At 42.4% G+C, this 144,179-nt stretch overlaps 1 protein-coding gene and 1 long non-coding RNA gene across 3 annotated transcripts; both read right to left on the bottom strand.

Annotated features, from left to right (window-relative positions):
- Positions 1 to 42,807: 42,807 nt before the first annotated feature.
- HCRTR2 (hypocretin receptor 2) lies at positions 42,808 to 114,431 on the bottom strand. The gene is made up of 8 exons (XM_077811587.1): positions 114,206 to 114,431; positions 67,969 to 68,147; positions 66,003 to 66,246; positions 57,416 to 57,531; positions 51,441 to 51,661; positions 49,595 to 49,716; positions 45,334 to 45,534; positions 42,808 to 43,001 (listed from the first exon to the last, which is right to left on the bottom strand). Exons 1-8 carry the CDS (start codon positions 114,429 to 114,431, stop codon positions 42,808 to 42,810), a joined length of 1,503 nt encoding a protein of 500 aa, XP_077667713.1.
- Positions 114,432 to 119,387: 4,956 nt separating this feature from the next.
- On the bottom strand, positions 119,388 to 128,079 carry LOC144262002 (uncharacterized). Of its 2 annotated transcripts, none has more exons than XR_013345482.1 (3): positions 127,919 to 128,079; positions 120,218 to 120,413; positions 119,388 to 119,688 (listed from the first exon to the last, which is right to left on the bottom strand). It is a non-coding gene; the product is annotated as an uncharacterized LOC144262002 (long non-coding RNA). The 2 variants fall into 2 exon arrangements; XR_013345481.1 differs by having other exon boundaries at positions 120,218 to 120,327.
- Positions 128,080 to 144,179: the final 16,100 nt, after the last annotated feature.

The raw sequence follows: 144,179 nt of genomic DNA, 5'->3' as shown, positions 1-144,179 counted from the left end.
CTCTTCCTGGGTCCTTTCCTGATCTCCCTCTCAGAAACTAGACAAGCCATTTACAACACACACTTTGCTTCTCTACAAAAGAAAAAGGACACTAGACTATCTAAACTACTACATGCCACAAGGGGCCTCAACAGTGGTTCCCTTAACCCACTCAGCAATATTGTTAATCTATCCAACTATACTCTTAGCCCAGCAGAAGAATCTGTCCTATCTTGGGGCCTCTCCTTCTGCTCTTCCACCCCCACGAACATGATACTGTTCTGTGGTGACCTAGAATCCTATTTTCGATGTCTCTGACTCAAGGAATAGTTCCAACACACCTCTGAACAACATACTAACTCACAGAGACCTTCCTACCAAGACTACAAAAAGAAGGATTCTGGGTGGACTCCTCCTGAAGGTCGAAACAACAGACTGGACTTCTACATAGAGTGCTTCCGCCGATGTACATGGGCTGAAATTGTGGAAAAGCAGCATCACTTGCCCCATAACCTCTGCCGTGGAGAACACAATGCCATCCACAGCCTCAGAAACAACTCTGACATCATAATCAAAAAGGCTGACAAAGGAGATGCTGTCATCATGAATAGGTCGGAATATGAACAAGAGGCTGTTAGGCAGCTCTCCAACACCACTTTCTACAAGCCATTACCCTCTGATCCCACTGAGAGTTACCAAAAGAAACTACACCATCTGCTCAAGAAACTCCCTGAAAAAGCACAAGAACAAATCCGCACAGACACACCCCTAGAACCGCGACCAGGGGTATTCTATCTGCTACCCAAGATCCATAAACCTGGAAATCCTGGACATCCCATCATCTCAGGCATTGGCACCCTGATAGCAGGATTGTCTGGCTATGTAGACTCCCTCCTCAGGCCCTACGCTACCAGCACTTCCAGCTGTCTTCGAGACACCACTGACTTCCTGAGGAAACTACAATCCATCGGTGATCTTCTTGAAAACATCCTGGCCACTATGGATGTAGGAGCCCTCTACACCAACATTCCACACAAAGATGGACTACAAGCCGTCAAGAACACTATCCCTGATAATGTCACGGCTAACCTGGTGGCTGAACTTTGTGACTTTGTCCTCACCCATAACTATTTCACATTTGGGGACAAGGTATACCTTCAAATCAGCGGCACTACTATGGGTACCCACATGGTCCCACAGTATGCCAACATTTTTATGGCTGACTTAGAACAACACTTCCTCAGCTCTCGTCCCCTAATACTCTACTTGCGCTACATTGATGACATCTTCATCATCTGGACCCCTGGAAAAGAAGCCCTTGAGGAATTCCACCATGATTTCAACAATTCCCATCCCACCATCAACCTCAGCCTGGACCAGTCCACACAACAGATCCACTTCCTGGACACTACGGTGCTAATAAGCGATGGTCACATAAACACCACCCTATACCGGAAACCTACTGACCGCTGTGCCTACCTACATGCCTCCAGCTTTCATCCAGACCATACCACATGATCTATTGTCTACAGCCAAGCTCTACGATACAACCGCATTTGCTCCAACCCCTCAGACAAACATCTACAAGATCTCTATCAAGCGTTCTTACAACTACAATACCCACCTGCTGAAGTGAAGAAACAGATTGACGAGCCAGAAGAATACCCAGAAGTTACCTACTACAGGACAGGCCCAACAAGGAAAATAACAGAACGCCACTAGCCATCACCTTCAGCCCCCAACTAAAACCTCTCCAATGCATCATCAAGGATCTACAACCTATCCTGAAGGATGACCCATCACTCTCACAGATCTTGGGAGATAGGCCAGTCCTTACTTACAGACAGCCCCCCAACCTGAAGCAAATATTCACCAGCAACCACACACCACACAACAAAACCACTAACCCAGGAACCTATCCTTGCAACAAAGCCCTTTGCCAACTGTGTCCACATATCTATTCAGGAGACACCATCATAGGGCCTAATCACATCAGCCACACTATCAAAGGCTCATTCACCTGCGCATCTACCAATGTGATATATGCCATCATGTGCCAGCAATGCCCCTCTGCCATGTACATTGGCCAAATTGGACAGTCTCTGCGTAAAAGAATAAATGGACACAAATCAGATGTCAAGAATTATAACATTCCAAAACCAGTCGGAGAACACTTCTCTCTCTTTGGTCACTCGATTACAGACCTATAAGTGGTAATTCTTCAACAAAAAAACTTAAAAAAACAGACTCCAACGAGAGACTGTTGAATTGGAATTAATTTGCAAACTGGATACAATTAACTTAGGCTTGAATAAAGACTGGGAGTGGATGCGTCATTACACAAAGTAAAAATATTTCCCCTTGTTTATTTCCCCTCCTACTGTTGTTGTCAACTGCTGGAAATGGCCCGCCTTGATTATCACTACAAAAGGTGTCCCCCGACCCCCGCTCTCCTGCTGGTAATAGCTCACCTTTCCTGATCATGCTTGTTACAGTCTGTATGGTAACACCCATTGTTTCATGTTCTCTGTGTATATAAAATCTCCCCACTATATTTTCCACTGTATGCATCCAATGAAGTGAGCTGTAGCTCATGAAAGCTTATGCTCTAATAAATTTGTTAGTCTCTAAGGTGTCACAAGTCTTCCTTTTCTTTTCTTTGTACATAGGGTATTTGCTGCTCAGTTAGCATTAGAACCAACATCTTTGCTGGAGGGTGAAAACTGAAGCAGTGTCAAGCAGTCTGCAGGAGTTCCAGTCATCCCAGTGGATGGATGGGGAAAGGCAAAAGCTACCAAACTGTGGGATTCTATGGGCAGGTGTGGTCCCAGCCTTATTTATAAAGTCCTATAACAAAGCTGTTTATCTGATTGCCACCAGTTTATTGACTAGATAGGTTATTGGGAAGCAGCAGAGGTATGTTCTCACTTAATTTCTCACTTATTTATGGGGATTAGGTTAAAAGAAAAGTGTTCCTTGAATTAAACAGGATAAATCGTGGCAATATGGAAGTATTTTAACAAAAGTTTCAAAAAGCACCCTGTGATTTTAAAGTCCATCTCTTACTTTATAGGGAAAACATTCACTGAGTCCCTCTCTCTAGACTGAATCATCTATCCATATTACAGTTTGTCGTGAAACAGAGATGAATGAGCTAAGTGTTACTATTCAGGGCCTCCTACAAAGCCCCTTGAAGTCAATTGCAAGACTTCCATTGACTTCAGTAGACTTTTAATCAGGCCTTTGGTTGGTTACTGATTGCATGCTCTCTGCTCCAGAGAGCTTGGGGAAGAGGGTGGATATATCCCCTCCAGCCCCCTGTGGCACCTTATCGACTAACAGACGTATTGGAACATAAGCTTTTGTGGGTGAATACCCACTTCATCGGATGCATGCAGTGGGTATTCACCCACGAAAGCTTATGCTCCAATATGTCTGTTAGTCTAAAAGTGGCAAAGAGTCCTGTGGCACCTTATACAGATCCAGACTAACACGGCTACCCCTCTGATACTTTTCATCCATGAATCTTTAAAGACTTAACAAAGTAGTTGAGTACTAGTTCTCTTCACTATTGCGGTAAGTTTACCTAAATTATGTTACTCCAGCTACATGAATAACGTAGCCAGAGTCGACATAGCTTAGGTCAACTTTCCCACAGTGTCTTCACTGTGCTGCATCAATGGGAGATGCTCTCCGGTCAACTTACCTTACTCTTCTCGAAGACCTGGAATACCGGAGTTGACTTGAGAGCGCTTGCCATCAATTTAGCTGGTCTTCACTAGACCCTGTAAATCAACACCCACTGCATCAATTGCAGCAGCATTGATCTCCCCAGTAGTGAAGACAAGCCCCGAGGTCCGTTTTATAGAGGGGCAAACTGAGGCATAGAAAGGTGTAGTGACTCAACCAAGGATACTCAGCAGGCCAGTGCCAGAACCAGAAATAAAGCTCAGGTGTCCTGATACCATTCCAGGGCACCATCCATTGGGCCATACTGCACGGTGTTTCATGAACGAAATTTCAAAGACTATTTCTGTGAAAATCATGAAGTTATTTCCCAAACTCACCATTAAATAGAGAACGGAACCTTGTTATGGGAAGCTTTTCTCCTGGCATATCAGTATGTATCAGCTGAAGGCCTGTCTTTCCTCTTGAAATCCGACCTGAAAACAGGAAAAAATATTGAGATACAAATATACTTTTTTGTACAGTAGATCAATTAGCCACTAGTTATAAGAGAAAGCTGTTAAATAATATTGTCCCTGCAGTGAACACGTGAACTAAATAATTTGGTAAATATAAATTGATATTTCTATGTCTCAGTTATAGATTATTATAGGATGATTTACAGAGCTTTATGGAAACAGAAATAGAAAAGTTCTCTGCCTTCAAGGTGCTTACATTCCATTTGGATAGAAACAAGAGGAACAATTTTAGGGTTATGCATGTGAGTGGGAGCATAGAGTCAGAGGAGATCAGGAATGGGAGTGCGTTTTAAGCAGCTTACCAAGACCAAATTCTGCTCTCCAAAGCCATTTCCAGACTCTTGCACCTGCTCAAAACTCACAGTCTCGGAAGGTGCAATCTCACAAATTGATCAGAAAATACATGTATATCAGAGCCAGTGGGCTCAGTGCAAGCACAGAGGTGCAGCAGAGTGCAGCAGTTTACAGAGTCAGAGGCTAAGGTACCAACAGTCTCTAAAGGAGATACTGGAGCAGGCTGAGGAGCCAAACTAATTTTCCTGGGAGTAATGCGAAAAGTCTGAATGGCATGAGGAAGAGAGTCTTTGTCACGGACTAGAAAATCAAATATCACGTAAATAAATCCAGCACTGGCATATTATCTCCATCAGATGCAATTAATAAGAAACATACAAATTTAAAGTTTAGAATATTTATGATATTTTTCTAATTTTGATATTTTGGCATTGAGATATTCATTCTCTCAGATCAGTTTATGATACTGATTCTGTACTGGTACTAACTGATGTGTTTCCTATTACACTGAAGTGGTCATTTGCAGCCCCTGCTCCTTTCCTCCCAATCCGGATCCTGATGCTAACAGAGGCTGTAATCCTGCAGATGGATCCCATGTATGCCCATGCACAGTCTCATAAACCAATAGGACACCATGTGGGCTGCTTGGCCATCTGTGCAAGTCCCTTTTACAGCAATAGGGCCATGCTAGCATCTACCTCAGGGGTGGGCAAACTATGGGCCGCATCCGTCCATCAGGGCTTTGGATCCAGTCCGCGGGATTGCCCCCTGTGATGCTGCAGGCCCCGTGCCGCTCTCAGAAGCAGCTGGCACCAAGTCTCTGTGGCGCTGAGCCGGAGCCCGAACCCCTCCTGCATACTGCCCCCCAACTCCCTGCCCTAAGCCCCCTGCCTGAACCTCCATGCACCCCAACTCCCTGCCCTAAGCCCCCTGCCTGAACCTCCATGCACCCCAACTCCCTGCCTTGAGCCGCCTGCTGCACCCTGCACCCCCGTGCACCCCAATCCCCTACCCTGAGCCCGCTGCCTTACCCCACACCTCTCCTGCACCCAACTCCCTGCCCTAAGCCCCCTGCCTGAACCGCCATGCACCCCAACTCCCTGCCTTGAGCCGCCTGCTGCACCCTGCACCCCAATCCCCTACCCTTAGCCTGCTGCCATACCCCACACCTCTCCTGCACCCAACTCCCTGCCCTAAGCCCTGTCACACCCCGCACCCCTCCGGCACTCCAACCCCCTGCCCTAAGCCCTGTCACACCCCGCACCCCTCCTGCACTCCAACCCCCTGTCCTGAGCTCCCTCCCGCAGTCTGCACCCTTTCTGTACCCTAACCCCCTTCCCTGAGCCTTCTCATACACCCCACACCCCTCCTCTGCCCCAATCTTTTGCCCTGAGCCCGTTCCTGCACACCACACCCCCTCCCACACCCCAACCCCCTGTCCCGGCCCTACATACAATTTCCCCACCCAGATGTGGCCCTCCATCCTGATCAACCTTCTTCTCCATTCTCACTAAATCTAAAGCCAGAGATTTATTTTGTTGGTCCTATGCATTTGTTTATTATAAAAACCTCATTGTAAATAATCAATAATGAAAGTTGTTTAAAACCCACACGCTGACCAGACACCGAACAGATAGCAACATGAGCTTTAACAATCAATATCTCCATAATTCCCCCACCACTGAGGGTTTTAACATGGTTGCCTAACACTTTAAAATATAATCATAAAAATATCCCTCTTTGATTTAATATTACAACTGCTAGAGGTATAGAAAAATGAAAAGGACATATCAATCAGCAAGAATAACAAATCAAATCCCAAAGAAGCCATTTCGGTCTAGCTGACATGAAAATGTTGTTATAATATAGCACCAAGTTGGTGACTGTTCATGTCCTATCACTTTGGTTAATCAAGTTTCCATGGAGGTTTTACCCTGATGCTAAAGGAAATGCTGCCGGGAATGGCAAAAACTGATGGGGTGTTATTTGATTATTATTGTGAGCAAGGGACTGTCTTTTTGGTGTGTGTGCACAAAGTGGCTAGGGCAATTTGGCTATGATCATTGCCTGGAGCCTTTGGGTGCTGCCACAAAACAAATGATCAGTAATTATTATTATTATCCTCAGAACCACTGCTATAATTGTGAATTTGTTAGCTTTATCGGCACTTCTTTTCTAGGGGGTATATAACTCATTGTAAAATCTTGCTACAGTCTGAAACTTAGCGCTGACGGTCTATGCCTTGGGGCAGTGTTTTCACAATTTTATTTTGTTAGGTAGCCTGTAAGTCATATGAGTGCAAATTAAAAACCAAGAGTTTTGTAGTTTTCAGCATTATTATCTCTGCTGATATAACTCAATATCAGCCAACAGTTTAATTGAAATTTTGTATCCAACTAGTCTTTTTTTTAAAAAATTACCTTTTCCATTAGAAAAGAAGCTCCTTCCATTCAACATCCAGAAGAGTCACTACTTCTCATTAAATGTGTTATAAATATTTTATTTTACAAGGTCTGTTAGCACATGGGGCTAGATTGTATGCACCAAAGCTATGCTGATGGATTTTGGTCCAATGTATCTTAATTCTCCAGTTAAAGTATACTGTGGCAATAATTTTTGTATTTAAGAATATATAAATAGCTGGTCACTTGACAGGGTCTTATGGCTCTGAGGGAATTAATACAGCACACTGAGCTAAATCCTGAAATTCTTACTTAGGACCATATTCTGATGCCTTTCCTCATGTTGTGGGGGATCTTACTCTTCTAGAAGCCCCATTTGAAACAATGAATTTTCTTCTTATGGAAAGAATTTACTTCACTGTTCAATGTGAGAAAGGGTATCAGAATCCAGCCCTTCATTTTTACTCAGCCACTACTAGGCTAAATTGCCACTGAGCCAAATTCTGACCTACAGAGGCCCCTTGCTGTCACACAAAGTGACACTCAGGATTGGTCAGGCCAGTGCACTGGGGTACAGAGTGGCTCTGCAGCTAATCGGTGGGGATCGTCTTAGCCCCAGATGGTGATACTCATCAACCCCTCCACAGATTGTGCCCTTCTGTCTTCCCACTTTGAATTTCCTGGAGCCTACTACTGACTTCAGGTGCAGTGACCCTTTCCCAGTACTAGCAGGTACTTAAATATGAGAGGATAATACCTTGGAAATACCAGATTAGATACAGTAGTGATATAAATACAGTCCAATAAGATAAGTACATCCAAATTCAATGGGATTATATGTATGCTACTGACAATGGTCTACAACAATTTGAATATAAGGTTGGCGTTTAACATATTAATCATAATATATCATAGGGCTATACTGAGCCAATTTTTGTGGAAATTTGCTGTATACAATGCAAATTAAAAGTTCATATAACTTTTGTAGTAAAAAAATAGAAGTTAGTGTATATTCTTATATGTGTTACTTTCTTTCTAAAGGAGATGATGGTGCAATGATGATAATCAATGGGACACAGTAATAACAGGTTACAAAACATATAGGAATGACAGAATAGATGCTGGTGGGGCAGTGGTTCTCTACATGATAAGTGCAGGGTCCTGCACTTAGGACGGAAGAACCCAATGCACAGCTACAGACTAGGGACCGAATGGCTAGGCAGCAGTTCTGCGGAAAAGGACCTGGGGTGACAGTGGACGAGAAGCTGGATATGAGTCAGCAGTGTGCCCTTGTTGCCAAGAAGGCCAATGGCATTTTGGGATGTATAAGTAGGGGCATAGCGAGCAGATCGAGGGACGTGATCGTTCCCCTATATTCGACACTGGTGAGGCCTCATCTGGAGTACTGTGTCCAGTTTTGGGCCCCACACTACAAGGAGGATGTGGAAAAATTGGAAAGAGTCCAGCGGAGGGCAACAAAAATGATTAGGGGACTGGAACACAAGACTTATGAGGAGAGGCTGAGGGAACTGGGATTATTTAGTCTGCAGAAGAGAAGAATGAGGGGGGATTTGATAGCTGCTTTCAACTACCTGAGAGGTGGTTCCAGAGAGGATGGTTCTAGACTATTCTCAGTGGTAGAAGAGGACAGGACAAGGAGTAATGGTCTCAAGTTGCAGTGGGGGAGGTTTAGGTTGGATATTAGGAAAAACTCTTTCACTAGGAGGGTGGTGAAACACTGGAATTCGTTGCCTGGGGAGGTGGTAGAATCTCCTTCCTTAGAAGTTTTTAAGATCAGGCTTGACAAAGCCCTGGCTGGGATGATTTAATTGGGGATTGGTCCTGCTTTGAATAGGGGGTTGGACTAGATGACCTCCTGAGGTCCCTTCCAACCCTGATATTCTATGATTCTATGAAAAGAAAGCAGAGAGTCAAATACTGTAAAAATCTTAAATGAATCACACTGTACTACAGAATCTCTATGGATGGAAATTCCATTCTTGAATAATAAGAGTACAACAGTAGGAATAAACTACCAACCACATTACCAGGATGGTGACTGTGCATTTGATATTCTCAGGGAGATTAGAGAGACTACAAAAACAAAAATCCCAGTAATACTGGGGGATTTCAGCTATCCCCAGATTGAATGGCTACATGTCACCTCAGGCAGGTTGCAGAGATAACATTTGTAGACACCATTTGACTGATTCTTGGAGCAGCTTGTCCTGGAACCCACAAGGCGAGAGGCAATTCTTGATTTAGTCCTAAGTAGAGCACAGAATCTGGGTCAAGAGGTGCATATAGATGAACCACTAGGTAAGAGTGACCATAATGTAATTAAATTTAACATCATTGTGTGTGTGTGTGGGGGGGGAAATACCAAAGAGACCCACCACAGTAGCATTTTACTTCCAACAGGGGAACTGCACAAAAATGAGGAAGCTAGTTAAATGGAAATTAAAAGGAACAGTCACGAGAGTGAAATGCCTGCAATCTGCATGGAAACTATTTAAAAACACCGTAATAGAGGCTCAAACTAAATGTAAACTCCAAATTAAAAAAACAAACAAACAAAAAACCCACCACACAGTAAGAGGATAAAAAAATGCCACCATGTCTAAATATCAGAGTAAAAGAGGTGGTTAGAGGCAAAAAGACCGTCTTTAAAAATTGGAAGTCAAGTCCTACTAAGGAAAGTAGAAAGGAGCATAAACTCTGGCAAGTGAAGTGTAAAAGGATATTTAGGCAGGCCAAAAAAGAATTTGAAGAGCAACTAGCAAAAGACACAAATTTAATAGCAAACATTTTTTTAAGTACATTAGAATCAGGAAGTCTGCCATACAACCAGTGGGGCCACAGGATGATCGAGATGTAAAAGGAGCACTCAGAGAAGAGAAGGCTGTTGTGTAGAAGCTAAATGAATTATTTGCATTGGTTTTCACTGCAGAGGATGTAAAGGAGACTCCTACACCAGGGCCATTCTTTTTAGGTGACAAATCTGAGGAACTGTCACAGATCCAAGTGTCAGGTGGTTTTGGAATTTGCAGAACTACTAACTGTGGTATGTAACCCACTGCTTAAATTAGCCTTTGTACCAGATGACTAGAGGATAGCTAATGTAATGTCATTTTAAAAAAAAAGGCTTCAGAAGTGATCCTGGCACTTACAGACCCATAAGCCTAATTTCAGTACCAGAGAACTTGATTGATAATTCTGTTCTTTACTAGAGTTTCAGACACATAGATGAACACAATATGTTCGAGAAGAGTCAGTATGTCTTTTGTAAAGGGAAACCATGCCTCACCAATCTATGAAAATTCTTTGAGGGTGTCAACAAGCATGTGAACAAGAGTTATCCAGCTGACACTGTATACTTGGGCTTCCAGAAAGCCTTTGACAAAGTCCCACACCAAAGGCTCTTAATCAAAGTAAGCAGTCATGGGATAAGAGGAAAGATCCTCCCATGGATCAGAAAGTGGTTAAAAGATAAGCATAAATGCTCAATTTTCACAACGAAGAGAGTGGTAAATAGTGGGGTCTCCCAGGTTCTGTACTGGGACTTTTGGTGTTCAATATATTCATAACTGATCTGGAAAAGGGAGTAAACAGTGAGGTGGAAAAGGGGGTAAACAGTGAGGTGGAAAAGTTTTCAAATGATACAAAATTACTCAAGATAGTTAAGTCCAAAGCAGATTGTGAAGAGTTACAAAGGGATCTCACTAAACTGGGTGATGAAATGGCAAGTGAAATGCTGATAAATGCAAAATAATGCACACTGGAAAATATAATCCTAACTACACATACAAAATGATGGGCTTTAAATTAGCTGTTGCCACCCAAGAAAGAGATCTTGGAGTCGTTGTGGATAGTTCTCTGGACACATCTAATCAATGTGCAGTGGCAGTCAAAAAAGCTAACAGAATGTTGGGAATCATTAGGAAAGGGATAAATACTAAGATGGAAAATATCATATTACCTCTCAATAAATCCATGGTATGCCCACACCTTGAATATGGTGTGCAGATGTATTAGAATTGGAAAAAGTACAGAGAAGGGCAATAAAACTGATTAGGGGTATGGAACAGCTTCCATATGAGGAGAGATTAAAAAGACTAGAACAGATTATTAAGGAGGGATACAACAGAAGTCTATAAAGTCATGAATGTTGTGGAAAAAGCGAATACGGAAGTATTATTTATCCCTTCACGTAACACAAGAACTCAGTATGGCCATTCTTTTGTTCTTAGACTTGTGCTCAGAAATGAAATAAGAAGAAAATCTTTAAAGGTCCTGATTAAAGATAACACATATTGGACTCTTCCTTCATTTCTGTTGAGAAACTATTTGAAGGTAGATGGTCATAGACAGAAGACCGTAGACACTCTGTGGAATTCTATATAGTTTCACAGGCTACTTGAACTACACTTAAAATCCTAATCTAGATTCCCATAAGTAAAAATTTAAAAAAATGCACTTCGAGCCAATCTAAAGCTATCCCTAGCATTTTCACAAAAATCCGTACACTCTGATGAAGCAACAGAAGGAGAAAAGGTAATCTACCATAGCACTGAAAAGCATATACAGAAACATACTCAATGACTGCTAGCAGAAATGCTTTACAACCCTGCTGATATTTAGAAACTATTGCCTTCACGGAGATTCCACTGACTTCATTTAACCATTTCAATTCACAACTTAACTAATGACTCTTAGTAGGAATATAAAATGTTTGCAGACACCAGAGAGCACCACATTGCATATGCAGTTCATCTGGACAAATGAATCCTGGGTATAACTTTACTGAAGTCAACAGCATTACACTAGAAATAAATTTGACACAATGAAATATTTTATTGATCTTGCGATCTAATTCACATAATAGATTTTGTTGTATAAAACAAGTATGTTAATATTTTAGGGTGCATTTTTCTTCACATAACTTACTGAAGCAGGACTTGCTGTGAAGCAGGTGATGGAAGAGCTTGCACAAAGACTGTTCAGCTAGTGGGACAGTATGACAGGTGCATTCCACGCGAAGCATGGTGCCCCAGTTGTCAATGTAAGCTGCTCTGCAGTCAGCACTTCCAGAGCAAATCAGATCATCCTTGATTAAAGTTTCAAGGCAAGCTTTATTGTCATAGCATCTTTTTGTCACATGTCTCCAGCACTTAGACCGAAACACTTCATATTTTTTCCTGGAGGAAACATACAACAAAAGCGTTGCTATGTTATGATTAAGACAACTTGACATGGAGCAACACATGATTAAAATTTTCTTTTACCAACATATTTCTTTTAATCAGACATTCCCCTGTGAATGCTGACTATGGGTCCTGTAGGGCAGTAGCTTTCTATACAAAATCAAGAGGAGAGGAGAATAAAGGAAAGAGTATTTTTATGGTATGAAAGGCTCTCCCAGAGAAGATATCTGTCATTCATTCAGGCACTCTTCAGGATTTGATGTGTCCTGAAGTCCCTTTCCTGTCAGATCCTGTAAAATTTCAAATGGTAGGAGCAGGCTGACAGTGGGTTCAAAAGCCTTCCTGGTCATCTGACTCCATCTTGGGATGCCATGGAACAGTAGGCTTGGTAGGGCACAATATTCCCTCATCTCTATTGAAAGTAAAAAAAAACCCTATCACATCATAAATGTTTAATGACAGAGATCTGCATCAATAGCTCAAAATTCTGCTCTCCTTAAACCTGTCCAATTTCATTGATATCAGTGGTGTCACACAATTGTAACTGAGAGAAGAATCTGGGCTTCAGAAATGAATTTCTTTGAAGAAAATCAATTTTGATCAATTTACAAACAGCAGAGATTTTCCAGGATCCAACAATAAGCGGTGAAAGTAACAATCATCCAGAGAGGACAGCTTGCAGTAAGGTAGAATAATCAGACTGGACATCATAATGAAACCAAAGCAAGTAAATTTCTAATGGATGTGGCAGGTTTGTAAAATCATACATCTGGGCAGAACAAACACTGAATTGGAGTGATATAAGATAAAGACTATCTAATCCACACAGCAAAACGTTTTACAGGCTAAAAAAGAAAACTAAAACCAAGTCAACCATAACTATAAAACTATATTAGAAGACAATTAGCGGTGATCAAATTAAACGAGGAGTAAGTAGACTAAGTTGGTTCCTCTTTCTCTGGTCAATGATCCCATATGACAGTTTATTTACTATGTTGGGTAGAATTAAAATAGCCCTTTATGTGACAATGTTTAACAATTATAGTTTATCTATTTTCTTAACAGGAGTGTTGTAAAACCTTTGATAAATATCTTTCTAATCAATATCTATTATATTAAATATTAGTGGATTGAAGGGGCAATGGGTTATCGGATCAGACTGTAAAGTGTTGGGCATTGACCCATTAAAATATGGCATCTCATACAGCTGAAGACTAAGTACAGATTTCACAGGGCTGTTAAAAAATAGCATGTCTGGAAAATGATACCTTATAAGGTTCAATGTAGGACCCAATTACACAGCACTTATGTTACACAATTCAAGGTTTCAGTCGGAGTAGCTCCCATTTCTGTGCTAATGGCACAATTTTTTTTGTTCAGGCTCATAATTTAAAGGAACAGCTAAATATAATTCACAGTGTAATTTTGATATTTATCTCTACTGATTGTTAATGTTAGCAAACATATAATGTTCAAGGGTAATGGGTAATTCAACAAGTCTCTGCTAAATATGGTTTCCAGTTAGACTCCTACACACACAATTCAACCAGGCATAAAAAAAGTGACAATGCTCCAGTGACGTCAATTTGAATTGAACTTGCTTATGGCAGAGCTGAATGTGATCCTTGATCTCTTTACTGAAGGTTAATTTACAGCATGCTTAATTTATGAGATGAATTTCACGTCTTGTCCAATAGTGCTAGAATGACCACATTGAAATCTAAACCGAGCCAAATAATGGTCACATTTAAGTGGCACTGTATGTACAGGCCAATCCTACAGCTGTTTCTCACTTAAATATTTTGTAAAATAACAGGAAATAAAATGCAAAAGCTGGCTCACTCTACATGATTGATTGTATATGATAAAAGCCTGGTGTGTCCATAAACAGAGGATCATCATCACATAGTCTGTTTGAAGGAGAAAAGGACAAAAAGAAATAAGTGGAAATGTTTTCTTATTTAGACCATTTTCCTTGTGCAACAATTGGGTGCAATGGGTCATATTACTGGGTTAATGGATAATTAATTTCACCAAATGAACTTTGCTCAGTCAGCTGCATGCTTTGTGCAATCTATTTGAAGGCAAAGAGGAATTCCCCAGGACAAAATCTGAAGCGGGTGGGGTTGAAAATCTCTGAGCGCATAATTTGTCTGTCAGAAACTGCTATGGGTGATGATAGACAAGAAGTATAATACCCAGACTGAGTTTTCAGGGCTCACAATTAGAAAGAGTCCTGAATGCAGCTGACATGGAAACCTTTGAGAATCATAAGGAATAGAACCTGCAATGCCATTTTTACAATAATTTTTCAGAACAGATCCATGTTTTCAGGAATTGCTAAAGTCTGTGCCATGTGATAAAGAACATATTAATATTCCTTTTTAGGGAAGAAAGTGAAAACAATCCACTTAAATATTGTAGTTAACTGGTTAATCTATATGTTTTGCACTTTCCTTTCCTGGCCAGGATCAGAACTGCTCAGCTGTCATAGTCGCTATATTACTGAGATTTCCCTTAAGCTCATGTGCTTTTTAGTAGCATGATCTGAGTTCTAAACCTACTGTAATTGTGGAGTTTTGAGTATCCATTGTATATAGTGACACTCAGGAAGTGCCCAGATGGCCAGCGATTTATTTTAATAGGAAAGTTAAAAGATGCCAAACTCTTCCATCGCTGTTGCTTATAAAGTTTAGAGAAATTTATTTGGAAGCATACTTGTTCTCAGATACCGGCAATGCCATCAAGTAACTATAATGAAGAAAATCATTCTGTGGGGTGTGTGTGTGTGTGTTTGTGTGTATATATAAAGAGAGAGATTATATTTATCACCTTTTTTCATTGTTATTGACACGCACATTACCAGGCAAAAGTTAAATAAAGTAATTATTATTTTACTTACCTGCACAATTCATTGTCTTGGCACCTGTGAACTACATTTAGACATGAAGGAGGGGGAACTATGTTGACTGCACATGGCTTGCCATGAAGAAGATCTTTGGCTTGCTGACAAGATTCATCAGGCTGGGTGCAGTCACAAAATGTCAACATCTGGGCAACATTAAAAGGCATATTTTGATAGAAGAACCTTATGGCTGCTTGGCATTGTTCCATGTTGCACTGCTTTCTAGTTACTGAACAAACTTTAAGGTACAGAGATAACTGTTTATTACATACTTCATCTTCAATACATTCCTTGTTTACATCAAAACAGGTTCCATTCTCTATGTATTCTAAAAGGATAATAGATTTAAAAAATACACAAAGATAAGTATAAAGACCAATCTAGTAGTTGTTTTTTTGCGCTTCTGGATTCTGAAAGCAGTTGCAGGATCCAGTCTTAACTATACAAGAAACATTTATAAAAATTAGAGCTGGTCCAAAAAACTGATAGACATTAGTACAATATTTCCCCCCTCCTCCATACCCAATTTTTATTTGTAAATATTTTTTTTGGACTAAAACTTGTCTACCTGCTGTAGAGACAACTGATTAGGACATGAATCCAATTTATCTCACTATTAATAACAACATGCTGGAAATGTGTAATGGGGGTGTGAAGGTTGGGAAGGTGAGATCCAGAAGGCTTTGTAAGGTTTCTCTACAAAGAAAGGTTTCCCTGAGGAACCCCCAACCCCCTATCCCCACCTCGCCTCAGTATATGGCTACTGCCAGTCACCCCCTAGCCCCCGTTCACTGGGGCGGACTGCAGTGTACAAGCCCCTCATCACAGGCAAGGAGGGTCTGAACCTGCTGCTTTCACCTATGCTTGGCTGCCCCCTGCAACCGCAGTACCTATTTGGCCTTAGACTAGGCCTGCAGCCTGGGAGGTTTTCAGGCCAGAGCTCCCCAGCTCGTCTGGCCTTCCCCCAGCCCTGCTCCAGTCTAGGTACCCTACTCAGCTTGCAGCAGCGAGGTCCCACCCTCTCAAAAGGCCAGAGAAAGAGTCTCTGTGCTCCTGGCCCACTGGCCTCTTATAAGGGCCAGCTGGGCCTTGATTGGGGCATGGGCCCCACTGTGTCTTTTCCCCCGTCAGCCTGGGCTGCTTGCCACAGCCACAGCCCTCCCCTGGGCTGTTTTAAGCCCTTCGGGCAGGAGCGGGTGACCACCCTGCTACAGGCTGGATACACTGCAGTTAAGGTTACTTTATAGAGCTGAATAATTAAAAATCCCAACCCATCAAAAAGTCTGAAGGACATATGGCATTTCATTAATCATTGGCGTGTAACTGTTTTTCAGAAATTTAAGTTTGAATGACCTCATCTCTTTATTTCCCTGTTTTTAGAGATCTGAGCTTTGCTGACCTCAACCTTCTGGAAGAGCATGAGACACTGCCGGGCAACCTTAACTCTGCTTTAATGAAATTTTTTGTTATTTGAAACATTGAGGGTGAAATCAAGTTAATGGACACTTTGCTGTTGACTTCAACAGAGCCAGAACTGCAGCCATAGAAAGTAAGCTCTTCATTTCAGAGCCTTTGTTTATGTATTCATCTGTGAACGCCTAGTGCTCTTCTCGTACTATCTTTATAAATCGTAATATCACAGTTAGGGTCCAAACCTGCAAGGTCCTGACTGTCTCCTATTGAGTTTAGTATTATTTCAGAGCCCCCAGCACCTCATAAAGGGTGCCCAAGACCTGACAGGATTTGCTCTTTATTTGCAAGGCAAAGTATAGGGACATGCCATAGTGTTGTGACTATTGATAAATAAATATTATTAAGGTATTTTTATTACAATAGTCCCTAATGCTGTCATGTTAATGGTGACGTCTGTAAGAGTGAGATATCTATCTTAACTATTATTTATGCACCTTGTTATAACCATATTTAATAGACGGGGAAGCTAATTCAGATAAAATTAGAACAATCCCCTGCCACTGGAACTTGCATCTATTCTTAGACTCAGTTTTGAACCTAAACCTTTATGTTCTGAAATGTTCAGATCATTTTTTTTTAATTTAAAAATTTTGAATGGGACAAAATCAGAAGAATTGCCATTGGCTTAAATGGGATCAGGATTTTTTTATTATGAACTTCTGTATCCTTCTCTGACCAGAAATCTATCTGCAAATATTTGGGGTTCACTAAATCTGATATTTTAAGTCTGTTTGTTCAATGTTGTTATTATTATGTAATCTATATGCAGCGACATTGTCCACTATCACAGACTGAAAGAAAAACAATAAATATGGTTTATAAATTAATAAAATAAATTCAAATTTACCATGTTTGGAAAGAGCAGATAAGTTCCATTGTAATTTAGTTTCCATGTTAATATTATCTAGAAGAAAAAGATACATACAGAGACTATATGGAGCATTGATACATTACGTCAGCTTGGTTGTGAGCTTTAATGTAAAACTTTATTGACTCTAATGCTAGCATAACCTTTCACATAAAAGTACAGAGAAAAAAAATTAGGTTAGTCAAATAGACTTGTCAATTTGTTTACAAGCTGCATAAGATTCATTAGGTTTATTTAGAGATATTAAAGCAAATCTGCACAGGACCTTTCTTCATTGCTATTGGCAACATCACTCTCCTCTCTGAATACGTGGCCTAAAAGTTTGGGACCTCAATGAGAACTCTTGGGTGCTTAGCACCTCTGAAAATCAGGCCCCTTATGGCTAAATATAAATATGGTAGCCTAAATTTTTGAATGTATACACAATTTTTAAAAACTATATTAATAAATAATAATTATTATTATTTAGTAGTCATCGTAGTTAGAGACGGTTGTTACAGGTTCATCAGGAAATGCTGATTCTCTGAACTTAAACGGTTCACTGAGTCTGTTGCAGATTTGTTGAAACTTTTACTGAAACACAGTGTTTCAGGGTGCACAGCTCCATGAAAGAGAGCCTGTCAGCTGCCACAGCTCTGAGTGTCTTGGGGCTGATCGACTCTGTGACTTCAGAGCAGATCTCCCAGGTGGACTGCCCAGGGCTGGGGACCCCAGATGCAACTCGGCTAATTATATGTTCTACAATAATAATAATACCAAGGTCTGTGGCTCTGGGCTGCTCCCCCAGATCAGGGCTTCCAGGAACCCTGTTGTATAACTGGGAGCCTTGAAGCCCTGGAACCCCCGACTCCCAGGGCATTCCTCACTCATGGGCTTCCCTGGAGCTACAGACTCTGGAAACTCAGCAGCTGCTGAGTGAAATTGGCTTTCTTGTCAGCTTCCCTGTAGCTATTGCAAGAATGTCAATTTCACTCAGCCAGGATTGATCGGGGAGCAAATTTTGTTTGGAAACATCATACAGAAATGTTTCTGAAATTATTTTTTTAGGTTTCCCATTTCAGTGACAACAATTTTTAAAAAAACAGTTTCAGGTTGACCTGAACTGAATATTTTTTCCTCAGTTTTTGGTCCAGCCTCCCAACCAAAAAAACAATTACTCACTTCGTTCTAGTACTAACAGTGGCTCTGAAAGGCACCGCTCAGCACCAGAATTCCCTTGTGCTAGGTGCTGTACAAACACATATTATGAAATTATTCAATTAATTCAAACTACAATTTCACCTACCACTTGATAAGCTGTTTAAATTATTCACATGCATATAATCAGCTTCCTAAAATTCTCCTGTTCCCAACATTCAACTGCAAATAAGTAATAAAATATACAAACTTTCCCACAGATGTGATAATATTGGATTCAAGTAAGACAGTTTTACACAGCTTTTGAATTGCAATAAAACATAATTTTAACTTTTAAAGGTATCCCTGAATAGCACTAACCTGGATGAATACCCTGATTTCTCTCATCATCATAGTCGTCTTCCCGCATGGCAAAAGCTTGATTCTCCTGAATGTACTGTAAACACGTGTTATTAAAGATACTCTTCCATATTTTAGCACATCTTTTTTGAATTGGTTCTGAACACTTGCAGTTCCCCAGCACTGTTTTCCTCAGCTCCTTCCATGCTGACAAACATTGTTGCCCAACCATTTGGAGACTGCATTTTGCCACCTCTGCCCTGCAAACTCTTTGGAAGTTCTTATACATCATAAAGCAGCTATGGTCTTCTCGGCAGTTTTGCTTTGCAATACTGCAGTCATTTTCTGATTCCCTGGTGCGTTGCATGCCTTTGGGTTCTGAGTGCGACCTGAAGTTTAATTGCATATCTGGGCTTAGGGAAGGCTCCAAATGCCCTGTACAGATAGATTTTGACAAAGACGTATGTTGGAAAGACAATATGTAAGGCTGAATCCTACAAATTCTTTTATAGTCATATCTAAACAAATTTGGTGACAAAGTTAATTCTCCTAAGAATCCGTACAATAAACTGAATTATACAACACTGATTATGGCTTAACTAATTTGGATGATTCCTATGGTAGCTGGTCAATAGCAAGTAACTACATACTCATTTCAGGTTCTTGCAGATTACTAAGTCTTCTTTATGTTTAGTATGTTCCCAAAAATCTGTATAATATAACCTGTGCTCTAGGTTAGCACATAAATGGGCATCAGATAATATACACAGAACTCTGACTGAAATTACTGCATATGGCATGATAGAATTAGGTATACAGGGAAAATTCAGCCCAGACGCAACTCTGCTAATTTCATTTAAATTGCACCAGGGACCAATTTGTCCCTTTGGCCCCAAGTAATTAACGAAGAGGGGTACAATTATCCTCCCATTTGACTGAGGCAAAACAATCATCAGTTTCAAAGTAGTCAGTATCAGGCCTTAGCTTTCCAATCCTGCCATCTTGAGTAAGGAAGGCAAGATCAGGTCCTTAACATTTACTTTATTATCTGATTTGATTTGACATGCCATGTGTCAAATCCTGTAGTCTTTATTTAAGGACACTTCTCTTTGCACCAGAGTCTCCAAATCTTACTCATATTGAATAGTACTTACTCACACAAGTAGTCCAGTTGAAGTTTAAGGTGTTACTCATCACAAACAAGGATTGCTGAATTGAGTCCATGGACTTCAAGGACTGCAGGATCTGATTCTATATGTTATTATATGTTCTACAATGTTTAGGCATATCAGAACAGGTTAAACGAAGAGTTATCAGCCTTAAATTTGAATTTCTTGGTTTTTCCTCTGACTTTCCTTGGTACTGTTGATTTTAAAATAGCTATTTAACATAATTTTCATATATACTTAGAGATGTGAATACACTAGAACCTCAGAGTTACAAACACCTTGGGAAAGGACGGTGTTTGTAACTCTGAAACATTTGTAAGTCTGAACAAAACATTATGGTTGTTCTTTCAAAAGTTTACAACTGAATATTGACTTAATACAGCTTTGAAACTTTACTGTGCAGAAGAAAAATCCTGCTTTCCATTTATTTTTATTAGTAGTTAGTGTTTAACACAGCACTGTACTGTACTTGTTTTGGGTTTTTTCCTGTCTTGCTCCTGCCTGATTGTGTTCCAAATGAGGTGTGTGGTTGACTGGTCAGTTCATAACTCTGGTGTTCATAACTCTGAGGTTCTACTGTATTTTAGAAAAGGCAAAATAACATTAAAAAGTCTATTGAGAGATTTTTTGATTTGAGACTCACATAGAGGAAACTATAAGACTTCCTTATGCTGAGGAATTACATTCTATCTTCAGACAGAGTTAAAATTCCACTTCCATTATTTTGTATTATTAAGGCATCAGATACAACAGTTACCTTTTTTAACGGCACATTGTTTCCCAAGCAACAGTTTGGTGCTACAAAAATCATCTTTGGTGCAGATACAGTCTTTAAATTGTGGATACTGGTTAGCCAGGAACTGGATGGTTGTATTACAGCCAACTGAATCTTTTGCCTTGCAGCTGTTGCCTAGGTTTGTCGTCAAGAATATAATTTCGTTAATATTTATTCAACAAGGCTAAATAAAACAAGGCAATTGCAGTACAATAAGAGAAGATGGTTTTGTTTCTAAATATATCATAATTCACAAATTTAACATCATCTTTGGGATGACATGATGAAAGTGTGGGTACAATTCTGTCTTCATTTATATTGATGGATATTTTTGACCCATTGCCAAAATGTCTATTTTAAGTTCTCATTTTGAGGGCATATAATCTGTTTGTAACAATTACTTTTGACAAAAATTGTGCATACTTTACTATATTTTTGGCTTATTGGGTCAGTTTCACTGGCGGCTTAGCATGCGAATTGTGCTTATTGGGAACAACTGAAAAGTGAGCAACAAAGGTGGGATTTGTAGGAGCAGAAGGCACAGCCTTCTCACTAGCTGACCCTCAACTATAAAACTCCCTACTACAACTACTAAGCATGTTGGTATGTCATTGCCACATTAGGAATAAAGATGAAATCCATATAGCCTTTCCAGAATAACGATGATGAAGATAAAATTGCTCCAAAATCTGTGCTCTTGGAAAACAGGGAGAGAGTTAAATCATTACTGGTGTGGAGAAAGTAAATAAGGAAGTGTTATTTACTCCTTCTCATAACACAAGAAGTGGGGGCCACCAAATGAAATTAATAGGCAGCAGGTTTAAAACAAACAAAAGGAAGTATTTTTTTCCACACTATGTCAGTCAACCTATGGAACTCTTTACCAGAGGATTTTGTGAAGGCCAAGACTATAACAGGGTTCAAAAAAGAACTAGATAAATTCATGGAGGATAGGTCCATCAATGGCTATTAGCCAAGATGGGCAGGGATGGTGTCCCTAGCCTCTGTTGGCCAGAAGCTGGGAATGAGCGACAGGGGATGGATCACTTGATGATTACCTGTTCTGTTCATTCCCTCTGGAGCACCTGGCATTGGCTACTGGGATACTGGGCTAGATGAACCTTTGGTCTGACCCACTATGACTGTTCTTATTTTCTTATGAGAGCACTTGGGACATTTTTGCTCAATGGTAATTTCTGTAAGGCATTCAGCTACCATGAAGTAGATAGAGATATCAGATACCAGGGTGAAATCCTAGCTCCAATGAAGTCAAAAATCATGTGGTACAAAAGGATTAAGCAGGCTTCGTATAACAAGTTAGACCATGTACTAAACAAGTATGTTTCTACTACCAGGACTATTGTGTTTATACACAGTATTGATTCAGCTGTGTGGTGAGTATGTCAAAATATTTTTGTTGCTGTTTTTTTAATTCTTGTTCCTTTTATTACTGATTAGCAGAAGATAACACATTCCAACTATAATATATATATGCATTACAAGGGCACTTACAAAAATGCCCTCTTGATTTAAAATCTAAGCATAATTTCAGCTTTGGGACCTACTAATGATACACACACACACACACAATTTGTATAAATATGACTGCAAGACATCTGACAAATAGCTGTGGCTGACACTTTCTAGGTCATAATCTGTCCCCTCAGCCACAAGCAGAATCCATCATTGTCAATGGGAATTTAATCTTCTTCATTGAAGATGAAGGACAAAATATGGTCTTAAATCTAGTTCACAAAGAATCTCCTGATGTGTGATGTGCTACTCCACTGGTAGGGCTAAGTGTTTGCACTCACTCATGGCTTTACCCTTTATCAGCAATGAAGTTCACTCCAAACTCATGCCAATAAACCCTTTATAGCACACCACCCCATAATTTATTCTCTTTCTCCATATCCACTCTATTTGGGGAGCTAACACTGAATGTCCTCACAGAAGGAAGTGAGTTTTTAGGATCCATTTTAAAAAGAAATGGGTTGTTGACTGACTCAGAAGGAATTTTATGTGGTAGGTTCAAGAAGACAATAAGCAGCAAGAGGGGAGAACTTTTTGATTTGAGCTATTAAAAAGTTTTACATTTGCTTTACAACAGAGATTAGGCTGAGTTGCAGGCCAATTGTATTACTGGTAGTATTCAGACAGTATTACCTGATTCACCCCCAATTAAAAAGTAATCATATTTATTAAGATAAGATGTACCTAGTGCAAAGCTCCATGAGCCTTTGGATGCACTAATCAGATATATATTAGAATTAGTCAAAAATGGTAATTGTTTTGCACCAAAATATTTCTCCCTAATTTTTTTTAAATGAAAATTGTTTGGCTTTTTATTGAAAAACCAAAAATTCTCAATGAAATGAAAATGTTCCACCAAAATTTGGATTTAAAACATCATTCTTTATTGAAAATGTTTTCAAATAATCTTATGACTGGCTCTAATATGAATGTTTTATGTATATACACAATACTGTAGAAAGTATTAAACTGTTTATAAAAAATGATTTTCCTATTCCTTAAGGTAATAAGCAGAGACAGTGAGACTGATTTCCTGTTCTTGTGTAGGTGAAAATCTGTGTTATGCATTAAACAACTGAAGGGAGATCAGTCATATTCAGCACCTGCAATTTATTGTATTATCATTCCCTAGAAATGATTCATTCTGACATGTTGGTGCCAGTTAACTGAACAGCATTAATATGACACCTCTGCATATTTCTTTCATGCATGTCAGAATTTATTTATTTCATATTCTAATATTACTTCAAAATTATTCTAAGTAACGCTGACATTGCCTGAAGCGTTCTACTCTTTTATTGCTGAATTACGGAAGATTGTATTTTATTGGAAAATGATTCTCAAGTTGAAAATGTTGAGGGCTACATTCTGGAATCACTACTTAGTTTTTACTCAGCTCTTATATGGTATCAAAATTCCCTTTGGATTGAACTTGTTGACTGGGATTCACAATCTGATCTCTGAAACCTCATTCACTGCATTGAAAAGGAGTTTGCATGAGTGAAACGGAGGGCAGAATTTGATCCCTACTAAGGACTTCACAATTGTAGGCCTGGTCCTGAAATCCCTAGGCCTGTAATTATCTTTGATTCTGCTGTCACATGCACAGCTTTTACATGTCGCATGCACATGTGGACTCTCCTTGACATCAGTGGAGTCACTCCAGTTCTACACTCGTGTGAAACCAGAATAAGATATAAAATAACCTGATATAATATGGACAAAGAGTTTTGTTTGACTTATCGCAATCAAAAAACCATGGCAGTATAGACTGTAACTGTTACCTGAAATATTACAGGCATCTTCAATTACATTCCAGACACTTTCACATCCATTTGCAGCACGAATGCATTGCTCTCTCAGGTTCAGACAGTCAGTGGTCTGGGAAGCAGATGCGTTTTTGAAGTATACAACTAATACTGTAAAAGTAGATAATAATGATTAGTTAGTACTACAGGTAAACATCTGCCTGCTTGCATTCATGCTATGAATTGTACAGTGCGATTTATTATAGATTGCATGTAATGACAAATGAACAAGTTAGCTTTTTATTACTTAGCAATATACAAAATTTCCTATTATTTTTCCAATCACAAAACAATTGTGATTCGGCAGACTTGGCACTGATACAACTCCAGTGTCTTAAGTTTGATCCAGTGGGAGCTTTCAGGGTAAATCCAGAGTAACATCATTGTATTCAGTTGTGTCATTTCAGATTTGTGTTGGCATAAGTGAGCCCAGAATTTGACCCAGGATCTTCTGTCTGACCTAATGGAAAAAATAATGTTATACAAGCTTTCAAGAACTACTTTCTTCATCAGTTCATGACAATACAGAAATGTAAGGGCATTGCAGTCCTTATACAAAGCGTTAAAGTAAAAGGGAAGTATAAAACTCAGAGAAACACTGGATTTCACTTCCACTTCAGAAACAAAGAGGAGTCCTTGTGGCACCTTAGAGACTAACAAATTTATCTGGGCATAAGCTTTTGTGGGCTAAAACCCACTTCATTAGATGCATGGAGCGAAAAATACAGTAAGCAGTATATATATCACAGCACATGAAAAGATGGGAGTTGTCTTACCAAGTGGGGGTCAGTGCTAATTAGGCCAATTCAATTAAGGTCAATTCAATTCTTGTCAACTGTTGGACATGGATAATGTCCACCTTGATTGCATTGGTCTCATTAGCACTACAAAAGTAATTTTCCCTCCCTTGATATTCACCCCTTCTTGTCAACTGTTGAGAATAGGCCACTTTCACCTTAATTGAATTGGCCTCATTAGCACTGAACCCCCCACTTGGTAAGGCAACTCCCATCTTTTCATCTGCTGTGATATATATATACTGCTTATTGTATTTTTCACTCCATGCATCTGATGAAGTGGGTTCTAGCCCACGAAAGCTTATGCTCAAATACATTTGTTAGTCTCTAAGGTGCCATAAGGACTCCTCGTTGTTTTTGCTGATACAGACTAACACAGCTACCACTCTGAAACTTCCACTGCAGTTTGCTAAAGCCAGATGCTACAGGATACTCATATCAATCAATATTAAAAAAAAATTTAACAGCTGTAGAACTGAACGATGATACAGTGTATTTCTTATTACATAAAATGTTTCCTTCTATTTACATTATTTGGGGGGATGCATCAATTTTGGGTAAAACACAAAATTTTAAATTCTTTTACAGCGGTACCAAATATACTGAACTTAAAGCCTGTTTTTGAACTGCGCACCTAGCATGAAAAACTGAAGACTGAGGTGTCAGTTGCATGGTAGAGACGTATATCTAAATGTCTCCTGTTGCTTATCTTATCAGCAGGAAATTAGATTGGCCTTGCTGGAGGAGAAGAGACGGTCTGAGATAATGCATTCCTATGATAAAACTATCTTTACTATGATAACATGTTATTTTATTTTTTCTGTTAAATTAACTTTCAGACATTAATTTAGGGCCTGATCATGCAAGTAGCTGAGCACTTCATGGGAGTGGTTTCATTGGCAGTCCCTCAGAGGATCAGAGATTACTGTTCATTCCAGGTGACATTCACAGAATCTTATGTGGCCATTCAAAGAATGCTCTGTGCTCCTTAACCCCAGATTGAAAAGGGCAATTAATGCTTTCTAGGGGCTTGCCCAGGCCCTCTGCACTGGGATGACTTTCACACATTTAACATGGTTCTGTTAAGAGAACAATTTTAAACAACTGCTCCTGTTTAGCACTGATGTCATGTATTTTGGAAATGGTGCTGTGTTGTGAGGCAATATTGTTACTATAGGGAATGTTTGGGTTTACAAGTGTATTAACATTTAACTTTCCATCACTGGCAGGTGCACCAATATTTAATATCTCATTAGTGACATCACATACATTTACCTTAAGCTAACAGAGCTGGTACTGAGAAAACGAATTCATGTACATCCTTCCCAGCTGCTGAATCCAATCTGAGTTCATAGCCAGGACAGCTACCTCTGCTCAGTACCGCCCATTCAGTCATCTTTCTGCAGCTTGCATTCAGCCAGAAGGAACCCAAACCTGTCCCTGGGACAATGAGGACAATACCACCTCCCCTAAGGGATGACTCCAACTGCCATATATACCAGCTGTGGGTTAGGGGTCTGTTTATGGTCTTCCCCTTGTAAAGTCATTTAGACCTATTTCTGATTTGAAAGCATTTTGCACACACTTTGATGGGGTAAGCCAGTGGAGAATCAGGGTCACAGAAACTTCTCTGGGAAGTGAGCCTAATTGAATGGACAGTTCAGACATTACCCTGTTCCTCCTGCAGTGGGGGGACTTAAGACTCCAGCTGGGTTCCATACCACCAAAGCTCTGTGAACATGGTCACTGTATCTTTAATCTCCCTCCTGCCAACCTAGCCCTTCAGAACCCTTCCTTGCACATGAACAGCTGGAGCCTGGACAGGGGGAGCAGCCAGTTACCAGCTCAGACTTTCTTCTGATTCCTACTAAACTGAGCTGCCTTTCCAAAATCAAAATCTCTAAAGCCATTAAAGCTATCAAACGGCTTCTCCATGTCTAATGACATGACAGTGGCTCTAGATTATCTCTTGACTCCTCTGTACTATACAACGTTAGGGCCAGTAACTGGAACTTTCTGATGTGCAACAGACCCACCTAATTTTGCTAATTTCCCTAAACATTTTCACAGCCTGTCACCATTGTTACAGTAAGTAGTGAACTCCAGATTTTTTGGACATTCAGGGAGAATGTCCTACCACAACCACCTCTCTTAGTAATCTGAGGGGGATCCATCCGGAGCTAGATTACAATTAATACAATTAATATTATTTGTATTACAGAAGCACATAAAAGCCTCAAACAAAATTCATATTTCATTGTGCCTGATATTGTGCATGCATGAAGTAAGAGACTGTCCATGCCCTGAAGAACTTACAAGTCAAACAGACGAAGGGCAAGAGAAAGGAAATAAGTATCATCTCCATCTTAAAGATGGGAAACTGAGGCACAGAGGTATTAAATTACTTGCCCAAGGTCACATAAGATATCTCTGGCAGAGCTAGGAATTGAACCAGGATCTCCTGAATCCTGATCCAGTGCTTTAGCTATATAAACAGCTAGACAGATAGAAAAAAGTAAGGGTAGGCTACAAAAGGGAGTGATGTACTGTATATTGTGTGAATTTTGAAGCTAGTAGCTCTAAAGCCAGAAGTAACTAAGTGGAATGTTGTTTTAAACAGCAGAATAGAAAGTTAATGGCTTTGAGAGTACCGATATGCAGAACATAGTGGGAAAATGAAGGATAAAAATGAGCAGGAACAAAGAGTTAAATGTATAGGAACAGCATTTTATCTTATTCTCTTCTATCAGCTTCCTATATACCAGCTTTATTGATTTCTCTTTTTCCATTCAAAACCAAAGGGAAATGTCAATAACTCTTCTTATGGTACTACCTGCACTTATGCTTTCCACTCAGCAAACAAGTGACTGTTTGTTTAGACAAGGCATCCCATTTGCAGGTCTTCTTGATGGCTGAGTTTCTTATCAATGCTCATGCTAGATCACAAAAGAACACTCTTGTTCCTGTGTGGTGTTTACAGACTTGAACATATTACCAGGGACTCGTTTGAATAAGTTTGTTAGGTGCCCTGTTCAGCAAAGTACAACCCTAGAGATCACACTTGAGTGTGAAGTGAGCACCTGCTCATCCACACCTTGCAGTTTTCCAGCAGCAGCGAGAATAAATAAATAGGGATCAAATCAGGCATGAGCTCCAGGAAAGGGAAATTCATCTGACACATGAAGCATCAATAATGGTGTGTAGAGAATTAAGCTCACTTCACTGACGGCGAGTAGCATAGTTGACAAATCCCATGTTCAACACAGAGCGAATCTGAATAGACTTCTCAAACTGGAAAGCATCAAATACAAATCTTTGCGAGCCTGGGGGGAAAACTACCTCTCTGGGTTCAGTTCGAGTCCATGCCCCGTTTTGAAGATGCAATTCTTACATTATGTTATTTCATGGAAAGGCAGCCTCTAGGCATGATGCTAGTAAATAATGATTTGAATAGCTACCTGCAATCAGAGTGGGGACTTTGGAACACAAAAGTAAAACTACTTTTTACAAGAGAGCAAATCTTCTCCCTTCTAAAGGCAAGCCACGCACACTGGAGAGGATGCATGCTCAAAAGGGAGATGCAGACAGAACAGATAGGTAGGGATGAGACGGACAGGTGGGCGCTGATGCACCCAAATGAGGTGCGTACACCCCGTGGGTGCCTCACGGGTGAGCGGCAGGCCCACGGGGGAGGTTCATTCGTGCGCTAGCCGGGCACACAAGCGCGCTGTGCATCCCGGCGCGCTGCAGGGAGCTCGGGAGCCGGCAGGTGAGTGCCAGCCAGGTGAGACCGGGGCAGGGGAGGCAGCGGCAGCGGCGGGCGCCTGCAGACGAGCCGGCTGGTAGCAGGTTCTGCCTCCTCCCCAGCACTGACAAACCGGGCGAACTTACCTAGGAACAGGAGAGAGCTCATCGTGCGGCTGTGGCGGCTGCGGGCGCTGGGCGGAGTGGATTGCGGGTGAAGGCCAGGCACCGGCTCGGGTCTCAGGCTGTTTTCAGCACCGCGGGCGGCGGAACAGCGCTCGGCTGCCCTGCCCAAGGGCGGCGATTGGGCAGCGGGGCGCCGCGCTCGGCCCTGCCTCGCCAGGCCCCTGCTCCGCAGAGCGCACCTAGGGAACCCAGCCCCGCTTGGCACTCCGGCCGCCCCGCGCAACCTGCTGCCCCTTCCCCTTGATCTATGCGCCTCCCCCCCCCCCCCCAGGGACGCGCTGGTGGGGGGCTGGGTTTTTAACCGGATCAAATCCCCTGCCAATGAGAGCGCGAATGATCAGGCGGGCGGCGTGATCCAGCCAAGGGAAATGGCCCTTGGCTGCAAAAAAAAAAAAAAAAAAAAAAGGGGGGGGGGCACGCTACTTTCCACAGCTGCAACCCGTGAAAAGCAGAGTCAAGTCCGTTTGCCACTTAGGCGCAGATGCTGCACGTGCGTTAGGCAAGATGATGCCACCGCAGATTCTGCCGGGCTGGGGTTTGAAAGTCCTGGCACTAGCCTCCAGCAGAGAGCGAGCTTTAGGCAAGAAACATGCGGAGTGGCGCTGAAAGAAATTACTGCAGGCGCTAAAGGGAAAGACTCGCAGCAGGTCGAGGCAGATTAGGGACCCCTCCCCGCCCCCAGCTGCACAATATTGAAGGGTGCAGGTTGTAATGTAGCGGTGGTATTCCGCCCACGGGACTTCGACACAGTGGAGGGATAAACTTTTCCAGTGCGGCTAGCCTGGCGCAGACCTTAGGGCTTGGCTATAAAGCTTTCATCTTTTACTTTACGTCTGCTTTTCTTTAACATTTGTACAAAGAACATCCGACCGGGAAGGAAGGGACCTGGAAAAGAGGAAGAGGGAAAAGAATGATAGTTTAGCTTGGTTAGTTTCCCCTTAAGTTAGTGTGCTGTACTGGTAAGACTTGAAATGCACTGGATACACTTTCAGGCAACACATCCGATGTCAAGGAGACAACGTCTCCCCTTATTACAAATTAACAGTGAAAAGCCAGTTATTGCACCAAATAAGACCAGTCTTAATCTAATGCAGCGCAACACGTGCCCGCTAACCCCAGTGCTATGGCAGCTCTTGTAGCTGAGCTCTCTTGAGTTGTCCCTGGGCACATACCACCAGCCCCATACTTAAGAGAGCCTCTTTAATGCATGGGAGGTTCCCGATCTTCCCATGGAACAATGGGACAGGAGAAATTGGATTAGAACGGGAAGAAAACGTCTCATGGAACCATTTTCCATCAAAGAATGCAGTTCTGTCTTAATCCAATGCTTCACACACACACTGATTTTTCTTTCATGGAAATTTTGTTGTGAATCAGAACAAAACCCAAATTTTGAAATCCTCTGCACAACAGAAGTTTCCTTCTCTGACAGCTGTAGGCTGGGTACTTGCTCCCAGATCTTCCCAATAGCTGCAGCATAAGAGAGGGAGGCAATTCACAGCCTAGCCTAGTTTCCTGCTCTTTCCCCTGGTCGAGTAGCTCTGGGGCTCTGCAGATCCTTAGACCAGTCTACAGCGATACACAAGAGCTTTGCTAAAGTCTTATGTCTTGCCTTAAGATTTTTGTCTTCTCATTTCCCCCTTTGTTAACCTGATCCATTCTTTATTCATTTTCCCATATTTTTTTTTGTTACTACTTTCGTGCTCCTTTCTTCCACAGCCCTTTAATTTGATTTTTATCCTGGAGGGGTGACGAATTGGGGGGAGCGGTTCTTACCTGTGTTTAGTCACATTTGGAAAATCTCTGATTAGTTTTCCATAGCCCTTTCATATGATATTATTAGAACAGGGTCTTCTTTCACATCATGTAATTTGTAGAAGCCCCTCCAACCCTCCACTCCTGTCTGAATATTGTCTTTGTTAATCTTCTGTCAGCAATTTGCATATGTTAGGAACTGAAATCTGTTCTCAGCATCTTGGATCTGGAATAGCCCTCTTGGCCTATCAACCACGAGTGAATAACAGGAGTTAAAGGGCAGCATTATGAGCAGATATAAACAAATTAAACCAATTTGACATTAGTGTGAGGTTTGATGGAGTTACACCAGGAATGAATTTGGCCTAACTAAGGTTTTCCTAGAGTACAAAGACAAACACGTTACTGACAACACATTAGTCCAGGCAGTTTTCCTGTAGATGAATACAGGTGTAAAGAAAGAGGTCGACAAAAGATGTTTTCCTCTTCCAATGTTGACTAGGTACAAAACAAAAGAGGTTTTCCTCTTCCTGTGTTTAATGTATTCCCTGAAAAGACTGGGTCAAAGTAACATTACAACATAACACACACACAGCTGCATGTTGAGTTCATTCTTGTTGCTGAACAATCCTCCGACAACATAGCCATTTGGCAATGCATCCAAAGGACATCAAAGTAAAATGCTAAATTTGTAAATTTATGACATAGTTCCAATCACAGTATTGACGCATGGGGTCAGTCTAGTTTTCCTACACTGCTTGTTCTATGACGTTTTGATTGAATTTGGTGCTCAGATGCTATGATAAAGGATGCTTTAAAACACCTAGAGCAGATGTAGATGTACAGTTCCCATCGAAATCAATGGGCATTTTCCCATTGACTTCAATGGGACCAAGAGTTCATCCATTTTGTATGCACTTGAGAACTCCAGATTATATTTAATCTCTTCACTCTACTCATTCTGATTTATCTTTATAGAGATTTTATTACCGATTGTATTTTAAACTCCAAGTTCAGCATATGTTTGTAGGGAAATATTCCCAGCTTTCTATCTTTTTTTGGATTTATTATGTTGCCACTCATGTTTTCTATATCTAAGCAACTCTTAGAAGAGTATCCTGCATATTACAGTTTCGTGTTACCACTGCACGCACTGATGATTACAAGCCTATATACACAGTGGCATATCTGCATGGAGCAAAATGTGATCCAATAAAGCAATATCAAAATATTAACAATTTGTTAATTATTGGGCTCCTGGTCCTGCCAGGTGCTGAGCAGCACAACGAGCTCAGCACACTTCGCATCTATTGGGAGTATTCACTACTGGGAGTATTCCCACGATCAGGCTGTAATCTATGTGGGGGACTGGAAGGGAGAGAAAAGAGAGAGAGAGAGAGAGTGTATTGGCTTTAAGTTATGGTGGAGGTGCAGGTGTAAATCAGGAGTTGCAGTGTAAACCAGGAGTAACTGCACTGAAGACAACTGATTTACACAATTGTAGCACTGATGTAAATAAGAGGAGGGTCAAGCCCAAAGTGACAGGCGCTTTATAAATACACACACACGGGTTGGAAGGGACCTCAGGAGGTCACCTAGTCCAACCTCCTGCTCAAAACAGGACCAATCACCAACTAAATCATCCCAGCCAGGGCTTTGTCAAGCCTGACCTTAAAAACCTCTAAGGAAGGAGATTCCACCACCTCCCTAGGTTTTTGACAAAATGAATGTTTCTGTGAAAAGTTTCTGCTTTCTCTGTTCAATTTTGATTTTTCACTGAAAACCTGAATGCCCCCAAATAAAACAAAACAACAAAATCAGTTTTCATCTGACAACTGAAATATTTTGATTCTGAAATGCTGCCATGGTGTTTTACGGACATTGTAGTTTGGGTGTCTGGTACAGACGCTCCCCAGGTTATGCAACACCTGACAAACACAAATTCCCACTTATGGAAAAAGTTTCATAAGCCAGAAATAGGATTTTCGAGTTGTGGAAATTTTTGTGTAATGTATGGGCATACGTTTCCGACTTATGCAAAATTCGAGTTACGCAAGGCTTTCCGGAATGGAATGATTGCGTAAGTCGGGGGAGCGGGGTGTCTGTACTCCCATTCTCCTCTATGGGCCAGGCTCCCCAGCTAGACAAAATCTTCCTTGATGCACTATGTTCTCAGACCAAGCAGGGAGACATCAGACCAGTGAGCCCATCCCAGAGGTGAAAATGGGAGCTCAAGGCACCTGAGCTACAATGCACATCAAATACCTCATCAGCATTTCAAAACTGACATATTTAGGTTTTGGTTTTTGATTTTTGCTGAAACCAAAATTTTCCATGATTTTTTTTTCCTGTCCGGCTCTATGACTACTAAGACCTAAGTCCTAAACAGTAGTAAAAGACAGCAAATTGTAAAAAAACAAACAAACAAGCCAACCAACATTTTAAACTTAATTGTAAGACCACAGAAGACCCGATGAAGGCCAGTATTTTCAAACATTGTTGACTAAAGTTAGCCACTGAAATTAAAGCAGCCTGATTTTCAGAGCACTGAGCCCTCGCAGCTTCCCTCGACTTGCATGGGAGTTGTCAGTACTTCTGAAAATCAGGTCACTTTTATGGGGGTCACCAATGTTACGCACTCAAGTTTGAAAAATCTGGCCCCAAATTCTCAATTTAGAATTACATTGCAAAAGCAAGCATCACATACTGCACTTTGGGTTCATGATTGAGGAACTTAGCCATGCTTGGAAACATAACTGAACATATCACAATCTGAACAGAAATTGCAAAAATGCGAAACAGAATTGATCCTTGTTGTAACAGCAGAAAACGACATCCGAGTTTAAAGCCAGAAGGGACCACCAGATCATCTAGTCTGACCTCCTCTGTATCACAGGCTCCCAACACCACTCAATACCAACACTAAAGCCAACAACCAAAACCAGACCAAAGTTTTACAGGCCACAGGCAGACAATAAGTGGGACAGAGGTGTATTGATGCCTGAAGCTCCTGCAATGGCAGGGAACTGATTAAGTGAGATATACCTCAAATAATCCCAGAGAGTGACCCACACTCACTGCTCCAGAGGAAGACCAAACCCCCAAAGTCACTGCTAATTTGACCTGGGGGGAAATTCCTTCCTGACCCTGCTTATAGTGATCACAGACTTCATAGACTTTAAGGCTAGAAGGGACCATCATGATCATCTGGTCTGACCTCCTGCAAACCTCTTACCACTCAACCTCATTAACCCAGTCCTATAATAGGTCCATAACCTCTGGCTCAGTTACTGAAGTCCTCAAATCTTGATTTAAAGACTTCAAGTTACAGAGAATCCACCATTTACTCTAGTTCTAACCAGCAAGTGACCTATGCCCCATGCTGCAGAAGAAGGCTACCCAACCTCCCCCACCAGGGTCTCTGCCAACCTGAGCTGGGGGAGGGAATTCTTTCCTGACCCCAAATATGGTGATCAGTTAGACACTGAGCATATAGGTGAGACCCACTAGCCAGACACCTGGGAAAGAATTCTCTTGGAGTCCTCCCCAGCTTGTGTCCCATCTTAGGCTGATATGGAGATATTTGTTAATTGCAGTCATGGATGGGCCATATGCCATTGTAGACAACCTAATCATGATATCCCCTCCATAAACTTATCAAACTCAGTCTTGAAACAAGTTAGGGTTTTTGTCCCCACTACTTGTCTTCAGAAGGGTGGTCCAGAACTTCACTCCTCTGACGTTAAGATGCCTTAATCTAATTTCAAGCCTAAACTTATTGATGTACAGTTTATACACATTTGTTCTTGTGTCAGCATTGGCCCTTATCTTAAATAGCTCCTCTCCCATCCTAGTGTTTATCCCTCTGATGTATTTATAGAGAGCAACCATATCTTCCCTCCATTTTGTTAAGCTAAAGAAGCCAAGCTCCTTAAGTCCCCTGTCGTAAGGTATGTTCTCCATTCTTCTGATCATCAGAAACCCCTCTCTGCAGCTTTTCCAGTTTGATTTCATATTTCTTAAACATGGGAAACAAGAATTTCACACAGTATTCCAGATGAGGTCTCACCAGTGCCTTGTATACAGTAATATCACTTCCTTATCTCTACTGAAAACACCGCTCGTGATGCATTTTAAGATTGCATTAGCCTTTTTCATGACTGTGTCTCATTGGTGGCTCATAGTCATGCTGTGGTCGACCAGTACACCAATTGCTTTCTCCTCCTCTGTCACTTCCAACTGCTAAGTCCCTTCCTTATAGCAAATATTCTTGTGAGCCCCTAAAAATACTATTAAAATTCATCCCATTTCTATTACTCCAGTTTTCAAGGATGTCCAGATCTTCCAGTATGATATTGCAGGCCTCCTGCATACTGGAAATAACTCCCAACATTCTGAAATCTGCAAATTTTATTAGTACACTCCCATTTTTTGTGCCAAGGTCATTAATGAAAATGTTAAATAAAATTGGTCCAAAAGCCAATTCCAGAGGAACTCCACCACTAACCTCTCTCCAGCCTGACAGTTCACCTTTCAGCATGACCTACTGTAGTCTCCTCTTTAAACAGTTCCTTATCTGCCTTTTAATTCTCGTATTAATCCACATCTTCTCCAATTTAACTAATAATTTCCAATGTGAAACTGTATCAGATACTTTACTTAAATCCAGCTAGATTAGATTTACTGCAGGTCCTCTGTCTAGAAAATTAGCTGGAACCCTAAGCAAGAACCAGCCAGCTAAACACATGAGAGAGAAAATACTTGGTACCATCTCAGAGCACTGGCCTACCCATCCAGTTTGCTAGCTGTGACCATCCCTGATACTTCAAAGGAAGGAGACCAAAAAGATGGCAGAATACATTGGGGGTAAAATAATCTCTTCCTGAACCCTGCAAGTGCCTGGCTGAGGTCCTGAAGCATGAGCTTTAGGAACACAAGACATAAACCAGAAGGGATGATCCAGTGCTGCCGAACCCTACTCCCTACCATCACAAGCAACTCAGTCATAAAATCCCATTCAAATTTATTGAGTTGTCTCTTAAAACTAATTAAGTTGTTTGCCCCCACAACTCCTATTGGGAGGCTGTTCCAGAACCTCACTCCTCTGGTGGTCAGAAATCTTCTTCTAATTTCCAGCCTGAATTGTTCATGGCCAGTACATACCAATTGGTTCTTGTGCCAACATTGTCCTTTATCTTAAATAGTTCTTCTCCCTCCCTGATGTTTTCCCCTTGATGTATTTATAAAGAACAATCATATCCCCTCTTATCTTTCTTTTATGCAAGATCAAGGAAGCCAATCTCTTCCACTGTCCTTTCATAAGACAGGCCCTCCATTCCCCTAATCATCCCGGTAGCTCTTCTCTAGACCCATTCCAGTTTGAATTCATCTTTCTTGCACATGGGTGACCAGAATTGTAAACAGTATTCCAAATGCCTTGTACAATGGCATTAATACTTCCCTCTCTCTGCTGGAAATACCTCACCTGCTACATCCTAGGATTGCATTTACCTTTTTTGCAGCCATCATCACATCAGTGGTTTATCATCATCCTGTGATCAACCCCAGGTCCATCTCCTCCTCTGTTGCTTCCAATTGATGAACCTCCACTTTGTAGCAGAAATTCTTATAGATTAGAGCATGACCTTACACTTTGCACTATTGACTTTCATCCTCTTTCTATTATTCGAGACTTCAAGGTGATCTAGTTCTTCCTGTACAATAGTCTGTTCCTTCTTTGGATTGATGATGCTTGCCATCTTTGCATAAATAGCAAATTTCATTAGCAGACTTCAACTTTTTGTCCCAATGTCATTAAAAAAATACTGAATAAGATTGGTCCCAAGACCGAGTCCTGAAGAACTCCACTAGTAACTTCCCTCCAGTCAAATAGTTCACTTTTCAACAGAACTTTTCAGCCTTCATCCCTTTAGCCAGTTTTTTATCCACTTTATAATTCTTGTTCTAATCCCCATTTTCTCTATGGTCATGTCTACACTACAAAAGAACTCCAATTTTACAGAAGTTGATTTTTGGGAACAGATTGTATAAAGTCGAGTGCATGTGTCCACACTCAGCACATTAATTCGGTGGTGTGCATCCACAGTACCGTGGCAAGCATTGACATTTGGAGCGGTGCACTGTGGGTAGCTATCCCACAGTTCCTACAGTCCCCGCTGCCCATCAGAATTCTGGGCTGAGCTCTCAATGCCTGATGGGGCCAAAAAATTGTCGCAGGTGGTTATGGGTAAATGTCGTCAGTCAACCCTCCCTCCCTCTGTGAAAGCAACCGCAAACAATCATTTCATGCCCTTTCCCCTGGATTGTCCGAGCAGATGCCATAGCACCACAAGCATGGAGCCCGTTCAGTTCACCGCAGCAGTTATGACCACTGTAAACACCTCGCACATTAGCGTGCAGTTTATGCAGAACCAGCACCTGAAAAACCAGCCAAGGAGGCGATGGCAGCGCGGTGATGAGGACTCGAACACAGATTTCTCTAAAACCGCGGTCCCCAGCAATTTGGAGATCATAGTGTTACTGTGGCAGGCTCATGCTATGGAACGCTGATTCTGGGCCCAGGAAACAAGCACAGAGTGGTGGGACCGCATAGTGTTGCAGGTTTGGGATGATTCCCAGTGGCTCCGAAACTTTCGCATGAATAAGGGCACTTTCATGGAACTTTGTGACTTGCTTTCCCTTGCCCTGAAGCACAAGAATACCAAGATGAGAGCAGCCCTCACAGTTCACAAGCGAGTGGCAATAACCCTGTGGAAGTTTGCAATGCCAGACAGCTACCGGTCAGTCAGGAATCAATTTGGAGTGGGCAAATTTACTGTGGGGGGTTGCTGTGATGCAAGTAGTCAACGCAATCAAAGATCTGCTGATATCAAGGGTAGTGACCCTGGGGAATGTGCAGGTCATAGTGAATGGCTTTGCTGCAATGGGATTCCCTAACTGTGGTGGGGCTATAGACGGAACCCATATCCCTATCTTGGGACCGGACCACCAGGGCAGCCAGTACATAAACCGCAAGGGTTACTTTTCAATGGTGCTGCAAGCACTGGTGGATCACAAGGGACGTTTCACCAACATTAATGTGGGATGGCCGGAAAAGGTTCATGACGCTTGCATCTTCAGGAACTCTGGTCTGTTTAAATGGCTGCAGGAAGGGATTTACTTCCCAGACTAGAAAATAACTGTTGGGGATGTTGAAAAGCCTATAGTTATCCTTGGGGGTCCCAGCCTACCCCTTAATGCCCTGGCTTATGAAGCTGTACACAGGAACCCTGGACAGTAATAAGGAGCTGTTCAACTATAAGCTGAGCAAATGCAGAATCGTGGTAGAGTGTGCATTTGGATGTTTAAAGGGTTGTTGGCGCAGTTTACTGACTTGCTCAGACGCCAGTGAAACCAATATTCCCATTGTTATTGCTGCTTGCTGTGTGCTTCACAATATCTGTGAGAGTAAGGGGGAGACATTTATGGCGGGGTGGGAGGTTGAAGCAAATCGCCTCGCCACTGAATACGTGCAGCCAGACACCAGGGCGGTTAGAAGAACACAGTAGGAAGCGCTGCGCATCAGAGAAGCTTTGAAAACCAGTTTCATAACTGGCCAGGGTACTGTGTGACACTTCTGTTTGTTTCTCCTTGATGAAAACCTGCCCCCTTGGTTGACTCTAAATTCCCTGTAAGCCACCCTCCCTCCCCCCTTCAATCACAGCTTGCTTGCAAAGGAAATAAAGTCTCTATTGTTTAAAAAACATGTATTCTTTATTAATTGATTATAAAAATAGAGAGAACTCACAAGATAGTCCATGTGGGATGTGGGAGGAGGGTAGGAGGGAAGGAGGGAAGGAAAAGGCCACTTTAAAACTTGTTGAACAACAGCCTTCTGTTGCTTGGGCTGTCCACTGGGATGGAGTGGTTGGGTGCCTCCCCTTCTCCCGCCCCCCATGTTCTTGGGCGTCTGGGTGAGGAGGGTATGGAACTTGGGGAGGAGGGAGGGCAGTTAAACAGGGGCTGCAGCAGCAGTCTGCGATCCTGCTGCCATTCATGAACCTCCACCAGACACCGGAGCACGTCTGTTTGATCCCACAGTAGCCCCAGCATTGCCTCATGCCTCCTCTGATCTTCCTGCCGCCACCTCTCCTCACGTTCATCGGCCACTTTCCTGTACTCTGCTATTGTGTCCCTCCAGACATTCTGCTGAGCTCTGTCAGTGCCAGAAAACTGCATGAGCTCAGAGAACATGTCATCGTGCGTGCATTTTTTCCGCCGCCTTATCTGAGATAGCCTTTGGAACAGAGGAGGGAGGCTTGAAACATTTGCAGCTACTGGAGGAAAAAAAGGGAGTGAAGTATTTAAAAAGATACATTTTACAGAACAATGGCTATACTCTTTCACGGTGAACAACACTAGTCACATTACATAGCACATGTGATTTTGGTACAAGGTCGCATTTTGCATCTTATATTGAGTGTCTGCGGCTTTGGTGTTAGAGCTCACACACGTAGTGCCGGGCAACAGAATTCGGCTTGCAGGCGGCCAGGGTAAGCCATAGTATTTCGGCTTCTGCAACCTTCATATCAGCAGCGCCCTCCTCTCCTATACCAAGCAAAGCACGTTGAGTTGGCCATTTAGTGCTGCGGTTTTCCTGTTAACGTGCAGCAGCAGAAACCAAACTAACCTCTCCCCCCATCCAATTCTCTGGGGTGATTGTTTTACTCCTCACCCCACCACGTGGCTGGCATCAGGCAAGATCCCTGCTAGCCAAACGCAAACAGCTCAGCGCCAATGCCCCCCCCCCCCCCAGAGTGACTAACTGTGGGGAGGATTTCTTTTCAGCCACAGGCAAACAGCCGAGTAGGAACGGCCACCTCTGAATATCCCTTTAATTAAATTCCCCTATTTCAACCAGGCTACCACGAATTATATCACTCTCCTGAGGATAACACAGAGAGATAAAGAACGGATGTTGCTTGAATGCCAGCAAACACCGGGACCATATGCTGCCAGGCTTTGTCATGCAATGATACCAGATTACTTGCTACTAGCATGGCGTGGTATAGTGTCCTACCATGGAGGATGGAATAAGGCTGCTCTCCCCAGAAACCTTCTGCAAAGGCTTTTAGAATACCTCCAGGAGAGCTTCATGGAGATGTCCCTGGAGGATTTCCGCTCCATCCCCAGACACATTAACAGACTTTTCCAGTAGCTGTACTGGCCACGAACACATCCCAAGTCCTCAGGGCTACTTAATCATTAAAAAATGCTTGCTTTTATAATATGTATTATATTTAAAAAGGTACACTCACCAGAGGTCCCTTCTCTGGCTTGGGAGGGTATTTCAGTCAGGGTGATAAAAAGATCCTGGCTGTCGGGGAGAACAGTGTGCTGTGTGCTCTCCTCAAGCTCATCCTCCTCCTCCTCATCTTCTCCGTCTGCAAAATCCTCAGGCATCGCGGAGAGTACCCCATCATCGGAGTCCATGGACAGGGGTGGGGTAGTGGTGGCGGCCCCCCCCCCAGAATTGCATGCAGCTCAGTGTAGAAGTGGCATGTCTGGGGCTCTGTCCCAGAGTGTCTGTTTGATTCTTTGGTTTTCTGGGATGCTTGTCTGAGCTCCTTAAGTTTCATGCAGCACTGTGTTGCGTCCCTGCTGTAGCCTCTGTCCCTCATGGCCTCGGAGATTTTTTGAAATGTTTTGGCATTTCATCTTTTGGAACGAAGTTCTGATAGCATGGATTCCTCTCCCCATACAGCGATCAGATCCAGTACCTCCCGTTCAGTCCATGCTGGAGCTCTTTTTTGATTCTGGGACTGCATGGTCACCTGTGCTGATGAGCTCGCCTGGCGAAACAGGAAATGAGATTCAAAAGTTCCCAGGGCTTTTCCTGTATGCCTGGCCAGTGCATCTGAGTTCAGAGTGCTGTCCAGAGCGGTCAAAATGGTGCACTGTGGGATAGCTCCTGGAGGCCAATACCTTTGAATTGCGTCCACACTAACCCTAATTCAAAATGGCGATGTCAATTTCAGCACTAATTCCCTCATTGGGGAGGAGTACAGAAATCGGTTTTAAGAGCCCTTTATGTTGAAAAAAATGGCTTCGTTGTGTGGACGGGTGCAGGGTTAATTCGATTTAATGCTGCTAAATCCGACAAACTCGTAGTGTAGACCAGGCCTAATTTAACTAATTATTTCTCATGTGGTATCATGTCAAATGCTTTTCTGAAGTCTAAATATATTAGCATGGTTGCATTTCCCTTATCTAAAAAAATCAGTTATTTTCTCAAAGAAAGAAATCAGGTTAATCTGGCATGATCTACATTTGGTAAACCCATGTTGCCTTACATATCCTTTACCATTTACCCACAATGAATTTTAATTTTCCTTCTGAAGTCTTGCACACTACTGAGGTTAGGTCTGTAATTGACCAAATGACTTTTCCTCACCCCTTTCCTAAATATAGGTATAAAGTTAACTATTCTCCAGTCATTACCCCAAAATAGATGGATTAATTAAAAATCCTTGCTATTAGACTAGCAATCTCATGTGCCAGATCTTTCAGTATTCTGGGATGAAAATTATCTGTTCCTCCCCATTTGAATGCATTAAACTCTTGAGTTTTTCATCCGTCTGAAATGTGGTAATTTCCATTTCTATGCTCATTTCCACCAGCCATCCTGCCTTCATGCTCATGTTCCATATTATCATGCTTATTGAAAACCAAGGCAAAGTATTCATTTAGTTTTTGGGCCATACCTAAATTAGTTTGAATCTCCTCCCCTCATAGCCTCACTCATTGCATCCAACCTCATCCTTCCTTATTTCTTATTTATGTAACTAAAAAACTCATATGATCTATTTTTAATTTCCTTGGAAAGAGCTAATTCAGTTTGACATTTAGCAATTTCTGCATTGTCTAACCTCCAAGATGTACCTTTCTTTGCTCATCTATCCCTTTTACCATTCCTTATAGGCTCTCTGCTTACTCCTAATAACCTTTTTGAGGTGGTTAGTCATTCAGCTGGGGCTGGAGTTTTTCCCTATGAATTTTTTGTCCTTCAGTGGGATGCAAGTTACAGATAGTTTTTGTATGGCTGATTTAAAGAAATTCCAAGCCAGTTGACTTCTTTAACTAATTCCCTTGATTTCCCAAAGGTTACCCTTTTGAAATAAAAAGACATAGCTGACAACTTGTTTTTGTTTACCTTTGTATTTAATTAAACTCATGATCACTCAGTCCAAGGTAATTTCCTACGACCATCTTATCTATGATTTCCTCACTGCTTACAAAAACCAAGTTTAAAACTGCATCACCCCTTGCTGGTTCAGCAACAATTTGATGAGGAAAACTGTCATCTATCATATCCAGGAACAACTAGGCCCTACCAGTATTAAGAAGCATTTATTCTCTAATCTATATCTGGGAAGATAAAATCTCCTATTATGACACAATTCCCAGTAGTGTTTTCCTCTCTAATATTTATTGTCATCCTCAAAAATGGTAATATTATTAGAAAGATAAATACTACTATCCATATCGGAGTCCGACCCTGGGGATCTATAGCAGACCCTTATAGCTGTCCCAATAGAACCTCTTTTGCAATCCTTCCCCAAGGTGATTTTGACCCAAATAGCTTCTGTTTTGTCTATACTGCTACTTCTTTTTTCTTTACAGTTTTCATAGATGCACATCTTTATTTCTAGCTCTCCTAAACAGACATACCTTTCAATACCAGTCATGAGTGCTGTTTCACCATGTTTCTGTAATCCCTGTGTCTGGTTTGCCCTCCTGCACTAGTATTCCAGATCTTCCATTTTATTGCCCAGACTCCATGCATTTGTGTATCACGTGTAAAAGTAATTCCAAAATTCCACTAATGCATAGGAGGATAAACTGTCATTAATGGTATCAGTACATAATATAAATGTTAATGACTCCTTGCTTTGAAATACTGAGTTCTTTACATGATGCATTTGAGAATGTTACATGGCATCTGGAACACATTAAAAATAAATATATCCAGTATGTACAAAGCATGATGCAATATATTCTTTAAAACGTCTTGCAATGATGTGAATTCTGTATGTTTAGCTCATGAGGAGGTAAGTAAGTTTCCATGAGACTGGGAATTGAAGAAGCAGTCATTTTGGGGGAATCCCTTTGTCCAACTGTTGTGTTGTTACTGGAATGCCATTCACAGGTTGTTTTAAATGTACAGGGCAAACCTCATCCCTGGTGTAACTCCAGTAAGGTCAGTTTGGTTACACCAGGGATGAATTTGGCCCACTCTGTATTCTCTGTTGTGCCACTGTCTTCCACAGAAACTCTTTCTGCTTCATCTAAACTTGAAGTCATGTTCATCCCTGACGTACGCAGGTGCAATTCCACTGACTTCAATGGGCTGAGTTTGGCCGTGACACCTGTAACATATAATATGGATTTTACTGCTTACAAATGGGGCCAGACTGGAGTCTTCTGTCGATAGTATCAAAGGTCTATTGACATCACCTAGGAGAAAAGTTTCTAAACACTGCCATCATTTTTTCAGCAGAATCCTCCACTGAAGGTTATGGGGAATTCTGCTTAAGAAAAAAAACAACTCATGTCACAATATTTCTCTCTGAATTTTCATATTTTCAAACATTTAAAACATTTGAATGATATTTACAAGCAATGGCTGTTGATTTAGAACCCTGATTTAGTCTTACAGGGTTATATTTTACCTGAAAATATCCAATACTCAGAGCCCCTGAAGATGGGTGTAATGTAAGAACTTTAAAAAGGTAGGATGGAATATTACCTTTGCTCAAACCAGCCACTCTCCCAACTGTTACATTTTAGTTGCTACTTATTTAACATTCAGCCAATGAGTAGATTCATCAGTAGATACACTGGCCTGGTCCTTATCAGGATTCCATCGTGTACCCAAAGCACTTCTGACTTTTATTAATTGTATGGCGCTCAGACACAGGCACAGAGTTGAGAATTATGAGAAATAATGAACTCGAGCAGGAGCAGCATCTGCAGCGACACAGTTAGAGAGGCTTCCCCAACCAGAATCCCTTCTCACTGGTGTAAATGTGTAGTATCGATGAACCCCACCTGTGCCACATACACAGAAACAGCCACAGGACGGAAGATGGGCAAATTAAAGTTTAATCAAATAATAAACTCTGGTAGGAGCAACAAATAAACTAGCCTTTTCCATGTCTGCTTTCCCTTGAGAATACAGCAATCTTTTTCCAGAGGACCAGTGTTTGAGTCACCACCACCCTACATGTTGGTTGGTACTAGGTAGGTCTGGGAAATTCATGATATACATGTGCGCAATAGGTTTGTAATGCTTGCAGGTGGTATGGATATACATAACTCATCCTATGCCTATGTATGGGATCACGGGACTATATCCCTCTTCTTGATGCTACTGCCTCATCGTGTTTGGAGCTTTGCTCTGAAATAAGAAATCAACTCTGCTCTTCCATTTTTGAGGATGTCTGATATCAAAACCAACATGACACGGGAACAAACGACACATGGCACATTGCTTAATGCATTACTGGAAGGTGCTCAGATACCACGAAGAGGAGCACAGTATTAAAACCTATATAGCACAGATTAAGATAATATCAAACAACAAAATATATCCCAGGCAGTAACAGCTAAAGGCTTCATCCTATACCTGATGTCTTCAACGGATGCAGTATCAGGCACTAAAATAATTTCAGACAGTAGGTCTGATAGTTTGAGGAGTTTTTGTAGGAGCCGACATGAATCTGAGTGTGACTCCAGAGAAGAATTCTGATTTTTTTGCAATGTAATATCCCTTTGCTGAACAAAACCTAATCATGTGAGGCTTAGATAGTTCCATTAAAGTAAAATCTATAATGCAGTGTCCAAGTACAAACAACAGTGATGCCTACCAGTAGGACTTTTAGACGACAGGACAAAAGGCCTTCCTTAAACCTTATCCCACAGAGCTAGACATCTGATTTCCCTTGCAAAGTTACATTGGGATATAAGACAAATAACAAAATATATAGCAGAGCCCACTGTGTGAGAGAATTAGGGTACATCTAAAAGCACCCTCTTTCTGAGAAACTGAATGATAATGGCTTTGCCACTCCTCCTCAGCACCTAGGTTAGTCTCAGACAATGTGAGAAAGAGAAGAAAATACCATATGACTTCTCCACATGACTAAGACAGCTCAGATTCAAAGCTGTTTATGAAAAGATACTTTGAAATTTTCATTGACATTCAGGGAATGCAAAAGGTTTGCATCCAAGTTTGGAGAGAATGTCTGTTCTAAAAAATTTCTGCTATATCGTGGCACAGTCGGAGAATCAACACGAAGCTGAATACTGGCTGATTTCACACACACATTCTGACTTAAAGTCAAATATTGTATACATCTCCAGATACTTGCTCTTTACTGCAAGATCAAAACAAGTAGAAATCCAATGAAAATATTTAAACAACATACTACCCTCCCCTGAAATTCCAATGTATACAGCTTCAAAGCAAATTATATGAAATTATAACTCTCTAAGTTTATAAGCAAAGTTGTGGGTGAATTTATAAAACACATTTTGTAAAATGATATTACTTGCTGTCAGTTCACAGTTCTACACTCCTTGCCCTGCAATCTTGTGGTCACTGGTTAAAAGACTGTTGGATGTAAGATCAAATTTTAATTTACAAAGGCATCAAAAGACAGGGACAAGTATACTACCAGTTGTGAATAGGTCCAGTACCATTTGCTGGGAGTGTGCTCATGTTGGTCAGCACAACATGTTCTGAAAGTTTTGAAACATTATCAAAATTGCTGATCTGGGTGGTCAAGGATTTCCGACTTTCAGTGCTTGCATGACCTCTGGTGAGTCGTTCATCCTGGTGATGGTGAATGCGAAGCCAGCAACAAGAAAAAGCTGCTTTAAATTCTTCTCTAAATTTTCCTGTCAATCAAAAAAGAATGCACAAAAACATTATTATACAAATGGTGTTTTAATAAAGCTAGCATATGGAAGAGACATGGTTAGCTAGTGCCAAAGTGAATCCAAAATAATCAAGTACTCTTCTAACACGACAAAAGCAGGCAAGAACAGTTTTAGTGATTCAGGAAAAGGCAACAAAATTCCACCTTTTAATAAGGATTTATAGTAGGTGTAGTAGGAATACTAAATTAATTTTTACATGGCAGACTAGACTGGCTCTTAAGGCAATGTTCCAGTTTGTTTGTTGAGTAAATAAAACACATTTTATGAAAACAAATAATTGAACTTGAGTAGGTTGAAATGATTGGGCTATTACTTGACGTGAAATGCGAGGACAAAACTAATTTCTGTTTTACCTTGCACATTTTACAAAGGAAACTGGATTAAAAAGATAAAGAAATATCTGATTTTCTGTATATTACAGTGGTCATATAAAGAAGCTCCTATTCTGTCCATTTTCAGGACCTTTGAAATAATTGGGGACACACTGAAATTGTTACTACAATGAATTTCATTACAGGAAAGATGGTGTGTATTTAAAGAACAGGGCTGGAAGTCAGGAGTCCTAGGTTCTATTCCCCATTCTGCCACAGGTTTCCTTGGACAAATTATTCACATCTCCCACCAGTTTCACAGTCGCTTCAATGGTGACTTGATTTACACCCATGTAAAATGAGATCAGAATCACACCCTTAATCTCTCTATGTCTCAGTTTTCTCATCTGTAAAGAGGGGATATTAAAACTTACTTTCCTAACAGGCTAAATGAATGAATGTTTGTGTTCAGGTACCAAAGAGATGGTACAATATAAGTAAACACCTGGAGAAACAGAACAGACGCTTGGTATGAAGCCTTTTGGATAGCATAAGAGCCCCCAGATTTCCATGTAAAAACTTTAAATTAAACACCAAACACATTCAGAAAAGTTTGGCTAACTCTTGTACACCTTTTTCTTTGATGTTGCCTCTGTGTTAATAAATTTAAGCTGGGAGAAGAAACAGATGTATTGCAATAAGAGTGTCCCACATCCAAATACCCTGAATTTTAGTGTTCTAAGGCTCTAGATCCAAATTTTGAGTCTTGAACCAATAACTGATGTTGTGTTAATTTAGATTGAATAAATGACCCTGAGAGATAAGGTGTTACCATGACCCTGAAACTGTCCAACATTAAAAGGTTTAAAACAAGGTTTGGCATTTGGTATATAGAGACCTCAGCCTCCTTAGTGCCAGGGCAAAGACACTTTTAAAATGTTTTTAATCTTTTATTTAAAAGATGCAGGGGGAAACAAATTAAATAATTTGAAATGTGAAGTCTTAAGTAAGGCTTTCATTTTTACAGCATCCCTTATTTCCTTTCCTTTTGGCTGTAATGAGTTTTAGAAGGAAAACGCCTGTTTGACTGTTTTTGAGATGGTAATAATTGTCCTTTCTGGAAAAAAAGAAGAGGTTATTAGAGATGGGATAGAGCTATTGCTGCTGTTGTTAAAGTCTGATTCTGTTTCCTAAAAGGACAAAACCACACACGCATCCCCCTCACTGCTGGAAAACTGCTTGCAACCTCACTGCAGGCACAGCATGTCTTATTGGCCACTCCAAGGCCTGGCAAATTTTTACCAGCATTGAGCTGTTTAGGGCATTGCTTTTAGCCACCTTTCTGGTCACAGTTACAGCATTGTTGCAGAAAAGACAGTTTTGGCTGGCTAAGCCAGACCCTTATTAGACGAAAGAATAAGGAAATGGATAGGAAAGAAAAATAAGGTAGGGAAGGAAAAGGACAAGTTGGGGTGCGGGGAGGGGAGGAAGTCTCACATCCCGGGTGGTGTTTGGGATTTAGCCAAAGCTGGTGGAGGTGTCCTTTGGGACCCTCTCTCTGGCCTGGTCCACCTCAGGATTAGGTCCCAAGAGACGGTGGGGGTGGCAGCATGGTGGTGAAGCTCACTCCTTCCCCTTCTCTTGTTTTTCTGTCAGCAAGCATTCACATTCCCTGCTTTTGGTCAGCCAGCATTGACTTTCTCTCAAAGTCTCTTCTTTTATGGACCCCAAGTGAGTGATGGATGGAATTGCTCATCCCTTCATTATTCTGTCCACCAATTGGGCCTAAACTCTAACAATTTTGGCTCACTGATTTCTAGTCCCTCACTTCTCTAGTTTACCAGACATGATCTTAACACCATCCTTGAATTATTTCAGTTGGTCTTTTTCTTTTGTACTAATTCACTGTCTCCCATTTGCACCTTTCCACATTAACAGTTGTTGTTCTAGGTTATTGTGACAGTTTATGAACTTCCATTTCCTTTTCACAATTGAGCTCACAATTAGGGTAAATCTGTAGGCCCAACTGCCACAACAGTAGCCAGAAATCTTGGTTAACAGGTCATTGTTTGCTAGATATCGCTGAATTGACTGGAAATAATAAGAACAGCAAATCCTATTCTCATTAGATTTCCTGGATAGTTTTGCAAACCTTGGATACCCAGATGAGCATCCAAATGTTTATCCAAACCTTATCTGAACTACACCTCTAAACTTCATCTATCACTAGTTGTGATCAAGCCTGCAACAAACCAAACTAAATGGTAAGAGGACTGAAGAAATGTTTGGTGATTTTTTTTTTACATACTATATTTCTACTGAAAACAGTCTCATACAAATAATAGAGAAGGATCAAAGGTAATAGAAGAGAGAATGGTAAATAAATGTCAGTTAGGAATATTTTAAGACTATTTCTACATTATATTATTTTTACAAAGGCACAGTATTGTTACACTAACAAGCAGGTAGATACTAAAATATAAAATTGTATTTTGTAATATTTTTCTACTGCTTCATTTATCTTTAGAAAATATCTCTTTCACCACAGCTTCAAAAATCCCCAGCAGTAAAACTATAAGAACACATAGGTCCTTTTTCTTTCATCTAGGTAGAGAATCTTCTGAGATTCAGCAACCTCCCCTCCTTTCTCCCCTCACCCAAGGGGGATTCCTGCCATTTAAGTCCTGGAAAGGATTAACTGAAAGTAACATAAAATTTCCCCCTTAATTATGAGGTCCTCACAATACTTGTAGCCCTTACTCAGGGCCAGATTCTGCCACCCTTAGGCACCCTCCTCTGTCCTGAACCCAGCCCCAAGCTCTCCCCGCCACTCTCCTGCTGCTTCCAAACCCACACATTACCCACTGCTCTGTACCCTGACCAGCGCTCTCCCCCCTGCCCTCCTGATGCCCCTAGTCCTATGGTATTCCCCCACACCCACCTTCTAGCTCTCCCCTCTGCATGGCGTCACAGCTCTGCTCAAATTTGGCCCCAGTGACCTGCCATCCTGACAGGGAGGTGGCCAGGCCAAATTTGAGTGAGTGGCATTGCAATGCAGTGCATGGGGCTGCAACACCATTCAAATTTGGCATGTCTGCCTCCCGTCATATGGGGGAAGCTGGGCCAAATTTCCAGCTCCAACAGGCACCAAAGGTGGGAGGGCTAGGGCCCTGCCTCCAACCCTTATCATTGCACCCCAAAATCTACACTTCAAGCTAGTGGGGTAATTCCAGCTTGAGGAGACATAGTCGCCTTAGCTCTGATCAAGCTAGCGTGCTAAAAATAGCATGAGCAGCAGGAGGGGACAGCCACCCTGTCTGTGTGCCTAGAGTCTTGGATGGGTACATACTTGAAGCGGCTAGTCCTTCCCATTGCTCCCACTGCTGTGGCTATGCTCCATTTTTAGCTTGCTAGTTCTATTAGAGCTAGTGCTGGGGTGACACCTTCAGCTTGAAATTTAGACCCACCCTGATTCAAATGAGCACTCCCTATAAAATTAATGGGGATACTTGAGAAGGCAAGGTGCTACTCAACAAGTGTAGCAGACCGTGAGGATAGAGGGACTTATCAGGACCTGCACCTAGATCCCAGTGGTTCAGTTGTGCTGCTGCTCAATTTTCAGGTCAGTCTTTAACCTAACTGATTACTATGCATTACACTTTAACTACATTTTCAATATGTAACACAGTGATCATCTGGAAACTCACCACTGAGAAAGTTATAAATGATAGGGTTCACTGCACTGTTGGCATACACTAACCAGTGCGAGAATGTAAACCAGGCATACACAGTCTCTCTGTCATCAGCATAGTTAAACATCCCCAAAACCCTGCAAAATAAAGAGGAAAAAGCCAGTCTGAAAGACAGCGTATAAGACTAAATATAAATGCTGTACTTTTATTCTATCTGCGGTATCACATAAAGCCCAACATATCCAGCTTTCCCAAGAAAATACAAAACCTCTTCCCACCCAACAACCAGCTTCCATGATGGTTTTGCACAGCGCAGAAGCCACAAGCAGTTTTGTCTTCAATGCACACATGGCATCCAGCTAGATAACAAAAGGGCAATTTATACCATCCAAGGCAAGGGGGGGAAATGTGTCTTTAAGCCAATACGACAATCTCCCAATTCTGGATCCAGCCTCTCAATTCTGGGCCCAGCTCCTAGCGCAACGAGGCTGCTGTAGAGTTAGGGTGGCACTGACTGGCTGCCTGTGGATTCTCTGCTGGCCCAAAATAGCTGGACTGCAATGGCTCCAGCAGCATCCCCTCATGTCCTTGTGCAGGAGGCTGCTGCATTTAATCACTATGGATTATAGCAGAAATGTTCATGTTAACTCTCTGATTACAAGCTTCCCTCCAGTTTGACAATATGAATACACAGAAAATAGAGAAGTGGCACCCATCCATCTGACATTTGCCAGAGGACTTTCAGGTAGGCAGTGTTGTTGTAGCTGTCTTGATCTCAGGATATTAGAGAGACAAGATGGGTGAGGTAATATCTGTTATTGGATCAACTTCTTTTGGTGAGAGAGACAAGCTTTTGAGCTTCCACAGAGCTGAAGAAGAGTTCTGTGTAAGATCGAAAATTTGTCTCTCTCACCAACAGAGGTTGGTCCCATAAAAGATATCCACCTTGTATGTCTATCTTTCATCAGGGCAATACAATTAAGTTCTTTTTGTTACATTTTACTTAATGTAATCGTGCCAAGACAGTGACACTATGCTCATCACCTTCGCAGCTATAAATGTCATTGGAGGTCAGACAGTATAATTTCTCCCCAGTTTGTCAGTGTGTGTGTGTGTGAGAGTGTGAGAGAGAGAGAGAATGAACTGATAGAACAGAGTGTTTACTGAATATACTGTTTGGCAAAAATAGCCACACATAAAATTCATTGATTTGCCTATTATTTACTGATTCATTGATTACTCTGATATCAATATAATAAGTCTTCATAAAAATTCTCCTTTGACTTTTATTATATTCTGGGAGCATCTTCCGAGCTTGGAAGAATTGGAACACTTTATATTTTTGCTTTCGTTAAACAATAAAAGCTTGCTTGCTTCCCTGATTTTGGTAAATTTCTGCATAGTTATATACAGATCAGTTATTAATTTTAATATGTGAAACGCCAGAACAAAATCTTTTGGGCTTAATTCTGCTACACATGCTCACATGGAGTCAAGCCATACACCAGGGCAGTCCTACTGAATACTACCCTACCCAGTGTTCTCCATCAGATACTACACTCCCGGAGTCCATTCACGCAACAATAAGTTTGAATGTGTAGGTCAATGAGATTTCTTGCATGAGTAAGTGACCGCCAACGTGAACACGGGTTTTACAATCTGACCCCAAATTTCTGCCCTTATAATTGTTTAGCTAACAATTTGCTTACAGCGGCTCGCTGAGCTTCAGTTTCTTTATTGTAAAATATGTGGGTATCTATTTCAAAACTAAAAAAAAGAATATAGAAAACCACATCATAGAGAAATGCTTTTAGACAGAAAACTTCCCCCAAACTCTTTACTGCTTGTGAACAAACTTTACCTTTTTAAGACATTGAGGATACTAATTGGTAGATAGCAAAGTGCAAAAACCAAGAGAACCACCATTAGCATACGTGCTGTTTTCCTCCTGGCTCGAATCTGTTTTATTTCAGCTGCTACCCCACTAATCCTTGACTTGGTTGATTGTCCCAGTTTCCGGGGCTGTGCTAAAGAGGGCAGAGGCTTCCATTTTCTTTGAACTACTGATGAAGTTCCTGGGATCTAAAAGATTAAACAGTAAATGGAATCTTCGTTAATGCTGTTCCTCTAAGGGAAATTCATCACCACGTAAAAAGAAGCATCGTAGGGAGTTAATACAAAAAAGATAGGCTGAAATAAAGCTCCATGATAACACAGTACAGTTTAGTAGCTTGTCAAACAAACACTTTAATCCAACACTGCTGTTCATTTAAGAGAAACAGGGTTTCAAAGGTATTATACAGACAATCCCAGCCATGACTTAGTAAGAACAGAACTATGCACATAACTGTGTGCATCCACGGCTTTATATGCTCATTGCATTTTCAAATATGTGTCCTAAGGGTCCATAAGGCAGCTGTGCTTTCCCTATTTATTGGGGGGAGTGAACTTATTTTTTCTGCATTGTGGTCGTTGCCCAGGGTATTCCTAACAGAGATTTGCAAATGGTGTGTGTGTGTTGGGCGGAGAGAGGGAATCATAACAGGATGTATGACTAGTTAGCCTATCCAACGACATGTCTAAATGAGTAGGTGCTGGCTCACTTTGCTCTCTGGAGATTGGTAAGCACCAAGAGCCTGCTGTTGGAGAAGCTGCTCATGGAGGAAGGAGGGCCAGTGGTAGAAAACCCAGACAGTATGGAGAAAAAAGGACATTTTAGCTAAGACAGGGTTACAGAATAAAGGAAAGGGGCACCAGGTTAAAGTCTTCTCAATTAGTATAAAGGTGACCTGTGGGGTAAGAGATGCTCATTTTTGCCTCCTCAGCTTTCTGACTGATGCCTCAGTGGGACTAACTGAAAGTGCATGTGTTGGGCACCTCATCATGCACAGACACCCCATGGAGACTGAATGGGAGAGCTCTGCTCTCTCACTTCCTGTGGTTGGAAAAGATTGCATGTCCTTAGTCAGAGCAGCTAGCCAGGGGTCTGTGGTCCCAACACCAGTGCAGACATGGACTCACTGAATCCCTCAGGAGCGGGTGCTGTGCCAGGTTGAGCTTGGACATCTACGTTCTGGGTAAGCAGCTGACTAACTGCAAAGGAAGCCTGTGCTCTTGCAGAGACATGGCTACACTGGTCAGGGCCTCTGTCACAGTACATGGGGTCAATTCCCCACTGCTGCCTAGCACTCACGTTCGCTATTTCCCCAGTCCTCCTTCAGCCCAGGCAGCTCACATGTCTCATTGCTTTAATTTCCTGCAGCAGGGCACCAGAAACTCCTCAGCATTTGTTAATGTCTCCTGTGGAGGAGGTGCTAGTCCCTACCTAGAAGAAGAATTCACCAAAAGCATTACATGTCCATGAGGTGGACTCTAAAAATCATAAAACTGGGCTGAGCATGAGATTAAAAAATCCTTGTTTGTGTCGGCCTTCCCCTTTCTGAGACTTAAGGCAAAGCTAGTCCCCACTCCCTATTTGTGTGTCATCCTTCTGGGTTGAAAATTCAACCTGAAAAACACACACAAAGCATGGCTACTCTCCAGCTTCCAGCTGCTCAGGCCCTCTCCCATTCTTCCTCTCTGCTTCCCCATAGTGTCCTTTCCAACACCTGCTTCCATACTTCTCGCTCTTTATAGCCTCCTGCCCCTCACATTCTCCCTCTCTGATCCCCCCATGACTAAAAACTTTGACTCCCCTGTTTGCAGGAGACAGGCTTTGGTTTTCTTTTCAGTAAGTATACATGGTGTGGGACAGCACACAAAGGGACTGTCTGAGGCCAGGCTGAAAAGCAGGTGTTTTTACATTTATCTCTAAAGCAGGGACTATTTTCTCTCCATCTCCTTCACTGCCCCTCCCAAGAGGTTTTATGCTGGCCCTCGGAACTACAGGTGAACTTCACTCACAGAGAATCTCATGAGCACAAATATAATGAAAACGTCAAACTGTGCAGGAACAATTGTTTCCATCTTCAGTATTTTCCCACTGTTTATATCTCCATTTTAAATCTGTTTAAAGCACTGGTCACTTGAAAAGTTTCAACTAATTCTGTAAAGTTCAGCAAGGGAGTTTCTGGGTTTATTTCCCCCAACTAGTTAATTTGTCATGTACCAAAAGACTTTTTTTCCCCCACCCTCCCATAATTCAAACACATAAAAGGATTTTGCTTCAACTTCCCCAAAATACTTCAGGGGTGAGAACAAGTATGAAAGGCTACATGTGAAAAGATCTACTTTTTCTGAGAACTGTGAGCGTTTATAATATGAGGGCAATATTAGGCCCTGGTTCTGCAAACTGTTATGCATGTGCATGGCTTTACTTGTGAGCAGTGCCATTGGCTTCAACAGGACTAGTGACATGAATAAAGTTATGTACATGTATAAGAGCTTGCAAGATCCAGTCCTTCGTTATACACATTTTTTCTACACAGGGAAAGTGCCCAGCATCATTATTCTGCAATAATTATTTAAGAATAGTTCCCTGTATGGACATACTTATTCTGGAATCAGAGAGCCTTTTTTCCAGTTCAGTTTAATCCACTTCTAATAAATCCATGGGGGGAGTTTTGAGGAATAGCTGTCATGCTTGAAATTGGCACCCGACCTTACTCTGGAAAAATTTGCCTGTGTAGACAAGCTCTTAATTTAGGATTTTTTTAAAAAAAACTTGATTCAAGTTCACTGTAACCTTCCAGTGAAGATCCATAATGACAAACAGGAAATCAGTGAAGTTGGGTTGTAGGGAACCGCAGGACACAGGATAACATTTAGTATATTGCAGGTGTTTTTATAAACACAAGAAATAAAATCTGAACTCTGACATCACACCACTGAGGATTCACAGCCTTTTGGCCAAGATCCATAGTCTTGTCAATTTAGTATCTGAAATCAGTATGTCCTATTCTCGGGGATTTATCCTACTCTAATGGCAGAATTGACTCTGATTTATGGTATTGGGTCTTTTCCATCTCACTGCTGAGAAACTACACAGAGAGGTGCTACACAAAAACCTGAATTTGGGCTCTGGGAGGTATTTTGATGTTCTGTTCTTCTAATTCCAAAACTGAAGCTTTTCCTTCTATTTCGATCTGATCTTGTTTTCTGAGTTACCATATTAGTAGCAAGAACTGATCAGAAAACAACCCCCTCCCAAATATGTTGGCAATTTCCTCTCCTCTTGATTTTGTTAGAATTTCATTTCAACAAAATTTTTCTGACAAGCTTTATTGATATTTGCATCCAATTTGGGTACAAAGAAATGGAATCTTGCCTCAAGACTTTGTATGGCTTATTTCTAATGAAACACGAGACATGATTGATGAGTCTGTGGTTAGAGATGACCAATCTGCTTTTCAAATGCTTCTAATAGCAAGAGCGGATCACAGATACAGATTGTGGTACAATGTTGATCTCCTTGTACATCCTATAAAGCTGCCCAGTGTTGTAGGAGTTACTGCTGAGAACTTATCTAAAGAAACCTGTTTCTGTTCTATCTCCATTTTGGAGGCATTATAAGAATTGCAAGAATTTGCCTCCTTAAGCCAATAAGCAAATAATTCATAAGATGTTGCAGGCAAAAAATTTTTTAATACATACTCACAGTCAGGCTGCTAAAGTACTATGGCCTGAAGAGAATAAAGCTTGGCTTACATATGTACTACTGATGCATATTTTAATCACATACATACCAGCACAACACACACTTTTACCAATTATTACTATCAACTGAATTATACGGACACATTTAGCTGAGACGATTTGTAGAACACAAATAAGCTCTCTAAAATCCTCAGATGCTTTACATCAGCATTTAGAATGGTTAGAACTGGCGCTAGAAGTTGTAAAACTGCTGTTTTCACCCCCACGTGTATCAAGCTGGAAAGCCAAGCATCATAATCTTGCTTTTAAAACTCGGAAAAATTTTGAAAACAAAACCACAATGGGCCCAATACATTTAAGCACATGTATGTGACTCTCTTAATTATTGAATGTGTGTCAGCATGTCCAGCATAAAGCCATTCAGTCCTAAGGAGATTGTTCAGCTCTTGCTTTATCTCTTCTCCATGATTCATAAAGGAACAAAATCCTTGTGAACAGGAGGGATCCCTGCCTATTAGTAAACAACATAGGTTACTCTAAAAGCCAGGCGTCTGATGCTGTTGCCCTTTGCTTCCATAAAGCTCCTAATTCTGAGATGATAAAACCATGTTTGCAGAGACTTTGCAAAGCAAAGACATGATCAATAAGTTTGGAGAGCAGACAGAGAGTAAAACACAATAGGGATGTCTTGTGAGTGAGTCATGGAGGCTAACTTTTAACCACCTGAAGATTCACTTTAGAAACAGCCCTCATTTTAAAACAAACTGCTTCAAGAAGTTTTCTGTCAAGGCCTGGGAATGCCTTGGCTGTTAGTACTTTGGATTTCATCATCATGTATGTCTAGCAAGATCATTGGTACATTGCAGCAGTCAGAATATTTAGATGGCATTCTGATAAACAGCAGGATTCCTTACTTGGGGTTATTACCAAAGATTCAGAATAGGACTGTTGATTAATTGCAGTTAGCTCACGTGATTAACTCAAAAAAATTAATTGTAATTAATTGCAGCTTTAATTGCACTGTTTAGAATACCAATTGAAATTTATTAAATATTTGTGGATGTTTTTCTACATTTTCAAAAATATTGATTTTAATTACAACACAGCCAATCGCTCTGACAAAGTTTGTTTACATTTACAGGATATATTGCTGCCCACTTCTTATTTACAATTTCACCTGACAGTGAGAAAAGGTGTTCGCATGGCACTTTTGTAACCAGCATTGCAAGGTATTTACATTACATTGCATTCATTAAATTTGTGACTGAACTCCTCGGGGGGAGAATTCTATATCCCGAGCTCTGTTTTACCCACATTCTGCCATATACTTAATGTTACAGCAGTCTCTGATGATGACCCAGCACTGAATAATGGTGTGAACATTTTCAGAAACATTTAGGGATCTGGGCCAAAAAATTTTTAGTGGGGAGGGATAGCTCAGTAGTTTGAGCATTGGCCTGCTAAACCCAGGGTTGTGAGTTCAATCTTTGAGGGGGCGATTTAGGGATCTGGGACAAATATTAGGGATTGGTCCTGCTTTGAGCAGGGGGATTGGACTAGATGACCTCCTGAGGTCCCTTCCAACTCTGATAGTCTATGACCCATCTCAGGTGATTTTGTTGCTGTTATTTTGTTTTCCTATCACTGCAGTGCAAAATTTGAGAAAATGGCCACATTTCCAAACAGAACTTTAGATTTGTAAGGCAACCTTTTCTCAGACTGGGCCCATTATTGCTGGAAAATGGTGGCACATATTTCAGCAACAAATACACGAGCTGTTACAAACTCAAAACTGAGCTGAAATTTTTGTAACAAAATGAAAAAAAAATGTCAACTTTCATACACCTCTGCAGCTTCAGGGCGATATAAAATATCTGTGTAACATCAACCTCGGAGCTCAGTTATTCTCTCTCAATAGGAACCTTCAACCAGGACAACTGGGGATCCATCTTCTTCCCTTAATTGATCTTTTTGCTTCCTCTGTCCCCGAAATCCTCCATCTCCTAGATGGCTGCCCTAGACTGGAGCACAAATTGTTTTTCATTCTGCTTGGCTGCCATCGTTTCTGAAATAGGAGACTAGGATGCAGACTATAATTTCACACCCAAAACTGCTACTGAAGTTGTTGGGTACAAAAGGTTGTATTGATCAGGTCCTGCGTGGCATTATGGAGTTTCTGGAGAAAAACGTTGTCCATTCAAATAGAAAAACATAGTAAGCCAATATAAATCAATGACTTACCTGGCGGCACCATAGTTTTCGAAATATTTGTAAATAGGCCAACACCATAAGACACAATGGTGCCATGTACGTCACCAGAAAAAAACACATGTGGTACATTTTGGGGTAGACCTCACCTGGAAAGAGAATCAAAATAGAAAAAGAATGTACATACAAATATAGTTTAAAAATTACTTTAAGTCACATTATACCTGCAGATACTCAAATGTAGGGCTCATTGATTATAATGGGAGATATATACATGCATCTGATGGCAGAAATTAGTCCATTGCTTTTAGATTCATTCTGTTCATACATTTTAAACAGGCTTTTGCTTCATAGTAGTATGCCACATTGGTGTGTGAAGTGCTATGTCACACTCCTTTGTTGCATGTGTGTTAATTTTTAATCAGTACACAATGCTATTATCTAAAAGCTGTTATCCAGGTATTCAAACGCTCTGTCTGCACTGAATATTGTAATTTAATACATCACTGAGAGGAAGCATGGTCTAATACTCGGGTGCCAGCCTAGGCCATGGGAGACCCATGCTCAAGTCTCTGTGCTGCCACAGACATCATGTGCGACCACTTAGGGCTTATCTACACACCCTATGGTCGTGTGGTTTCTAAAATGCACTAACACGTTGTGTATTAACTGGTCTGTGTAGCTCCTGATGGTACACACCAAAGGCTCCCTTGTGCTCTTTAACATAGCATTTTTTCAAACAGCACCAGCAGGGTTTCCACAGACCACTTAATGCACCCACATGTTAGCATGCTTTAGAAATCGCACCCCCCTTGAGTGCAATACTATACCACATAGTCTCTCTGTCACAGTTCTCCAACTGGAAAATGGGGATAACAGAATTTCCCTACCACACAGGCATGTTGTGAGGATAAATACATTCAAGACTGTAAGGTGTTCCGGTACTGAGATAGCAATGAGGGCCATATAAGTACCTAAGGCAGACAGATAAAGATGTCTTTCTGCTCCTGAGATAAATGTATAAGATGTACTCTGAATAGTGGCGGTTGGGAGTGAAGTATATAATGGAGCCACTATAAAACACAAGCTGGAATGGTTTTTGTTCCTTTAATTCAGTTAGAATTAACAAAATCAGAGACTCAGAAGTCAGGAAATTCCCCCAAGTAATTTTGGCCTCTTACCTTAACTCTGTCCCTTAATATATACATTACAATATTTCCTCTTTAGATTATATATTGCTTGTCAGATTATTCGATATATAATATACTACCAAAATTGAATTTATTCCAGAAATTGTGCCCATGTGCCCTTCCACTTTACCATGCAACTGATTGTGTGTCTCAGCTGATAAGTAAGTTAGTTTAGGTTTTAGTCAGAGGAAGAATAAGACAGTATTAGAAGGTTTCAGAGAAGTAAATACATTTGTGCTCCACATTGGGCACGCCTGGCAAGCAGTTGTAGGGTTCAAGAGTTCTCATCTCTGTCCAGAGCTTTCAAATGGTTTAGAAACAAAGGACTAGCTGTTTTTTCGCCCCACAAGAGGACCTAGTGCACTTTTAAAAAAACCCACAATATATTATTTACAAAGTATCAGTGTCTATAATGTGTGAAAAGGGTGAAGTTTTGGTGGTTGAAAAACTATGAAAAATGGTGTTTCTTTTAGAATGTATTTTTGGGACAAGTAATGCATGTTTACATAGATATACTGTACTCTTTTCAGATATTAGTAAAGGAAGTTACACTGTAGGGCGGGCGGGAAAACAAGGCTTCTGTTTTGCAAAAGATTTCGGGATTTCCAAATTTGTTTTCATTCTAACGTGGAATGAAAATGAGACCTGTTGCATTGTTTCATGAATAACTATATAAAGAAAGAGAAATCGTCCCTCTGCTGGAACTATTGGGAGAGAACACGAGTGACATTGGTTGTATAAGTTGGTGATTGCACACTTATCTGGGTGGTGGAAGACCCAGGTTCAAGATACTGCTCTGAATGAGGCAGAGTTAAGGATGAGTGGTCATCTTAATTTCTGGAGTTTCCTGACCTTTGAGTGCTTAATTTATCCACTTTAATGCTGCACACCCCTTCTTGAGTATCCGTTATTACCAGCTGCCAAGTCCCATAAGTATACCCTGCATGTTTTGGTTTGTGGAGCTCACATCAATTATACCATCAACACCTTTTCTCTTATAGTTGGAACATTTATTTTATTGTCAATGATGTTGCACTTGTTTAGCTGCCATGATCTCAAAAATGTTTTACACACGATGAATTTAAATGAATTAAGCCTCACAATACTCCTGTGAGACAGGGAAATACCGTCATTCACCTTTCACAGCTGGCGAAATTAAGTTTATGTGATTTATTGAGACCAGAGGAGGTCAATGAGAAAGCTGAGACCAGATTCTTCCTGCTCCCAAGGCATTGTCACCTGCCCCAGCAGAGCTCTGCAGGCAGCAAGGCATCATCAGGAGTTTATGGCTTCCAATTTAGCAGTCTGAGTAAAATGGAAACATTAAAGCAGGCCAGCTAAGTACAAAGTGCTGATGGGCCAGGTTGGAGGAAGAAGCCAGCGTTCTCCTTTGAAGTTCAGCCACCTGCAAAGTGCTAGCAGCTGAACATCAAAGGAAACCTGTGTCCCTCCTCCACCCAGGGCAATGAGCTTTGCAGAACTTTTACTTAAGAAGCTTGAATCTGTTTAGCTTCTCAAGCTAAAAGAAAGCTTTCAAGCTGCTTAGTAATTACTGCAGCAGGCAGGAGGAGGGACTGGTCTGGGATGCTGGTCATTTATCAGATGGTTTCGTCCCTGCCATCATACTCAGACTGGTGCTGAGTGGGAACATCCATCAGTGTTCTGCATAAAGATCAGCGATGACATTTCAGCTGCCTAACTGAAAACCCCGATCCTTCGGCCCGTCCCACACAAGCCAGGGGTGGGGAACGGCGAGGGGGAGAGAAAAGTCCTTATCTTAGATGGACCACTACCTGGGCTTTCAGATAGGAAGGGGGGACACACAGGTGTGGTGGTCCCTGCTTCAAGAAGAAAGGGAAGATCTCCATGTCTAATCCCCTTTGCTGAAAAGAGGGGAGAAAACTCAAAAGGATTCATGGGGGTAGAATGAGGAGATGGTACTTGCCAATGTGCTTGAGATCCTTGATGACAGATGCAGAGTCTCACCCCACTCCACCTACCACTCAACTGGTGTTGCAGGGGAGGGAGAAATGGAATAAAAGGTGTTTGGATTTGAGCAATGAGGGATGGAGAGTCTGTTGGATGGGAATGGAGGAAGGGTCTGAAAGGACAGGTTAGAACAAAAGTAGTGGCATAGAAATGGCGATGATCAAGGGGTGATATGACAGAGGATGCGGCTCAGCTCTCTAATTTATCAGCTTTTCATGGACTTTTGGTAAGTTTGCCCCACACATTATCATTTCTGGAATTATTAAACATATAGTCTTTAGCCAACAACTTTAACTCTGACCCACATAATTCTAGAGGTTCACATGCACCTTGTACTCCACTGCAGAATTTACAGCATGCAAATATAGAGGGGACATATTCAAATCTAAAGTAATGTGCCCTTGCTGTGTACTCATAATTGCAGCAGATCAGTGACAGAGGTGTGCCCTCAGCTGACATGCAGGACCGGCTCTAGGCACCAGCAAAGCAAGCACGTGCTTGGGGCGGCACAATGCCAGGGGCGGCGTTCTGGCCACCCCCCCCTTTTTTTTTTTGCTTGGGCAGTTGCGCTTTCGGAGCTTGGGGCAGCAAAAAACCTAGAGCCGGCCGTGCATGCATGTGCGTGTGTGTACATAGACACACACTTATACATACATATATATATATAAACCTCTCTCTTCAATCCATATCAACATGTAACATTATTGTTCCTCCTCATTTTTGCATTTCAGGGTCCCTTGAAAACAAGCGGTGAATGTTGCTGGAACTTTTCCACTCCTCGGATTCATTTTTGCCAATTTCACTTTGGACATCAGAATTCTAGCAAACTTCTTGATGCTACCCCATGTAAAGCAATGTTTTGCTTGCGCTATAGGCAGCTGCTGAGAAAGTTAATATGAGCGGGCTTAGCCAGGGAACAAGCTTTACTGGACAATTCTCAGAATCAAAAAACAAAACCCCAAACCCTGCACCACAGTGGACAATAAGCATTTATTTTAAGTGTTAACTGCTAAACATTCAGATAAAGCAGAATTTATAACCTTATCTTTAATGGCGCCATCTAGTGACTTCCAATTTTGTTACAGTGTTCAGATTTGGAGGGCAGAATGCTGCCCTTTACTGTGAGTAACCTAGGAGGAAAAGGAACACAAAGTCTTCCCTTCACCCATGCAGTGGAAGTGAGGATTCTCTCCATATTCTCTTGAGTGCTTGGAGTGGGTTTGGTTAGTATACATTGGCTGCTAACCTTTTTCATCAACCGTACCAAAAGAGTGTGGTTAGCTGATTTGGACACATGATGCAGCCATTTTAATTTACATTTCTTTAATTGTGGGTCTTTATCATCACATTCATCATATGATAACTATGGACTATGATAAAACCCATGGTAAAAACAGGTTCCTTAAGTGACTCCACACAGTTCATAGGTGGGACTCTCTTGCATTCCCAAATAAATTATTATTATTAATCTGGGCTAGGACTGAAAAATCCTCAGCCTAGAATTGGCCATGAATGTTCCTCCTGTTCTGGAGTGAAAGCCTGAAGCAGTTAGAAAGAACTTGGATGTTGACAGAGGCTGAGCAACTGCACCCCTTGCAGTTACTAGCAATAACTCCAATAGGCACACACAGATATTTATTAATAGAGGTTGCCACTCTTTGTTCATTGTGAAGGAGTCCAAGCCATCGTGGGAAGGTGCTGACCAAAATAGAGCAATTTGAAATAGAGGATTATTATTTTAGGTGCATCTACCATTTGCCAGTAGACTAATTAGCACTGAGGTGACATCATCAAATTTCATTTGTGTATGAATTCTGTTTGATGGAAGTGAATGTCCTATGGTTAGATGCATAATTTAATGGAAAAGCCAGCAGTACAGACTAGGACTGTGTGATCTTTAAGTGGAGTGAAAAAAGCTTCTGGTTTCAAAAAAAACTTCCAGGCATGTTTTATATTTTATACCCAGAATAAAATATCTATCTTGGAGATGAGGCTCCTTTGACGTCATTAACAGTACAATCACATAAGAAATAAAGATAGCGGCTTCCCCTCACCCCAAACCTGAAAACAACTATCAGAAATTATTCAGACACAAACCAAACCTTGTTCTATGCACAAATACCAGCCTTTGTCAAGTCCCTTCCTACCTTCCACAAAGCCTGTGAAATGTGGCAGCCTTTGTAACATACCATGAAGGTCAGCAGATTCTGGCTATCTTGGACCAAAGGAGGGAGTTCATTACATACTATGGGCCCTTTCTGGAGAATGCTCTCCAGGCAGCTCCCTATCGTTTATACTGAGGGGGCTCCAGCTCCTGAGCCTCTGTGGATTACATCTGCAGCGCAGCAGCCAGGCATGGGGTGAGAAGCAGTCTCTAGAATAGGCTGCTCCTGAGCCATTTAGGGCCCTACAGATTAATATCAACACTTTACATTTCTCTTGTAAACCAACAAGCTGCCAGCGTAGGTCCTGGAACACTGGCATCGCAAGCTGTTGGCAAGATACCCTATGTAATTATTGAGCTGCTGATCTTTTCTTTAATCATTTTCTATTTCTGGGTCGATTTAACACGTAAATCTAAACTTGAAGAGAGAAATTCATGATTATGATGGTCAGGTCTGCAATTATAAACAGAAATTAGAATCTCCAGGTGAGATGAACATTTCCAGCAATGTCCTCAGATGGAGAAAGCTAGTAACAAATGATAGACCTGCTCCCTCAGTTAAAAGTGCCGGTATCATTCATGCCACATCTGCAGGACATCTCCCTCCTCCTATGAAACTCACTGCAGTTTTATCTGTATTGAGCCAACCAGCTCCCATCTCTGCCCCTCTGGATAAGGCGTTAAAGAGGAGTGGCTGGGTTGGAGGAGATAGAGAACAAGAGTTCATATCATCTACATACTGAAAACACCATGGGCCTGCATACACAAGAAGCAGGGACCATTGTATTAATTTTGATGGAATGAATGGGCCCAAAGAGTCAAAGGTGTTAACTTGACCCTGCCACTGTCCAGCATTAAAAGGTTTCAAACAAGGTGCAGGGTTTGGTATACAGAGACCTCACCCTGCTTAGTACCATGGCAAACATGCCATTAAATATCTTTAAGCCTTTAATTAAAGATCCAGAAAGGATAGAAAAACAGTTGTAAATGTGAAGTGTTGAATAAGGCTTTTATTTTAGCAGTGCCCCTTGTTCCCTCTTCCCTTAGCTGTAGAGAATGTTCATAAGGCACATGAAACACCTCCACCCCTATTTGAGAGTCTTTCAGACAGTGTTAAAGACGGTAATAACTGTCCTAATGGAGGAAAGGGAAGAAGTTAGTTGAGATGGGCTGGAGCAGTCATTGCTGTTGTTGACAAAGTCCCATCCTGATTTTCTGAAGACAAAACAAGACAGATGCACACAGAAGGGGAGAGAAAGGAGGACAAGTGCAGCGCCTGTCTTTGGCACTGACTTACTTGCAACCTCATTGCTAGAGGAACACAGGCACAGCACGTGGTCTTAGCAGCACTCCAAGATCTGGCCAACTTGTAGCAGCATTTGGCTATTTAGGGCATTGCTTCTAGGCATCTTTCTGGTCACAGGATTACAGCGATGTGGCACAATGTGCAATCTTGGTCAACTAAGCTACACACTTACCAACCAGAAGGCAGAGAGGGAAAGGAAAGAGAAGAAATAAGGTGGGGAAGGAAATGGACACACAAGGGACAGGGATGACAAAATCCCACATCCCAGTGGTGTTGGGATTTAGCTGGAGCTGGTGGAGGTTGTGATGTCATCTGGGTATTTCTCTTTGGCCACGGCTCGCCGTCCCCAGCCAATGGGAGCTGTAGGAAGTGGCAACAAGCACATCCCTGCAGCCCACCACTTCCCACAGCTCCCATTGGCCGGGAACAGCAAACTGGCCACCGGGAGCTGTGAGGGGCCATGTCTGCAGACAGTCAATGTCAGCAAAATGTCTCACGGCCCAAAATCAGCTTACCCTGATGGGCTGCATGCGGCCTGCTCGTTGCCTGCCACTGGTCTAGACTAATCCAGTCTTTGAGACATCCTTTCGCATATTTTCCATTAACATTTATTGTTATAGGTTTCAGAGTAACAGCCGTGTTAGTCTGTATTTGCAAAAAGAAAATGAGTACTTGTGGCACCTTAGAGACTAACCAATTTATTTGAGTATAAGCTTTCGTGAGCTGTAGCTCACGAAAACTTATGCTCAAATAAATTGGTTAGTCTCTAAGGTGCCACAAGTACTCCTTGTATTTATTGTTATAGGTTACTGTGATATCTTATGAATTGTTACATACTTTTTACAATTGAGTTTACAATTAGGATAAATTTGTAGGCTCAATTATTATACCAGGACCAAGATGGAACCTTCAAAACATCACATCAAAGAGCCCTCATCAGTTAATGCCCAAGGTTGCGTAAAGTAACCAATTACAATAATACATGAAAACACAACCTGATTACAATGTAACAAAACTGATCGCAGCGATTGGACTGCTTTTAAAAAAAATACAACCTTGAGAAAGGATCTGATTGTATTTTAGTCTATTAACTTGAAGCGGTTAACCACGTTCCTTTTAGCTACATGTCTTGGCAATCCTGGCATTACTTTCCCGAGTATGAATGATTACTACATATTATTAAGTATTATTAAGGTGTTGATTGTATACATTGTCAGAATCCCAGTGCGCAACTCACATGCACTATTAGTGCTGGAATTATTCCAGGGCCCACCAGAGTTGAGCCCCAATAGTTCAAGGAAGTGGCTAGGACTAACTGCAACAGGAAGTCAGACTACATGAAAGTAGCCCAAATTCCAAAACTGCACAGTGCAGAAGTAATCTGGAAGGACTGATTTGTACTTTTTGGATGCAATCATTTGTAATAGATCATGTTTTCCAAATAACGTTAGTAATGCTGTCCAGGCCAAATTTCAATCTGCGGAATGAACTGCTTCCGATATTGCTGGCAGGTTTATAAATTCTGTAGTTGTATGCAATTTGAATTGTAAATCTGGGAGATTTCTGAGGAATTTATATAATGCAGACAACTGTCAAAGTCAGGGTCCCAGGAAAATGGACCAATGGTCTATTCTCTGGAGATAAATTCCACAGGCCTGATTTCTGCAGTCCTTGTACACCTCTATCCTCCTTTGATCAATAGGTGTTATATAAGTATAAGCATTACAGGATGGGAACATTTGTTCCAATGGAGAACATTAAGATGACCAAGACAAAGAGAGCCTCTTATTGCACATCCATCTGAACTTGGCTTCCAATTGACTTTGAACATTAGCAAGGCAGAGGAAGATGAAATGTAACAGTTTCTGAAAACTAGTAGTTTCAAGAACCACCATATAATTAACATGCCAAGCTATTTTCATTATATCCTGGCAGTATAAGTTCCATTCTTATGATCAATAACACACTTACCTCCCCAGTGCTCATCACAAACTGTGAATAAGATTGTTTTGTTAGCTAATCCTGGGAACACACTGCTGCATTCCATAACAACAGCCTGAGGAATCATTATAACGCAGGATACAATCCAGATAACGATAATGCTATTCCTTGCCCTCTTGGCTGTGCTTTTAAACATCAAAGGGTGACAAATTGCATACCAGCGATCCAAAGCGATGCAGCTAAGTGTTAGTACAGACACAGAGACTGACACAGTCTAAGGAAACAAGGAAACATTGTGTAAACTTTTCTGATTTTTAACTTTGAATACAATTTATATTTTCAACACGATCAGAAATCTATTTAGAGTTGATATTCCATGATCAAGGGCTGTTAAATAGTGATTCTTCCAAGAAAAACAAATTCCTTTTTATATCACTTGTCACAAAATTCACATAGGTCTCAGTCTGCTAGCCTAACTCATTCTCAGAAAAAAAAGCAATGAGGAGTCCTTGTGGCATCTTAGAGACTAACAAATTTATTAGGGCATAAGCTTTCGTGGGCTGAAACCCACTTCATCAGATGCATGGAAAATACAGTAGAGAGGTATAAATACACATCAGATGAAAAGATGGGAGTTGCCTTACCAAGTGGGGGGTCAATGCTAACGAGCCAATCTATGCGTAATCCCACTTGAATCAACAGGACAACTCACAGACCACTCAGTTTGAATAAGTGTGGCAGAATCAGGCCTCATAAGAATAAACTCATCCATTTTAGACTTTGTAAGCATTATTTATAAAAGTGTATATTTTTACAATATGAAAATAAAGCTTTAAACCCACTAACTACATCTTGCTTTGTAGGAGACATTATCTCGTTTGATGTGCTATGAACCTATATCATCATTGTGTCTTCCCAATTTTCACAAAGGCAAGGGGAAATCACAGTCACATTAAAAAAAAAATCCGCTTGCAGTTGATAAAAATAGGATCATTGGATTTTTCCACTGACTACAAACAATAAACTCATTGCTCATTTTCTTCCATTCAATACACTGGGTGACCGTTTCATGTCCTTTCTACATTCAGTGGGGTCTTCCGAACCAGGTACAGGCCAACAGTTAACGTACCAACAAAAATCTCCTGCAGCAGTGTTGTGGCTCTGAAATAAGTTGGGCCATTCTGATTCAATGCACTGGAGCAGAGGGCAACACATATCCACGGATCAATTCATGGAATTATTATACCCAACCAATACTATGGCCCATGCTGCTCCCTTTGAAATTTGTGTGCACTGGGGGCCTTGATTCTGACCTCAGTTACACCACTGTAAACCCAGATTTCAACTGAGGTACTTTGGATTTACACCAGTGAAAAGGTCCAAAGATTTACCATACTGGAATGCCCCACTGGCCCATCTAGTCTGATAAGGAAAGGAAGGCACAGTTGTTAATCACTTCACTGGAAAAGGCTTCAGAACTGATTTAACTTAATAATTACGAATGGCAATAACTGAGGCTTAACTGGGAGAGTATGAACAATTTCTGCTGCTTGTGGGGATCTTTGGTTATTTCTACATAGCACTTAGTAAGGCATATGGAATTCTGAACTCCACTTTCTAACTACAGAGGGCCCGATGCTCTGTCACCCGGCACCTTGGGTAGTCATTATGTCCAAGCAAAGTGGGCACAAAATATCACTGTTCTGATATTTTAATGCTTTATGTCCACTTTATTGATGTAAATGACTACACAAGGTGAAGAGTATCACAGATTCTGTCCCGTGTGTTTACTGCCTAAAAAAAAAAAAAAAGAGAGAAAATACTGAGAATAATACTTATTCAGCTAAGAATTTTACTTAATGTTATGTAGTTGGGCATTTGGAAGGGGAGAAGCACTTAAATCACAATGTCTACCCCTTCCATTAGGAAGTTCCAATTAAGCAGATTCTACCGTACTGTTCCTTTTTGACAACAGCAGTGGTATGGAGAACAATACCTGTAAATAGGGGATCACCTTGCAGAGGGTCTGCCCAAAGAACCAAGTTTCTGTGATATCCACTACTAACGTGGCTGGAAGACAAGTGATTGTGACAAGAACATCAGCCAGGGAGAGGTTTACTATGAAGTAGTTGGTAACTGTCCGCATGTGATGGTTCTTCCACACTGCAATACAAACTGAATTTACAAAGAAGGGTTAGTACATTTGAAACAACATGTGGAAGGAACACTTCAATGGGACAACACTTTATAGGAGCAACTAGTAATTGGAGGATGCAGAAACATTTTCTGAAGAAGGTTTTAAATATGTAGTATAATGTAAATATGTAGGGACAGTTAATTTTCTTTTACAGTGAACAGCCTGGAAGCATGGAGAAACAGCTAGAAACAAGGAGGAGACAAAGTCATGTGACTAATCAATTCTCCACAGACTACAGTTTAGGTATTGTTGGTTTGATACGTAGATCAGTCTATTTTATTACAGGTACAACAGCATGCAGTAAATTTTATACAGTATAAGGCTCGTATAAATTAGTTTGTTTTTCCTATTGATCCAAGCTGTAAAGCTTTATAAACCAGGCAAATCACTACATCTGAGTGCAGTAAATCAATAAGTCAGTAAGCTAGCAAAGTAAAAACTGAGGTTGCGGAAACCAACTTGAGAAAAAATAGCTTTGTGTAATAACCTAGGACATAAAACCTTAAGAGACTAGGTTTCTGAATATTTTGACTTCTCAAGTGTTAGAAAGATTTCCATTCCCTCTTTTAAAACTGACTCCTACAATGCCCCAATCTACCATCTCAACAATTTTACCGCAACAGCAAATTTATTAATCCTTTGTACACAGAATGTCCTTCTGTCCTGAGCAGAGATGGGTCATGTCTTCAAATCTCAGGCTGGATCCAAACTTTCCTTAATTTCAGGGATTTGGTGTTTGGTCCAATTTAGATATATTAGCTAGATGAGAAGTGCAGATCTGAATCTGAACTCTCCCAATAATCAAAGCTGGGTTTCAGAGTGAGTTTTAGTCTGGAGACTTTAGTCTCTCAGCTCTGGTCCTGAGCTCACTAAAACACAGCGTTCAGACCTCAGGTTTAAGGAGAACACAGTCTTGAGTGACAGTATTTCTTACTTCGGTGAGTTAAGTTACAAAAATAACTGTTTTTAACCCTACTATTTTTACTTGATGCATAATACCAATGTAGTTGTGGGATCCGTAGCTGGTAACCATGAAGATTATGGCAGAGGAGATTCAGTAGGTTACAGAGGAGATGCACACTATGCTCTCTCATGAGCCTTATTCACACTAGAGAAATGATGCAAATTTATAAGATTGTTGCTGACACCACTTCAGATTAACTGGTGTTAACACCGAAGCTCAAGGTACTCTAGGTCAGCAGTTCCCAATCAAGGGTCTGGGGTGCCCCGGGGGGGGGTGCTGCAAGCAGGTTTCAGAGGGTCCTCCAAGTATGGCCAGCATTAGACTCGCTGCAGCCCAGGGCAGAAAGCTGAAGTCCCACCACATGAGGCCCTGAGCTCTGCCACCCGGGGCTGAAGCCAAAGCCTGAGCAACATAGCTTCACAGGGGGCCCTGTGGCATGTGATCCCAGGCAATTGCTCTGCTTGCTACCCACTAATGCTGGCCCTGCCTTTTGTTGTGGCAGAAAATCAGTTGTTGTGGCATAGGTTGGCCATGGAGTTTTTATAGCATGTTCTGGGGGCCCCAGAAAGAAACAGGTTGTGAACTCCTGCTCCAGACTATATGATTTTTACTTTTGTTATTTCCCTTAAACAAAAATAAAAGTAACCCAGCAAAAATGGTATGAATTAGGTAATGCTATCTGTCCTTACTGCAATGTATAGCTAGCTGTACAGCTGAGAGAGTATATCTTTGTTACCCCTCCCAGCTGGGGAGTGGGGTGGGGAAAGCAGTGGCTTCTGTCCCCAAGGATTCTGGCGTTGAAAGAGAATGGATCTTACTCTATAGCAACCTCAAAGTACAAGACAGGCAAAGTGGCCATCTGGCCTCCCTGAAAACCCTGGACAAGGAATCTCTAGGGAGTGGCACATAGCACCAAGCTAAATAGTATGAAGATGAAAGGTATATGGGCCCTGTAGATGAATGAAGATTTGGAAGGGTCATGTTTCAGGAGACGAGGGTACCAGCTATGCAATAAGAATCTGTCCAACTCCACCAAACTTGTTTGGACTTTGGCTGATGATGATCAGGGATCCTAGAAATCCATTTGCCATTGAAAATCGTGGAATTTGCATTTTTACAGAGAATCTTTCATTTTTACATTTATTAACTATTAACTAAATTTTACTGAAATTTACACTTATTCAATGCATGTAACCTCCTCCTCTTGAGGTTGTTTTTGAATGTCCTTTACATTTACAGTGGAGCCCCATTTATCCAGTTGAATTGGGACCAGGGTCAGATCAGACAGTCAAAAATTGGGATAATCCAGAGAACTGGCAAGAAGCTTTTTATTCCTTATGTTAAGATTGCGGGGCAAGGGGGCTCAGGCAGTCAGACCCAGCAGCCTGGGGCTGACTACTTGAGCCCCAGCCACTGTGAGTACCCAGGCAGCAGGTGGTTTGGTCAATATTGAAAGCAGGATTATGGAGGCTCGGCTAAATGGGGTTCTACTGTTTATCAATAAAACATTGTGTTCAATTTATACCTATATATACTGTGTCTAGGGAAACTAAAGTTAAGCATTTCATTTTAATCACAGAAAAAACACAGATTTTTATGGGATTTTTAATCAGAGAATTTTGGTTTTTTTGTCATGCAAAACAAGGATCCCTGATGATGACTGAAACAATAAAAGGATCCCTGAACAAACCATGATTTAATGTTTGATACAAGCCTTTCACACAGCCCTAGACACATGGTAGTGCAAAAGAAAGAGTTGAGAGAGACACAGAAAGCGGAGAAGGAAGAGAGTTTAAGATGGGGAAAAAGACAAGAGGAGAAGAGATTCAAAAAGGAGAGAAAAAAGGTAGGGAAAGGAATAAGTAAGAGAGAGAAGTTCCCTTTGAAACCACAATTCTATCCAAACTGTAAACATCTCACTGCAATAATACTCTACTCGAATCTCCTCTGCAATTCCGCCCCCATTTTCGTTTTGATTTTACAACAAGAAACAAGATAAAAAAGGAACTCAATCCTTCCTCAAAGTGACTGCTATTCTTATCTTTGCCACATAGTGTCAGTAAAAGCTTGGAAACTAAAATGAGTTACCATGCTGTGCCCTGTTTAGAAGATGCGTTGCAGCTCTAACAAATGAATCCATCTGTAAGACTGCTTCTCAGAGAGTTGATTGCATTGAGTTTGAAGTTTGGTGAGAAGATACAATTGTGGTTTCTGGCCATTATTCACACAGAATGCAGAAAACTTCACTCTCTTCAAGGGGAGCACAATGAAGGGAAATAGATTACTGCGGAAGAATGCAACTTTTGCCAGAAAATATTTATGAGTACAGAGAAAATGGCTTACAGGGAAATCTCATGAGGGATTTGACTAGAATTTACAAGTGCACAACAAATCCATACCAAAGATTAAATTTAAGAAAGATAGTCTGAAGTCCATATTGTGTGAGTAAAAAAGGCTTTAGCTACCTCATTACATTCTATTACAAAACCTCAGATGTGACAGTATATTGGGGCTTTTAGATCCTGTGTTCTGCAACAAGAGACGTGCTCCCAGTGGTTTTAAATGTCCTGGGATATTTTCATTATAGTTGTGCAATGCTGCATATTTGATCACTGTAGTACATTGTATATGAAGTTGAATATGAAAACAACATGAAGACTCCAGGTTAATGTAAAATGCAGCTGCCTACCTCCTCCAAGATTTAGGCTGCTATCAGTACTCAGATTATGTGCTATAGTCCTTCCATTGACTTCTACTATGCTTCTGCTGTTAATCTGTGATCTAGGCCATGTCGACACCTGCCATTTAAAGCAGAAAAAGTACCTTTTTTGAGCAAAATCCATGGGAGCATCTACACTTGCCAATGACTTTTTGCGGTGAAGCACAGAAGCGTCACCACAAAAAGAAAACGAGAGGCGTACAGCTCTTACTGGTGATGCTTTTGTGGTGATGTGCAAGTGAAGACACGTTCTTCCTGTTTACACAGTTTTTAGCCTCCGCAGGACATCCCACAGTGCCTAGGTGACCACTCTGGCCAGCAGCTCTGCTGCTCTGTTGCCAGGTAAACAGACATCCACCTCTCCCCCTGTAAAGCCCTGGGAACTTTGAAACTCCCCTTCCTGTTTTCTTGGCAAGTGCTCACTTATCATCTGGCCAGGTGACAATGGCTGCTCCACGGAGCCAACAATCTCCTGCCTGGAGCAATGCTGAGCTACTGGAGGTGATCAGTGTTTGGGGAGAGGAGGCTGTGCACGGACCCAGGATGCCCCGTGATCACCACCCCCCCCCACAAGACTCATAGTCAAACTGGAGAGAGCTGTACTGTGGGATAGCGGCCCTCAGTGTGCTGCTCATGTAAATACTCTGCCGCCTGAGGAAGTAAGTGAGTACACAAACCAGTGCTTTACTTTCACCGGTTCCCTATCACCAGTGAAATTTACAGTGCAAAAACTCTACACATGTAGACATACTCTTAGACACTAATCCTAAACCTGTTCAGTAACACTTCAGAAGGGTCCAACTAACCTCTCATTCAATGTGTTTCCTTCCAATTTGACCTCTAAACCCAAATAAAACCGTAACTCTTTGGCATATTTTTACCATAATTGCCATAGCATATATTTTGAAAGGTGCAATGCTGAGTTATTTTGTTGACAGATACTATGTACAAATCTGGATACATACAAAGAATTATTATTTTCTTCTTTCTTTATCACATGCTTCCTTTACTTCCTCCTCTCCAATTTATTCAATGACATCACAATTCACTGGTTGAAATGTTACAACAAACTCCCATGGAAGTGATTCTTATGTTACAAACACGGGTTGGTGGCATCTCCAAATGTATCAGTTAGGAAGAAAAGAGGAAAAGCTTCAATTTTACACACGCACAATCTGATAATCAGCAACAATGAGATAAATGAATTCTGTTAGAGGAAAAATGCCTTTACTGATATATTACCACCATACCATTTCCTGGTGCTCTACTCTAGGGGCCCGTTGTAAGCTCAACCTTGTTCTGCTTGTGAGATCTAACTAATCACATCAGAAGGTGGCATGGCTGCAGTCTAGGCAATGCTTAATTAAAAAACAACCCACAAACTTTAACAATGGTCATACTTAACTGGTCATCTGCTGTAGTAACTAAATAACACTGTCAGTATTTGCAGGATATAGGGAACACTGCTACTACCGAGGTAATGTTACTTAGGAAAGATTATATTGAAAGATTGTATCATTACCTAAAATGATTTTGTGTCCTTAGTGCATATATCTCATACATACATGATTTTTCGACCTTTTTTGATAACTGTAGTATGATTTTTCAGATTCTTACACAACACTATATAATTGTGTGCACATATTTATATAAAAACAGCTCAGCATAAATCAGCATACATTTTTAAAAAGTCTATAATATTGTGCCCATTATACACTGGGGGCATAATTATAGGTGCAAATGATTGTTTTCAGACAGCACAAGTTAGTTAGCTGTCTAAATTATACTAAGTGTTTCTGAAACTGATTACAAAAACAAAATGAGATTCTGGATTGAGGCCTCTTTCATAGTTTCACTTGTTATCTAAAAGAGTATTCAAACGGCAGTTAATTAGTAGGTTGTTTTTAGGAAAGAACCCTTACCATTTACTGTAATAAGAATCAGTGACTATCTCCTTCCTTGGAAGTTTTTAAGGTCAGGCTTGACAAAGCCCTGGCTGGGATGATTTAACTGGGAATTGGTCCTGCTTCGAGCAGGGGGTTGGACTAGATGACCTTCAGGGGTCCCTTCCAACCCTGATATTCTATGATTCTATGATTCTATGACTATGAAATGCTTCTTTCTGATACAAAATTATAAAGGAAAAAATAGCATTCAGTTGAAAACCATAGCTGAAAACAGACCAAAGCCATGTTTATTCACAAACATTTGGTGAACTGTAAAAACTAAGTTTTTGCATTTCCTGATGTGGGTTGGGATGATAGCAGAATGTCACTCTCACAGTTTATCAAAACAAGTTGAATCAAGCAGCACTAGAAATACTGCAAGAAAGTCTTCTCCAATGAGATTTCCATGTGAATGATTTGGTAGTTTTACCAGCAAAGGTATGCTCATCATCATCTTTAGGTTAACTTTACAAAATGTCATTTTTTCCCCCAATGAAATCATCAGATATACAGAAAGTGCTACAATGTAAAGAACATTCATGTTCCTGTAGTAGAATGTATGAAGACAGAGAGAGAGAGAGAGAGAGCATGAGACACACCCACACATTACCAAGCTTTAAAATGCTTATATTCTCTTCTAAAAATAAATTCTATGGCCTTTTCATCCCATACAATGACACAACAGGAAAAAAAGAATCAAAAGTTACATGTGAGGGAGCAAAAGTTACAGGAGGAGAGAGAAAAATTGTTCTTCTCAACTTCTGAGGACAGGACAAGAAAAGCAATGAGCTTTAATTGCAGCAAGGGAGGTTTAGGATAGGACAAGAAAAGCAATGAGCTTTAATTACGGCAAGGGCGGTTTAGGTTGGACATTAGGAAAAACTTCCTAATTGTCAGGGTGGTTAAGCACTGGAATAAATTGCCTAGGGAGGTTGTGGAATCTCCATCACTAGAGATTTTTAAGAGCTAGTTAGACAAACACCTATCAGGAATGGTCTAGGTAATACTTAGTCCTGCCATGAGTGTAAAGGTCCCTTCCAGTCCTATGAGTCTATGTCTTAAGATGCAAAGCGTTATAAAGTACAACAAAAATTGTGTGATATTACACTGCAGTAGACTGTGACGACATGCAGAAGCAGTTGTATATGCACTACACCACAACAAAAGCAGGCTTGATGCTGGAAATAAGAGAAGTGTGGTCAGGGCCAAATTCCCTGTGATGCATGCTTTCATGCAAGTCAGGAAAGGAAGTAAAAGGATCACAAGTCACAGGGAGCCAATGCAACTCTAACTTGTCCCTTCTTTCCAGTGCATTGTGAGGCTGTCTGCACAGAGATAATACTGCTGTGGTAACATTTGGCTCATGTTTTAAAGGTGAGAAACTTTAAAAAATGAAAGTTTAGATACTAGACAATTCTATGGCAAGGGACAGACTATACAGCAACGTTTGTGCTCCAAGAATCACAATATACAGAGGGCCCTTGGTCACGGTTAAAGATATTTGGCCCAATTCTGGTCCTTAACACTAGAAAATTCTGTTGAAGTGAGTTGTATTCGGTACTTGTGATGGCGTGTCCACCCCACACAAGCCCTGCACTTGGAGGAAAGCCAGGGAGTGCTAAGGCCTAATTGTTGATGAAATCCAGCTGGGAGAGGAGCTGGGTGGGGTTTATAAAGAGTGAAGGTTTGCAGTAGAGGGGGCTGCAGTGAGGTGAGCTTGCAGTCACACACCCTGATACAAGGGGGAGAGGTGGAGCCTAAAAAAGGCAGCGTAGGAAGCAGTCAGGTCTGAGAGGGACAGACCTGAACTGCTGGTTTGGACTGGAACCCCATGTAGAGGGTGGGCTCAGGTTCCCCTAGCAGCTACTGCGGGAGTGGCACAGTGGAGATGGAGACTGCCTGAAACTTTGTGGAAAGAGACTCTGATGAGACCCAGGAAGAGGAAGACGACTGTGACTTGGTTGGAGGTTTAAGCCATGAAGAAGAGGTGCTGCAGCTCTGGACGAGCGAGAGAGCAGCTGCAGAACAAGTTTCTGGGGCAAGAGGGTGAACAACTGCCAGACAGGGTGCAAAGAGGGGCAAGCTAATTCCCCAGGTGAGCCACAAGGAGGCGCAACGGAGTAGTGAGTAGTCGACCCCTTGACAGCACCCCATCTTCACTTGTAAGACAACCCACTGCTCACAAGGAAGGGGAGGGTGGAGTGAGAATATACTAGATAGCTTCACCATAGAACCAAATCTTTCGCACTGAAAATAAGCAGCCCCTGCTTTGCTCAATTTCCCTTGCTCCTCCTACACACACATGTGCATACGCAAAGGGCAGTAGTCGACAGTGTGCACAAGTGTTTGATATAGTACTCACCATACTAGCCAAGTGAATGTACTACAGCAGGAGCCTTACACTCTGGCACCAAGAAATCCAGTTGAGACAAATACCACCTAACATATGTCTACACAGCAATGTAAGTGTAGGCTTGAGCCTGGACCCAAGCCTAACCCCCCTTGAGTCTACACACCAATTGTGTTAACCTAAGGCTTGAACCTAGGGTTCCAGGACCAGCAGGGCTGGAGAGTCCAAGACCATGTTAAGCTGGGACCTAAGGTCTGAGCCCTATTGCTTTCGTGTGTGTACACAACCCCAGCTTGACTCAAGTCCTGGAAGTCTTGTATCCCAGAATTCCTTGGGTCAATTTCCTTAGTCCTCTCTATGCTAACAATCTGTGGTGCAGACTGTTGCACTCTAATTGCAACCAGCAGCAGCTCAGATCAGCGTTAGCCCATTGTCTGCTGAACACGGGTCTGCAAGCACACTCTCAGAGAGCCTGCAGGGTTTTCAACTGAGACTGATCAGAAGAAACTTTTTGCAAAGAGAGCTGCTTCCTGGTCACAAAAGAACAGCCTGATTTTGGTGCATGCGGCTCAGGTGCCCCTGGACATGCAGCCCCGGGCAGGGCTGGAGCAAGGGACAGAGAGCAAAGCCAGAACTAAGCAGCTGCCCTTGCAAGGAGGGGGAGCAGCAGAGCTCCTGGCTTAGCATGGCTGAGCAAGGGTGGCCCCCAGCATGCCAGCTGCTGCCCCTTTCTGCAAGGCAGCCACTTGGTCTCCACTCTGCTCTCTTCCCTTGGGCTACATGTGCAGGGGTTCCAGGGTGGCGTGCAATGTTGGGGCAAGGAGTGGGAACCATCCCCAAAACCTCCCCACAGCCTCCTGTGCTGGTGGCTCCAGCTCCTCGTTACTGCTATACAGAGCTTGCCCAGACCATGGAATAAAGCTGACAGGCAGGAGGTGGCTCCCTACTGCAAGGATGTTGGTGATCATCCCTCCCCCACCCATGCTGAGCCAGGAACTCTGCTGCTTCCCCTTCCTGCTGGGCAGCCACTTGATTCCACACTACATTCTCTGTCCCTTGCTCCTAGGCAGGCTGCAGCTGCGTGTGCAGAGGTGCATGGGCAAAACTTCCCCACAACCTCCTGGGTTGCTATAGTGCAGAGATAAGTGATCTTTGTGGGTGGCTGGTGTACACTGCACCCTAAGCCCTGGGGGTGCACTTCACCGCTCTGCATCCAGTACGGCCAGGCTGGGGAGTGTGTGTGTTTTTCCTCTGAAACCTACATTTTATGTCACACTTCAAAACAGACTGACAAAAACAAATAAAAAAGCAGCCAGATAAAAACTCCTTCACTGAAGGTCCCATTTTAAAAATGAAGAATTGCAAAGGTTCATTTTAATAGTTTGACACCCCTGGACACTAACGTCCTGATTGTCCTCAGAACAGGTGCACAGGGGCATCTTCCTGCCAATGTGACTCATCCTAGAGGTGGAGAGCCCAATTCTCAGATTAGATCAGCCTGCGCCACTTCCGGCAGCTCCCATTGGCCGGGACTGGTGAACGGTGGCCACTGGGAGCTGCGGGTGGCTGTGCCTGCGGATGGTCAATGTAAACACTGTCTTGCGGCCCACCAGTGGATTAACCGGACGGGCCACGTGCTGGGTCACAGGTAGCCCACCACTGGATTAGATGGTAGTTCAGTATAAAGCCTTCTCAAACCACAGTCGTTCTGAGACTGCCATCAATGGAGCCAATTATGCAGTTTATGTTCTCATGTGCTCCTTATGGACGCATGAGTCCCATCAATAGCACTGACTCAGTTAGGAAGCAGGTGGACAGCAGAGCTTTTCCACAGTGCACCATGATCCTAGGGCTAGAGTGTAAATATTGGTGGGAGGCGCTAGGCACTTTGGGATATGTTTACTTTGACTTGGGTCTGTGCACTGCAGCGTGGACGCCAGAGCCCTAGGTTCAAGCACGGGTCAGAAATCCTTTAGGATTAAAATGCAATGTAGATTCTCAAGCCCAGGGTTCCCTGACACAGGTCAGCTGACTCGAGTCCCACTAACCTGAAGCTTACATTGCTGTGTAGACATACGGCTAGTCACGCCACTTCATGACATATCCATGAACTTAAAAGGGATGAAACATGTAGTCCAATTTATGTAAGCAAAGAAGTACAAATAATTAAAAATAAAGGCATGTTTAAATAAAGGTATCCAAAAATACCTTGGGGGCAGTAAGAACAAGATTGTTATATCTGGAGCTGGTGCCAGAGTCAGATATTACAAAAGCTCATTTTACAAAATTTGAGCATCTCATCCAAAGTGATATAAAAAGAAATACTGTGTGCTAATTAAACAGCCAAATGGCACACAGACATTTGCAGATTCACTGATTCCAAGGCCAGAAGGTACCACTGTAATCATCTAGTATGACCTCCTGTATAACACACGCCAGAGAACTTCCCCAAAATAATTCCTAGAGCAGATCTTTTACAAAAATATCCAACCTTGATTTAAAAACAGTCAATGATAGAGAATCCACCACAACCCATGGTAAATTGTTCCAATGGTTAATTACGTTGTCTGTTAAAAATGTATGCCTTATTTTCAGCCTAAATTTGTGCAGCTTCTACTTCCAGTCATTGGATCACGTTATACCTTTCTCTGTCAGCCTGACAAGCCCATTATTAAATATTTGTTCCCTCTGTAGGTACTTATGGACTCATCAAGTCACTTCTTAATCTTCTCTTTGTTACGCAAAATAGATTGAGCTCCTGGAGTCTATCACAGTAAAATATGTTTTTTAATCTTTTAATCATTCCCATGACTCTTCTCTAAACCATCTCCAATTTATCAACACCCGTGTTGAACTGTAGAACACTAGAACTGGACAGAGTATCCCAGTAGCTATCACACCAGTGCCAAATACAGCGGTAAATAGATCTCTCTAGTCCTACTTGAGATTCCCCTGTTTTTGCATTCCAAGATCACATTTGCTCTTTTGGCCACAGCATCACACTGAGAGCTCATGTTCAATTGATTATCCACCACAACCCCTAAATCTTTTTCAGAGTTGCTGCTTCCCAGGTATAGTCCCCCAATCTGTATGTGTGGCCTATATTCTTTGAAGTCCGGTGGCACCTTAAAGATTAACTGATTTATTTGGGCATAAGCTTTCGTGGGTAAACCCCTCCCCCCCACTACTTCAGATGCATGGAGTGAAAATTACAGATACAGGCATAAATATATATTGGCACATGAAGAGAAGGGAGTTACCTTACCAATGGAGAACCAGTGTTGAAGGCCAATTCAGTCAGGGTGGATGTGGTCCACTCCCAATAACTGATGAGGAGGTCAATTCCAAGAGAGGGAAAATTGCTTTTGTAATAAGCTAGCTACTCCCAGTCCCTATTCAAGCTCAAATTGATGGTGTTAAGTTTGAAAATGAATTGTAGCTCTGCAGTTTCTCTTTGAAGTCTGTTTTTGAAGGTTTTTTTGTTGAAGAATAGCTACTTTTAAATCTGTTATTGAATGTCCAGGGAGTGTGCTCCTACTGGCTTTTGTATGTTACTGTTCCTGATGTCTGATTTGGGTCCATTTATCCTTTTACGTAGAGACTGTCCAGTTTGGTCAATGTACAAAAGACCCGGTAATAATTGGGGCCCCATTGTTCTAGATATTATCCAAACATCGAGTAAAAAACCAGATCCTACACTCAAGAGCTTACAATCTAAATAGACAAGACAGATGTCTGGTGGGAGAAACACAAAACTATTAAACTAGTTTACAGATAGTTTCTTTGTGATTCAGTTCCCTAAGTCACTTAAAAAAATTCCACAGGAAGTATGTGACAGAACCAAACACCTGGATTCAGATCTTCTCAGTCCCAGTGTCTCAACCAGCCTCTCTCTATTTGGGCACATCGTATCAGTGTTTATTAACAAAGCTTTAAAGACACAGTGAAATGAACCGTACAAATTTTGCCTCAAAGCTGCATGTCATCTGAGTGGGCATTAGCAAGGAGGTGGACTTGAACATAAGAATGGCCATACTGGGTCAGACCAATGGTCCGTCCAGCCCAGTAACCTGTCTTCTGACAGTGGCCAATGCCAGGTGCTTCAGAGGGAATGAACAGAACAGTTGCCCATTCCCAGCTTCTGGCAAAAGCAGGCTAAGAACACTATCCCTGCCTACCCTGGCTAATAGCCATTAATGGACCGATCCTCCATGAATTTATCTAGTTCTTTTTTGAACCCTGTTATAGACTTGGCTTTCACAACATCCTCTGGCAAAGTGTTCCACAGGTTGACTGTGTGTTGTATGAAGAAATACTTCCTTTTCTTTCTTTTAAGCCTGCTGTCTATTAATTTCATTTGTGGCCCCTAGTTCTTGTGTTATGAGAAGGAGTCAATAACACTTCCTTATTTACTTTCTCCACACCAGTGATGATTTTATAGGCCTCTATCTTACTTCCCCTTAATCATCTCTTTTCTAAGCTGAAAAGTCCCAGTCTTATTAATCTCTCCTCAGATGGAAGCTGTTCAAGACGCCTAATAATTTTTGTTGTCCTTTTTTGTACCTTTTCTAATTCCAATATATTTTTTTTTTGAGATGGGGTGATGAGATCTGCACAAAGTAGTCAAGATGTGGGCGTACCATGGATTTATATAGAGGCAACATGATATTTTCTGTCTTATTATCTATCCCTTTCTTAATTATTCCAAACATTCAGATAACTTTATAGCTCCATTCTGTATATCTTATAAAAGTTAATTAGATATCTTCTATATATCTCATAACCAAGTGAGTTTCTACATTTGATGAGGCCACATACATTTCTAAATACGTCATGATGGTTTTTTGTGACGTACATGTGACGTTGCATTCCATATGCTTTATGAATATATGCTTATGAATGTGAATATGATGTAAATGGAATATCCTTTATGCAAAAGGTCTCTTGTAAGGTATCATTACAAAGCTTATAATCTACTGAGTGTGTTCATCCTATTTGTTTGCATGTATTATTTATTATAAAAAAGGAGAAGAAATACATGAATAGGCAGAGGAAGGAAAGAGGGAACTTGGGGCAAGGGAAGACGATGAAGGGGTAGGTGTAATTGAGGTCCAGCATTTTATGAATCTAAAGATTTTTTTATCCAACAAAAGGCCAAAAACCAAAACCAGGGTCTGCTCTTTCTTGAGCTTGTAATGCTATTAGTATTTCATAACCCATTTCAACTTCTCTCATTTTGTTGAGAAGTTTTTTGTTAGTTTCCTTGACGGTGTGAAGCCACTTCAGTGCAGCATGGTCGGTTTGCAGGTGGAAACGCCGTCCCCAAACATATGGGCGTAGCTTTTTCAGAGCATAGACAATGGCGTAACATTCTTTTTCAGTGACTGACCAGTTGCTTTCCCTCTCAGACAGTTTTTTGCTGAGAAACACTGCAGGGTGGAATTCTTGATCAGGTCCTTTCTGCATTAAAACTGCTCCCACACCACGCTCGGACGCATCTGTGGTTACTAGGAACGGTTTGTCAAAGTCTGGGGCCCTTAGTACAGGGTCAGACATGAGTGTCGCTTTAAGCTTGTTAAAGGCCTTCTGACACTTTTCGGTCCACTGAACAGCATTTGGCTGTTTCTTTTTGGTTAGGTCTGTCAGTGGGGCAGCGATTTGGCTGTAGTGCGGTACAAATCGTCTGTAATAACCGGCCAAGCCTAAGAAGGATTGAACCTGTTTCTTTGACTTTGGGACAGGCCACTTTTGGATAGCATCCACTTTGGCCTGTAGGGGGCTGATAGTTCCTTGACCCACCTGGTGTCCAAGGTAAGTCACTCTGTTTAGGCCTATTTGACACTTCTTAGCCTTAACAGTTAGTCCTGCCTCCCTTATGCGCTCAAGGACTTTTTGTAGATGTTCCAGGTGGTCTGCCCAAGAATCCGAAAATATGGCCACGTCGTCAAGGTAGGCGACTGCATATTCTCCTAATCCCGCTAGGAGACCATCTACAAGTCTTTGGAAAGTGGCGGGTGCATTTCGCAGCCCGAAAGGGAGTACATTAAATTCATACAGCCCGAGATGTGTGATGAAGGCTGACCTTTCCTTGGCAGATTCATCTAGCGGTACCTGCCAGTACCCCTTGGTTAAGTCCAAGGTAGAGGTGAACTGGGCCCGTCCCAGTTTCTCTAATAGTTCATCTGTGCGTGGCATTGGATAGTTGTCTGGGCGAGTTACAGCATTTAGCTTACGGTAGTCCACGCAAAAACGTATTTCCCCATCTGGTTTGGGAACTAGAACCACTGGAGATGCCCATGCACTTTCAGAGGGGCGGATTACACCCCTCTGTAACATATCCTAGATCTCCCGTTCTATAGCAGTTTTAGCTTGAGGAGATACCCAGTAAGGTTGGACCCTAATTGGGTGAGCATTACCTGTGTCAATGGAGTGGTATGCCCGTTCAGTCAGTCCTGGGGTGGCTGAGAACGTTGGCGCGTAGCTAGTGCACAGCTCCTGGATCTGCTGTCGCTGCATACGCCCAAGGGTCATGGAGAGGTTCACCTCTTCCACACCACCAGCACATTTCCCTTCGTAGTAGACACCTTCAGGCCACTCAGCGTCGTCTCCTCCCTGGGCTGTAAACTGACAAACCTTTAATTCTCTGGAATAAAAGGGCTTTAGAGAATTAATATGGTACACCTTAGGCTTTCGGTTGGAGGTGGGGAATGCTATGAGATAATTAACAGCTCCCAGGCGCTCCTGGACCATGAATGGCCCTTCCCACGATGCTTCCATTTTATGGGCCTGGAGCACCTTTAAGACCGTGACCTGGTCTCCTACTTTGAAGGAACGCTCTCTGGCATGTTTATCATACCAGGCTTTTTGCTCTTTTTGAGCATCCTGTAAGTTTTCTCTAGCAAGGGCTAAAGAGGTTCGGAGGGTGTTTTGTAGGTTGGTTACAAAGTCCAGAATGTTAGTTCCTGGGGAAGGTGTAAATCCCTCCCATTGCTGCTTCACCAACTGCAATGGCCCCTTAACCTCACGGCCATATACAAGTTCAAATGGGGAAAACCCTAAACTGGGATGTGGTACAGCTCTGTAGGCAAAGAGCAACTGCTGCAATACTAGGTCCCAATCATTGGAGTGCTCATTTACGAATTTACGTATCATGGCCCCCAAAGTTCCATTAAACTTCTCCACCATGCCATTTGTTTGATGGTGGTAAGGAGTGGCAACCAAGTGATTTACCCCATGAGCTTCCCAAAGGTTTTTCATAGTTCCTGCCAGGAAATTAGTCCCTGCATCTGTGAGGATGTCGGAGGGCCAACCTACCCTGGCAAAAATGTCTGCTAGTGCCTGGCATACACTTTTAGCCCTGGTGTTGCTTAGAGCTACTGCTTCCGGCCATCGGGTGGCAAAATCCATGAAAGTCAGTATGTACTGCTTTCCTCTGGGTGTCTTTTTCGGAAAAGGACCCAGAATATCCACAGCTACTCGCTGAAATGGAACTTCAATGATGGGGAGTGGTTGTAGAGGGGCTTTGACCTGGTCTTGGGGTTTTCCCACTCTTTGGCACACCTCACAAGACTGGACATAGGTAGAAACATCCTTGCCCATTCCCTCCCAGTGGAATGACCCCCCCAAACGGTCTTTGGTCCTGTTCACCCCAGCATGGCCACTAGGGTGATCGTGGGCTAAGCTCAAGAGCTTGGCCCGGTATTTAGTTGGAACTACCAACTGTCTCTGAGGATGCCAGTCTTCCTGGTGTCCACCAGAAAGAGTTTCCTTGTATAAAAGTCCTCTTTCTACAACAAACCTGGATCGATTAGAAGAGCTGAGAGGCGGTGGGTTGCTCCGTGCCGCCGTCCAAGCTCTCTGGAGGCTTTCATCTGCTTCCTGTTCGGTCTGGAACTGTTCCCTTGATGCTGGAGACATCAGTTCCTCATGGGATTGTGGACCTAGGCTTGGTCCCTCGGGAAGCGATATAGGGGATGGAGCTGTTTCTGTTGACTGTGAACCGCTCTCCGCTGGTGCACTATGTTGGGATTCAGGCTCCGGCTGAGCCTCTTGTGTAGGGTTATCGGCTGCTGCCAGTTCAGGTTCGGTGGGGCCCTCTGGTGTTGAGGTTGCAAGTACTGGATTCAGTGCTGACACTGGGTCTGGTGTTGGTTGTTCGGCTGGTTCCGGTTCTGGGACTGGTTCCATCTGGGTCTCTGGGACTGGATCCACTACTGCTGTTGCAGACATTGGCCTGGGGTCCAGGTCCATCACCTCTGACCGGGTCCTGATAGAAGTTTCCGGAACAGAGCTAGGCCTCACGGCTTGTTTAGCCGGGCTGCGGGTGACCGTTCCCACCCTCTTGGCCTGCTTCACATGCTTGGCCAAGTCTTCCCCCAACAGCATGGGGATGGGATAATCATCATAGACTGCAAAAGTCCACATTCCTGACCAGCCCTTGTACTGGACAGGCAACTTGGCTGTAGGCAAATTGAAAGAGTTGGACTTGAAGGGTTGAATCGTCACTTGGATCTCTGGGTTGATTAAATTGGGGTCCACTAAGGAAGCATGGATAGCTGACACTTGTGCTCCGGTGTCCCTCCACGAGGTGACCTTCTTCCCGCCCACACTCACAGTTTCCCTCCGTTCCACGGGTATCTGGGAGGTATCTGGGCCTGTGGACCTCTGGTGTGATTCCGGTGCAATGAACTGTAATCTGTTGGGGTTCTTGGGGCAGTTGGCCTTTACATGCCCCAGCTCGTTACATTTAAAACATCGTCCAGCTGACGGGTCACTGGGGCGAGGAGGGTTGCTGGAGAACGGGGTGGTGGGACGATAAGGGGTCTGGAGGGTTCTTTGGGAGGTAGGTGGGGCTTTGGGCAGCCCCCGGTAATAGGGTGTGGTCTGGGTGGGTCCCTTCTGGTCTCCACTCCAACTGCGACCAGTTTTCTTCTTCTCTGCCACCTCCACCCATCTGGCTCCAATCTCTCCTGCCTCGATTACAGTTTTGGGTTTCCCATCTAGGATGTATCTTTCTATCTCCTCAGGAACACCCTCTAAGAATTGTTCCATTTGCATTAGGAAGGGCAAATTTACTGGAGAGTCAACACTTGCTCCTGATATCCAGGCATCCCAATGTTTCACAATGTGGTAGGCATGTCGGGTAAATGACATGTCTAGTTTCCACCTTAGGGCTCTGAACCTCCGACGAGACTGCTCGGGTGTTATCCCCATTCTGACTCTCGCCTTGGATTTAAACAGTTCATACTTGTTCATGTGTTCTTTAGGCATTTCAGCTGCCACCTCAGCTAAGGGTCCACTGAGCTGCGGCCTCAGCTCTACCATGTATTGGTCAGTAGAGATGTTGTACCCAAGGCAGGCCCTTTCGAAGTTTTCTAAGAAGGCCTCAGTATCATCACCTGCCTTGTAGGTGGGGAACTTTCTGGGATGGGAAGTGGTACCTGGAGAAGGATTGCTAGGGTTTGTTGGTATATTCTGCCGGGCCTTTATCCTCTCCACCTCCTCCACATGCTTCCTCTCTTTTTCCTTCTCCTCCAGTTCTTTGGCCCTTGCTTCCATTTCTTTGTCCCTTGCTTCCATTTTCAGCCGCATGAGTTCTATCTGTCTTTCATGTTCCCTTTGTTTTTCCGCAGCCTGAAATCTGGCTAATTCCAGCTTTTGTCGAGCCGTGGATTTTGTCATTCTAACCTCTCTGTTTTTAACTAACTTTACACCCAAGGTTTAGAAATAAACAAACAAAACTTGGCTGTAAAATTTTGCTGTGCTGGAATAGAATACCTATTCTCTGATAGTGATTGTCAGCCTACAGAAAAAGACAATTCCCTTGTCTCTGCTCTGGGCCCAAATCAAAGCAAAAAACCTCCAACTACTTGGAAACCTGCTTACCAGCAGCCCAAAGGAAAAAAAAATTCCTTTTCAAACCCGTGCTCCTTGTAAAACAAAAAAATCAAAATCCTAAAAAAAAAAACCCTGCCACTTTTGTCTCCAGGCAAATGGGTAGAACACACACCCCCTATTTACTTTTAGGAAGAAAAGAAAAAAAAAAAACCTCTGGGTTGGAAGACTGTGAATTTCCCTGCAGGAGTTAAGTACCCTGCCTCCAGGCAAAGAAAACCTGCAATTCACAAAGATAATCCCCTTTTGTCTCTGCTTGGCCACAAAGCAGAGAAAAAAAAAGCTGCTTTCAGTTTCAGCTGCGTTCTGGACTTCCTTTCCAAAGGAAAAAAAAATTTCCTTTTTAAAATCTGTATTTCTAGTTCAAAAAATCTCAACTGGATCTCAAAATGATTTCAGGTTAATCCCACCACTATGCCACCATGTCAAGGTTCCTCCCCCACTCTGAACTCTAGGGTACAGATGTGGGGACCTGCATGAAAAACCTCCTAAGCTTATCTTTACCAGCTTAGGTCAAAACTTCCCCAAGGTACAAAATATTCCACCCGTTGTCCTTGGACTGGCCGCTACCACCACCAAACTGATACTGGTTACTGGGGAAGAGCTGTTTGGACGCGTCCTTCCCCCCAAAATACTTCCCAAAACCTTGCACCCCACTTCCTGGACAAGGTTTGGTAAAAAGCCTCACCAATTTGCCTAGGTGACTACAGACCCAGACTCTTGGATCTTAAGAACAATGAACAATCCTCCCAACACTTGCACCCCCCCTTTCCTGGGAAATGTTGGATAAAAAGCCTCACCAATTTGCACAGGTGACCACAGACCCAAACCCTTGGATCTGAGAACAATGAAAAAGCATTCAGTTTTTTACAAGAAGACTTTTAATAAAAAATAGAAGTAAATAGAAATAAAGAAATCCCCCCTGTAAAATCAGGATGGTAGATATCTTACAGGGTAATTAGATTCAAAAACATAGAGAACCCCTCTAGGCAAAACCTTAAGTTACAAAAAAGATACACAGACAGAAATAGTTATTCTATTCAGCACAATTCTTTTCTCAGCCATTTAAAGAAATCATAATCTAACACATACCTAGCTAGATTACTTACTAAAAGTTCTAAGACTCCATTCCTGGTCTATCCCCGGCAAAGACCCAGCATACAGACAGACACACACCCTTTGTTTCTCTCCCTCCTCCCAGCTTTTGAAAGTATCTTGTCTCCTCATTGGTCATTTTGGTCAGGTGCCAGCGAGGTTACCTTTAGCTTCTTAACCCTTTACAGGTGAGAGGAGCTTTCCCCTGGCCAGGAGGGATTTCAAAGGGGTTTATCCTTCCCTTTATATTTATGACAAGTCCAGTCTGTGAAAGAAGCTTACTGGAACATCTCTGAGGGTGAGATATTACCTGTAATTACTTTTTTAATGTATTAGGCTTAGACTTGCATATTTTTGCTTTATTTTACTTTGGTGACTTACTTTGTTCTGTCTGTTATTACTTGAAACCACTTAAATTCTACTTTTTATACTTAATAAAGTCACTTTTGTTTGTTAATAAACCCACAATAAGTGATTCATATCTGGGGGAGCAAACAGCTGTGCATCTCTCTCTCTCTCTATGTGTTATAGAGGGTGGACAATTTACAAATTTACCCTGTGTAAGCTTTATACAGAGTAAAACAGATTTATTTGGGGTTTGGATCTCACTTGGAACTGACTGTCTGGGTGCTGGAGACAGGTAACCTGCTGAACTGTTTTCAGTTTAGTTTGCAGCTTTAGGGGCATGGACCAGACCCTAGGTCTGTGTTGCAGCAGGTTAGTGTGTCTTGCTCAACAAGACAGGGTTCTGAAAGTCTCAAGCTGGCAGGGAAAATGGGCTCAGAGGTAATTTCAGCACCTCAGTTGACAGTCCCAAGGGGGGTTTCTGTGACTGAACATGTCACAGTACATTTTTATTGATTTTCAAAAAGAAACAGACAATGAAAAGTACAAAAAAGGTAAATATCTTACAGCCTGTATATGTCTCCAAATATTGCATGTGTCAAGGTTCCTCCCCCACTCTGAACTCTAGGGTACAGATGTGGGGACCTGCATGAAAAACCTCCTAAGCTTATCTTTACCAGCTTAGGTCAAAACTTCCCCAAGGTACAAAGTATTCCACCCGTGGTCCTTGGAATGGCCGCTACCACCACCAAACTAATACTGGTTACTGGGGAAGAGCTGTTTGGACGCGTCTTTCCCCCCAAAATACTTCCCAAAACCCTGCACCCCACTTCCTGGACAAGGTTTGGTAAAAAGCCTCACCAATTTGCCTAGGTGACTACAGACCCAGACCCTTGGATCTTAAGAACAATGAACAATCCTCCCAACACTTGCACCCCCCCCTTTCCTGGGAAATGTTGGATAAAAAGCCTCACCAATTTGCATAGGTGACCACAGACCCAAACCCTTGGATCTGAGAACAATGAAAAAACATTCAGTTTTTTACAAGAAGACTTTTAATAGAAAATAGAAGTAAATAGAAATGAAGAAATCCCCCCTGTAAAATCAGGATGGTAGATATCTTACAGGGTAATTAGATTCAAAAACATAGAGAACCCCTCTAGGCAAAACCTTAAGTTACAAAAAAGATACACAGACAGAAATAGTTATTCTATTCAGCACAATTCTTTTCTCAGCCATTTAAAGAAATCATAATCTAACACATACCTAGCTAGATTACTTAGTAAAAGTTCTAAGACTCCATTCCTGGTCTATCCCTGGCCAAGCACAGCATACAGACTGACCTAGACCCTTTGTTTCTCTCCCTCCTCCCAGCTTTTGAAAGTATCTTGTCTCCTCATTGGTCATTTTGGTCAGGTGCCAGCGAGGTTACCTTTAGCTTCTTAACCCTTTACAGGTGAGAGGAGCTTTCCCCTGGCCAGGAGGAATTTCAAAGGGGTTTACCCTTCCCCTTATATTTATGACACGCCCCCCAAATCTCAGCTAGGGTGAAACACTGGCTGGGATTTCTTCCTGGAGCTCTAGGAAAAACAGAGTTAATAAGACACATGCATCTCTAAATATACTACCAAGTACATAAAGACTAACAATATTTTCCACATCTCAAGGACGATTTTAACCAGTTGACTCTGGGAAACTTTCACGGGAGAGTGCATCAGCCACTTTGTTAGAAGCTCCTGAGATGTGTTGGATGTCGAAATCAAAATCTTGGAGAGCTAAACTCCACCGAAGAAGTTTTTTGTTAGTTTCCTTGACAGTGTGAAGCCACTTCAGTGCAGCATGGTCGGTTTGCAGGTGGAAACGCCGTCCCCAGAAATAAGGGCGTAGCTTTTCCAGAGCGTAGACAATGGCATAACATTCTTTTTCAGTGACTGACCAGTTGCTTTCCCTCTCAGACAGTTTTTTGCTGAGAAACACTGTGTCAATGGAGTGGTATGCCCGTTCAGTCAGTCCTGGGGTGGCTGAGAACGTTGGCGCGTAGCTAGTGCACAGCTCCTGGATCTGCTGTCGCTGCATACGCCCAAGGGTCATGGAGAGGTTCACCTCTTCCACACCACCAGCACATTTCCCTTCGTAGTAGACACCTTCAGGCCACTCAGCATCATCTTCTCCCTGGGCTGTAAACTGACAAACCTTTAATTCTCTGGAATAAAAGGGCTTTAGAGAATTAATATGGTACACCTTAGGCTTTCGGTTGGAGGTGGGGAATGCTATGAGATAATTAACAGCTCCCAGGCGCTCCTGGACCATGAATGGCCCTTCCCACGATGCTTCCATTTTATGGGCCTGGAGCGCCCTTAAAATCATGACCTGGTCTCCTACTTTGAAGGAACGCTCTCTGGCATGTTTATCATACCAGGCTTTTTGCTCTTTTTGAGCATCCTGTAAGTTTTCTCTAGCAAGGGCTAAAGAGGTTCGAAGGGTGTTTTGTAGGTTGGTTACAAAGTCCAGAATGTTAGTTCCTGGAGAAGGTGTAAATCCCTCCCATTGCTGCTTCACCAACTGCAATGGCCCCTTAACCTCACGGCCATATACAAGTTCAAATGGGGAAAACCCTAAACTGGGATGTGGTACAGCTCTGTAGGCAAAGAGCAACTGCTGCAACACTAGGTCCCAATCATTGGAGTGCTCATTTACGAATTTACGTATCATGGCCCCCAAAGTTCCATTAAACTTCTCCACCATGCCATTTGTTTGATGGTGGTAAGGAGTGGCAACCAAGTGATTTACCCCATGAGCTTCCCAAAGGTTTTTCATAGTTCCTGCCAGGAATTTAGTCCCTGCATCTGTGAGGATGTCGGAGGGCCAACCTACCCTGGCAAAAATGTCTGCTAGTGCCTGGCATACACTTTTAGCCCTTGTGTTGCTTAGAGCTACTGCTTCTGGCCATCGGGTGGCAAAATCCATGAAAGTCAGTATGTACTGCTTTCCTCTGGGTGTCTTTTTCGGAAAAGGACCCAGAATATCCACAGCTACTCGCTGAAATGGAACTTCAATGATGGGGAGTGGTTGTAGAGGGGCTTTGACCTGGTCTTGGGGTTTTCCCACTCTTTGGCACACCTCACAAGACTGGACATAGGTAGAAACATCCTTGCCCATTCCCTCCCAGTGGAATGACCCCCCCAAACGGTCTTTGGTCCTGTTCACCCCAGCATGGCCACTAGGGTGATCGTGGGCTAAGCTCAAGAGCTTGGCCCGGTATTTAGTTGGAACTATCAACTGTCTCTGAGGATGCCAGTCTTCCTGGTGTCCACCAGAAAGAGTTTCCTTGTATAAAAGTCCTCTTTCTACAACAAACCTGGATCGATTAGAAGAGCTGAGAGGCGGTGGGTTGCTCCGTGCCGCCGTCCAAGCTCTCTGGAGGCTTTCATCTGCTTCCTGTTCGGTCTGGAACTGTTCCCTTGATGCTGGGGACATCAGTTCCTCATTGGATTGTGGACCTAGGCTTGGTCCCTCTGGAAGCGATATAGGGGATGGAGCTGTTTCTGTTGACTGTGAACCGCTCTCCGCTGGTGCACTATGTTGGGATTCAGGCTCCGGCTGAGCCTCTTGTGTAGGGTTATCGGCTGCTGCCAGTTCAGGTTCAGTGGGGCCCTCTGGTGTTGAGGTTGCAAGTACTGGATTCAGTGCTGACACGGGGTCTGGTGTTGGTTGTTCGGCTGGTTCCGGGACTGGTTCCGTCTGGGTCTCTGGGACTTGATCCACTACTGCTGTTGCAGACATTGGCCTGAGGTCCAGGTCCATCACCTCTGACCGGGTCCTGATAGCAGTTTCCGGAACAGAGCTAGGCCTCACGGCTTGTTTAGCCTGGCTGCGGGTGACCGTTCCCACCCTCTTGGCCTGCTTCACATGCTTCGCCAAGTCTTCCCCCAACAGCATGGGAATGGGATAATCATCATAGACTGCAAAAGTCCATGTTCCTGACCAGCCCTTGTACTGGACAGGCAACTTGGCTGTAGGCAAATTGAAAGAGTTGGACTTGAAGGGTTGAATCGTCACTTGGATCTCTGGGTTGATTAAATTGGGGTCCACTAAGGAAGCATGGATAGCTGACACTTGTGCTCCGGTGTCCCTCCACGCGGTGACCTTCTTCCCGCCCACACTCACAGTTTCCCTCCGCTCCAAGGGTATCTGGGAGGTATCTGGGCCTGTGGACCTCTGGTGTGATTCCGGTGCAATGAACTGTAATCTGTTGGGGTTCTTGGGGCAGTTGGCCTTTACATGCCCCAGCTCGTTACATTTAAAACATCGTCCAGCTGACGGGTCGCTGGGGCGAGGAGGGTTGCTGGAGAACGGGGTGGCGGGACGATAAGGGGTCTGGAGGGTTCTTTGGGAGGTAGGTGGGGCCTTGGGCGGCCCCCGGTAATAGGGTGTGGTCTGGGGTGGTCCCTTCTGGTCTCCGCTCCAACTGCGACCAGTTTTCTTCTTCTCTGCCACCTCCACCCATCTGGCTCCAATCTCTCCTGCCTCGATTACAGTTTTGGGTTTCCCATCTAGGATGTATCTTTCTATTTCCTCAGGAACACCCTCTAAGAATTGTTCCATTTGCATTAGGAAGGGCAAATTTACTGGAGATTCAACACTTGCTCCTGATATCCAGGCATCCCAATGTTTCACAATGTGGTAGGCATGTCGGGTAAATGACATGTCTGGTTTCCACCTTAGGGCTCTGAACCTCCGACGAGACTGCTCGGGTGTTATCCCCATTCTGACTCTCGCCTTGGATTTAAACAGTTCATACTTGTTCATGTGTTCTTTAGGCATTTCAGCTGCCACCTCAGCTAAGGGTCCACTGAGCTGCGGCCTCAGCTCTACCATGTATTGGTCAGTAGAGATGTTGTACCCAAGGCAGGCCCTTTCGAAGTTTTCTAGGAAGGCCTCAGTATCATCGCCTGCCTTGTAGGTGGGGAACTTTCTGGGATGGGAAGTGGTACTTGGAGAAGGATTACTAGGGTTTGTTGGGATATTCTGCTGAGCCTTTATCTTCTCCATCTCCTCCACATACTTCCTCTCTTTTTCCTTCTCCTCCAGTTCTTTGTCCCTCGCTTCCATAGCTCTCCTGTGAGCAGCCGCTTGGTGTTGTTCTGCTTCTCTCGCTGCCTCCCTTTCTTGTTCCTTCTTCAGCCGCATGAGTTCTATCTGTCTTTCATGTTCCCTTTGTCTTTCCTCAGCCTGAAATTTGGCTAATTCCAGCTGTAGTCGAGCTGAGGATTTGGTCATTCTAACCTCTCTCTTTTTAACTAACTTTACACCCGAGGTTTAGAAATAAACAAAAAAAAACTTGGCTGTAAAATTTTGCTGTGCTGGAATAGAATACCTATTCTCTGATAGTGATTGTCAGCCTACAGAAAAAGACAATTCCCTTGTCTCTGCTCTGGGCCCAAATTAAAGCAAAAAAAATTCCAACTACTTGGAAACCTGCTTATCCAGCCCAAAGAAAAAGCAAATGGGTAGAACACACACCCCCTATTTACTTTTAGGAAGAAAAGAAAAAAAAAAAACCTCTGGGTTGGAAGACTGTGAATTTCCCTGCAGGAGTTAAGTACCCTGCCTCCAGGCAAAGAAAACCTGCAATTCACAAGATAATCCCCTTTTGTCTCTGCTTGGCCACAAAGCAGGGAAAACCCAAGCTGCTTTCAGTTTCAAAGCTGCTTCAAAGCCACAGGAAAAAAAAATTCCTTTTTAAAATCTGTATTTCTAGTTCAAAAAATCTCAACTGGATCTCAAAATGATTTCAGGTTAATCCCACCACTATGCCACCATGTCAAGGTTCCTCCCCCACTCTGAACTCTAGGGTACAGATGTGGGGACCTGCATGAAAAACCTCCTAAGCTTATCTTTACCAGCTTAGGTCAAAACTTCCCCAAGGTACAAAGTATTCCACCCGTGGTCCTTGGAATGGCCGCTACCACCACCAAACTAATACTGGTTACTGGGGAAGAGCTGTTTGGACGCGTCTTTCCCCCCAAAATACTTCCCAAAACCCTGCACCCCACTTCCTGGACAAGGTTTGGTAAAAAGCCTCACCAATTTGCCTAGGTGACTACAGACCCAGACCCTTGGATCTTAAGAACAATGAACAATCCTCCCAACACTTGCACCCCCCCCTTTCCTGGGAAATGTTGGATAAAAAGCCTCACCAATTTGCATAGGTGACCACAGACCCAAACCCTTGGATCTGAGAACAATGAAAAAACATTCAGTTTTTTACAAGAAGACTTTTAATAGAAAATAGAAGTAAATAGAAATGAAGAAATCCCCCCTGTAAAATCAGGATGGTAGATATCTTACAGGGTAATTAGATTCAAAAACATAGAGAACCCCTCTAGGCAAAACCTTAAGTTACAAAAAAGATACACAGACAGAAATAGTTATTCTATTCAGCACAATTCTTTTCTCAGCCATTTAAAGAAATCATAATCTAACACATACCTAGCTAGATTACTTAGTAAAAGTTCTAAGACTCCATTCCTGGTCTATCCCTGGCCAAGCACAGCATACAGACTGACCTAGACCCTTTGTTTCTCTCCCTCCTCCCAGCTTTTGAAAGTATCTTGTCTCCTCATTGGTCATTTTGGTCAGGTGCCAGCGAGGTTACCTTTAGCTTCTTAACCCTTTACAGGTGAGAGGAGCTTTCCCCTGGCCAGGAGGAATTTCAAAGGGGTTTACCCTTCCCCTTATATTTATGACAGCATGTTTCACAGGCTCTGACAGAATTATGCAATTACACAATTTCACAACTTGTCAAAGCTGAAAAACCAGCCACTACAAAAACAGACAGTGCTTTATAGAGATAACATTTTAGAGTGGGGGGTAACAGTAATAAAAAAGGAGAAGAAATACATGAATAGGCAGAGGAAGGAAAGAGGGAACTTGGGGCAAGGGAAGACGATGAAGGGGTAGGTGTAATTGAGGTCCAGCATTTTATGAATCTAAAGATTTTTTTATCCAACAAAAGGCCAAAAAACCAAAACCAGGGTCTGCTCTTTCTTGAGCTTGTAATGCTATTAGTATTTCATAACCCATTTCAACTTCTCTCATTTTGTTGATGGGGTATCAGTGAACAATTTTCCTTCCTAAAATAATGGAATAAAAGAAGTTGAAAATGGGTTATGAAGTATCAGTAGCATGATAAGGTCAGTAAAGAGCAGTTTTACTCTATGTTTATTTCAGGAAAGACATCAGTGATTTTTACTAATGATATGAAAAAAAGGAGGAGGAGCATGTTAATTAAATAGGCAGAGGACAGTAAATTGGGAGGTTTTGCAAACAGCACTGGGGACAAAAGAGAACACAAAGAGACCTCTACTAAGGAGAAAAAGGATATGAGCTTCTGGGGCTGTCAATCTGGCAACTTTTATGAGTAATGAGCACTCAACTTTTAAACTAAACTTATCTAAAAATAGGAGAGCAAAATAAAATGAGATACAACTCAGAAAAGTAATAAAAACAGAGATGCAAAAGAAATAAGATAGTTGAAAAACAATAATGCTGAAATCCACAATAGACAGGATATGATAACCTTGTAATATGACATGCTGGCAAAAAAGGTTGATGCAATTTTGGGCTACATATACAAAAGCATCACATCAACCACCATGGAGGTGATCACTCTTTTATATGGGCACATCCTGCTTTGGGGTTTTCAACACTAGAAAAATGTCAACAAATTGGAACAAATTCATAGAAGAGTGACAAAAGGAGTAAGTAGCTAAATTATGCTCCCTTTGCACCATACAGAACATTAAAACATACTTTAATATAGGTATTCCCATGAATTCTCAGTCAAGTCCAGATCTGAAGGAACCACTGCCTACTTCTGGTGCTTGATACCATTCCATTAATCCTATAAGAAACTAAGACTGAATTAAAATGAATGAAGGAAAATTTAGGGATCTACTCTTGATTGCCAAGCTAACTGAAATTTATTAGTGTGGAATAGTCCCCGATGTTACACACTGGAATTCCCACTTGCATTCAAAAATATACATGTGGGAACAATCCTGCATTGGTAGTCATGGGCAAGACAACTACTTCACTGTTTTCCATCAACTAATGTGTATAAATCTCTAACTTTTAAAGAAATCCATGATTTGAGATGTTGCTAGCTGCTCTGATGTTCTCTTATCGATCATATCTAGGTTCTTATATAGTGCCTCAGGAGTATGGTACGTGAGAGCTTAGAGACAAAAAACAAATTCTAGAGGGTGGAAGTCCTCCTCTGTTAATTAGAAATTAGAGTAGTGGGATAATGATCTTTCTGCATAAAACTTGTTTGTTAAATTGGTCAATTGGATAATCTTTGGCCATGAGCAAGCTAGGGGGGCTGAATATATCAGGGGATTGGCTATGCAATATGGAGCCTGCCAAAGATTCATAGGGTGGTCAGGTTTGTAGGAACTGAAAGTTGTTACCATTTCACTGTTGTTCAGAGACTTCCATGAAATGAGTTGGTGCACTCAGATGTTGAATTTCAGCTTTCAAACAAGTTCTCAAATACGGTGAAGGCAGTCTTAAGATAAAGAAATAGTATGGAAACAATCTTGTACTAATACAACAACGATTATCCTTGGATTTAGCAAAGGTAGGAAGGTTAATGGCAGATTAGTAATGGCACGTGAAACCTGCTGTAGAATGAAAACTGGCTAAATTAAATCTACTCAATTCCTTATGGCTAAGACTACGTTTTAGTCATGGGTGTTTTTAGTAAATGTCATGGACAGGACATGGGCAGTAAACAAAAATTCACGGGCCAAGACCTGTCCATGACATTTACTATATATTCCTAACTGAAACTGGGGTGGGGGGGCTGCAGCACATGGCCCGGCACCCTTGCTGGTGCTTGCGGGGTGAGGCTTGGCAGGGCTGACAGGGACTCCCTACTTGACTGTGTGTCCCTGAAGGTCCCGGGTGGTGGAAGGGCCAGGGGGCTGCGCGCGCTACTCCCACCACAAATGCCAGCTGCTCAGCTTCCATTGGCCAGGAACTGCAGCCAATGGGAGTTGTGAGGGCAGGCAGTGTGCAGAGCCCCTGACCCCTCTGCCTAGGAGCTGCAGGGCCATGCCAGTGGGAGCTGGCGAGGCCCCCACCCCAAGGTAAGGGGAGGTCCCCACCACACACTGCTCAATCCCCCGCTCCTAGCCCCCTCTCACACACCCAAACTGCTGCTGCTGGCCCATGGGCTGCCTGGCTCCAGAAGCCCCTAAGCCAGCATTGGCTGCTGCAGAAGTCATGGAGTTCACAGAAAGTCATGGACTCTGACTTCCGTAACCTACGTGACAGACTCGCAGCCTTACTTATGTCCAGAAGAAGATAAACAACAAAAAGAGGAATACAGGAATAAAGAGGAAATGGTTTAAAAAAAAATCAATCAGCCAGAAAGGATAAAAAGAGCATATATCAATAGACAGATATTGGAAGCGGAAATGGCAACTATGATAAGGAGATGTAAGCTCTTTATCAAACTACTAAATGACTTGGAGATTTTTAGCTGCAATGGGGAAAGTCCAATAAAGATAACAAGGGAAAACCCTTAACTTAGCAGAGGAAAAGATGGACAGAACATTTCCATGGTATCCTTAACAGAACCCCCCCTCCTTCAGGAATAATATTTGACTTTGACAAGGGAGAGAAGATGAAAGTGGATTAATTGAAAGTAGCCATTGTAAGATTAAAGAACAATACATAACCAGGTGAAGATCAAATCACAGAAGAACTGCTTAATGTAAGTGGAGAAGACAACATCAAAATCCTGCTATGCCTCTTCGAATTTGGCAGGAGAGAAGGAACACACCCCAGAAGAATGAAGAGAGAGATTATAATCAAACTCCCCAAAGGAAGCGATAAGAGTGATTGTAATAAGTAGCATGGGATTTTGCTGCTTTCAATTCCAGGGAAAGCTTTCTGTGTAATCACCCACCTAAATAGAATTAGAGTGGTCATATAGATAACAGAGGGCAACCAGATGGTTTTTGCCCAAATCAATATTGTGTAAACCAGAACTTCAACCTGTGCAATATTGTAAAGCAAAGTAACATATGGTAACCGTCAGTAGTCCTGAATTCTGTGAATTTCCAAAAGGTGTTTGATAATGCAGCTAGAGAATCACTGTGGCAGATAATACAAGTCTGTGGAGTCCCCAGTAAAATTATTCAAGTTATAAAAAAAAAATGGCATCAGAACACTCAATGTGCAGTTCAGATAAACTAAGAGCTAATCAATTGGCTTAATGTTTACACTTGTGTCAGGGAAGCTAGTATCTTGTCCCCATTTTGTTATGTGACAGACCATAAGCATGGCAACAGGTATTGAACAGATAGATGGTGAACTTGGAGACTGATTTGCAGACAATATCTGTCGTATAAATAAATCAGTTGAAGACAGGCAGAAAAACAGATGTTTTTGCAAATTCTGACAAGCAAACTGGTCTTATCAATAAATCAAAGCTGGAAGTTATGAAAATTAATTTACCTGCCGCTGATTGTATCTACTTGGCAGGTAAAGCTTTGAAAACGATTATTAATTTCACTTATCTCAGGTCATTCATGATACTGATGATTATGTTTGACGTAAAGTCCAGAATAGAAAAAGTAAGTGCTGTATTTAAAAAAAAAAAAACTCAATATTTATGGACATTCAAAGTGATTAGCAAAAACACCAAACTTAAGATCTTTGGAAGCAATGTCCTCAGTATCTTCCTATATAGAGTAGTGTCCTAGGAAAATAGTAAGTCTATGGTATGCAAACTGAATAGCTTTCAATGCAGGTGTCTGCCTAGAATAATCAAAGTAAAATGGACTGATAAAATAAGTAATTAAGAAGTCATAGAAAAGGCACAACTACCTACAACAATACAAGTAGTATGGAAGAAGAGATGGACATATCTGGGACACCTTTTAAGAATACCCAATAATAGGCTACCTAAACAAGCCTTTGGTGATTCCAGGGATGGAATCAGTGATGGAGAGGCTGACCTAGAGGCACACTCCATAGCATAATAATAAATAAATAATAATAATAAATGTAGTGGCATTATTTCATATCAATAAAAAACACCAGGAAAACCGAGCCCAAGGTAGGGATGATTGGTACCATTTGACTTCTGCGCCTGAGGCCTTGGGAAGAATGATGGAGGACAACTCAGTTGTTCAGTTTCTCATTTCCACATCACATACACAAAAACAATTACAACCAGTACTAACTGACAGTTATTGGTCATCTCTGCAGAGCTGACAAGTACCAAGTGGACACAGATATCATTACATTTAATGTATTTATTTAGATTTAAACAATAAAAAGATGCCGGTGCAAGAGCCCAATGCATCCTGATGCACAATTTGATGTTAGACCTGTAGGGATCTTTAAATAGAACGTCACAGTACACATCACAATGTAACACACACATTCAAGCCCTACATGCTTAAAACACTGCGAGGTTTTATCTGCACAACTCATAATAAAGTCAAGGGGAATTCTGGGGCTGAAATGCTGTGCACCTTTCAAACGGTATCCTTCAATACACATCTATGTAGAGGCATAGGAGGCGGATAATGGGGCAATACTCAAATGTGTATTTAAGTGCAGACAGAAGGACCATACAAAGGAAGGTACACTTCTCCATACAAGCTGAGTGCTACTGCAGATATATCCATGCACAAAGCTTTGCATAAAGTATTTCAAGCTATGAATCACAAACCACATCACTGTTCAACATCATGACTACTGCTCTGACAATGAAGATTAAACAAAACCACGCTCCCAGAATTAGATTGAAAACCCTGACCGTGCCCCTCCTTGGGAAGCAGCACCCAGAAGGCTATTCCAGATCTGAGAAGCATAGAAAATGAAGGGGTGTAAACGAACAGCTAACTACTACCCAACAAAAAAGTCTTGTTTCACTTGATTTCAAAAAGTGGTATAGGCGGTAAGAACTGTACAAGGATCTAGAACCAAGGTATATTTTGAAAAGCTGATGAGTCCGGCTAGAGAGGGGAGTTTCTGTTCAGTTCCTGTTGAACAAGGATCCACACCACAAAGCCACCAGCAAATAATTGTTTCAGCAATCTCAGCAGAGGGGCCGAATGACTGAAGAGACATGGAGAATTAGCTACCTTGTTCCCAGAAGAAGTGGTTCCTCCAGAACAAGGTACAAGGTTCAGGTACACCATAAAGCTGGTATCGGGGAGCTTACAGTGCCTGTGTCAATGCTGTATCTGTTCAAGGGGTAAATGGAGGATTTGATTACTAGAATTGTTACTCCAACACTTTTCACTAGTACTAAAGTAATTCAGAAAGGACAGGTTCTGTTTACATAATCCCCCCTAAATTTCAGAAGTATAACTAATTAAATGTGAGCAGCAAAAAACAAATCTAGCTGAAAATTTGGTATTTGCCTTCTGGGTAACCTATCAAGTAGATGAAGCTAAGGACACATGCAGTGCATTTTCCCCATGTCACAGTAAGATCCCTTTTGAAGTTCACTTCCAGCTGAACACCAAACACACACCTATGTTGTACAGGAACTGCTGCATAGGTAGCCAGCAAGTAAGTGCTCACTATTTGTCAGTAAGAAATATTTCATCTTCAGCAGTGTTAAAGGGAGGAGAAAGAGGGTCTGTCAGAGAAGTCCCACATTGCTAAAGAGTGGGTTACATATATGTAACCCAAACTATGAGAAGAGTCAAAATCTAATTGTAGCCCATAGACTTGTAATCTTTAGGAATGTGATCTTTCCCACTTGTTCAGGATTCAATTTTCTTCTTTTGACAGTGACCATATTTCCAGCAGAACTAATGACTTTCAGAATGACATTAGAGGATGACTAGCCAAATTGTTTACCATCCTACTCCTATAAAAAGGAATCCTGTTATGATATAGTCATTTTCTTTTGCAAGAACCGTTCACTGCAGTAGTTGAATGCATGCTTGTCTCTTCTGACATTTCACTTTCAGTTTAATAACACTAGCAACCACTGTCAAAGTCACAAAATCCGCTTGCTTATTTGGGTAGACAGGTGGACCTATACCATCTTCAAATGGTGTTATTTACAAATGTGGGAAGTGACATGTTTATTTACAGTGATTTGCATAAACTGACATTTTTGTGATATGATCTCACACCAAACAATAAAAAGGCAGGACTGTACATTAACCTACCTTCTGGACCACGGCTTAAAGTAGTGTCCCAGAAAAAAAATACAGCTATAGGCAGTGTCTAATTGCTGTGGAAGAACTGGCATTTTCCATACACAAATATTTTATTTTGCAGGTGCACGAGCAGGCAGATTATACCTCACCTATTATTATGCCTTCTGCAGCACTGAAAAATGTGCTGAAATTCACAAATGTTTTAATAGGTTTCAGGTGTAAACATATGAAAATACAGTAGGTGTGTTTACAATTCTGTTTTCCTGCACCCTACTTTCAGATAGGACACATCTGTTGCAGAAGTAATAGACCAAAAAGTTAACTAATGTACAGCTTGTGACACTGGAAAACCAGCTAACCTGTGTATGACCCATGACAACAAGAGGCATTACAATTGTATCAGGACAATTCACTTGTATGTGAATATCAAAGATATACTAGACCAGCAATCACTAACCCATTCATTTTAGTAATAGAAATCAAGGGTAGATGCTAAATGTGTTTGTATTTGTATCCTGTTAGAAATTTACCAGTGTAACCAAATTAGCTTTTAGATGCTAAATCCTTTTCAGGTCTTAATTGCCTTACATTAGGTATGCAACTATGTTCTGTTAACCTTAAGGTCAAAGATGTGAGATACTGCAGGAAACTAATAATATTATCTATGTCTTCAGTTTATCTTTCCCTGTTATCATTAATGACTGGCTGTTGCCTTCTGAGTATGAACTAGATTACCTGTGTATGCATAAAAACAATGAGGACTCCGGTGGCACCTTAAAGACTAACAGATTTATTTGGGCATGAAAAAAACCCCACTTCTTCAGATGCATGGAGTGAAAATTACAGATACAGGTGTAAATATACTGGCAATGCCCCTCTGCCATGTACCCTTCTGCAATGCACAATGCATGTACTCTGAACACCCCTCTGCCATGTACACTGGCCAAACTGGGCAGTCTCTATGTAAAAGGATAAATTGACACAAATCAGACATCAGGAATGGTAACATACAAAAGCCAGTAGGAGAACACTTCAATCTCCCTGGACATTCAATAACAGATTTAAAAGTAGCCATTCTTCAAAGACAAACTGCAGAGCTACAATGCATTTGCAAACTTAACAACATTAATTTGGGCTTGAATAGGGACTGGGAGTCGCTGGCTCACTACAAAAGCAATTTTCCCTTTCTTGGTATTGACACCTCCTCCTCAATTATTGGGAGTGGACCCATCCACCCTGACTGAATTGGCCTTGTCAGCTCTGGTTCTCCACTTGTAAGGTAACTCCCTTCTCTTCATGTGCCAGTATATTTATGTCTGTGTTTGTAATATTCACTCCATGTGTAACTTTAGCACCCTCGTGGCCAAGATGGAGTCTGCTCTGCAGGCAGCTCTGGCCAAGAGACTGCGCGCGCAGGAATGCAGCAGGAAAAATTCCCTCCTCCCCAGGGGCACCTGTTCCAAACCCCCCAGAGTGAACACACACATCCACAGGAAAAGTACAATGGATATAATAAAGGGAGATATTTATTTACAGAGGGATGAGAGGAGAAAACAAGGGGAAGTATAGGGGGAGCAGTAGAACAAGGTTGCATCCAAACCAAGGCCCCGTGGCAGCACAGTCTGAAAGGGCAGACACCGAGCAATGTGTCTGAGCACAGAGTTCCAGTTCAGTGCGGAGTCTTGGGTGCTCCTGGTCGTCTTCAGCGCCAGTGAACTTTGCCCAACAAACCCCTCCGGTGCCCCCTTCTGCCGCTCTCTGCAAAGCCACACAGAGCAACAACCTCCCCATTTAACTAACTAGGAGCCTCCCTCCCTATTCCCAGTGCAGAGTCACAAGCCCCAGTACTCACAGCCCCATGCAACTCTGGGAGGCAGTTATACTGGGTCCAGCTCCAGCCTGTCCTTCTTGGGTGATTCCTCCCTGGCACAGTGCTCCTCCTGGCTCCTGTCCTGCGGTGTCCCTGACTGGCTGCCCTGTCCTTCCCAGACTTCAGGCAGGTTCTCTGGGTTTCACTTTCTGTCCAGGGCTTCCCGGCTGCAGCCCTTCTTTCTCCGGGCTCCCCAGCCACACACCCCAGTTTCCCTCCTTTCTCTCACTGCTCCCCCTCCCCACAAGGAAAAAAGACTTAAAGGGGCCATACTCTCTAAACCCCAAGGGATTACACATGCATCTGAAGAAGTGTGGGGGGTTACCCACGAAAGCTTATGCTGAAATAAACCTGTTAGTCCAGTGGTTCTCAAACTTTTGTACTGATGACCCCTTTCACATAGCAAGCCTCTGAGTGTGACCCCACTTATAAATTAAAAGCACTTTTTAATATATTTAACACCACTATAAACGCTGGAGCCAAAGCCAAGTTTAGGGTGGAGGCTGACAACTTGCAACCCCCCATGTAATAACTTTGCGATCGCCTGAGGGGCCCAACCCCCAGTTTGAGAACCCGTGTTAGTCTTTAAGGTGCCACCAGACTCCTCGCTGTTTTTGCGGATATAGACTAAACACGGCTACCCCTCGGATACTGTATGCATAGGAAATTTAATGTTAACTTCAAAGTGGTGGGTCAGTGGGTGCTCAACGTAGAAGAATCCTCACTCACATGCTATGCTCAAAACAGTTGACCACCTGCTTCAGCTATAAAAGTGAAACCTAAGGTCTGATCTTGCATCTCTAGTCTGCTGAACTCTAAAAAGGGAAAGATTCAAACTGTAGGACTAGAATCTCCATGTAGTTACCCTGGAAAATGCAAGGAAAGACTCTAACAGACTCTACATCTAAACTGCATTTGAATTCTAACCTTTTGGGAGGATTCCAGAGAGACTTTTGTAAGCCAGCAGACACATCCATCACTGCTACAAATCTGCTACAAGGACCTTGCAAGCATTTGTAATGTATATAATATTTTAATCATTCAATAATGCTCTTCTTTTCTTAATAAATCTTTAGTTAATTTACTGTCAGGATTGGCTGACCGCATGATATTTGGGTAAGATCTGAAGTACATATTGACCGGGGGGGGGGGGGGGGTTAAGTGTCTGATCCTTTGGGATCACTAGAACCTCACATACGATGAATTGGGTTTACAGTAACTTCTCACTATATTAGATCAATTTGTCTGGATGAGAACCAAGGGCTGGAATGCCTAAATGGAGCTGTGTTTGGCTTCCTGTTAACCAGTGTGCTGCTATAGAAACTCTCTTGTTACTGGCTTGTTACTGACCCTAATTATAGAATAAACCACTTGTTTGGGGGGGATTGTCTGCCCTGAGGTGGCTCTCTCAGTATGGTCCATTCCAAGCACCTGGTCACATAGCCCTTACTTTTCAAATTGGACTTTTGATGTGTGATGGATACTGCATCTGCCATTGGATAAAAGAACATTTAGTTCCATCTCCCACACATACCAAAAAGCAATTCATCCCAAATGCAAAACCCTGATGGTGACATCACATTCTTTTGCATCAACAGTTTTGACACACCTTAATGTTAATGGATTCATTTGGAAAGTGATTCAGCTTTGACATTGTTGAAGTCACTATTGAGGTTTTGAGTGAAAGTCCTAACTCACTCATTCACTCTCTCTGTCTCACACACACACACACACACACACACACACACATCCCCCATTCCTCCTGGTGTCCTTCCCAAGTATCACTAACACCTGGTAAGCCTAATGAGACTCATCCATTTGCTGCAGGAAGAAGGGTTTAGGGTGAAATGGCATTGGGGAAAGTTGACTGGGGGGCATAAATATAGGGACTCCCCATTCAGGAGACCGAGCCCTTCTCTGCATCCGACAGCCAGGGCCAGCGGTGAACAACAATGACAACTTCTGCTAAAAGTATTCCCAAGTATTGTCAACATTTAATACCTTGACCCAGTTTTGTTCTCTACACTGTAAGATGCAACAATTATTACAAAGTGCCCTGAATCTTCTCCTCTACTGGAAATCTTGTCTGACCATACTACCACTGTATGACTGTGTCCCTTTGTAATGCCTACACCACATATTGAGGGTTTATGAGTCTGCTCCTTTAGCTCAAATACTAGAAAATCATGCTTTTAAATGAAGACCCAAGTTTCATTCTCCTGCAGATAACCACCTAACTCACCAGACTGAATCATCATAGAAATAAGCCTACATTCCCTAGTACAATGCAGAATAGGCATCTGATAGGGTAGAATTGCCCTACTGGTTTTGTTATGCTTTCCTTGGCAACTTATAGAATTCAGGGGTCCTAACGGATTGTATTAAAATTGTTCTCCAGCCTCTAAAAGGCAGCAGGTGATAAACAGTAACTGCCTGGAGGTGAAAATAAGAAGTTAATACGCAACATGTTAGCTTCACATTCTAGGAGTTCTGTGCTTTAGTAGATTCAATCATTTAAATGTCATAACCAGATTTGCATTCCAACATAATGACTTGATGGCAGTTTTGAAGGATTTAGTATTTTCAGTACTGTGGAATGTCTTTATCTTCCTTCCTTATTAGGATTAGCGATGAATGGTAACGCAGACTATGTCCTGTTCTGATGTTAAAGAGGAGAAGTCCAAGAACTGTGGCACAGGTGAGCAAGGAACCCAGTAGAAGTCAATCACAGTTCAAGTCTCTGACTCTACACTTGATTGGTAACTAACCATGAGGATTATTCAATCCACTTTAGTGCTAATCTCTGAGGGATACATTGTGCCTTGTACAAGTGTTGCTGAGGTAGGTACAATGAACCACTTTGCACTCTTGAGAACTTTAATCCCTGAACTCCAGGGATAGCAGGGAGAGCTCTCTCATAATACCCTAGGGGATGCATACAAGCCTGAATGGGTGGAGGGAAGTGGGACCAAAGCTTTGATCTTCCTGCTCCTCCATGCTAGCCCAGCAACACCAGCTAGGCACAGGTAGAGGGGGCTCACTATAACATCCTAATGGATGGTTCCTTTAAGATGGCACCCTAAAGCACTGGGGGATTTTGGAGCTCCCCCTAGAATTGAGAGTTTCTGCCCATCGAGGTTTCAGTAAAATCAATTTGAAAACCATGCAAGTCTGTAATTCGTAAAGATGCATCTTGTATATGGATGTGTCATATAAAGCTGAGGCAATGATTATCTAATTACAGGTGCAGATGCTTTAACAGGAGAGCCAACCAAGAGCTTATTGCCTGTAAACAGCAATCAGTTCTGGTGTGTGAGGTTCCTGTTACGCTAAACACAGAGAAAGCATAAAGCAGCAAACCACATCAGCAGGAGCAGACACTCATGGTACAAGGGTAGAAGATGGCTGGACAGTGGGAATCCCATCATGCATCCCTTGCATGCCCTGTAAAATAGCAAGGAGCAACAACCCCACACTGGCACCAACATAAGCTGCACTCTTATGTGCAGAAAGGGGCAACGCTATTTTTGACACCGGTTTCAGAGAAAAACATCCTGCAATATAATGCATAGGATTCGGCCATGATCAGCTCTCCCTTTCAGAAGGCTATGGACACCTTTTCTAGAAAGCATGTGAAAGTGCAGAAGAATCATGTATCACACACAACACTCCTAGTCCCTTATTGCTCAGGATCAGGGTAGATGATATTTAGTCTTTGAGAAGGGTTATATATAATTTTTGCTCTATCTGCCAACTTAACAATGAGCAACAGGTGAGGTAACCAGACTTCAGATACTGCTAAGTAGGTTTAATGCAAACTTTTTGGCTAAAGAATCATTGTTCACATCAATATGACTGCGGAATCATCAATAATTAGCACATGATAAACATATAGTATTAGAAACCAATTAACAGCCATACCAGTCAATTAAAAAAATTCAGAGCCAAATTCTGCCTTTGGATTTATCCATGCAACCCAAGCTAGATAAATCTACATAGGATGGTATATCACAATGACACTAAACAATGGTGACACACAAATCCCTACAAAGCAGACCTGAAAAAAGAAGTCACACGCAAAATGTAAGAAGAGTCAAAAAGATAAACTACTGCTCCACTGCTCCCTAATACTGCTTCTGTCAAGTAAATGAAAATCCAGACAGACATGCCTCAAAGTGAATTGATCCTCAGAGCCTAACTGGGTCTCTGGCATTCATGTTGCATCTCTGCTCATTTAGAAATATATAATAAATTAGTGTTAATAAATTATTAGTTGATCTAACTGTAAAAGTAAAATGGAGTGTAAACTACTGAAGAACAATTAATCAAGACACAGATGCCCTAGGGAGCATGTATAAATTATTACAATCCCTGAGAAATAATCAAATTGGTAGTGATGGTGAAACATGAATTTAATTATGTCTCTGATCTGAACTACAGTAGCAGAAGATAGAAAACAATCATAGTATCAGCCAATGAACGAAGAATGCAAGACCTTACTCCTTAGAAGAAAAATATGGGGAAAAGTTATTAAGTTATTTGAATCACAAACTTGTTGGCCTTCAAATGTAACCCCACATGGAGTTTGCTAGCTTCTGGAATTCTGGACTGAGCCTCTAGGGGCCCCTACCCTATGAATTATGATAATAATGGCTACCAGAGTCCTCTGACATTTCCCAGCCCACTTGGTGTAACAGATGGCAACAAAATGGAATAGAAACTACTGCTGAGGCCAATAGGGAGGCTACTGCATGGGTTGATATGGACAACCAGTATACTGGCCCAGCAATGAACCAGGGCTTTTCAGTCCCTCAGGGTATGTCTACAGTGCATCTGGGAGCGAGCCTCCCAGCCTGGGGCCATGGATTTGTGTTAGCAAGGCTCACGCTAGTGCACTAGAAATAGCAGTGTGGATGTTGCTTTGTTGTTGCAGCTCCAGAAAGCTTGAGAGCCTGAGTTCCAGCCAAAGCCCCTGTGTCTATACAGCTATTTTCAGTGCACTAGCATGAGCCCTGTGAGCACACGTCTGTCTACCCAGGCTGGGAGGCTCACTTCCAGATGCAGTGCAGACATACCCCCGGGGGAGGGGCCAGCCTAGCTGAAAGAGAAAGAGGCTCATTTTAGAGTTTTGAATTTGAGAGCTGAGAGAGAAGCAGAACATCTCAGGGAGCCCCCGATTAAGTCTCCTTCCCACAAAGGCAGTCTTTGAACTGCGGTGGGATCTGGTGCATCAGGCAGTTCCAGCCCTGAGGAGACCAGTGTTCAGAGAGGCAGAGAACTGACCAGGCAAGGACTACCAAGAGCCAGCTGAAATTTGCACAGGACTCCAGACCATGGAGCCAGGAGAGGAGCCCAGGGGAAACCCACTGTAAGAGGTTTTGTTTAAGCCAGCCAGCATTTGCAGTGCTGCCGCACTCATCTCCAGCCTGGCAAAGGGGGCAGGGAGGGAGCTGGGGAAAAGCTGTGATTGAAGGGAGGTGGGAAATTTGTTGATGTTTTAGTACTTAGTTAACCATAACCCTTTCCTTCCTCGGATCCTATTTTCCTGCTTCCAATAAAAATCTCCCTTTGTAATATTGTTGGTTTTGGGTGTGTCATTTCTTTGATGGGATTTGTGTTAATGTATTTTTGTTGTTTTGTATGTACTGGTTTAATATTCCTTGCCATCAATGGTAGCATTATTCATTTCCCCAGTGGGTAGCACCCCATGTGTCTTGGGCACAGGGAAGAGTCACCTTGCATGGAGCCACCAAGTGTCACAGAAAAGAGCCAGGGACCGGGTTGTGGGTGGTGATGTGTAATGGTCGAAGCAGGCATCAGGCAGCCAGAGATTGGAGCCCAGGGGCAGAGTTGGAGTCAGGAGGTGGAGTTTAGGATCAGTGCCAGAGTCAGAGGTCAGAGCCGAAGTCAGAAGTCAGGAATCAGAACTGAGAGTAAGAACTGGGTCACTGGGAGTGAGGCAAGACGGGTGCAGGGCTGGGGCCAAGGCTGGAACAAAGCGGGAAACTGCTTCGAGCAGCTGCTCCACTGCCACGACTGCTGGCTTCAGAGCTGATCTTCCGACTCTTCCAGCCAATCAGGTGGTGTAGCCAATTAGGCAGCCTACTACAGGCTAGCTGCACTTGACAGTTTTCCCAGAGACTGGCTCTGCTGCAGGCTCCGATTCCTGACACATCCATGGGAGGAGAAGGGAGAAGCAACTCCAAGTAGCAAGCACCAGGGAGGAGACTCATGCCACATTGGGGGTAGGCTACAGAAATACACCACAGCATGACCAGAATGTCCTTCGCAGATGGTCTGCTCAATTTAAACGTATCATACAGAAGATGAACTTTTTAAACTCAATGGCAGGGAACAGTCTAGCTGTAGCAGTGATCAGTACCCATGGAAATTTGGTGTAGGAGTTGAAAACAGTCCTATAGCATTATAAATCCACTACCTTCTCCTCCAAATTTCCCTCAAGACCCACTTCACACTGCAGCACTACAAAAAAAAACTGGTAGTTAATGATGGCTAGATTGAGGGGTAAAAGGGGACATCTGCAACTAATTCTTCATTATAAAAATTATAAAATGCAGACGCATAAACAAATTGTATGTTTGATTGTATTGCCCTTCCCCCTCCATTTTCATGTTACTTGTCCTTTTAGGACCAGGGCTGAACTTTCATGTGTGTTTGTACAGCACCTAGCACTGTGGGTCCCTGATCTTGGTTGGGTCCTCTGAGCACAACTGCAATATAAATAACAGTGCTAGAGCTGTCTGAAATGTGCTTCATAGTAGGATACCCTTCGTATTCATGTTGCCACTCTGGCTCTAGTAAATAAATCCATTTATTCATGTCTGAATATCAGTGACATGATAGTAGAATATTCTAAAACCTTCACGATCCATCACTAACTTGGAGCACTCAGCAGCTGATCTTCCAGTGATCTGCTGCACACCATCCACCCATTTCATCACTGGTCATCCCCTACTACGATGACCCTCCACCGTTTCTTCTATAGTAATTTTCTCCAGGGCATTTCCATCTCTGCACCTAGCATAGCCAAAGTACATAAGTTTATGTCTGCCAATTTCCAACATCAGGGTCTGCTTTTTAACATAGGTACTTGTCTTTTTTTCTATTCAGGAGATACGCAGGAGTCTTTGCCAGCACTGCATCTCAAAAGCTTTAATTCAAACTGTGGGTCTAGCTATGGCTAAATACATCAAATCCCAAGCTTATGGGCCAGATTTTGATCTCACAGGCACCAAGGTAATTCCCCTGACGCCCAAAGAGTTAAATCAATGTAAAAGTAGTTTAGGTGAGAGGGGAATCAGATCTTAGGAGTCTTCCAAGCTGCTCGTTCTCTGCCACTCCTATCTCCATGGCTAACACCATGACCAAAAAGTTCAACTGAAATTTTATTGGGTTTCTATTCAGGTTAAGAGGATTGTTAAAGAAACAGAAAAGAACATGAACGCATTATTGGCATACCTTCACATGGTGTAATTTGGTGGTAGCTCCATTGAAGACAAGGGAACTATGCCAACATGCACCAGCTAAGGACTGGGCCAAATATATGTAGCTGCAGGTCACATATGACAGCCTAACTTTCATGGATACGTTTTTTCCTCTACAATCCCTAATACACAACAAGTTCTTCTTTAGAGAGAAAAATGTAATATAATTAAAGCACTAAAATAATTGTGTTAAATTACAAGGAAAACAGCTTCGCAAATTAGCTTTTCTTAAGATGGAAAATTCAGTTAGGAGATTCTCCAAATCTCAGGCTTCACTGGCCATTCCTAATTCAGATACTCTTAGGCCTTCAGATCCAGCCACCCTTAAGTCTGTATATTACTATTCAAACTTTCTAACACTTCCTGGTTATTAATCTGGGTCTCACACAGCTTTCCAGCACCCTCGCCAGAGATCCAGTGTCTCTTCAGTTGTTGCTGCAATTCTCCAATTCCCACTACAAAACATTTCTGTCAATGACATCTTATGTCCTTATGCAATGGGCCAAGAGACACTAATGCTAAGATGAGGAAAAACAATTTGAAATGCCAGAAGGCCAAGCTACTTATGCAGAAGTTTGCTTACCACTGGCAGCTACAATACAGGATGAATATAGAACAGGGGTTCTCAAACTGGGGGTCGGGACCCCTCAGGGGGTTGCGAGGTTATTACATGGAGGGGGTCGCAAGCTGTCCGTCTCCACCCCAAACACTGCTTTGCATCCAGCATTTCTAATGGTATTAAATATATTAAAAGGTGTTTTTAAATTTATAAGAGGGGTTGCACTCGAAGGCTTGTGAAAGGGGTCACCAGTACAAAAGTTTGAGAACTACTGATATAGGACATCATTTTAAAGATTAATGCAGGAACATCTTAGTGGGTTTTTTTAGTGGATACCACATGTGAGGGGATGAAGCTATTGGGAAATGCACTGGATCCATAAAAGGATTTATTTTATAAAGTGGACTACAGAATGAAAACAAAAGTCAATTATCCATGATGGAATTTCCCATACTTAGAATGGAAGTTACTTAAAATTTACCATGTTATGTGAATTACCAGTGAGAAATTACACAAAGGGACCTAGAAAAATTGAAACCATGAGGAGAAATTAAAAGATTCAGTATGGGAATTTTCTCCCCGTTACACTACCTCTAATATATTTGTAATAATACAAAAGCCTTTCAGATTCTGGATTCCTATGCTTAGCACTATGTTTTGTGTCCATAAATTTTTTCCTACAACTCTTAATTATGCAGTCTTGTTTGGGTGGCTTCCTCCCCTTTCCAAGTCTCACTACACTAGCCACTTCTTGTTTCTGGCAGTCCTCCTTTCTTCTCTTCCCCCACTCCCCACCTGAGAAGCCTTTATTGCGGTACGTTTAGAGTGTTCTGCCTTCTTCCACAGTCAAGATTTGAATAATTCCTCCCATTTCATTCTGTTCAATAGAAATGTTAAGTGCTTTTTTTGAAATCTAATCCCTCTGTAGTGCTAGCTTTTATTAACCCTTTGATACTCTGTTAAAATCAAGTAGCTTGTGAACACTCCTTATCGTGCCTCTATTTGCCTCACATTTTCAATCCGTTCCTCCTGATCAGTAGCAAGTCAGTCCAAGATGATTTCTCTTGCGGCTGCATTTTTTAGCTCATGGATTATAACCCTTTCCTGTGTGTAACTCAGGATACTTGCTGATGGTGTATGTTTGGTTGTAACCAATACCCAACAGACATCTGGGTATTTTAATTCCCCCCAGGAGTCCAGTATCCTGTGGTTTCAAGTACTTGGAGAATCGGTCCCTGAATGCATCCTTAATTCTCCTCCAATTGTGTGGCATGATTTACTTGTCCTAGCATTTAAGCCCTGGACATAACTGCTAGAACATTTCTTTATAAACCTATGCTTACATTAGATTCTAAAGAGTTATATATATTTTTCCTTGATATTACTCAATTATTTCTCCTGAGAGCTACCCTTTGGCTGGTACTTTTAGTTTCCAAGGATGTTGGCTCCTCATTAATCCCTTCACATTCTCTCTCTTCAGTCACTACCAGCTCCCCCTAAGCCTCCTCATGCTCCCCAGCTTCTTCTCCTTATTTTAAAGGCATCTTCCTTCTCCCCCATCATTCTTCTCTCTCCTCTATCTTCAAATCTGCTACCTATGCACAAGCTCCTCTTCCTCCATCCTTCCTATCCCCCCCAAGTTTCCTCCGCCTTTACTGTCCAACCACTTTCGCTGTTCTCTCTACCTCCAGACTCCTGCCTGTCCTTACTGTCTGCTCCTTCCACACCATGGCTCTGCACTTCTCCTACTATCCTCCACCTCAAATTTATCAGCTTGTGCTACCTCTTCCCCCAACCTCCTCATTTCCCAGGCTCTTTACTCTCCTCTTGACACATCCAAGTCTTTGAATCTCACTTTAGTACCTTTCCACAAAGCTTCCTGCCCTACCCACTGCTCCACAATACCCATCTGTCTCAAACACCTTACACTGTCCTCCTCCCAATTGCTCTGCAAAACCTCCCTCCCTCTCCCTGAATATTCCCTCTACTTCCAAATCTCCAATCTCTCCTCTTTCCCAAACCCATATTATCTCAAACCTCTCACCAAACTCTGCCCAACCTCCATATCCTTCAGTCAACCTTCCCCTCTTTCTGCACTTCACTTTTCCAGCATCTTTTCCCAAACTCTTCCTCATTCTCTCAAATACCCACTTCTCTCCTCAAACCCCTCTTCTCCCCTCCCTACCTCAAAACCTCTTCTTATTCCCATACCTCCCCCTCTTTCCACATCCCTTTGGTCACCTCCTCCCAAAGGCCATTCTCTCCCCTAGTTATTCCACTCACCGTTTTTCCTCCCTCCCCAGATTCCCGTCTTTACTCTTTTAAGGTCCCAATAACTCTGTGCCCTAAGGTTTCACTAAAACTTTCATTTGTGATGTTGCTTTGCTCCATCCCCTGCTTCACATCCTCCTTGCCTCCCTCAGTCACTCTGACATTCTCTCCCTCAGTTGGTCTACTATAGTACCTCCAACCTCCCCCCTTGCTCTGCCTTACCTTCCTACTCCTCTAGATCCCTATATCTTCCCCCTCTTTCTCTGCCTTCCCCTGCCCCACAGTTCACCTCCCATAAATTACCCATGGTACCTGCCTCCAAGTCCCCCCTTGAACAGCACCCCCTTCACTTTTTCCCTGATAGGGGTCTGCTCAGCAATTCTGCATGAAGCTGCAGCCACTGTTCTTTGCTTCCTGCTGTGCTACCTCCCCTCCTCCTTCACAGATGAATGAAATATGAGTGGGGATGTGTGGAGAGACAGATATTTCTGTCTCCTCTCCCTCCTGGACTGAAAGTTGGGAGTGCCCTATTCTCCATAGTTACACCCTTGGATCCTAGCATTCATTCTATGCACAGAAATCGATTCAACCTGCAGATATGAGACCAAGTTCTCGATCCGTTTTCTACATTTATCAGTGCCAAGAGTAGCTCCTGTCAGGTGAGTAATGACCGCCTGTGCATTTAAATGTGAAAGTTAAACTCTGCCAACTCGGTTGAGAATATCTGAATGAAAAAAGCATGACGACCAGGCAGAGAAGTGCTGTCGAAGAGCAGCTGTCAGCACTGTATGAGGGAAAATATCTGTCTGTAAAGATTTGAATGGGGCTGGAGAATTTCAGCACCTCTGACACCTGGACAGAGATTAGAAAATTAACAGTTCATTGACACAACCTTCCTAGCTTGGATAGCCCCTTACTTAGGGATTCTAATTACAACTGCAACTAATTGTTAGTAAACAGCTAAAAAACCTGGATGTCTTAATGTTGCTCTCTAAATTAAAACACTCAAAAGCTGCTTTTAGCAGTCTCAAAAGACTGTAGCACATGATGCTACCAGCCTGTTAAATACCACAATCATGACAAATGGCATGAAGAGAGTTAGCAATTTTCATTTCAAAATAAACTGTCAGGTACACACACATTCATCTCATCTGTTTGTCTAAATCTAACTTTCACTCTCAGATGCAAAAAACAATGTTCCCAAATGCCACCACTACACTGCTGTGCTTTATTCACAGTTTAAGCAGTTTGAAAAACAATCCAAACAGGTTATATTACAACTCTTCTGGGGAGGAATGTAGAGCAATACTCACCCAGGATGTTTCCAATGAGAGCCACAATGAATACAACAATATACCCTGCAATCAGGACCCATTCATATTCTTTGGGATGTAAATATTCCCTCCAAAGGTATCGCAGAAATTCCTCATCATCGTAGTCAACAGAGGGGATTGAAAAACGCTCCTGAGTATCATTCAGTTCTGGAACAGAAGACCAGTTCCTACAAGAAGGGGGATCATCCAGTTTGGTCTCGGACATCACTGGTTGTAGCTTGGGTCTGGATCAAAACCTCTCAGTACTTCAAGCTTCTGTGAAGCCCATCCATTTACACTGATGATGTGTAATGAAAAGGAGAAAAAGAATGAAAAAAGTTAGAGCCAATGATGACCAAGCCTTTTACTCTGCAACTTCTCCTACTACCTTTGCAGCTTCCCAGCAAAGATGCACATACAGCAGCTGTGGGAGAGGGAATGAGGACTTGGCATCAGAGGCTGCAGTGACACAGGAGCCGGTACAGCATATGCTTACAAATGCATCATTCTGGCACAGAATCTGCAATACACAGTAAATCCTTGGGGGGAGAAGGAGAAGCGGGCAGTTTGCTTCCAAATGTGAGAGTATATGTGATCCAACCTGTAAGCAAGACTGCACTTGCCTCACAGCCCGTATATACAAGTGTGCTCATGCCATGTGTGTCTCACATTTAGGAATCCTTAGACATACATTCACACCTGTCCTTGATGCTCCAAAACTGCCCTCCCTAGCTCCACAGACCCTTCCCTATGCTACTGTCCCTCCTCTCATGCCCCTTTCTGTGACCCCAGTTTTCTTTCTTCCCAAGTTTCCCTAGCAGTCTGCTCTCTGTACCCCCAACACGTCTCCCCTGTCCTGTTCCAGCTTTAAACATCACTAAAACTTCAATTTTGGAGAAAAAAAGAGCAGCAGCAGATGAGATGGAATCGGGGGAGCTATTGAAATCAGTGGCTGGTGACTCGGAAAGCCCTTCAAGTCCTGCTGGGTAAGCGGCTAAAGTAGATGTGGAAATCTTCTTTGCATAGTGCCCCAATGGGTGCTCTACTTCAGAGGCACATGTGTTCCTGCATCTTTGATCTGAGATTTTGATAGCAGTGCCCGTTCAGCCTGTGCATGCAATCCTACATATCCTCATGCCTCATACCAAGGATATATAGGGTTGCACAAGTGAACCACCCTCAACTGCCTTCAGCCTGAGATGGAATGTTGATCATGCCTACTTCCCTTTTGCCTAGTCATAGTTAGTTTAGTTGGGATTTGTTGTTTCTACCTTTTGAGGGTTTGTTTTGGACGTTTTTACTATCTGGGGTACCCTGGGATCCCCAGGCTTAAAGCGCTGTTTTTCCTGATAGGAGGCTATCCCAGCTAGCATTGGACACCTTTGGTGTTTAGGAGACACACACATACCGGTTAAGTGTAAGATCTGCTCCCCATTCAACAGCAGGTTTCATAAACAGGGAAATAAAGTCAAACCATTGACGATGGAGCAAGCTCTAGGATTGGCTTCTGATCCAGGGTCCAAGGACCCCCCTGGCCACCAGCATCTGAGCATATATAGTGCTCAGTCTACCTCCAGATCCTGTTCACCAAGACCCTTGAGAGATATGTAGACTGGTACCCTATCCACCCCTGGGTCTCAGTCACAAAAGCATTGGGAGATGTGGCACCTATGTCCATGCTGGAAGTACCAAAAGCCCAGTACTCTAAGTCTATGGGTACCAACAAAAGGAGCAGGCATGATCTATCTCCTTCCAAGAAGTCTGGATTGCTGATTGTGAAGAAGGTTCTGGAGACATCAGGTACCAAAGGGAGTAATAGCGAGGCTCCAAGTGATTCTAGTACTGGGAAAATGTGTAAGGCTCTCTAAGAGCCTCGTTTCTGCCAAATGAAGCTCAATGATGAAGACCTCTTCTGCTTCAAGTGTTTATTTCCATATGAGCTGACATTCTACTTCAAAAAGGTCTAGAACACCAGACTCTTTGGTAGCTGTGGTACTGGGAGAGATTCCAGAAGACCAGAAAAGGGGAAAATCTAGTGCCAATCTATAAAAAGGGAAATAAGGACAATCCAGGGAATTACAGAGCAGTCAGCTGAACTTCTGTACCTGGAAAGATAATGGAGCAAACAATTAAGCAATCAATTTGCAAACATCTAGAAGATAATAAAGTGATAAGTAAAAGTCAGCATGGATTTGTCAAGAACAAATCCTATCAAACCAACCTGATAGCTTTCTTTGACAGGGTAACAAGCCTTGTGGATGGTGGGGGGGAAAGCGATAGACATGGTATATCTTGACTTTAGTAAAGCTTCTGATACTGTCTCACATGACCTTCTCATAAACAAACTAGGGAAATGCAACTGAGATGGAACTACTACTGTATAAGGTAGGTGCAAAACTGGTTGGAAAAAACTGTTCAGAGAGTAGTTATCAGTGGTTCAGCGTCATGCTGGAAGCACGTAATGAGTGGGGTCCCACAGGGATCAGTTCGGGTTGGTTCAGTTCAATATCTTCATCAATGATTTAGATAATGGCATAGCGTACACTTATAAAATTTGCAGATGATACCAAGCTGGAAGGGGGTGCAAGTGCTTTGAAGGATAGGATTAAAATTCAGACCATTTTGAAGTAAATAGGATGAAATTCAATAAAGACAAATGCAAAGTACTCCATTTAGGAAGGAACAATCAGTTGCACACATACAAAATGGGAAATGACTGCCTAGGAAGGAGCATTGTGAAAAGGGATCTGGGGGCCATAGTGGACCACAAGTGTAAATATGAGTCAGTATAATGCTCTTGCAAAAAAAAAAAAAAAAGCGTGAACATCATTCTGGGATGATGTTCTAAGCAAGACACAAGTAGTAATTCTTCTGCTCTACTCTGCACTGATTAGGCCTCAAATGAAGTATTGTGTCCAGTTCTGGGTGCCACATTTCAGGAAGGATGTGGACAAATTGGAAAGTCCAGAGAAGAGCAACAAAAATGATTAAAGGTCTAGAAAACATGACCTATGCAGGAAGTGGCGTGGGCCGAGGGATGTGCTGGCCGCTGTTTCCCGCAGTCCCTGTGGGCCTGGAATGGCAAACCGCAGCCAGTGGGAGCTTCGATCAGCCGAACCTGCAGACGCTGCAGGAAAACAAACCAGCCAGGCCTGGCCCGCCAGCAGATTTCCCTAACGGGCTGCATACCAAAGGTTGCCAATCCCTGGTCTAGATAATACTTAGTCCACGAGGCAGGGGACTGGACTAGATGACCTCTCAATGTCTCTTCTAGTCCTATGATTCTACCTATCCCAGTGAGCTGGACCATTACATTGATATTGTCAGAGTCTGGATGTACTCACTCATCTGTTGCACCAACGCGTCCAGGAAAGGTCCCTACCTCAGTACCAATGTTCGCCTCCACAGGATCGTGTCCAACTCTTACTTATGCATCAGTATCACAGAAGTTTAGATTTTCAAAAGGATCTTGTGCCGATCAGCCAGAATTTCCATGACTTATGTGCACTGAGTACTCCTGGGGGAATTCTATGCCAAAAAAATTAAAAATTCTGCACACAATATTTTAAAATGCTGCAAATGTTTTTTTGTCAAAATAATCACATAATCACAGCCACAATCACACCAGTTTCGACTATTTTGGTAATTTAAAAATACAGACATGTGCTGACAGGTAACAATACAGACACACATGAAAATTCCCCCAGCAGTAGAGAGTTAAAGAAACTCTCTGCCCCCTTCACCACCCAGAATCCAGCTAGGGGTCCAGACACCCACAACCCCTCTCCCCAAGTCCAGCTGTGAGGGCCCCCCTAGCCCAGATATCCACCCTCCTCCTCTCCAGATCGCCAGCTGTGGCCTCCCCTAGTCCAGACACCCATGCCCTCGCTCCCAAAACCCAGCCACGGCCCCCCGCCCAGCCCAGACACCTGCCCTCTTACTGCCCAGGGATCCAGAAGGAGAAACAGCCTGCTTCTGGGACCCAGGCTTGTATGGAGTTTCCTGGTGCACCGCCATCTCCTTCCCTCAGGGCGTGCGGGGAATTGCAACTGCCTGGAACTCTCTACACTCTCCCTCTCCCCTCAGCCGTGTCTATGTGCAAGCTGGGCTCTGCTGGGTCCAGTGGCCCCTAGTGGCAGCCAGGAGCACTGAAGCCCATTTCTATAGGGGAAAGAAAATTATGCGCAAAACCCATTTATTTCTCCAAAATTCTGCATTGCACAATGGTGCAGAATTCCCCCAGCAGTAATGGAGATCTAGGTCCCAGACTCCACACTTTTCTTTAAGACCTCCTTTTACCCCAGTGTTGACAATCCAGAGCAAACAGTTATCATCCCTTCCCCGAAAACGTTGATGAGTTTTCTGATTCTCAGATTTCAATTCAATGGTGTAGTCTGCAAGACACCATTCTTTTACCTATTCTGATGACCTTGTCCTCTGTCTCCCTGGTGTTACTAATGGTGGACGGCTCCTCCTTCACCTTATGGGCTCTCCCAGGTGTCCTTATTGGGACCCCGGGGCCATGTACTGCCAACAATTCCTAAATGTTCTGAGTCACTTTTTTAGGGCAAATAGACAGATCCATTCCCCTGAGCCCTCACTCACACCCCACCAACCAGAGAAAAATTTTGAGGAGCAGGAGGCAAGGGCAGACAAGGAGGTAACACCTCACATGAATCTCTCCTCATTGCTGGATGAGTCTCTAATGCCTCCACCACCATCCATGGCAAATAACTAGATAATTTCAGGAGCTGATGAAGTGCATAGTGGATATATGTTTCAAATCACTATAGCGAAGGTCCAAGACTCATCATAAGCTCCTGGACATTTTACATGCTTCAGCTTCTGCACCTTCAGCCCTTCTTGTGAATCTGGCTTTATTAGAACTTGCTAAGACTATCTGGCAGACTCTGGCTACAGCATCCACTACCTGTAAATGTGCCAACAAAAATATTATGTTCTAGCCAAGTACTCAGAGTTTTTACTGAATTCTCTGCTTGTGGAAACAGTAGATAAGTGTGATAGACAGCACAAAACAAAGTCCTCTCATTACAGCAAGGAGCAGAAGTGACTTCATCTCTTCAGTTGCAAGAGTTACTCCTCTGTAACATTGCATTTCAAACCACCAAGTGCTCAGCCTTGTTTTGACATATCTGAATTACAATAAATTCAACACCTTTATTGTGTATTTGCCAGAGGAACACTGCAAACAATTTAAGGACATCAATGAAGGGCAACTCTTAATGAGAACATTATTACAGTCCTCCTTATATGCAGCTGATATGGCAGCCTGGTCCATTTCCACCATGATCACGATGTGACAACCATCTTGGCGCTAGGTGTCCAGTTTCTTTTGGGAACCGCAGAATACTGCTGAGGACCTCCCTTTGGATGGCCACAAGTATTCTCTAAATCAACTGATGAGTTGCTTCAAATTTTGAAGGACTCGAGGACTACCCTTAGATCCCTCAAAATGTATACACCTGCAAATAAAAGAAAATTTAGCAAGTCTCAAATATCCCATTGATCTTCCCAATTCATTTCTCGAATTTCCACAGGCCACATGAACAACCAGCCAAGAGACCAAGATACTCAAAGAAGCCAACCAGCTGCCACAGCTACTTTATCCCAGCCATCCGTATCAGCTAAATGACAATTTTGATGGCTTGGTTGAGAGCCTGAACCATCTTCTGCACTATCCTCCCCTCCTCCACCACTCTGGATACAGCCTGCATGGGAGAGAACAACATCCAACAAATGGGCTTTGGAAGTAAACACATCCTGTTATTCATTCATTTTGCCTCCATCTCTCCCACCCAACCCCTTTCCATGTCCCTTGTCAGGGATTCCTCTAACAATCATTTGCTGAGATCGGAAGTCACTACTCTTCTACATGTAGGGGCTATAAAACCAGTTCAGTCTAGCACTAAGGGGTACCTTCCTTATTTCATGGACAAGGCCCGGGTCATTTTAATTGCACTGACTTGGACAAGATAAGCTTGGTATCCTTACCTCATTAAACTTGCTTTTCATCCACCAGTGAAACTTCCAATCAGTTACATCTGTTGTCTCAACATGCTGGTCAGACACTTCAATCCAATCTCGCAGTTTGACTCCAGTTCCTAAATGGTATTCATGAGACAATGGCTCTATCAGGCTGTAGCACCTCCTTGAGGTGTAGCTTAAAAAGACTGGATTTTTCACATACCTGAAATTGTAGAATTACCCAATCCCCAGGAAAATTTATTTAATATATGTTGTCCTACTGAAATTTTCCACAGAGAGTTGTTAATTTTCATTGTTAGTTTTCATTTCAGTAGTCGGCGGGGGGGGGAAGGGGGGGGAGGATAGTGGAAACACATTTTTAAACTAGCTCTAGTTATTACATTTTAGGACATTCCCGAATCATATCAGCATAATAGCTTAACCTGCTGCATTTGCATGTTTATATATTTTATTACACCATTTCTATCAAGACTAATGTGATTTAAACCCTATTCTTGTACACGCATGTGAACTGTAAATGCCCAATGCATTTAACTCTCAGTTTCTTATTTATCAGAACGAAACTTCTGTAACAAGTGATATTTCCAGATTTATAAGCCTACAGAGACTATATCAAATCTGCATTAAGAAGCTTAAATTCCAATTTACATCTGTCAACCATTTCCCCCATTGAGGAAAATGTCTGGTACTTCATTTAGGTGAAAGAAAAAAAAAGAGACTGATTTATGCAAACCTAACCTATAACCATTAATTTAAATTTCCACCAATATTGAAATAAATCTATCATTCCTAGTAAAATGCCTTGTATCTTTCAGTTTATGATGTTACGCACACAATATATTACACCATATAAATATGAATCCAGATTAATTTTTGTTTTATAGCTTCTGATATCTCAAAGAAATTGCCATCGTTCACTGGGAGATAAGACAATATAGCCCCAATTCAGAGTCCAGCTTTTATTTTTTTTTCAAAGTACATTTTCCCCCTGCTAGTATAAATTTTATGGCAGACATATTTATCACACAAATAAGCAACATCTCTTCCTACATTACAGATCAGCCTCTTCATTTTTAAATCTATATGACAAAGAACTGAAAGATTTAGTTCTGCACTAACTTGACAGCATACTGAATGAGGAACCAGATTTGATTTTTCACAACAGAAAGCAAGTTTCAACTTGTTAGAAGTCCACAAACTACTGCTTAAAGATCATATGAGCTTATGGACACCAATTCAGCAAAGCATCTGAACATGTTTTTAGGTCCATCCCGATTCAGCAAAGCACTTAAGCTTGTGCTGCTGAATAAGGATGGACTGCTGAATTGGGACCACAGTGAAGGTAGCCATGGAAATCTGCTCTAATTTCACCCTCTTCTCCTACTCTATATACACCTCTCAACAGCCTGCCTGTTTTGCAGTTGCCATTTAACACCATGGCCAAGCTGCAAGGAAGTACCACTGGTAGCATTTATCTTTAAGAGATGCGTCAAACAGATCCCACTGCTTCTTTGGCAGCAGCACTGAGCAGTTTCTGAGAAGCAGCGGGCTGTCCTCAAATAAAATATATTGTGGAAGAGGGAGAAAACAGAGAGGGAATGCAGAAGAGAAAGGCTGGCAAAAGAGGCATTCTGTAAATCCCTATAGCCTAATTAATATCAATTAATATTAAATAAAGGGAGAGTAATAGCTGCAATTTCCTGCATGTCTAGGGCATTCTATTAAAAATAAAATAACCAACAAAGTGATTTGTAGAAAAAAGAATGTGATAATCTATACACCTTAAAATGGACAATGGACAATGCACAGGTTAACAATCCATTCTTCAGGCTGCCATTTGCTTCACCCTCCCACTTGTTGCAGCATGAATTCATGTTGTTCTGTAATTTAAATGTAACCACTCTTCCCAGGCATGCCTCAAGCCTTCTCACCCAGTGCTTGCTAATCAGAAACCTGTGGCTTCTCTCCCCACCTCACAGGGTTGAGTCCTTGGTTCTTTATTTTGGCACCTGGTGCCCACAGCCAAAGTGACTCCTCTGTGTGCCTGGGACAAAAGGGGTGCCCTCCTTTGGGAAAATGACCAATACTACTATCCTATTTGCCAGGAATATAACCCAGTACATGAACACCACAACAGATTAATACCAGCCCCAACCAATGAAGTGCCACACACAGAATAATATTACACAGGGAATTTAGCTGGGGACAGGACACAGAGGCTCTAGGGAAGGAAAGGATTAAGATTAACAAAAATACTAAAACATCAACAATAAAACATGCTCCTCACCTCCCTACATTCAGCACTGCACACAACCCCCAGCACCCTTCCTTGCAGATGGGACTCTGAGCATAAGCCCTGCAATGAATGCTGCAGGGCTGTGAACGCCGGCCAGTGTAAACAAAAAGAGGAGTTCCCTTATGAGGTCTTCACCCCTGTGTGGGGCAGAGTCCTCTCCTGGCTCCCTGGTCTGTCCTTTACACCAAGATTGAAGCAATATTCAGTTTACTCCGAGTCCCAAAGAATGATTACCCTAGGTCAATTGCACCTTAAACCTCACTCCAAAGACAACAGTTGTAGCCAATTCTATAGGAAATTCTATAGAAATTTAATAGGAAAGGGAAATGAGAGTTATTTAGAAGGTTAAAGCATGTAAACATATACACAAGTAAGTCATAATCTTAATTTTCAAATGGTAATAGAAGCTTTTATAATAAAGGAAGCTTTATCTGTCCTTTAGGGCTAACCCAGGATAAGCAGCTGGAGATCTCTTGCGTATGTCTAGAAAATCTTGTCCCCAGAGTCCAAGCAGCTTAGAGCTTCCTAGTTCCTTTTGTGTGGGATTTTTATCCCCCTCTTGCCACATGCTCTGAGATGCAAACTCAGCTGATGTGAGGAATCCGTTTGCATGACTAATCTTCATAGTGAGGAGCACAGAACAACAAAGTCTTTTTACTCCTGGGGGAATTCTGCATCACTGTGCAATGGAGAATTTTGCAGAAATGAATTTTTTGCATAATTTCCTTTCCTCCCACAGAAATGGGCTGCAGTGCTGCTAGCTGCCACTAGGGACCGCTGGACCTGGCAGAGCCCAGCTCACACATAGAGGACACTGTGAGGGGGGGTGGGGCAGAGGGAGCTAGAGGGTTCCTCACAGTTGCAGTTCCCAGCACGCCCTGACGGAAGGAGACAGTGGTGTGCAGGGAACTCCACACAAGCCTGGGACACAGAAGCAGGCTGTTTCTCCTTCTGGATCCCTGGCCAGTAGGGTGACAGGTGTCTGGGCTGGGGGGGCATGGCTGGGTTCTGGGAGGGAGGGGGCTGGTGGGGTACCATTGGGCTCTGGAGGGGAAGGACTGCAGGTATCTGGGCTAGGGGGGCCCCCACAGCTGGACTTGGGGGGAAGGGTTGTGGGTGTCTGGTCCCCTAGCTGGGCTCTGGGGAGGGCAGAGAAACAGGAACTGGGTTGTCATAAGGGTTTCTTTAACTCTGTACTCCTGGGGGAATTTGTGTGTGTCTGTATTGTTACAGACATACTTGCTCACAGGTATTTTGTAATACATTACCAGAATAATTGGAACTGGAATGATTATGTAGTATTTTTTTGACAAAGAATATTTGCAGAATTTTAAAATATTGTGTACAGAATTTATTTTTTTGGCGCAGAATTCCCCCAGGAGTCCATCTAGTGTTGAATGGACTTTCCTGTTGAGAAGGATATAAGACTGTTGCAGGTCAGCAGTTCACACTATTTAACGTCTCTCTTCTCTCTGGTGATTTACAGAGTCTCAGAGGCTCACAATACAACCACTCAAATATAACCTTATAGTGTGGCATATAGATATTATAAGTAAGACTAATGCATGGAGCAACTCACAAGCATTAAATAAAGTCTACACACTAAAGAGACAAGGTGGATGAGCTAATATATGGACAGAATTTGACCCAAAGAAAGCTATTCCCTCACCCACATTGTATCTCTAATATCCTGGGACCAAACATGGCTACAACACAACACAACATTCTTATAATTTGAATACCTATTTCAATAATACTAACACAGCTGAAGCCAATCTGGTTCACTTGGATGTATTTGTCAGTGTTCATTTGAGACATGGGTACTTTGGCATGAGCTGGCATCTGCCTGCCAACGTCACAATCACTGCACTCCCCAGTGAATTCACACAGAAAAATGAAAGATAAAAGCACCATATCACCCAGAGGCGAACACTTTTCACAAAAGGATGACTCCATATCTGTCCTCTCAGTTCTCAGCCTCAAAGGAAACCTGCACAAACACCTTCAAAAGATGTATCTGGAGCTAAATTCATAACTTTGCGAGAAACTAAACATCATGGACTCAGTAAAGACTGAATTTATGGCTCATTACAGCAGTCTGTAACCCAGTAGCCCACCTTTGTCCTACAGCTGCGAAGGTGTTAACTGCCCACCGCGTTGTGAATGTTCTCTTGCAACATGTTAACTCCTTATGCTTACCAATCTTTTCTGCTTCGTATTTAGCTATGACACTGAGTACCTTTTCCAGACCTAAAGAGGAGCTCTGTGTAAGCTTCTCTCTCACCAAGGGAAGTTGTCTATTAAAAAATTACCTTAGCCACCTTGTCATTCATATTCCAATACACTTAGTTATACATCCTTAGGCCATTTTATACCCATTTATTGATATGTAAATGATTGTAAGGTAGTTTAAGCCAGTGTAATTAGTCTTCAAGAAACTTGAAGAAGATGCAAATGGAAGCAGCAGCGGCCTAATTTAATTTACACATTCTCGCAACATCATTTTAGTTGCTTTTCTTGCTATACCAGCAAGAAAAGCTGAATTACACCAGTCTAGAATCCTTCACACTTAGGGCGGATCTACACTTAAAAAGCTGCAGTGATGCAGCTGCACTGCTATAGTGCTTCAGGGCATGTCTACACTAAAAAATTATGTTATATTATGTACAAGTTATGTCTTCATACAGGTGCTGCAGTAATTAAATCACTTGTGTGTGTCCACACTATGCTCCTTGTGTCAGCGGTGTGCATCCTCACCAGTAACACTTCCACCAATTTAACTGTCAGTGTGAAGCATGGTGGGAAGCTTCTGAAAACCAGTAATAGTCAACGTAAGCAACGCAGGGTCTATACTGACACTGCACTGACCTAACTACATCAACCTAAGTGCTATGCCTCTCACGGAGATGGAGTTATTGTCAGTGTAGTGGGTGAGTTACATCGGTGGGAGCTACGGTTTAGTGTAGACACTTAGGCTACGTCTTCACTACCCATCAGATCGGCGGGTAGCGATCGATCTATCGGGGATCGATTTATCACTTCTTGTCTAGTCGCAATAAATTGATCCCCGAATTGATGCCTGTACTCCACCTCAACAGGAGGAGTAAACGGAGTTGACGGGGGAGCCGCCGCGGTCAACTCGCCACCGTGAGGCCTGCCAGATATGTCGAACTAAGCTACTTCAACTTCAGCTACGCGAATAGCGTAGCTGAAGTTGCATATCTTAGTTCGAACCCCCGCCCCCACTGTAGCCCAGGCCTTAGAGTTCGGTTGACGTAAGCTGCCTTATGTCAATCTAACTGTAGTGTAGACCAGGCCTAAATTGGCATAGTGAGGCAGCTACGTTGGTAGGAGCCAAATTTTAGTGTAAACACGTAGGTTGATGAAAGGCAGCTTACATCAACCTAACTCTGAAGTGTAGACCAGGTCTTAGTGAAGATGCTACTACACGAATGGGAGAGCTTCCCCCATCGGCGTAATCCACCTCCGTGAGAGGTAGTCACTATGTCGATGGGAGAAGCTCTCCTGTTGGCATAGAACTGTTTACACCGGAGGTTAGGTCAATATAACTGCATTGCTCAGCAATGATGGCAAAGAGTGGGTGCGAGTTTCATGTTGGTAAGATCAAGTGAGTCTAACTCAGTTGGTCTAAGGCAACTCAGAGAGATTCTAATGGCTGGTCTACACTAGAAACTTACATCAGTACAGGTTCAGCTCTCATCCACATTCCTGAAAGACATAGATATACTGACCTAACTCTGGGTTTAGACCAGGGGAGGGCAAACTATGGCCCGTGGGCCAGATCCAGCCATCGGGGCTTTCAATTGCCATCAATTGCCAGCCCTGTGGCACAGCAGGGCTAAGGCAGGCTCCCTGCCTGCCCTGGCCCTGCACCACTCCCGGAACCAGCCAGCACCATGTCCCTGCGGCCCCTAGCAGAGGGGAGCGCAGAGGGCTCCATGCACTGCCCTCGCCTGCAGGCACTGCCCCCAGCAGGTCCCATTGGCTGGGGATGGGGAACCATGGCCAATGGGAACTTCAGAGGTGGTATCTGCAGGTGAGGGCAGCGTGCAGTGGAGCCGCCTGCCCCACCCTACCCCCAGGAGCCACTTCTGTGAGTGGCACACAGCCAGGGCAGGCAGGGAGCCTACCTTAGCCCCACTGCACGCTGCTGCTACCCTGGAGCCGCTCAAGGTAAGTGGTGCTGGGCTGGAGCCTGCACCTCAAACCCCTCCCTGCACCCCACATCCCAACCCCCCTGCCTTGAGTCCCCTAACCTCCTACCTTGAGCCTCCTGCTGCACCTCTCCTGCACCCCAACCCCCTGCCCCAGCCCAAAATTCATGGCCCTGCATACGATTTCCCAACCCAGATGTGGCCCTCGGGCCACAAAGTTCACCCACCCCTGGTGTAGACAGTGCTCAGTTGATGAATTCTTCTTTTGACTTAGCTGCTGCCTCTCGGGGAAGTGGATTACCTACACCAATGGGAGAACTGACACCCTCCTCTTGGGGTAGGTATTGTCTACACTGAAGTGCTACAGCAGCAGTGTTACAGCACTGTAGCTATGCTGCTGTAGCATTTTAAGGCCCGGTTTATAGTTGTAAATTAGGTCAATATAACTAGGTCGCTCAGAGGTGTGAAAAATCCACCCCCCTCCCAAGCAATGCAGTTAAACTGACCTAACTCTATGTGACTGGGAGAATTCTCCTGTCTACCTAGCTGCTGCCTCTCTGGTGGGGATCTCCTCTGATGGGAGATCCCCTCCTGTTGGCATAGCCTCTTCATTGAAGAGCTACAGAGTTTTAAGTGTTCATAAGCCGTAAATGTAAACATACTCTAAGGTTATGTCTCCACTATGGCCCTTACAGCGGCACTTACTGCTGTAAGGTCTCCTGCATAGCCACTCTTTGCTGGTGGGAGAGCGCTTTCCTGCTGGCATAATTAAATCACCCCCAATGAGCCTCTCTTGCCAACATAGCACTGTCCACACCAGCACTTTTGTTTCCCCCCCCCGCCCCAACACCCCTGCCTGACAAAAGTTTTGCCAACAAAAGCGCTAGTGTAGACAAAGCCTTAGTTGGTTTAACATGTATACTCAGGCAGCCAGAAGGTGGTGTACATCACACTAACATTAGCAGTCTCTAAACTGTCTTAGATTCATTCTGCCTTATACTTAAGAGGGCAAAGCTGATAAGAAATAATGTGTGAAAATAATTACTTTATTAAAATGGATTATCCTCTACTCAAAATTCCCAAAAGCAATTTAACATATTTATATATTGGTATAGCAGGCTGTGAACAGAGCTGGACAAAAATGGTAAGAATGTTTTGTAAAAGCAAATTGAGAGAAAGATTTTTCTTTCATTCAAAATATTGTGAACATTTTCATTTTTTAATTTAAAAAGATACCTTTTGTGCAGGTCTCGGCTGGCTGTAGGTAGCCAGCACTGGGCTGGTTCTCTGTCTCCCTGATCACATATTAAATCCCACAATAGTTCAAAATCTCTGTGTGCAGTGAGTGGGAGTTGATTAGAGACTCCACAGACTGTGCAGCTCCTCTCCCAGCTCCAAACTCGGTCAACAGTCAAACAGCCCCAAAGTGAAACCAAAACTAACCCCTTTGTCTCTGCAGCAGCCCGTCCCCTGCCACTGAGCAGTCCTAGCGCCTCATTGGCTCAGCAAACTGTCTATATAAATCACTCCATCCAAAGTTTCCACTCCATAATGTCCCCACCCTGGACCATAAGCAGGCTGAGAAATGGTGTCTGGAGACTCTGAAGCCATTGTTGCTATAGTCCAGAGGTTAGGATCTCTAGAAGTACTTGCCTAAACACGTTTGGGGATAAATGTGAGTTTAGCAAACAGGATATAGCAAATTAAGATACACCTTTCCCAAGAGTATCTCTGCAGTTCCTTTGAGGAGTACCCACTAGGAAGGTGTGTGTCATAGTTTCAGGTTAAGTGCACCTGTATTTCCCCTTCTGTGGTCTCAAGAGCACCCACTTAAAGGTTTCCAGCTCCCAGACATCCCCTCTCTTGGGAGGGGACACGTATCTCACAGCCTTTTGACTCGGGTTTTGAAAGCTGCACAGCTCTCTGCCTTACATTGCTAGGTTCCCATCAAGCCAGTCTGCCTAAAAGCCAGAGTCTGTGCTTTGCTTTTTCTCTGAGAGCTATGAAGAGTGTATTGCCAGCAGTTACAAATCATCACACAGCTCCTTTTAAGAACACCTATTTATTCTTAAGGTAAAAGCCACACAGAGAAAGCATATACATATAAAACAAAGAAAGAACTTACACACATGCTCAAAAGTTCACCAAAGGTCACCCACAACTCCAACAAAGGGCTCTGGTAGGCGTCAGTCCTTCAAACCCCACAAATGGGTTTTTCTTGTGGTTAGACATTCATATCAGTCTTTAGATCGGGAACCAGAAGGAAAGCTGGGTAGAGTGGCCCTTTCTTTTAGTTTGGGCTTTTGATCTCCAACCTCTGAGAGCAGATAATCATCAGTCAATGTTCCTCTCAGGGTGTAGCCTCTCCTCAGGGTGTAGCTTCAAAAAGGTTGGGTGTTTTGTTTTTTGGCATAACATAGTTGTCACATTACTCACTATCCAGGGATTCCCCAGGAAGCCCACTTAATACGTATTGTCCCAAAAGTCCATGTTTGTCTAGCACATTTCAAAATAGTCATAAAAATAAAGGGAACCTCTCTGTATACAGTGCTATAAAATCCCTCCTGGGCAGATGCAAAACCCTTTCACCTGTAAAGGGTTAAGAAGCTAAGAGAACCTCTTTGGCACCTAACCAAAATGACCAATGAGGAGATGGCAAGGTTCCTTCCCCACACTGAACTCTAGGGTACAGTTGTGGGGACCTGCATGAAAGACCCCCTGAGCTTATTCTTACCAGCTTAGGTTGAAAACTTCCCCAAAGTACAAACTTTGCCTTGTCCTTGAACCCTATGCTGCCACCACCAAGCGTGTTAAACAAAGAACAGGGAAAGAGCCCACTTGGAGACTTCCTCCCCCAAAATATCCCCCCCCAAGCCCTACACCCCCTTTCCTGGGGAAGGCTTGATAAAAATCCTCAATTTGCATAGGTGAGCACAGACCCAAGGGAACTTAAGAACAATGAAAAAGCAATCAGGTTCTTAAAAGAAGAATTTTAATTGAAGAAAAAAGTAAAAGAATCACCTCTGTAAAATCAGGATGGTAAATACCTTACAGGGTAATCCGATTCAAAACAGAGAATCCCTCTAGGCAAAACCTTAAGTTACAAAAAGACACAAAAACAGGAATATACATTCCATTCATTCAGCACAACCTATTTTACCAGCCATTTAACAAAAGGAAATCTAACGCATTTCTAGCTAGATTACTTACTAACTTAACAGAAGTTCTAAAGAGCATTCCTGATCTGTTCCCAGCAAAAGCATCACACAGACAGACAGACCCTTTGTTCCTCCCCCCCCAAACACTCCAGCTTTGAATGTATCTTGTCTCCTCATTGGTTGTTTTGGTCAGGTGCCAGCGAGGTTATCTTAGCTTCTTAACCCTTTACAGGTTAAAGGGTTTTGCCTCTGGCCAGGAGGTATTTTATAGCTCTGTATACATAAAGGTGGTTACCTTTCCCTTTATATTTATGACAGGGGACAAGATACTTTCAAATCGGGATGGGGGGAACAAAGGGTCTGTGTGATGCTTTTGCTGGGAACAGATCAGGAATGCAGTCTCAAACTCTTAAGTTAGTAAGTAATCTAGCTAGAAATGCATTAAATTTCCTTTTGTTTAATGGCTAGTAAATACACAGTACTGAATGGAACGTGTATTTCTGTTTGTGTCTTTTTTTTTTTTTAACTTAAGGCATGTGCCTACTTGGAAATTCGGCCCTGTATTTGCCCCGTTACATTAGTAAGCTATGACGTACTGACTCTTTAACAGAGCAGCGAACTTATTATCTTCTGTGAATGTCCAGTGGTAAGGGCTCTGTTCACTGATGATTACCTTTTGGCCAAAATCTTGACTGGGAGAGCTTTCAGGAATATGCTAGTGAGGAGGACAGATTGGTGTGGCAGGGAGATGACACACCTTGTTGCCAGCAAACTCTTATTGAGTTAGTGAGGTATCACAGTGACTAACTGCTCTAGGTGTCCCCAGCAGCGTGTTACCATTGTACAGAATGCCTAGAGCCCCATGGTGCAAGACACTGTACAAACACATAGAAAAAGACAATCCCTACCTAGAATAGCTTACACTCTAAACAGACAGGGCAGATCAAGGATGGGAATTAAACAAGTAGTACAGAAGGTGAAATGACATGCCCAAGGTCATAAAACAGGTCAGTGGCAGAACCAAAACTAGAACCCATGTCTCCTGAATCAGAGTTGTGTTCTGCCTGCTGGACTATGCTTCCTCTTTGTGTGTATGACATAAGGTCTTTCCAGGGATACCAGATTTTTCTTAGAGTCTTAAAACTATTTCTCATTTTATACTCCAATCTCTCACATGATTTGTATTAGGATTCTTCCTCACCTATTCTCTTGCTGATGGCCCTCTTTGATTTCCATTTTTGGGTAATGTACAGTTCATCACAGGAAAAATACATGAAACAATTTTGTCATGTGCTTACCACACCAAGCATCTAAATCTGGCACCATGGTTTAAGTACACTGCTATTTTTATTTGTGTGCTTGTATTTTCAGATAAGACTTAAAAGCATTAATACTACGTAACAGTTTATTTCCAGATGTACATCTTTTCCTGACTAGTAAAAAAGTTAAGTCACCTAATGCAAAAGAGTTGCTTTATCTTGCTTTTCCCCTATTTTTAATGTAATGCTGTATGCCCATTTTTCCACAGATTAAAAAAGTCATAAAATCATTCCATGAAATATGGATGAGAAGCATTTAAGCTGCCAGAAATCGCTTGTCTCTGTAATGAACAAAACTTTTCAAACAGTTTGCATAACTGTTCTTATGCTCCTTGTGATGGAAGAAAGTAAATTAGAATTTGAAGACAGGTTTCAGAGTGGTAGCTGTGTTAGTCTGTATCAGCAAAAACAATGAGGAGTCCTTGTGGCACCTTAGAAACTAACATTTATTTGGGCATAAGCTTTCATGGGCTAGAACCCACTTCATCAGATGCAAAAGAATAAATGGACACAAATCTGACATCAGGAATTATGACATTCAAAAGCCAGTAGAACAACACTTCAATCTCCCTGGACACTCAATAATAGACTTAAAAGTGGCAATTCTTTAATAACCAAAAACCTTCTAAAACAGCCTCCAATTAGAAACTGCAGAACTGGAATTAATTTGCAAACTGGACACCATCAAATTAGGCCTGAATAAAGACTGGGAGTGGATAGATCATTACAAAAACTAATTTCCCCATACTGTTACTCAACACCTTCTTGTCAACTGTTTGAAATGGACCACCCGCATTACCACTACAAAAGTGACTTTTCGTTCCTTGGTATTCTACCGTTAATTGAATTGTCTCATTAGCACTGACCCCCCCACTTGGTAAGGCAACTCCCATCTTTTCATGTACGGTGTATACCTTCTACTGTATTTTCTACTCCATGCATCTGATGAAGTGGGTTCTAGCCCACAAAAACTTATGCCCAAATACATTTGTTAGTCTAAGGTGCCACAAGGACTCCTCGTAGAATTTGTAGAGATGCTCAAACAATCCCCAAGGAGAGCCAAATATATGCATTTTTACATGATTTGGTGGGAATCCTCATGGATTGGATTCCAGTCCTACAACTGATAGCATCCAGGAGGAGTGCTAAGCCTGCCCCCACTCCATCAACTTCAGTGGGAATTTGTGTGTGATCAGCAGTCTGCCAGTGAACTATCAGTGACAGAAGCAGGGCCTTAGAGGGTTTATGCTGACTTTCTAAAGGTGTGTTTATTAAAGAAAGTCACTGGCTGGAGGTCTGGAAGCCATGCCTATGTGGGTATCTAGTTGCTCAGACTCTAAGGTGATGGTAGGAGAAAAAAAACTGCCCTCTCCTAAATAACCTACTCCAAAGCTCGAGTCTTTACGAATCTTCTCCAGCTTCTCAAATATTGAAAATTATATTTTGTATTAATCTGTAGCCATTAGTAACACATTTCAATAAACCTTTAACTGGCATGGTTGTGCATCAGATAGTGTCATTGCTATTTATAACCACAACCCAATTAGAGAGCTGCTGGCTTAGATATTTGTTCTGCCTGCCTACATTGTGAACCAAGGATTCAAGCTCACAAAAAAAGAGAAGAGGAAAAAGATGGTCAAACAAAAGAAGGCAACAATACTCCAAATAAATAGACACTATAACAGAATGGAGAAAAACTATGGAACCTGAATACAGATCATCCCTCTGATCTACTAATTAGCCCAACTTGAATGAAAGAGAGCAATTTGGCATTAATTCATTAAATTAAAGTCTCATCTGTTGTTCAAGTCACCTTGCATTTTATTAATCAAATCTGGCTACTACTCTCATGTCCAAATACCAGTCCTTAGCATTAGGGACAGATTTTTCTCTTCTTTCTCAGTGGAAAGCCTTTGAGCCCTAAATAATTCAATTTCTGTCTACCTTTTAAATCTTCTTGTATCAATGATGTAAAATAAAAAAGCCATGCAAAATGATAAACTGAGATTTCACAGACACCTTGTAGGACAAGCCTTGACAGTTACATCTAAAACTATTAGGCTGTAAAAAGCTATTTAAGGATCAGCTTTATTCCCACAGAAACCAGCAGTGAAAGATCAAGCTCCTGGGCCTCAAATCCTGCAACCAGATGTGCATGGACTGACCCCTGTGCTGTCCAGAATCCCACTGAAGTGGGATGCTGGCTGGTCTCTGGGGTCCACCATTGCAGACATGATTACTAGATTGGAGCATTAGATTTTAAGTTTTTCCAAACAGTGACTGTACCTTTCTACATCATACAGCACCTAGAAAGGATAAATAAATAAATGTAATCCTGCTCACTGTTATTACATTTTGGGACACCAACATGACAAATACTTAAATTGCTTGTTTTGATGATCTTTCTGTGGAATTCAGTGGTTTGCCTCATTTAATAATGAATTCCCATATGGAAATGCTGCTAGTGGGTACATAAACCCTGCAAATAGAGAAGTACATTCCAAATTGAGCGTTAAAGTAAAAGTGAATGATAAAATAGTTTTTCTATGCACATGGCATCTTATTAGCGTTGTCTAAGTACATGTGACCCTCTAGGTAATTTCTGAAGGTAAATGATCAGTTTTTCAGCACTCTCGGGTTGCAGAATAAATTAGAACGACAGCCAGACGCTACCAGTAACTTCTCATTCTTCCATGAAGCCCTACGAAAATGAAGGCTAGGATTTTTAAAGGCAGCTAAGGCAGTTAGGCCCCAAATCCAATTGAAATTAAGTGCCCTGGATAAGGCAGCTTGCTTGAATTGGGGACTCAAAAACTACAGAAAGACCAGTAAATCACAGTGGTCAGATGAGTTTCACTATCCACTAGCTGTTCTAAAGGAACAGTAGATGGGCATTTTATTTAAATAGATTATGGATCATGTAGACATCTGATATTTTGTTGTGGTTTTGTCCTAAATATTATTTCTTCCCCAGACATGCAGACAGCCTCTCCTCTAGTCTATTTGGTTATTGTCAATGTAGTGTTTATGGAACATCCCATGTTACCTAAATGTGTAGTAACAAAGGTGAGGTCATCCAGAACTTAAATACATCTGTTTCCCAATATTATCTACCTCTACTATCTATTATCTACTGAGGAAACATGGCTGGCTGGGAGAATAGACACCAAGGATGGACTCAAGCTGGTCTGAAGTAGATTAGGCCATTTATGGTCTTGCAGAAAGGCTTCAAAATGTGATCCAAGTGAATGATGTCATAATGCCTTCGTAAATCTTATGGTAGCCTGAAATAATAGTTCTAAGAGAGGTGTAAACTGGCCCTATTCACCCTAATGTTGACAATCTAAATATCAGCAGCATTAATGATCCCTCTGCTGATCATATTCAATTGAATCAAATTAAGTTGTTTAGCCATCACTTCAAGATGAAGAGGCAGATGTTGAGATGGGGTATAGTGGGGTAGCTCTTTGTTGTCATATTTTGCAAAACTATATGTAACCCACACACCTCCTGGGTGTGGTGTTCTGTCCCATCGTGGCGGGAGGGAGAGAGAGAGCTTTTAGCTCACGTGGTAGCTCATGCACTAAGCTCCAGAGATCCCAGGTTTGATCCCATCTGCCAACAACCAGGGTCTAACGGTGTTACAAGTGGAAGCTCATCCAGGATTTCAACTGGGCAGTCTGAAGCTTGGGACGCGCTTCCTCAGCTAGGGGAAGTATGTAACCCACACACCTCCTGGGTGTGGTGGTCTGTCCCATCTAGTGGCACTGAGACCACTTAGAGAGAAGAAAAGGAGTACTTGTGGCACCTTAGAGACTAACCAATTTATTTGAGCATGAGCTTTCGTGAGCTACAGCTCACTTCATCAGATGCATACCGTGGAAACTGCAGCATTTAGCCGTATGGAGTGGAAATCTATCAACTGCATGAAAAGATAAAGTCTGCTGCAGTTTCCACGGTATGCATCTGATGAAGTGAGCTGTAGCTCACGAAAGCTCATGCTCAAATAAATTGGTTAGTCTCTAAGGTGCCACAAGTACTCCTTTTCTTTTTGCGAATACAGACTAACACGGCTGTTACTCTGAAACCTGTCACTTAGAGAGAGCGAGAGCTATTGAGTGTGCTCTACAGACTTAGCTAACAGCCAGTTGGCTTTTAGCTCATACACTAAGCTCCAGAGGCCCCAAGTCCAATCCCACCCAACGATGATTGGGGTCTGTCGATGTTACATGTATACCTCACTGTCTTTTGGGTGTCACAAAGTCAAACTTCCCACACCTTCCTGGGAACCAAAAGCCGCAGCTGCTCCCGATGCAGGTCTTCAATCCTCCAGCAACTTCTACAATGCAGCTCTTCACTTTCAGAATAAAAAGCTGTGGCCCATTGAAAATTGATAATGTGGGGGCAGGTTAAAAATAAATGGAATTTCAGCACAAGGGACTATGAAATGGTTGTTAAACTTCATACTGAATTCTCTGAGTGCCTCAAATTTTAAAGTTATAGCTAAATCTGCAGCAGATTTTTCAGATTACTGCACCAAAATTTAATGGAAATAAAGGGGTCCTGACACAACATTTAGATCCAAAAGCTAGTTTCTGAGTACTTAGGGCTTTGCGCCAACACTGTTCAAAGATGAATGAAGAGATTGGGTTGTAATAGGGGCCTGAGAGCAGAGTACTCTCGCTCCCTTCCAACTCTGACTCCTGCCTTGGCTCCTCTAAATGCTTCATTCCCTTTAGCCAACCAACTTTTGTTCCCTCAGTGGCTTCCTTCTTCTACCGCTCTTAATTCATGATGGAGTGCAGTTCAGAAGCTCAGCTGACCTCCCATCACCACCTCTGAGAAGAGGTACTGGTGGACAGATCAGATTGTGTTTAAGGCACTGCATTGCGACTCAGAATATTTAGATGCAGTTTCCCATCATGCTAACCTACCTGTGTGAACTTGAACTAATCACTACAGTGACTGTGTTGCTGTGGCACCATAGTGCAGATGCTTCCCAGTGACAGAAGGGGTTTTTCCATCACTATTGGTAATCCATTTCTCTGAGCAGCGGTAGCTCGGACAATGGCAGAATTCTTCCATTGATCTAGCCATGTCTCCTCTAGGGGTTAGGCTGGTTTAACCACGGCCCTCAAGGATGTGAATTTTCCACATCCATGAGTACATAGCTATATTGACCTAACTTTTAAGTGCAGACTAGGCCAAAGTCTGCTACCCATCTGCAAGTGGGGTTTGTAGAATTTCCCTACCTGACAAGTGTCTTTGAACCCTAAATACATTAATATACTGTATGTGAAATGCCCCATGTCTTCCTATCTCTCTCTATGTACAAACCAGAGGACAGGGGAAAGGAACTTCCACTCCTTTAAGAACGTAAGAACAGAAGAATGGCCATACTGGGTCAGACCACAGGTCCATCTAGTATCCTGTCTTCCAACAGTGGCCAATGCCAGGTGCCCCAGAGGGAATGAACAGAACATGTAATCATCAAGTGATCCATCCCGTGTTGCTCATTCCCAGCTTCTGGCAAACAGAGGCTAGAGACACTATCCCTGCCCATTCTGGCTAATGGCCATTGATGGACCTATCCGCCACGAATTTACTTAGTTCTATTTTGAACCTTTTAGTTTTACAGCGCCCGATTCACTAACAATATCCTGAGAAAATCATGACTTTCTTTTAACCATGCCTGAATTTGTTCAGCTTTGTATGTGGGCTCAGAATGAAAAGAAAGAAATGAAAGATCTAGGTGAATGCAGAGTAGGATATGGGCAAGTTTAAACATACAGTAAAATGTTCACACTTGTGAAACTACATCTGTTTTCCTTGCTAAGACAGGCTCACTTAGATGCTATTAGGCACTCCTTTAGTTCAGGGGTTCTCAAACTTCATTGCACTGCGACCACCTTCTGACAATAAAAATTACTACACGACTCCAGGAGGGGAGACCGAAGCCTGAGCTTGCCCAAACACCATCACCCCAGGCAGTGGGGACCGAAGCCAAAGCCTGAGCCTCACTGCCCTGGGCAGGGGGTTTGGGCTTTGGCCCAGGGCCCCAACAAGTCTAATGCCAACCCTGGCAACCCCATTAAAATGGGGTCATGAACCACTTTGGGGTCACGACCCACGGTTTGAGAACTATTGCTTTTGATACTGCACTCAGATGGCCAAAAAAGTGCAACATTTTGTAGCCTAGGAGCTTAAATAGAAACAATAAAGAACTTTCAAAGACAGTTTCTGAGCACTGATAGTTTGTACAATACAAATGGAAGATTGTAAAGTTGGAACTGGAATGAAGAAAATAGTCCAGGTAAAAATCTCAAGTGCAAAATGATCTGCATTTTGTTATTTGTTTCATAGCATGATAGCTGTGTGCAGTATTTTAAAATAAATAAAATGTCAGATTCTGCCTTACAAAAATCATAGAATATCAAGGTTGGAAGGGACCTCAGGAGGTTATGTAGTCCAACCCCTTGCTCAAAGCAGGGCCAATCTCCAATTTTTGCCCCAGATCCCTAAATGGCCCTCTCAAGGATTGAGCTCACAACCCTGACTTTAGCAGGCCAATGCTCAAACCTCCCCCAAACTTACAGTTGAATACAAACTTGTAGTTGAATTTAGCAGGAGATGACAATACATGAAGAGAAAAAATAAGGCGGCTTCGATGGAATCTTGATCCACCACTAGGACTCGGCACACCTATATGAATACAATAAATAAAACCGCCACCATCTTTGGCAATAGTTATTAAATATGCCAGTTGTTAAGCATGTACCTTGTTGGTACCTTTAGGGATCCTTTTTAGAAAATCAATTAACTTAATATGTGGTTTGTGTCTCAAATGAAGGGGAAGGGAATAAGGATATTGTTAAGATTTACATTTCTTATAACATCCGGTACATTGAAATACTGGCATTTGCTTCAGTTCTTTCCAAAAAGTAAATGGTGCACTTGAAAGAATTGTCACATCACATATCATTGGCATGACAAATCCTATCTAATGTATTGTCACCTTTTCCAGTAGTTAATTTAATAAATAGGATTTATCAAAAGTAAACAGATGGGCCAGAGCTTAAAATACTTAACATGCACATGGAACTCAACATGGTTGGTCTTAACTTATTGGAAGTGAGGATCTTGCTATTAGTTGCCTTTGAAGGATAAGAGAACAATAAAGGAATTACTTCTTCCCCTTCTAGTCCCTTGGCCAGAGAGTAAGAGTAGTTTAGACAGTGAGATTAGACATTTGCATGAGATGAAGGGTTTAAAAAAAGCAAACAAACCATGCCCCAACTGTCACTTGCTTTGTGCTTAAAGTTCAATGAAGACCTCGATTGAATATGCAGCTGCAGTCAGAAAAACAAAGGGGAGTTTAGGATACATAGGGAATGAGATGGAAAATACAGAAAATATTTTAAAGCCTTTATATAAATCAATGGTGCTGCCTCATCTGGAATTTATTGTGTGCAATACTGGTTGACCCATTTAAAAAGGATATTGTAGAATGAGAGAGAGTTCACAGAAGGGTGATGAGAATACTGATTAAGGACAATGAAAGTCTCACATGAAGGACTGTAAAAAACTGATTGTTGATTTATATACTTCTTATGAGGTCCCCTCTTATTTGCTTCTTTTCTAAGGTAAACAAATGATAAGAGGATGATAGATAATATGTAATTAGAAGAACCCTGTCTCTGATCCACTGAGGCAATTCCTATGTTCAAAGCTAGACCTGTACGTAAATTACCCTCAGATATCTTCCCACCTAGTACCCTAACAAAATCAGGTCAGAAGGGAAGGCTGCAGTTGAACTAAGCCTTTTGTCAAAGTTATGGGTCACCAATTTTAGAAGGAGAGACGTTCAAAGGGAAGGAGTAAGAACATTATGTTGGTTCTTAAATGTACTATTCACTGTTTCCCCTGTGGGTCCCCAAGAAAGCATCTGGCTTGTTTTTCAGTTTAATTGATAGCTACATATTAAGTTGCAGAGCATTAATTCACATTAGCCTGGTAGGCAAACAAATAAATTTTATGTTGGTGTGGAGTGGGCAAAGGGACCACCACGGAGTCTGTCACAGTTATCCACTAATGCTCAATTTGTTCTTATTCAGCTTGACCCTCTGCAGATTACATTAGAGGCAGAGCTGTATTACCTAGGAACTTTTCCAAGTTAGCCTTCAAGAAACCAAGCTATTCAATGGATGCACAACACAGTGTTCCTTACTCTTTCACCGTCCCACTAACAGCCCTTAGTGTGGTACTTTGAGTACACATTGGACGGTAAGCAGATCTCACCAAGAACAGGACTGAATTTCATTCCCAGTACCTTTAGCGCCAAGGAAACCAGTAGGTTGTTCATCCTGATGTTATTCTTCAGGAGTGACAAGCTTGTGTAATAATATTTCTACACTCCCGGTGAACAAAAGCAGCTATGGGTATCCCTAGTCTACACAACTCAAATGCTTCATTTTGCTGTTGATGTTAATATGTCTGCACCAGTGTCACAACCCCTTAGCATGCCTTATTTAAGGGGGACTTTCTGTATCATAAGCTATAACCATATCTATATATCTATCTCCTAGTCAGGGAAGCCATGAAGTTAAGAAAGGAAAACTCAAGGCCTTACACACTTCTTTGAAAAATGTCTTGGCTTCCAGTAGTTTCTGCTTATATGAGTAGTAAAAAAGACAGATACAGCCTTCCTAACTGTTTAGCTTGTGAGACAGTGAAGTTTCATGTACTAAAAACCAGTTTGACCAGTTAGAGGCAGAACAAAATGCTGATACTTTAACTTGATAATTTTACTTTGCCTTTGAAAGCATTGAACTGGCTAGCAATTATATATACTGTCAATTGTTAAACTTCTAGAGCTTCTTCCTATATAAGTGATTTGTTGGTCCCATATCATCCTCAAATATAATCCCTGTCAGTACCGATAGGGAAAGAAACTGAGCTTTGCCATTACACTCCTCTGGTCTGTGGAATTCAGTCATTACATGCTATATTATGTACATACTGAGTTTCTCTTTGGTGAGCTGTTGCTTTTTTACCTCAATTTTTGGATCTGCTCTGTGACTAATACAACCAATCCTTTGCTAGCCACTCAAGCCAGGTCTACACCATAATGATTGTCAAAAATCACACCCCATAATCAACATAGCTATGCTAGCAACATCCCCACTGTAGAAGCAGCTAATACTGGCAAGAGTCCTTTTGACAGTGTAGCATGTGTCATTTGGGGAGGTAGTTTAACTATACAGGCAAAATAACTCCTTGTTTCACTATAAGCTGAGTCTCCATTAGGGACCTCTGCTATAGCTATACCTATATAGCTATAGTGGCAAAGCCTTTGTAGTGTAGATTAGCCCTTAGTTGTGCTACCTTTTTATTGTGACTCCTATGGTACAGAGAGGAATTAAACCACTACACTGAATTTGAACTCTGGGGAGGTTTCACTTTGGATTAGAATATTTTCTACATTTTGAGACTCAGGGTATGTCTACACTGCAATCAGAGCTGTGACTGCAGCATGTCTAGACATACCCAACTTAGCTTTGATCTAGCTATCTCTACCAATAGCAGTGAAGGTCTGAGATAGGCTTGTAGCTGCTGCAGCTTCTTGGCTGTTATTTGAACCTGCTAGATCAAACAACAATAGCAGTGAAGCTGCACCTTTGACATAACAGGACTCAATACTTTAGATAGTGATGACATCCCAAAGCAGTGGTATAATTTCCCCTTTCAATTGTTCAGTTATGAATTATTTGCTCTATTGAATAACCACTGGTTAGGTTCAGAGAAAAGTGTTGCAGTTTAAGGAAAGTAGCTGGAGCACAATGGCTCCAGCTGATCAGAATGTTTAGAACGTGCTTAAAACCATTTCTATTGATCAACGCACTTAAGCACTTGCTCAAAGGCCACTGAAGCCAATGGGACTTAACGTGTGTTTAAATGTCTTCCTGAAAAGGTTAGATGGTGAATCACAGCCACCATGAGGGAAGGAGTTCCATATGCAAGGAGGGGGAATGGAAGCAGGAATGAAACCAAGATACAAAGTCACTTTTAATCACACAAATGAACACAGAATAGGCAAAATAAAAAGTTAGCTTCCCTTACACTGAAAAGAGCCTGAAGCACTAAGTTCCATCCTTACTCCTCATGCCATGTCACTAGCCAATCAGAGCTTCAAGACAAGACTCAAGTTCCCTACCTCTCTAGGGAGAGCGTGTGAAAGATGGCTGCCTAACAATCCTATGAACACTGAGCAGTCTGACCTCTCCTGACGATCCATCCCAGCTGTGTCCCTGGCGGCGTGCGACAGTTTGTGTCTTTATTGTTTTTCTGTTGGGGTGTACTTCATTCTATTTACTCAAAGATGTACGTTCTTGTTGAGAAGTACTTTGTGAAGCTGTGTGTGACAAGTGCCGTATGTGTTATGCCTAGACTGAGCTTTTACTTAAATGAAATCAGACAGAGCATGTAATAAATCACAGAAATCAATGGTTAATCAAACTGCTTTGTCTTCCCTCCAGAAAGCTGCATTTAAACAAAAACCACAATGTGTTATCACGGGAGAGTAAATGCTTAGGGCTCCATGCTTCAACGTACAAAGCTGCCTTTGTAGATGTGTGCATAGGCCAAAATATTACTGGTGCATTAACAGCCATATCATTTGAAAACAACATATTAAGCAGGATGATCATGTCTATGTTACTTTGCAGATGAGCCAAAATGCACAAAATGAACAGTAGATATTCTGAAAATGTGGATATACAGCTTGACAACTGTATGGAACTTAAGCAGACTGTACTGGTAGCACACAACCATGACCTATATTAAAAGAAATTTTTCCAGTGCATATGAAATTAACTGTTCAGATGGTACACAAGAAATGCCACCAACAGCAGGAGTTGTGTGAAGGGTAAGTGTCCCTAGTCAGATCATTTTTTGTATTACACTAATGCTTAGAGGGCCTGTCTGAGATTGGGATCTCATTATGGAAACACTGCAAATATATAGTGAGACAATCCCTGCTCTGAAGAGCTTATAGTCTAAACAGACCAGATAGCAAAGGGTGGGAGAGGAAAGAGAGGTGAAGGGCATTGTTCAAGATTACACAGTAGGTCAGTTGAAGAGATGGGAATCAGGATACCTGGATCCTATTCCCAACTGTGTGTCCTATCCACTACACCACATAGCATCATGGTTACACATCTGTGATGGACAGGGTCTGTAAGCAAGCCAGACATCTACACAAGTAAACATTTTAGTATCACTTAAATATTTGTTGAACCCCAAATCAGAAACATGTTTAAGATATAGGCTAATGCAGAATGGATAAAACAGCAGATGGCCATGGCTCTATCATGATGAAAGCTCCCATCCACTGTCAGGGAGTGCACAGCGTGGAGCAAGCTGCAAGAAATTGAGCTGATTCTGTTCTTAGCAAGCAGCATCTACTAAGCCCTCTCCTCACCCTCGATATGGCTCTGTGGGACAAGGGGCAGTCAGCCACGTACTGGCCAGAGGCCCTCAGAGATCAGTAATCTGCTGTTTAACATAACACATCAAACACAGTAATGGAAACCCTCTTTGCTTCCAGGGAGGCAGCCAGCCAGCAGCCACTGCCCTGCGCACAGCCACTCCTGGGAACTTTCATCCTAGGTAAGCAGCTGGCATCATGTCAGTGAACGTACCGGCTTCTGTGAGTTACTGTTTCCTGAGAGTTGCCCATCACACTCAGTGACAACCCAAAGTGACAGCTACCTGTAGCATAAAGCAAAGCAGTTGCAAAACCACAAAGACACAAATAAGCCAGTTAAAGTAAATGATTCCACAGAAATGGCCCAAGAAACAAAGTAACACTTGTGTTTGGCCTGCGTGGCAAGAACAGCACAGATCTTGAGCTCTCAGTGGAGATCACAGTACACTCTGGACCTTCTCCAGACAATGCTCGTCAGACAAGCTAAGCTCTCGGTAGCAGACTGAGCACTTACCGCCGCAGTGCCTCCTGTTAGTCATCTGGGAATTAGCTCTTTTCTAGCCCCGGAGCACCTCCTGCCTCAGGCCCTGTGCCCCTCCCAGACCTCAGTGCCCCTTTACCTTGGGGTTCTGCCCACAGCAGTACCCCCACACTCTGGGTCTCCCCTCCCAGGGGAACCCCAACCCCCTATACCCACCTTGCCTCAGGGGCTACTGCCAGTCATCATCTACCCCCCTTTCTCTGCAGTCTGTAATGACCATTCATCATTGGCAAGGGGGTTGGACTAGCTGCCTCTGCCTCTTCCCAGGCTGCACCTCTGCAGTCCCAGAACCTCCTTAGGCCTCAAACAAGGCCTCAGCCTAGAGAGTTGCCAGGCTGGAGCTCCCCAGCTCCTATTACCACTGCACTGCACTGCACTGCACTGCACTGCACTGCACTGCACTGCACTGCACTGCACTGCACTGCACTGCACTGCACTGCAACCCTATGCTCCCAGTCCCTTCTGCCTCCAAGGCTAGAGAGGCTGTTTGCCTTCTGGCCTGGCAGCTGTTTTATAGGGCCCAGCCTGGCCCTGATTGGCTGCCTTCCAGCCTTTTCTTATTGGCTCTCAGGCCCAGCCCTCTCCAAGGGCTAGCTCTTAACCCTTTCAAGGCCAGAGTGGGGTGATGGCCCTGCTACACTCTCACAAACCAACGTCACTTAATTTCCAAGGTAAACACGATATTGTACCAGTTCCACTATGATACTCTGCCTCTCCTTAACAGCCAGAAAGTGCATCCAACACCTGTTTCTGAAACAACCTGTGAGAGTCATGAGAACCTTCTTGCTAGCTAGCTGAGTATTGAACTCTTGAATTTAAAGACTGGCTATTGTGATGGTGTTCAGTAGTTACTTGGATTGGATGATAGAGAGGCATGGGACACACTATGGTGACACACCAGTATGTGTGCAGGGTGTATTGGTACATTTGGGTTTACGGTTTGTTTCTTTAGGTAGCTTAGAGGCTCTCTATTATGGGACAAAGTTAAGGGGCC

Source organism: Eretmochelys imbricata, chromosome 3, assembly GCF_965152235.1.
Source record: "Eretmochelys imbricata isolate rEreImb1 chromosome 3, rEreImb1.hap1, whole genome shotgun sequence".
In the NCBI taxonomy this organism is placed as follows: Eukaryota; Metazoa; Chordata; order Testudines; family Cheloniidae; genus Eretmochelys; species Eretmochelys imbricata.
This window is presented reverse-complemented; position numbering and strand designations above follow the sequence as displayed.

What these genes read in the sequence shown, in the direction of transcription:
- HCRTR2 (XM_077811587.1), bottom strand. Translation starts at nt 114,431, where the DNA reads ATGTCCGAGACCAAACTGGATGATCCCCCTTCTTGTAGGAACTGGTCT. An exon ending in AGGTGATCCCCTATTTACAG is followed by an intron (nt 66,247 to 67,968) that starts GTATTGTTCTCC and finishes TTGTTTCCTTAG; the next exon opens with ACTGTGTCAGTCTCTGTGTC. An exon ending in TTGTGATGAGCACTGGGGAG is followed by an intron (nt 57,532 to 66,002) that starts GTAAGTGTGTTA and finishes TTCTCTTTCCAG; the next exon opens with GTGAGGTCTACCCCAAAATG.